The sequence below is a fragment of the Panthera onca genome, chromosome E2 (genome assembly GCF_046562875.1).
Source record: "Panthera onca isolate mPanOnc1 chromosome E2, mPanOnc1 haplotype 2, whole genome shotgun sequence".
In the NCBI taxonomy this organism is placed as follows: Eukaryota; Metazoa; Chordata; class Mammalia; order Carnivora; family Felidae; genus Panthera; species Panthera onca.
Window position 1 is genome coordinate 42,128,805 of NC_138353.1, and position 109,543 is coordinate 42,238,347.

Genomic DNA, 109,543 nt, shown 5'->3' on the forward strand with positions numbered 1-109,543 from the left:
CCTAACATCCCAATACAGGGACAACCTAATGTGATGCACTAGAACATATGTAACCTCACTTATGTAGTATCCTTGCAAAAGCCATTTAACCTGAATCAAATCATGAACAATGAGACAAACCCAGAATGTGGGATTTTCTATGACCTGAACGTATTCAACACACTTAAAGTAAGTGTAAGAAACAGAAAGGGGGCATCTCTAAAATGACAAATCCGATTTTCTTGAACATATTTTACTGTTCCCCATTTAAATAGATAAAAAGGATTATGATACAGTTGCTCTGAAACTCCTCTACGAAGCTGAAGTCTTCCAAATTAGCTAAGTGAAAACGAGCTCAATTAAGACAATCAAGAATTTATCTAAGAGGCAAGAAAATATGTTGGATAACTCACAAACACCACTATACTTTACCTGCAGCTTAGAACTCCACATACTTCAAAATATGGATTTAACAGTTTTCTTAACAGAATGTCTAATAATTTTTAGTGAGAGAGGTAAACATTTTTTGCCACATGGTAGATATGCCATATGATTAGCAGACAATTCAATCTCTCTCCAGTGAGATAATTTATCATAAAGAAAGTCACCAAAAATTGTAAGCAGTCTGGATTCGTGTTTATTGAAGCCAGTAATTAGAGACATCTTCTTTTCCAGCACTAGAAAGCAAGGTTCCACATGACTGCATAACTGTATCCGGTTAGAGCCACACCCCTGGACTAAGGCTGGTGGGGGAATAATCTGCAGTCCAAATTTTAAGTTAAAAACACCAATAAACTCAGTATAGAGACGACAGTGAACTTTCACTTACAGCATCAACATTGTTAAGGTCATGATGTACAGAGCAGTCACTTGCAACTTTGTTAAACTCATAAAATACGACATCATCAGTTTAAATAGTGATTTTTAAAATGCCAATCAAAAAAAAAGTGCAAACAAAATTAAATAATTCTAGCAGCATACCCGTTGCATTTTTAGGAAAGACCAATTCATGGCCACATCTTCAAGGTTGGGCTTATTTCTTTGATTTTTCCATCTTAAAGACAAACAGCAGATGTAACCACTATAATATATATAAATAGTCAGAAAACTGTCTTTAATAGTCTACCATACAAGTGTATTCTGCAAATAAAATGAATTTTACTTTAAAAAGTAAAGGCTGTTTATTGTTCGGCCTTTGGTTCCACTGCTTGAAAACCCCAAAATAACAAAAAATATCTCCCCTCCTCCCACCCCCCCAAAAAGAACCCTGCAGCTCCCCAAAGTTGGTAGACTTTGGCAACCACTGAGCACATGACATATTACGCGCACCAGCGTCTTCCGCTACTAGGAGCAGCCACTCGTTACGAGAAACTCAAAGTGATCCCCAAGAAATCTTCCCTCACAAGACAGGTGTCTTAGCACTTCATCAGTTTTAGTACATCTTATATTGACACAAAAGTGCTTATTAGTTTAAATGACAAAAAAAAACTTTGTAAAAAGTAAAATTTTGCATTAAAATTTGAAATCACACTGTATCCCCCACAGGCATGTGCCTTTCGAATAATTCTGTCTTGTTTCTGAGGTCAATCATTTTGCCCCTACCCCCACCCCAGCTGCTGTAGAGAGAGGTAAGTGACGCCCCCATCAGTGTGGCCACAGCTGTTGGGCATCTACTGGTCACTACACCACAACTATTCTTATACAGTCAGTTTACTGTCATTACGTGGACAATCTGGTGATTGGAAGCCACAATACATTAAACAAATAACTGAATTTAAAAAGGGGTGGAAAAGTGTATTTTTAACAATAAAACTGGCACAAAAAACATGTTTTTATGTTTGTCAGAAAGGCAACTAAATACTCAGCTTTCTCCTTAACAGTGTTCAGACCTTTACAAAAAAAGCAATTCAAGACAGTCTTATTAGAGTCTTTGTATATACAACACAGGATATTAAGTTATGCCCAGTACTATGTTAGTGGTCAATCAAATCTGGTATGTAAAAGTAATGACGTTAGGGAAGTTATTTTCAGACACAGTACAACAAACATTCATATAAAAAAAGTAAACTCCACATAAGTGAACTGTGGTTTTTTCCCTTGGTTTGACAACAAATGTTTTATATATTAAATCAATGGTAGTGTTTGCATTCAAATGTTGTGTCGCATATAAAATTAAAAGTGCCATTTCAAATCCACAGAAGTCATTTCTAGAATGGTGGTATGACATGATGATGTGCATGAATTTGCTCTACACGGAGACACGGAAACTCTTGTTTCCGTAAGAAAAAAATGCTACATTTTATGAAAAACACAAGTAAGAGAAATGTATCATTTCCATTTGCAATATAAAACATTCACACTTATTTGTCCATCTGATAGCACTGATCAGACCAGAGAGCTAGGACAAGACCCTTTTGCATCAATGGAACTCTGTGAAGGTGTCCACAGACCATAAGGCAGGGATTGGTGCAAGCCAATTCATCAGAGTGCAATTACATTACAAACCTCCCTCAAACTTTCTGTAGCACACTGCATTATGGTAAAATGAGAGGTTGGTCACCCATTCTCTGTTAGTAGGCCAGCCTGTGGTAGTATAAAAAAATTTTTTTTAATTTAAAAAACAAAGCAGGAGCTATTTAGAAAACACAATGCAAAGTTAAACTAATTTTGTAACTGCTGACTTTAAACACACTCCACAGTGAATGCCCCCCCGACGCACATGCGTGGAGCCCAGCTCGTCCTGAGGACATGGCCTGGGCCACACATGTGAGTCTCAGGCAGCTGCCATCTTCCCCACCCGTGTCAGCTCCACCTGACTCAGGCACCCCCACACTTTACACATCTTTCTTAAGTTAGAGATGCATTCAGAACAAATCTTACTCCCATTTTCTCAGTATTTAGTTTGGAAATACTTTTAAATCTTAAAAATGATTATTCGACTTTCTACCGAATACACGGTATTTACTAACACCGCTCGTCTCCTCCTTCCTCATCTCCTCCAACGTTCAGCTTCCCCACCGTCACTTCTCGAATTCCTCCTTTCCGTCGTTCTCTTTCCTGGACTTGCTGCTACTTAATCTGCTTCCCAAGAACAAGTGAATTTGCTAACACGCAACTGGTCAGACTAACCGCCTTCTGATCATTGATTTCCTGGTCTCATATGCTCCACCCTGAAAGAAAGCGGGCCATCTTTCTCTCGATCTACCCTCCCTTTCACAAAAGGCCCTGCTGCGCTTGCTTCTCACAAGAGAGCCACATGCCTGAGAGTCCAAGGGTTATCCTTAACAAAGGGGTCTGACACGTAACCTTCCTAAATGTGCATTTCATATTTGGACAAGCCAATGAAGTATTTTTTAAGTTCATCTCCCCTGCCCCAAAAAACTGATAGCATGTGCCATATCAGAAAAATCCTTGTCTTAGCAGATCAATATACATAGTTATTTGGTCATTTTACATATGCACTTTTTAAGGAGGATCAGGCTTCATTTTCTGTTGAAGAGTTTGTTACCATGGAGTCTGGTTTTCGAGTCATTCTATCCAGTTCTTCCTGAACATTTGTCAACACAGTCTTTTGTCCTTAAAAAAAAAAAGAAAGAAAGAAAGAAAGAAAAAGCAGCAGTGATGGGAAACAGAAAAGAATTTTTTAAAAGGAACATTTAAAATGATACAGATTTCTGTAATCACTTGTGGTGATAATAACCTCAGTAAGAATGAAAGCAAGCTTTTTTTTTCATTGCGGTGACGACGAGGAGATACCCTAATTCAACCCTTCCTTCCAAACATGACAGGTCTGTGTTCCTCTGACTACATAACTGCCCCCTGCCTGGGCAAGCCTTTGTGCCAAATATAAGGGCCTTTCTGAAAACACTCTCACCACCCACCCCTGACCCCATGCACTGTCATCACCTCCTTGTTAGAGGTGGTGTGTGAGTTTCTGGCATATGGCAAACTACTTTCTGTGCCTCAGACAGAATAGGTGTTTAGGTTTTGTTTTTAATTACAGTACTTTAACTCATATGGGTACCCTGGAAACACCATGCTTCAATAAGACTAAGGTCAGACATTTCAATCCTGCACAAAGTCAGTGCTCATATTTTTTTGTTTTCAAATGCTAGCTGGGACTTGGAAATGACCCTTCTCTCCTATCAGAAATACCAGCCCACAGCCTAGGCCACCAGACCAGGTGGAGTCTCTAAGAACTCAGGAGCCCCTGAAGGACCGGCTGACCTGAGGATGGAGTGATCTCCTGAGGGCCTCCTTTGATCTGAAAACACCAATTAGGGAAAACACTGTATAGGATAGTATAGTCAATGGAAAGTTAAAAACAAACCCATTTTAAAATAGCCTAGTGGGGTGCGTGGGGCGCTCAGCCGGTTAGTGTCTGACTTCGGCTCAGGTCATGATCTCATGGTCCCTGAGTTTAAGCCCCACGCCGGGCTATGTGCTGACAGCTCAGAGCCTACAGCCTGGAGCCTGCTTCGGATTCTGTGTCTCCTTCTCTCTCTGTCCCTCCCCTGCTCATGCTCTGTCTCTCAGAAATAAACGTTTAAAAAAAAAAAAAGAAAAGAAAAGAAAAAAAGCCTGGAGCTTCCCAGCAAAATGGGTAATTCCCAAGGAACTCGGCTCTTTTGTTTCAGAGGCCTCAAGACACACACTTGCTCTACTGGCCCACACGAAAGGAGTGTGTGGGTTGCCACAGAGAGTGTGCCTGTGACAAGGGGGAGCTTCATGGAGCAGGAATTGATGACCCTCCAGTGAGACAGGCTCAGCTCATGGCAGGACTGGGGACAGTGAACAAATATCCTTATAAAACATCACAGAAAATTAAATATAATAAATAAAATATCAGTGCCACACCCTAGACCATGACCTCCAACAAACAGTTCCAATACCAGGGTCACATATACAGTTTAGGATATAACTCAACTCACCCAATAGTCAGTTCCTGAGAACCCAATGTATACAAATCCCACCTTTAAATGTGCCAAAGAAACCTGCATGCTGTAAAGTGTACTGCTCAGTACAAGGTGGAGATGTGCTTACTTGCTTGGCTGTTGGGAATACGGAGGACGTGCACATCAGGTAAAGGCATACGCTCCTATCCACTCCCCCACCTCCAGCACTGCTGAACCACAAGGATCATAGGTTTCCAAGGGCCCTTTAGTACCTGACTTCTTGGCTGCACTCTGCACACCACCAGCACCAGGACTTCCAGGAGAACCTGTCTTTTTACTCAGCAGACTATTGAAGAAGCTGGCCAACACACCTTCACTTGCTGCGTTATCTAAGGAAACATTAAGAAAAAAAGCCTTATACCACCAGGATGACTCAATTACCACCACCACAAAACTAGTTTTCAGCTTGGAATTATCCATCTGTGGCTATCATCTTCCCAGGACACTGAGCACATTCATTATTGCCACTGCCAAGGCTACTTCCCTATTAGCATGGTAAGTGCAAACCTGTTTAGATTTCCCACCTATCTGGGGACATAAAAGAACTCATGCTCCGCATCATCTCCCTGTCCATGAGGCAGTGTTTCCCAAAGTTTTATAAGCCCTTAACATTCCAAGGCTGATGTGAAAAGGTCTCATTCTGAGTTGGAGATAGCTATTGTACACATAAGAATTAAATAAAATTTTGTTTTGCGAGTTTTATTGTAACCAACACATTTAGATATTACTAAGTCACTAGGATAAGGGCTACTTAAACTTCTAAGTAACTGAGCTTGAAAAGAGAAGTGAAGGGGGAAGAAAATGCCATAGTTCATATATAATAATCATTTAAAAATGAGAAACAAAAATCAAGGACTCAAAATATACACTGTATTTTTTTTTTTTACTTATTTTTAAAAGTACTCACCACACCCAATATGGGGCTTGAACTCACAACCCCAAGCTCAAGAGTCGCATGCCCTAGGGGCACCTGGGTGGCTCAGTCAATTAAGCATCCGACTTCAGCTCAGGTCACGATCTCATGGTTTGTGGGTTTAAGCCCTCCATCAGGCTCTGTGCTGACAGCTCAGAGCCTGGAGCTGGCTTCAGATTCTGTGTCAACCTCTCTCTCTGCCCCTCCCTCACTCGTGCACTCTCTCAAAAATAAATAAACATTAAAAAAAAAAAAAAAAAGAGTTGCATGCTCAACCAGCTGAGCCAGCCAGCCAGGTGCCCCTCAAATTACACATTTTTAAAAATTTACTACTTATTTACTTAAGACTTATTTTTTGGGGGGGGCACCTGGGTGGCTCAGTCAGTTAAGCATCCAACTTCAGCTCAGGTCATAATCTTGCAGTCTGTGAGTTTGAGCCCCGCGTCAGGCTCTGTGCTGACAGCTCAGAGCCTGGAGCCTGCTTCGGATTCTGTTTCTTCTCCTGTCTCTGCCCTTCCCATGCTCATGCTCTGTCTCTCTCTCTCTCTCTATCTCTCTCAATAATAAACATTAAAAAAAAAAAAAGATTTATTTTTATCATGTTTTGCGAGAGAGAGAGAGAGAGAGAGAGAGAAGTGGGGCTCACCCAAAGTGGGGGCTCATGCTCACCTGAAGCGGGGCTCAAACTCCCAAACGGTGAGATCACGACCTGACCCAAAGTCAGATGCTTAACCAGCTGAGCCACCCAAGCACACTTATTTATTTTAAAAGTTTATTTAAGAGAGACACAGTGAGCGGAGGAGGGGCAGGGAGACAGGGGAACAGAGGATCAGAAGCGGGCTCCGTGCTGACAGCCGAGAGCCCAATGTGGGTCTCGAGCTCTGAAACTGCAAGATCATGCATGACCTGAGCCGAAGTCAGACGCTCAATTGACTGAGCTACTCAGACGCCCCCTTATTTATTTTTAATGTTTATTTAGTTTGAGAGAGCGAGCGAGCATGCAAGTGTCAGGGGAAGAGAAAGAGAAAGAATCCCATACTGACAGTGTGGAGCTTGATCTCATGAACTATGAGATTATGACCTGAGCCAAAATCAAGAATTAGACATTCAGGGGCGCCTGGGTGGCGCAGTCAGTTAAGCGTCCGACTTCAGCCAGGTCACGATCTCACGGTCCGTGAGTTCGAGCCCCGCGTCGGGCTCTGGGCTGATGGCTCGGAGCCTGGAGCCTGTTTCCGATTCTGTGTCTCCCTCTCTCTCTGTCCCTCCCCCGTTCATGCTCTGTCTCTCTCTGTCCCAAAAATAAAAATAAACGTTGAAAAAAAAAAAAAAAAAAGAATTAGACATTCAACGGACTGAGTCACCCAGACAACCCTCAAAATACACATTATAAAGTGATTATGTTGTATTCCTCTTTGAAAGAACCTGCATGGCCTGATACAGAACCAAGTGTAAGGGCCATTGATTCCAAAAAGGAACCAGCCTTAGTGTCTGCCAACCACGAGCCCCTTCCCTTTGAGCAAAGGAAAGTGGAAAGCAGCCCCTTCTTGGGGAAGAGAACAGCCCAGCTGCCACGGGCCTCCACGTTCCAAACCCAGCCACATAGCCCCTTCAGACCTCAGGCCCAAGACTAAACACTCTCCACAGAGGCAGGATACATACTTTTGATGTTTGGGTCCGGCTTCTTTACTGATGTGCCTGGGGAGGCACTAGGCACACTCGCTGGCCCTCCCCGGCCCTGAGTTCTTGGAGAGCCAGAGGGTCCTCTCGCAGGGGATTCCTAAGTCCAAAACCAGCCCAAGTTACATACAGGCATAAAAATAACAGGAAATACACATCCCCAAAATGAAGACATGCTCTGCAGGATATTTTTCACAGCGTAAGGAGAAGGGAGGTAGGACTGGGAGTTTGCCCCCAGCTCAGTCTCTTTCTAGACCTTAGTTTCTCCTTAGAGAAGAGACATCAAGATAATGAAACCTGCTCACTCTATTTCCCAGAGCTGTGTTCCTTTCCTGAGTCCCTACTATGTTCCTGGCCCTGGGCTTTCAGGGAAACCAAATTCCCTTTGCAAATACAAAAACCCACACAAATAAAAGCTCTTACAAATAATGGCATAAAGTGTGAAGACACCTACAACACTGAGCCTTGACCCCATTTAGTTTAAGGTACTCACAGAAGCTCTCGTGGGCGTGGCTGGCTGCTTGGCAAGGAGTGACTGCAAAGAGAGGGACACACTGGCCATTAATAGAGGCCTGCAGAGTGGACGGAAAGTCTGGAGAAACACTTCCCAGTACTCCACTAGAGGGCGCCATTAATAACAACCAAGTCAGGTTTTATATTATACATGCAAAATGTTTAAATTCAGAAATTTGCTACATGGTGAAAAAAATAATTCAAGTAACCAGTTTTGGAAGCAAGGAGAACACAGAAAGGAGGACCAGCTGGCAAAAAAAACCCATCAACACCCTCCGCAGAGCTGCCTGGACCATCAGGAAGACCTATGACAGGTCTAAGTGGCATGTCTAACAATAGTCCTAGTAAAACAGGAAGGGGAGACTGGGTTTGCATTCTGAACTGTCAGCTTGTGGAAGTTACTCTCCTCACCTACAAAATGGGTACATCAGCTCACCTGCCTTCATGCACAGGGCTGTGTGGGGCTATGTGAAATAATGGAAGTGAAGTCAGGGCACTTGGTAAACTGTCAACACAGGAAGTATTATGCCAAAAAACCTAATTTCCAGAAAGAAAGGGTACTTAAAATGATACCAAGCCTATCATTGTTGAGAATCTGCAAGCAGGCAGGGGATCACCTGAGGCAGCTGGTCTAACTCCTACTCTGTACCAATGCCAGAAATGGGAGGGAACAAGGAGACCTGGTGGCAATCCCTTTAACGCTGCAAGCTCTTTGTGATGCCCTCCACCTCATCCCAGGGGACTGGCATTTCATGCAAGAGAAGGCCTCTGCTCTGGCCTCACTGGTTTTTCTTACCTGTTGCTTCATTAGGAACACCTGCTCATCCTCGGCTGCCAACTCTTTGTCATGGACCAGCTGTGAAGTGAAGTGACATACTCATTTGTGGTCACAGGCCAAGAACACCCGAACTACTGTCAAAATTCTCACTGAAAGAAGAATCTTGGGCTCAGGTCTCAACACGGGTCCAGGGAGAGTCCCCGCGGCAACAGCGCAATTATGTTTTTTTAGCCTGGCACCAAGACCAGCCATGCCATGTGGCCAACTGACATTTTTAAGTGGCAGGTTCTCAACCACCCCTCTCAGATCAGGGCCTGAAGATCAGGGGAGCACAGGGATGTCCTAACAGTAATCCCGAGGTAGCAGTGGCATTGTCAGGACTTAGTAGGAAACTTCAACCCAACTCCTTGTGGCCTTGTGGGCCCTCCAGCACTCACACCCCACCACCTGGAGCCATTTACATTCACACCAGACTTCACCTAAACTTTTTTTAAGAGGCTCTTGGATTACATTTTTCTTCCCCCCAAAATGGTTCAATGTGTAAGACATATCTCTTTAAATGTTTCTTTTCCCATAAAAAAATAAATAAATAAATAAATAAATAAATAAATAAAAATAAAAATAAAAAAACACAGAAAAACGCCTACAACTCAAAGTGACTAATCTGGGTACCTTTCTCACAGGAGGTTTCACAATAAAATCTTCATATGCATCTTCTGGCTTCACAGTTGTGAAATTTTCATGTAAAATAGCTATTTTCTTTTCGTTGTCCCAGCCTGCAGGTCTAAAAGCAAAGAGACAGGGATGGATTTGCTTTTCCTGGGACTGCCTTATAGCACACGTTAGGTAACATTCCGGGTTAGCGAGGACTCCTAGGTGAGACCCATTCCCACAAAATCTGGCCTGTAGCTGCTGGGGCTGGCTTGTAGCTTGTGGCAGGAAAGCCAAAATTTACTGCCGGCATAACCCATCAGATTGACATGGCAGGTTCTGTTCTGTACTGAGCTCATGGGGCCCAAAACCTAGGAGCCAGAGTCAGATCTTACTGACTCCACATGCTGACCCACAGAAGTGTTCAGAGTTTTCACACAACTCCACCCAGAAGAGCAAGGACACAATGGGGCCTTGTTCCCACAGAGCGGAGGACATAGAGAGCAGCACAGACACAGCTCCAGATGAGACCGTTTCTCTTGGGCTTTGGTGTAGAAGAACTCAGAAGTCTTCTGAAAACAGTTTTCTTGTGGACTAGTTCATTAATTTTACTGGTGTGGGAAGATGTACCGTGGAACAAAGCAGGGCAGCAGGATCTGTACTCTCTTGGGCTGCAAACCAGAGGGACACAAGGAGTCCTTGAGGCTCCTACATGGGTGCTGCCCTGCTTGAGATCACTAAGCAGGATGGCATCCACGTTCCATTAAGTTAAGCCACGGTAGCCTACTGTTCCCACCAGATTCTCACAGGTCTCCCTTTCTCCACCTAAGTCCTACTTCACTGCTCCACAACCAAGAGGGCGCTCCTACCCAGGGTGCTCTACCCAAATGGTTTTGCTGACTTCACCAGTTCCCAAACAGGCAAACTACCAAAGGATCAAGGATTCAAAGGGACAGGGTATGATCAAGATACAGCCACAACCCAAGCAGCCTTCGGAAGGTGTGAGATGCTTCTCCTCTCCAGACCAGCCCTGATCCTCAACCTGTCTTCCTGGGGCTTCCTATTCCTCAGGATCACAAGTAATTTGGGCACTCACATATCATTCACTGAGCTTGTGTCTTTGATGCCTGTGTGACTGCTCTGGACAACAATCCTCTAAAAGCCACCCAAGGCTCTAGCTCTGCCATCTGTGAGGAGCCCAAATGAGGCTCTCCCTAAATGTTCAGGAAGCAACCTATTCAGTGTCAAGAGCTCTTGGCTATCACATCTTCAGCCTTCTGAGAGGCTGTTCCTCCTACCCCTCCATTCCTTCTAGCCTGCCTAGCACACACACACTCAGCCTTCCAGCATCACCCCCTCTGCCCTCCCTGCCGCACTGCCTCCACTACCACTCCATTACTCCTCCACCCCTGCCCTCCAGTGCTGTGTGCAGGGACCGTATCTTGTTCACTTCTGTGTCCTTAGCATAGAACCCAGACACCTAGGAAGTGCTCAGCAATTGCTGAATGAACTGTAATTCTGAAGTCAAGAGGATATCGAAGCCTACAAACACTGATCTACTAGCACAAGTCCTCTCAGAGGCCACACAGCTTCATCATTCATTCACACATCCAAAACACTCATCATTTTCCAGTGACAGAAAAACACAAACTGGAACAGACAGGTATCTAAGTCTCTGCCCAGGACAGCAGCCCCCGTGGCTCCAAAGTACCAAAAATACAACACGCATTCAGTATAGCCAAAGCCCATGCTGACGGGTACACCAACAAGGGTGCCTGCAATCATCTCTGCCAATGGGCAGAGAGATCACATGCTTCAACAGAAGGCATCAGGGTCCCCAAAGCCCAATTCCCTATACTTCAACTCCTTCCTCCAGCCAGTATTCTACTGGAGTTGACAATAAGTGGCAAAAAAGTCTGGCTTAAGTTTTGGTACCTTGCTCTCAATGATGAAAGGCAGCACCCATGACCTCACTCCACCTACTTCCCTTAGAGTGAAGCAGAATGGCAAACAGTCTAGAAAGGATCTGGGTCTATCTATCCCCTGTGAGGTCCAGGCCAAGCACTTTGCCCCAAGGCAGCAGAAAGCTGGCGGTGTACGAAAGAGACAGAAGGCACCTTACATGGAAGGATAAAAAGAAAAGAGCAAATGTACTATGAAAAGAAGCATTTGAAATCACCTATAAGGAACTCACATAAAAACTGCATCCTTTTCCACAACTAAGGCAGGTGTGATAAAGTGGAAGCCATACGTTTTATGAACAATGTACTTATACAACAAGTCGAGGTTTTTCTCCTCCTTCACTGATGTGTAAATCAAGGCTGCTCCATCTAATCAATCTGCTTAAGGAAAACCAATTCACTGCAGGAGACAAAAGCAAACATAGCCAACCATAATCCTCAAAGTACTACTCACAGGCTAATTAGTTTTTGATCAACACATGATCAACAGAAAGTGTTAAAACTTTTAAAACTAAACGGTAATGACAGATGAACCATGTCAAAAGCATAAAGGATGTCAATGGTGGCAGGCCATGTGGTTCATTTTTTAACATGCAGACTGTTGTCTTTTGACCCGTCAGGTTGGTTCATAAGCAGTCAAGTTAATGGCTCTGAGATTAGCCCAGGAAAACACGCTCAGCATATCCAGGGTGCAGATTCTTTCCTAGACACAGATGTTCACATGTGATCCAGTTTATTATTAAGCACATCTTCTGTAAGAGATGGGTACCTACATGTATCAGCACCCTCCACTGAGCTGGACAAGATAAAAGGCCCAGAGGAAGTGGTATGGGGATGTAGCACCACTTGCTACTGTATTTTTACAGAAGCATAACTCAAAAGACTGTTGACGCAGTATCTCTCATGGACACCACACAACATAAACATATGGGAAACTCTTTGTGGCATCTATAACAATATCGTGTTGGGTAATTAACCTTTTTGCAAAAAAGCAAAGTTTAAAAAGATTTCCAAGATATGATGAAAGTAGTTTTGGTAGTAAGACTATCCATATCAGCTTTCTTCTTAATATGAAAGCCTATCAAATGTACAGCATTAAAAATAAAAATAAGTGAAAGGCAGACACAAATCAGTAAGTCTCAAATTCCAATACAGTAAAATACAAAACTAATAAAAAGATGTATACAATTTTTCCCCGGCAGAAGACCGTTCTAGATTCAGGAAGTTCTTTATCTTTTTGAAGATACCAATCTAGAGGGAAGCCTGAATTAGCACAGAAGGGAGCCTGTGCTCCTGTGCCCTGACACAGCGCTCCAAGGATACACTGGAGGCAGAACCTCCGTAGGTGTGATTGGATGAAGTCAAAGTGCTCGTCCCTGTAATCATGCTCCTTCTCCAGGACACTCACTGCATCACACTGCAGGGAAGACAGAAAGAGAAAGGAGTCACCTCTTTGCTTCTCTGCCTGCTGAGGATGGGAATGGTGTCTTCTACAGAAATAAACTATCATAGTTCCAAAGAAGAAAGCCACAGCCAAGGGTCTAAACATTAATTAGACAAAAGTGAAAGTGAGTGAAAAGAGTGAAAAGTGAAAGAGTGAAAAGCAACTGGAGATTTCTCTTTCATCCTGGGCCACAGTTTCCAGAGCTGCAAAGTGGGGACGTAACAGTCTGATCACCTCACAGTTGTTCTAAGAATCAAACACGGTCACAGCAGGAAGCAGGCCATGGGACGTAGCTGTGCACTGCACCCTCCAAAGAACTCCCATCTCACAGAATATAATGTGAATGGCACACTGTGTGGTTGGGAATAAAGTACTTTTAAAATCCAAAAACAAATTTTTTTAAGTTTATTTATTTTTAAATAATCTCTACACCTAACACGGGGCTCAAACTCATGACCCTGAGATTAAGAGTTGCATGCTCTTCTGACTGAGCAAGCCAGGCGCCCCATAAACCCAAAATGGTTTTAAAGCTACTTTTTCTTTTCTAAGAGAAACAATTATTTCTCTACGACTCAACTTAATTTTCATTCCCACATCATCATCCTACAGGGCAGAAGAAAGTGAGTTCCCTTCCTTCTTCCTCCAGTGTTATGTTCTTCCTGAAAACCATCTCAAATCCAACAGACTTTAAATGACCAAAACCCCAAAAGAATTCTGCTCTTCTATTTTTTTAGCCATCAGTTTAGGCTAGACCAACTGGTTTACAGAGCCTTAAAAAAACTGCTTTTAGTTCTGAGTTTGAATCACTCAATAGACAGTACTTCATGGAGAGATAAACTATGAACAGAGTAATGTCATGTTTCCAGCAGCAACATTAAATGACAATATTTTCTAGCCTGACATATTCAATGTATCTTATGAATCCTGAATTAGTCCAACTCTCCCATGGGAAGACACCCAACAAGAGCCTCTAAGTTTCTTTTAGATGGTTAATTGTTCACTGGCCAAACCCATTCCTGGCACATACCTTTGTGCACACCACCAACACTGGGATTCCCAGGTTATGAGTCAGCATATTGTCACCAAGAGGCAGGGCAACATTTTCTTCGTCAGGACCTGAGGTCAGAGGTCCTCTTCTCTGCGGGGAACCTTGACAACCTTCTTCAGGCTCAATATAGTCTTGAAAATCTTTCACAACTACAGGTGAAAAAGTAAAAGGAAATCACACAAATAAAAATACACACGCCAGTTTTAGAAAACTGAAAAAGGTAGTAATAAGCACAAAAAATAAGAGTTCTGACAAACTTCCCCACTCTGCCTTACTGTAATATTAGGGATTTGGAGGTGATGATACAAAATGCCAATTCTAACATATTGTCTGAGCATTATAACTTCAGAGCAGCAAATATATTCCCCTGGACATGTTTCATTATATCCAACTCTTAAACAGGTTTTATTTTTTTTTTTATTCTTCTACTTTAAAAAAAAAAAAATTATTTTTTATTTTTTATTTTTGAGACAGAGAGAGACAGAGCATGAGCAGGGGAGGGGCAGAGAGAGAGGGAGACACAGAATCTGAAGGAGGCTCCAGGCTCCGAGCTGTCAGCACAGAGCCTGACGTGGGGCTCGAACTCGTCAACCACGAGATCATGACCTGTGCCGAAGTCGGATGCTCAACCGACTGAGCCACCCAGGCACCCCAAGATTTAATTTTTTAAAAAAAGATTTTATTTTCAAGTAATCTCTACACCCAACATGGGGGCTTGAACTCACAACCCCGAGGTCAAGAACTGTACACTCTTCCAACATACAGGGGCTTCCTAGGCATCCCTTAAATAGGTTTTAAAAACATCTAAGGTTTTAGTAGTTTCTATTATTTAATAGTTTCTATGAAAAAAGCCACATTTCTTATATATCTAACATTTTCAAAAAATCAGAAGAGTAAAACCATCTGAATTCCACAAGAACATGCTGTTTTCACACAGCTATGTCTGTACTAAGGAGCAAGGCTGAGCTTGGCCAGCACCATCCACGTCTCCTCATCATCCTGACTCTTGTGGACCCAGTCTCATCTTTAGGAGATCCTGAGTCACTGTGCAGTGTTGGCGGACCTGTTCCTAACACAAGAAGGGGTCAGGAGTAAAATGTCCACTTCTTAGCATACACAGTCACTAGCGTATCAAGAGTGCAATCCCATAGGAGGGCCCTGAAGCTGAGAGTGGTTCATGGGCCTGGTTAAGCCAAGTGAACCAAAGCCCACGGACCCATACCTTTTCGTGGGTACTTCAAGGCTCACATGTCAGGCCAGAGAACAGCCCACAAATTAAAACTGCTATGAGCTAGAGCAGCAAACAGGCAGCTCTACCTTCTACACACAACAGGACAAAAGGATCAAAATGCCTTTCGGTCTCATCCACAACATGCTCATTAAGAAAATGCAAATAACTGGATTAAAGAGAACCTAGGGAAAGGTGCACATACTTCTCTTCATCCACAGAACAAGTTTCAAACATTTTAAAACAATGAGTTTTAACCGATAGAGATTTTACATTATCATTACATGAGCTCCTGGAATTAATCTAAAGAGTACAATGTCTTTCCTAAAATATTGGGCAAATTGAAAACCATCTCAACTAAGACCTAAAGTGCAGACATAATTAACATTTCATTTCTACAGCTTCTCTTTAATTAAGCTCATTCATATAATTTCATCGTCAATATAAACACTAGAGATCTCTACTGCATTTTAGAAAAAAAACAGAGACAGAGAAGGGTTTTCTCATTAATTAGTGTGGTTATTGAAGGATCTTGAAGAAATCAAAGGTTCCCACATGAATCTCCTTCAACGTATTTTAACAAATCTTCAACTCATTGAAAAATACAATGGTTTAAGTTTGGGTCATACCTATCACTGCCCAATATCACATGAGGCACTCAACCAGGGATTGCACGACAGTGAGCACGGCAGAGCCTGGGGTGTTACAGGTGAGCTAAGTGGCTGTGGCAGGAAGCAGAGGCAGACAGCCCCAGAGGTCTGTTCCATAGAACTCCATTACCCAGTGTGCTGCACAAACTGCTGTATTCTACATATGCCATGGTATGAAAATAGGTGGGAAGCCCTGGGTTGGACTGGTCACTCTCTAAAGGAATAACTTAACTGTGGCTATCCAGTAGCCATAGGAAATACACATGTGTTTTTAATAACTGAGCATTTCAGAAAATAAGTTGGGAGACAGAATAAGTATTCATGACATAGATAGAGGTTGGTGAAAGGAAGGATAATAAGAACATAGTGAGCACTGTGCAATTCAGATAATAAAATGTGCATTTCCCTTAGGGTGCACGCTTACCACAGTATTAACAATTTCTCTCCAATGGTGAGATGGCCAGTATTTCACAGCAGGAGCCAACAGCCCACCTGGGGGCTCCCCCTTTAGCATCACGTAATAGTTGGTAGCAAAAGGGGATCAGAGTGCTCTACCCTACCTGCTGCCATCTCTCTCTCATCTTCTTCTTCTTCCTACCTCACTGATCACCCACTGGTTCCACAGTCCTGAAAAATCACACAGACAGCACCTAATCTTTTTTCTCTATTTGATAAGTAAGGGAAGCCCAGACATAAAGCAGGGAAGACAAGACTAACCTACACAAGCGCCACCTTCTGGAGGCTCTGGGGTTGCTCTGCCTTCCCCTCACTGCCAGTCAAACAGCTGCCACAGATTTAGGACCACTGGGGAACCAAATCCTGAAAAAGTGACCCCCCCAATGGAGCAGCTTTCCAAACCCAGCAGACTGGAGACTGGTATTGATTGGAAACTAGGTTGAGTGACAGCCCTTCACTCATTCAACACAATACCTAGAGTCCAATTAATCTGCAAAGAGGGAGTCTGATAAGCAAGATGGCGGCCAACTGCTTTATTAAAATGTAACCTAAAACCAGCACTAACAAAGGCATTCCTTCAACATGCAACACAAAGGCGTGACTATCATTCCAAACATTTCAGAGGAAGGGTGGTGAAAACAAGAGAGGCCTTCAGAAGGTTAACCAGAGTCATGAGGCATGGACGAGGTTACAGCAATTGCTAGTTGCCCTCCTATGTCCTTTCTCCTCTTCTTCCTTATAACCAAACCAAATCCTGATACCTAGAACACATGGCCATACAAACTACACTTCCCAACCTCCTTAGAAAGACAATAGGCATGTACCCTTCAGCCCTTCTTTCTTCTTCCTCCATCCTGCTGCCTGGAACACGGATGTGAAGGCGGTGACAGTTCTAGTTGTCAAGAGGAAGAGAACCACACCCTAGAGATGACAAAGCAATAAGCAGAAAGGAGCCAGGATCCTTGACCTGACTTCCCAGAGCTGCCTTCTAGGCTTGAACTGCCTATCTCCAGATTTCATTTACAGGAGAGAGAAATAAACTTCAGTCTTGTTTAAACCACTGTTATTTTGGTTTTGTGTCACAAGCAGCTGAGTCTAATCCTAAGTGACACAGACAGCAATGACAAAGCAAAAAATGAATTCAATAGTTTATGGGAACAAAAGATCCCCAGAGGCAGGCATCTTATCTGCTAGGTGCATCTCCAGTGCATAGAACAGACCTGGTATAAGGCAGACACTTTTCCTATCTGGGAAAGGACAATATCCGTGGCTCAACCTTGCTTTTTTGTTTTAAAAATCTTCACAAGGTTAAAAAAAAAAAATCTTTATAAGGTTATAACACTAAGAAAACAGATTCAGAGACTGAAATCTCCAGGGCATTAACCCATTAATCTGGGCAAGATGCTAAATATGCAGTGAAAGACAAACAGCTCTTCAGCCTCAGAACTATTCTAAGAAGTTGTCTTTAGGGTCTCTATTCCAGGGGAAAAAGAGGCATTATCTAGAAAGGTCAGCAGCTGAAGGCAGACCAGCCGAGCTACATAACAACCACTGTAGCACACATGCACACGGCACACCATAGAATTTAAACTCCCCATTTTAGCTAATGTGGGACAGGAGCAAGAGGAATTTATGACAGGAAGACACACAGCAAGAGATCTGATTTAAAAAGCACATCAAAATTTCTGAACCCTTTTGCCAGTAAGTGTGAAGATCCCGTGTGCCATGCCCTAGAAGCCCTCATTAATTCACTGAAGAGAATGATGTCATCCTGTGGAAAAAAGCCAGGCTGAGCCAAGCCTGCCCTGGCCAAGATTGCTGCTGCTGAACATTGCCATGGCTCCAGCCCCTGCCCCTCCCATTTCCCTGGCAAGGGGACAGAAGCTGATGTAAGTGCAGAAGCAAGGGAAAGGAAAAATAAGCTTCTGAATCACATTAAGGAAAAACAAAACAAACAAACTTCCTTTAATTTGAAAGTTCTTTGTTGTCAAAAGGACTTGGGTGTCCTTAGTATTAAAACAGCCTTTCATTTTAATGACAAAAAAAAAAAAAATGACTTCCCTATTTCTAACTAAAATCATACTTGCTTGATGGCAAAATGAACTAAGGTAGAAGCTGAAAGATTTGTCTCCTTTAAAGGGCTTCCTTTAAACCTGTCAACAAGAGAGTCCCTAGGACCTCAATGGAATCCCAGAGCAATGGACTCAAGCTGCACGCAGATCGAAGTCTCCACATCCAGTGATGCTAACTCAGCAGCCAGAGTAACAGAAAAGCAAAAAGACCCACAGACTGATCAAACTTTGAGGGATGAGAGAATCTTTAATTTTTTTTTAATGTTTATTTATTTTTGAGAGAGAGAGAGGGATCGAGTGTGAGCAGGGGAAAGGCAAAGAGAAAGGGAGACACAGAATCTGAAGCTGGCTCCAGGTTCTGAGCTGTCAGCACTGAACCTGACGCAGAGCTCAAACCCACAAACACAAGATCATGACCTGAGCCAAAGTCGGACGCTTAACCGACCGAGCCACCCAGAAGCCCCAAAGAATCTTTATTTTAAAAAAGAACCAACGGAGATGAAAAGGAATATGGTTTCATTTACTTTCTGCAACTGTGATGCTTGAGAGTAAGACTGCTTTAAGTACTTTTTGACTATTGAATTTACAAGAGAAACTCTGAAATAAATGGTACAAACAAAACCAAATATTCTGTAAAGGAAGCTTTGTAACCTCTTGACACTGACAAGGAAGGTGGCTTGAACCATCTCAAGAGACTAGTCAATTTTCCAATTGAGAAAATCCTATTTTACTTACACTTCCGTTCCAGCTCCCTCATTTCTTCTGGTGGAATTTTCATTTTATCAATGTGCTCACGTAAAACACTAGCCCATTTCTGAAGAGATTCCATCACAGTCCAAGGCCTAGACATGTCTGCAACAAAAATGACCAGGGTCTCCGGCAAGGACTCAGCAGAAACTGCAAACTTCAGCAGACCTTTATGATACAGGTCTCCATCCAGAATCCACACGTTGCAGCGTGTATGATCTAAAAAAAGAAGTAAAGCGAAGTTACGACCTCACAATGACCATCAGCACAGCTGAAAAAAAGCCACATCAAGAGGAATTTAAAAGTGACAACCACAGAATACCATACAAAACGCAACAAGAAATCCTAATCAGAAAAGAGGTCAAGTGCTCAGTGGGCAGTAACCTTTGGTCAAGGTATCTGATGAACCATTTAAACTTAAAGATTTCTAAATTGTCATGATATATTATATCCACATGTAAACAGATTCCAGCAATGTATAGTAGAATAAAGAGTCAAGGACATTTTAGCTTTTAATAAGAATCAAGATACATACAAAAGCTAAAATGTTCACTGGTCAACTGCACTACCATCTACATAACCCATTCTCCTCAGATATCAGCAATGTATGAGGCAGCCAAGCTGTGCCAAGCAGCCTGTGGTTAAATAAGGTCTTCTTGTCAGGCATACTAAGCAGTGCGTTCACATACTACAAAGGGTACCAAAGAGACAGGACCTTTGTGTTTAAATGCCAAGATAAAATCATTACTTATACACACTGAGGTATGAGTTACTGGATGCCTGGTGATATTGAGGAATTAGTTATTCTTGGTATAAGAATATGGTTATGTTTTTAAAAATCCTTATCTTTTAAGGGTTCCTGAGTGCCTCAGTCGGTTGAACGTGTGACTCTTGATATGAGCTCAGGTCATGATCCCAGAGTCATGGGATCAAGCCCTGTGTCAGGCTCCGTGCTGAGCATGGAACCTGCTTATGATATTCTCTCTCCCTCTGCCCCTCTTCCCAGCTTATACTCTTCCTCTCTCTCTAAAAAAAATTAAAAATTAAATTAAAAAAAAATCCTTATGGGATACCTGGCACCTGGGTGGCTCAGTCTGTTAAGCACTTGACTCCTGATTTTGGCTCAGGTCATTATCTCATGGCTCGTGAGTTCAAGCCCTGCGTCAGGCTCCATGCTGACAGTGCAGAGCCTGATTGGGATTCTCTCTCTCTTCCTCTCTCTCTCTCCCTCCCTCCCTCCCCCGCTTGTGTGCATACACTCTCTCTCAAAATAAATAAACTTTTAAAAAATTATTATCTTTTAGACATACAGATGGAAATACATGCAGATGAAATGACATAATGTCTGAAATTTGCTTCAACATAATCCAGTGTGAAGTGAAAGGAGAAGCAGGTGAGAGTATAGTTGAAATAAAATTGGTAAAGAACTGATAACTGTTTAAGGCAAATAACACATAGGTTGGGGTTTATGATTCTAATCTATGTTGTACCTTCTTTTGTTTTCCATAATTAAAAGCTAAACATACACACAAATGTGCGTGCAACTGCTGACATTTCATGAAACATGTGCTTCCAAAATCATAACTGGATGATCAAACCATAGGAGGTACTTCTCCAAAATGATAATCTATTTTTAAAAGTTTTTAGATACCATTTTTGAGAAATATTTTTCTTACAAAAGTGCACTGAGGGAAAACTCCTACAATCAAAAATATCATTTCACTAACTTTTTCCCCAATAAATTCCAAAATATACTTAAAAATCTATCTTCTGCTAACTACCCTTTTTTGTGTAATTAATTCATTAAAACATATGCTGTAGGGGCTCCTGGGTGGCTCAGTCGGTTGAGCGTCCGACTTCAGCTCAGGTCACGATCTCGCGATCTCGCAGTCCGTGAGTTCGAGCCCCGCGTCAGGCTCTGGGCTGATGGCTCAGAGCCTGGAGCCTGCTTCCGATTCTGTGTCTCCCTCTCTCTCTGCTCCTCCCCCATTCATGCTCTGTCTCTCTATCTCAAAAATAAATAAACGTTAAAAAAAATTAAAAAAAAAAAACAAAAACATATGCTGTAAAAAATTTTAATATTCACAACTTTATTTCAACAGCATAATAAGGTATCTATTATCTACTGTCTAGCCATACTTTCAAAATTCTAATACACTTAAAAAATTTTTTTTTTTTTAACATTTATTTATTTTTGAGACAGAGAGAGACAGAGCATGAACAGGGGAGGGTCAGAGAGAGGGAGACACAGAATCTGAAACAGGCTCCAGGCTCTGAGCTGTCAGCACAGAGCCTGACGCGGGGCTCGAACTCACGGACCACGAGATCATGACCTGAACCGAAGTCGCCCGCCCAACCGACTGAGCCACCCAGGCGCCCCCTAATACATTTTAGACAGTGGTTTTGGTTTGGGTTCTGTGAATGCCTTCAAAGATATTGCTCTGTACCTGAAGCCCACTGATTTTGATGCCTTCCCCTCACCAAGCATCGTTCCTTTCTTCAGCCTCTCTTCCCACTGCCCACTACACATTATCACCCACGTGCATGGAGATCACACATAACCACATGTGACGTTAAACAGACGTCCACAACCATGGAGGCAGTGGTCCTTCGACATGTCATGCCCTACCACAAACCAGGGACAAGAGACCATTTTTTCTATCTGTGTGATTATCTGCAAAATGTATATTTATAACCCGGTCACAACACAAAAAACAAAACAAAACAAAACAAACCCAAAACCTACTGAAAGAAGTATAATTAACTACTGGTAAGGGCAACTCTTCCATCAAAAAAAGACCTGCAAAAACAAAAACAGACCTGCAAGTAGGTGGCCTAAAAATGCAGAGACCAGGAAATTTTTAAGGCAACCTTAAGGAATCTGAAATAAATGCTAACATGTCCTTCAACTCAGAGGCAAGTAATTATGGTTAATATGATGCTTTGGCATGATATATGCTTATGCCATCTTGATAAAAGCAGCTATAGAGATTCACAGAGTATCTATACCACATTTTATACTTTCAAAAGGGTACTAGAGCTACCACCACTGTGTCTCAAGTAGTCGGCTATACCTAACGTGTGCCACCTCTCATTGTGTCAACTTACAAAACAGGTATGGTTACCCAGTTCTACAAATGAGGAAACTGAGGTGCGGAGTGCTTAGATCAGTCATAACTAGCAATTATGGGAGCAGGACTCTGAACCAGTTCTGGTGGCTCCAAAACCCAGGTGCTTCCACAATAACCACGCTGCCCAACGAAAACTGGATGCAAAAGGCTCAGACAATATGAGGCCCTCCCTCTAAGTCTAGCCCAACGGCCCCTCTGTCCCACCCCTACCCGCACTGATGCCAGTGGGCCCAGCTGGGCACCTGAAAGCCTCTGTCTTCCTTATACAAGAAGAGCCCTCGGCACCAGGCCCATCTCCTACCTTTCTTTCACATCTTTCAGGCAACGTTCGGTGCAGCAAAGGAAGCCAGGAGAGGAAGAACAGGTATAAAGTCTCTGGGGTTCTAAAATGACCATTACCTTAACATTAATACAATGCAGCTCTCCAAGCTTTAACAAGAGATCCTGATCTCTATGAAATGACTCTTGGAGATCAAAGAATTATACTGCTGGAAGGGACTTGGGTCCAACTTCTTCATGTTAGCAAAAAGGAAATGGGGAACCAGAAGTGGTAGGATTTAGTCCCTTATATAATCACCCTTACACTGTGATCCTGTTTAAATGGATAAAGGCAAATACAAAGAAAGTAATCTAAAACAGATATTTCACCCTTACGCTACACAGATAATCTTCTTACATATGAAAAGACTAGGCACCAATGATTATTTATTTTAGAGCCATTCATAAAGCTTTAAAGTTTATAAAGGAAGCATTACTGAGCAGTGGTAACCAAAAGCCATTACTCCAATCCAACTCAAAATTATAAGAATTTTAAGAAATACCTAATCCTTATGAATGTTTCTCATATAATGTTAATATTCCCAACTACCCTACAGGTAAAAACTATTACTATCCACATTCTAGAGATAAGGAATTAAGAGAGAACATCCTCACCCCTGAGCCTCTGTCCTCCACTGAAAGAAACATGGGAAATGAGCATTTCTAACATTGTCACAAAGAGACCTAGAAAATTCTCCTGTGAATATCTGTTAAACTGTTACTCTCTGAATCATACCAATTTCAGATTCTCCATTAGAACCGGCAAAGTAACAACGTGTCCAAATCAATCTGCTAAATATTACTCTCATAGAAAAGTCCAAAGGTTTTAAAAACATCTTTCATAGTACCTATATGTGCATCTGAAACTTTACCTTCAATATCTCCTTTTAACTGGGGGCTACCCAGAACAACAGCTAACAGCCTCATTTCTCATTTTTACTAACATGCTATAAAAAGGAAAGAGGGAAGGGGCTGGCTTAGTCAGAAAAGCATGCTACTTTTTTTCTCTTTTTTTTAATGTTTATTAATTTTTTTTTGAAAGAGAGAGACAGAGTGTGAGGGAGGGAGTGGCAGAGATAGAGGGAGACACAGAATCCGAAGCAGGCTCTAGGCTCTGAGGTGTCAGCACAGAGCCCCATGCAAGGCCCAAGCCCATGAACCGTGAGATCATGACCTGAGCCCCAAGTCAAACACTTAACCGAATGAGCAATCCAGGCACCCATAAAAACATGCAACTCTTGATCTCACGGTCATGAGTTCGAGCCCCACACTGGGTGTAGAGATTACTTACATAAATAAATAAATAAACTTTTAAAAAGTGGGTTAAGTCCTACAAAGACATACACTTCATCTATTCCCCTGTGACTAATTCTCTTAGAACTAAACAGAAAATAGGAGCCACAACAGCAGAATCTGAGATATGCATTTACCCCTTACCACAGACCAACACATCACTCACCATCTCGGTCCTCATCGTGGACGCTGAGGTAGAGATACTCTAGGCCTCTTCCTTTTTTGCCATGCTCAGCTCCTTGAAGTTTAGTCATGAGGGTTGTTTTACCAGAACCATCTTCACCTACGAAGGATGTACAAGAGAAGGCAAAGTGTGCTGTTTACTCTAGGCAAGGATGGGGAATCTTGACACACGAGTGATAACGAAGGTTTCACACAAAGCCTGCTGCTGAGGTCTCACTTGCACTCATCATAAACAAAACAGGCTTTGCTATAAGAATGGAGGGGGGACAGTGGTGACAAAGGTGACAAATTCCAAGATATAAAATGACATTCTACTGTAGTCATCCTTATTTCACAAGGGAAGGAATAAGGCAGGTCCACAGGTCTATATGTCCAATTTATAAGACATATATTTGGAGAAGTGAAAGTAAAAGGTGGGGTTAGTTTCACACAAAATAAAGTTTTACCCCAAGAAAAGCAAGAAATCTTCAAAATATAATTAAACTTACAGTCCAGAACTCTGAACTAAAAAAAGTCTGATCCTGCCTCACAATCATGAAGAATAGAAGCTATTATTCACTTTTGATTTTAGTACCTCTCTTTCATAAGCATCCTGAAGGCTAGGAAACTGATGAAAATAATTACAGACCCAAGCAAAACTCCTAAGCACAATCTCAGTAATTATCAAGTGCCTCCTCATACCCCTCCAACCAACAACCACCCGCACCCTCAAAAGAGAAACCTTAAACATTAAGAAGAACCACCACCCAGAAACATTACAAGGCACCCCTGGTATTTAATAATATGGAATTACAAGACATAAGAATTAAGAAGCATTCCACAGATCAAAGACCTCCTGTCCATCCCCAATGTCACTACTGTATTCAGAGACTCCACATCCCCATCCGAGCTTTGGTGAACAACTCTCAGCCTGACTTCAATACCTGCTCATTTTGAGCCACCTGCAACTCTGCTGCCAGAATTCCCTTTGTAAAACACAGATCTGGTGACCTTGGTTCCTCACTTTACTTAAAGATCTCTAAAGGTCCTCTATTACCTTCTGCAGTGATCATCACCTAAAGAAGACCATAAACTCCCCCTCGAAAATGTTGGGAGGGGCACCTGGGTGGCTCAGTCGGTTAAGTATCCGACTTTGGCTCAGATCATGATCTCATGGTCCGTGGGTTCGAGCCCCGCGTCAGGCTCTGTGCTGACAGCTCGGGGCCTGGAGCCTGCTTCAGATTCTGTGTCTCCCTCTCTCTCTCTGTCTCAAACATTAAAAAACAAACAGGGGCGCCTGGGTGGCTCAGTCGGTTAAGCGTCCGACTTCAGCTCAGGTCACGATCTCACGGTCCGTGAGTTCGAGCCCCGCGTCGGGCTCTGGGCTGATGGCTCAGAGCCTGGAGCCTGTTTCAGATTCTGTGTCTCCCTCTCTCTCTGTCCTTCCCCCATTCATGCTCTGTCTCTCTCTGTCTCAAAAATAAATAAATGTTAAAAAAAAATTAAAAAATAAATAAATAAAATAACAAACAAACAAACAAACAAACAAAACCACTGGGAAAACCACCCTCACAGTGATTCCCAAGAGGATTAGGGGATGGAAGTGAAACAAACGGCCTTGAGAATCAGGGGCCTCCAGGAAAAAGCATTATCAACTCTTCAGCCTTCCACGATCTGACCCAACTTATCTCATCAGTCACCTACAAGGAGCTTCTGGCATCTTCCAAACCCCCACACCCTCCTGTCACTTCTGTGTCACTGCAAACACTCTGTGCCCCTGCATGTTAACACTTATCCTTCAAAACACCTAACCCCTAAAGTACCCTCTTGCAAAACAGCATCAAACACTGTGATGCCTTACAATAATCTTCCCATGCCAGCATGGTGTAGTGTAATTACCAACATATCTGTCTCTCTTGTGCAATGTGTGAGGGAGGCCTGTGCTCTCCAGTGCCCAGCCGATAGGAATCTCTCAACAAATGGATTCTCTGGATGAATGAACCTGATCAAACTCCCTCACTTATGGACAGAAACTGAGACCAGACACAATAAGGGACCTGACCCAGGGAACCCAGCAGGGAGGGCTGGAATAATGCAGTCAAGTCCCTAGTGAGGACCCCAGGACCTCCTGTCCTTTGCAGAGTCTCTGCGACTGTGCCCTGCTCGTGAAGATGGAGGAACGGTTCCGGTGGCATCTCCCCATACCCCTGACTCTCAAGTCACCTCATTTCCCCCCACCTCCTCCACCTAACCTTCTCATATACTCATCCCCCTCTCCACACCTGCAATTTGGTAAACTTTGAGGCTATGACCACACAGAACCAGTGACATTTAAAGTAAGGCTGATGTTGCGGCCAAATGACTAAGGAATGTGCTGACAACTCCACGCCAGCATCACTGACTCTCCAAAGGAGATAGCCCAACCTCAGGCACGGTGGACTTGGCCACTCTCCGGCTGTCCAGCCAGGATCTCCAAGCCCTCCTGGGCGAGGCAGGCTGCGGGCAGGAGAAAGGAAGGCTGGGACCTGTGAGAGGGGCGCCCGTCTCGCCCACCCCAGCTCCCCGGGCAACGCCCCACGTCCGGCGCTCACCGAAGACCAGGATGTTCTTGCCGGACGGCAGCTTGGATCTAGCGCGAGTGGACACCTCGCTCAGAATCGAGGACCTGTGGCGATAACAGCAAAGCGGTCAGTCCAGGGGCTAGCCTGGACCTGACTGGCCCGCGACGGCCCGTCAGTCTGTCCGACGGTGCAGCCCAGTCCGGACAGCTCCCCACTCGGCTGCACACTCCCCGGCCCCGCCGGCCCCGCCCGGCCGCCTCGCGGTCTTACCATAGGCTCTGGCCCTCTTCCTCCTCGCTGGTCAGGTCGCCGGCAGCCGCCACAGCGGGCCCGTTGGGGCCCAGCAGCAGCTTCTTCTCCACCCCCACCGGCGCCATCTTGCCAACTGCAGCCACAAAGAGGGCCCTCCCCCGGGCCCGCCGAGGACCCGCGAGGACCCTGGCCGGGCCGCCCACTCTCCGCCGCCCTCGCGCCGCCCCTCACGCCGCCCACCCCGCAGGGTCCGCGCCGCCCGCCGCGCTTCGCTGGGCCCACGAAGTCCGCCAGCTCCCACAGGGTCGTGAGGCCGCTGCGGCGGCGGAAGGTGGGCGGCGGTCAGGCAACAGCCGGGGCAGCCATGCGCAGAGAGGCGACGGCGGCGGGACCTGGAGCCGCCGGGACGGAGGGCGCGCGGGCGGCCTCTGCCGGCCAAGGGGAGTAGTGGCACTAGCCTCGGGTCCTCGCCCAGCTATCCGCTAGCGAAGCGCCGTCGAGGGCCCAGGCTAACGAGAAAAGCTCAGGCTTTGGAGTGAGACTAATACACGATAGCGCCATTTATCTGGCGCTGATCTGTGCCGGTCACACATTATCTCATTGAATCGTATCTAACCCTTTTACAGACTAGAAACCTGAAGCTCAGAAAACTTAAGAAACCTGGCCAAGGATCCCAATGCTAAAAGGTAGCATCCCAGTACTTCAATCCTATTCACTGAACTTAAGCTATCATGAATTTTGCCTAATTCTTAGCCCCGCAATGAAAGACCCATCTTAAACTAGACCCCCAAGTCCTCATAAATATCCCGCTTTTCACCTCACTCCCTATTGAGTGCAAGGTAGTAATCTTTACTGCAGCAAACAATACAATTGTGTTTATTAACTTTTTTTTTTTAAGTTTATTTGAGAGAGAGGGCACGCGAGCACGCTAGCAGGGGAGGGGCAGAGATAGAGAATCCCAGGCAGAGTCCAAGCTTTCAGTGCAGAGCTCCACACGGGGCTGGATCTCCCAATCTGTGAGATCATGACCTGAGCTGAAATCAAGAGTCAGATGCTTAACCAACTGAGCCACCAAGGCGCCCCTTAACAGGTTTTTCAAAATGATATTTCCAGGGAGACAGCATTTCACAACAGAAATAGGGAGCTTTGATTTCCTTTCTTGGGGGTGGGGGTAGTGACAAGAAAGATATGTGAAAGGATAAAAGGTCAGGGAGACAAGGGGAAGGAAAAGGGTAATGGAAGGAAAAAAAATACACTTCACTCATGGAGCTTAACTTTAGTGGCCTTTGAGGGTTCTTGCTATCCTCTGTGGAAAACGCTCACTTTACAAGGCATTTCTAAATATCACAAGGAAGTGGGATATGGCAGAAAAGCAACCACCTACGTGAGTTTCAAAGGAGTAGAATTCTGATCCTGGCTCTGCCAAAATGTTGGCAGCATGAGTTACAGGATCCAACAAACGGGCATAGCATCAGCCAACCTGAATGTAAGGTTCAAACAAGACAATGAGAGTGAAAACCCATGAGGAGTTACACCCTTAGAAGTCTGGAAAGTATTGTAAGTCATAAAAAGGCAGTGTCTGGATTTCCATAGGACAGAAGATGGAGTTTAAAACTACAGGCCAGTGAACTTCATCAGCCCTAGCTGAAATTCTCTAAATGTGACTACATGGAAAAGGAAAAGATAGGACGAGATTCACAGTCTCTCTCTCTTTTTTTTTTTTTTTTGCAGGAATGCCAGGCAAGAGGATGCTAGACATAGCAAATGCAGATTTCAACGGGGCATTTGACAATTCACTCAGACAAAGTGAAATGTAGCCTGGATGATAGCACTGCAGCAGGTCAAAGACCAGGCCCAAAGGGAACCGATGAACAGGGATAACCAGAGGCTGCTAGGAGCCTGCCCAGCCTCTCACCCTGGCCCAGCACCTCAAGTTACCCTCAGTGACTTGGATGAGAATGCAGCATCACACTCAAAGCTGTGGATGATCTGAAGTAGGAAGAGATGCCTAATATACTAGATGACAAACTGGGTACAGACATACTCTGGCAGTAAAGCCACATTTCTTTCTGGACACATTTTTCTTTAATGTTTATTTTTGAGACAGAGAGAAAGACAGAGTGTGAACGGGGGAGGGGCAAAGAGAGAGGGAGACACAGAATCTGAAGCAGGCTAGAGGCTCTGAGCTGGCAGCACAGAGCCTGACGTGGGGCTCGAACTCCCTAGCTGTGAGATCGTGATTTGAGCTGAAGTCGGACACTCAACTGACTGAACCACCCACGCACTCCCTGGACACATTTTATCAAGACGAGTAAGTGTCCAGTGGTCAGTGACTAAGCCCATAAGGAGACATGACACTGTTCTGCTGAAGCATGAAGTAACTGGGCTTATCAGCATGAAGGATAGAGAATGTAGAAGGAAAAGGAGAAAGTGATGGATAGCTATCTTTTCCTTTCTCAAGGATTAGCATGTAGAAAAGAAATTCAACTTTTGTGGTTCTACAGAAGGTGCTTGAGGAGGGCACATTTCATTTTAATCTAAGTTAGAACTGACCACCAATTATCACCTTGTGAAGTAGTAAATTCCAGGTTTCTGAGGATTTATGCAAAATTAAAGACAGCCACAAAGGCTGAGATTGTTGTACAGCAGTTCATGCCTCTGGCAGGGAACTATAACTGAGGTCAATTCCAACTCCAAAGGTCTGTCATTATTAAAATCATTTTTTATTCCCTGTTGATTTTGTCATGTCTAAACTCCTAAAGCTATACAGTTCTCTAATATGTCATCGTTCTTCCGCTTTCCTTTTGATGTGTCTTCATCTATTTTATTACCAAATATTTCCATCTGAGGGGGAAAAAAAGCAGCTCATGTTAACCAAGTTAGTGAAGAGTTAGGATAAAATTTCAAGGTTTCAGAAGGCAATATAGCATTGGTTAATTTTTTTAAATGTTTATTTATTTTGAGAGAGAGACAGAGCATGAGTGGGGGAGGAGCAGAGAGAGGGAGAGAGAATCTCAAGGAGGCCATGCACTGTCAGCACAGAGCCTAACTTGGCTCAATCTCATGAACTGAGTGATCATGACCTGAGCCAAAATCAAGAGTCCAACACCTAATGGACTGAGCCACCCAGGTGCCCCAGTATTGGTTATTTTAAATATAGTCTCAGTAACTGACACAAATCAGTGTCTAACCGACAGTGTATCATATTCTTGGGGATGCTTGAGTTAAGCAGTGTTTGATTTTTCTGTTAATTTCCGATCAATAAAAGAACTATTACCTGAGACCCACTTAAAGTAGAAAAACATGTTTAAATCCTTTCTGAACATTTAAGAAACAACTCCTGATTAAGCCAATAAGACTGACAAAACAATGTTTTCCCCTTTGACCTAAAACAACTTTCCTAAGTCTTGAGAAGTGCAAATCAAAAAGCCTATTTAAATGGACAAGATTCATTCACACTTGAAATGCTATAAGGAATTTTCCTAACTTTAATTTTTTTTAATCTTTATTTTTGAGAGAGAGAGAGAGAGAGAGCAAGCAGGGGAGCGGCAGAGAGAGGGAGGCACAGAATCCGAAGCAGGCTCCAAGCTGTCAGCTCGGAGCCAGATGCGGGGCTGTTAACTCACCAACTGTGAGATCATGACCTGAACCGAAGTCGGACACTTAACTGACTGAGCCACCCAGGCACCCCTTTGTAATTTTAAATTATTCTTTTATTCAGGGGCGCCTGGGTGGCTCAGTTGGTTAAGCGGCGGACTTCAGCTCAGGTCATGATCTCGTGGTCCGTAGTTTCGAGCCCCAGGTCGGGCTCTGTGCTGACAGCTCGGAGCCTGGAGCCTGCTTTGGATTCTGTGTCTCCCTCTCTCGGACCCTCCCCCGTTCATGCTCTGTCTCTGTCTCAAAAATAAATAAACGTTAAAAAAATTTAAAAAAAAATTATTCTTTTATTTAAAGGAAATTTTGAATTTAAAGAAAATTTTCTGCTTATTGGCTCTCTGCAATTCATTATGGATCAGAAAATTAGAAATTTAGTAAAAATTCTGGGGCACCTAGGTGGCTCAGTCGTTTGAGTGTCCGACTTCGGCTCAGGTCATGATCTCGTGATTTGTGAGTTTGAGACCCACATCGGGCTCACTGCTGTCAGTGTAGAGCCCGCCTCAGATCCTCTGTCCCTCTTTCTCTGCCCCTCCTTGCTTTGCGCTCTCTCAAAAATAAACAAAACATTAAAAAATAAATTTAATAAAAATTCTTAATTTATCCAAGTAGATATAGTCATGATGTGAAAAGGTCAAAGAATACAAACTTTTCTGGAAATACCTTTGGGGACTGAAGAAATCTATTACAATGACACGAAGCAGTGAACCAATGGGTATATAAGTACAGGTGAGCTTTAAGGCTCTGATACTTGATCCCTTTGCCACAGCAACAGCATATTAAGTTTAATAAAGGCTGCAACAGCATCCTTTGGGGATCAGGATAGGAATATAAAAAGAGTAAGAAAAATAGACAACTGAGGTCAAATAGCTTGGTTTTCCACTAGAAGAAAACTAACTTAAACGATAAAAATTTGTTCTAAGCTTTTTTTTTTTTTTTTTTTAATTTTTTTTTTTTCAATGTTTTTTATTTATTTTTGGGACAGAGAGAGACAGAGCATGAACGGGGGAGGGGCAGAGAGAGAGGGAGACACAGAATCTGAAACAGGCTCCAGGCTCCGAGCCATCAGCCCAGAGCCCGACGCGGGGCTCGAACTCACAGACCGCGAGATCGTGACCTGGCTGAAGTCGGACGCTTAACCGACTGCGCCACCCAGGCGCCCCTGTTCTAAGCTTTTAAAAAGCAAAGGCATACACCAAAACATACACCAAAAAAGTGAACCTGACCATAGAATTTGGGGATATTCAAAGGAACTGCACAATTAGCCTCTAGAAGAGGAAACATTTTAGTTTAGCTAACAAAATGTCAAACATTGATTTAATATGTGGGAACTTCATTTGAACAGCTTGGGAAACTATTCTAAGTTCTGGGGAGGAACTTACACTGGGTGAGAATATATACTAAAATCCAAATGTCTCACATGGTATCCATTACAATATAATGTCAAATAATGCTTAAAAGCTGATATTTTTTCTCTGACCTGTGTTCTTTGAGCTTAAGGAAAAATAAAAGCATATTCCTAAACAAATGTTTGACCTTATAAAGGAATTTTGCTTACTAATCTACACATTAAAAAGTGTATTTGTTTTATAAATTACTTTAATAATTCAAAGAGATACAGAATCACAAGGAGTATTTAATTAAAACAGTATTGTTTTCACATTCTCTGTTTCATGAGAGTTTAGAAGATTTTAAATTGTGTTTCAAGCCATTGTATTCTATTAGTTAAACCTAAAAACTGACAAGTATTCTGATCAAGGAGCTTCATGCTTGGAGCCTTTGGTCAGCTTGTGGTATTTGTGAGCAAGATCCACAGCTTTCCGTCCTTGCTGAAAGGGGAAAGACCACAAAATTAAATTCCAGTGATTTCCCATTTTCTTAACTCCATTGAAAAGGTAATTTACTTCTTCTTTGGTAAAATTTTTACGAATTCTTCTTTTTTCTGTAATTAATGAGAATCATAGAATATGTAAGTACTTGCTGAAAAAAGGGATCTTCTTAACTTACTCTAAGGATAAATTTTTAACTTACTCTAAGGATATGAACTATGTAGTGAGAAAGCTTCATGCCTGCATTACTCATCATATAGAAATTCATTTCAATTTTAAAAATTGAGTGCCTACTATTAAGCTATGTCTTATCACTGTGAATTCTTCTATAATTTTAACAATTCTATTGCAATACGTGGAACATCTTTCAATCAAGAAGCACAAGAATTTATAAACATTTGATTTTTAATTCTCTCAACATTCCTGTGAGGACAATTAACAGACAGCTTACCTATCTTACAGATACAGTCTTCCCAAAGGGCTCCAAAACTTCATAGAATAAAAAAGAATATCGACACTTGTTACTTTAATTATCAGCCTTGATAAATATTTTTTTTAAAAAGGGTCTTTTGAAATTCACTTTTAAAAACATTCACTACCTGTATGGGTGCTCAGCTTGATTAAAACTCAAAAAACAGGCTGCACAAGGGAGAAGGAAGTTTTTAACAATCTGGTTATTGGGGATACTTTCTACAACAGAAAGAATATGCAGTTGGTATCTGTGTACATAAATATCTTCTGGTGATGATTACTAGGAAATAGTTTTCTTATAAGGTTTTTTATTCATTGCTAACTCATGTTATCATTGTAGATAGATGTTGATAGGAGGAGTTTTCTGTACTTCCACTTAAGGCTGCTATTTACTTTAGAAGGAATTGAAACAGTGGTGCTGGGACAACTTTAGAAAATCTTGCCCTTGCAGGTCAAGACTGTGAGCCATTTGTCTACTTCTCCTAGGATAGGAGGCATGGTTCAGATCTTTTAAAACATAAATGAAAATCTTACCAGCAGAAGGCTGAGAAAACACTGAAAATGTCTGATGATTACTTAATGGTATTACTTAGAATGCAAGGTCCAGGAAGATAAGAATTATTGTCTGTTTTGCTCACCGTTATATCTCCAGTGCCTAAAATAATATCTGGCACATAGTAGATGATCAACAAATATTTGTTAAAAAAAACCCCTAATTATTGGTAAAAAGTGTTTCAAAATTATCAATGAAGTTCTCCTTACTTTTAGCTCTACTAGAAAGCTGTCATTATCTAAGAAATAGAGGATTTCAATTTCACTTGCTTAATGATTTGAACTCATAATCAGGAGTGGACGGGTTATTATAACGTTCAGGATACTGGGGTCCAGGAATTGTTCATGTAAAGCCAATTCTCACTTTTCCAATACAGCTGCCATCTCACTGACTCCTACATCTGTGCCCAATTCCTCAAAGGTTATTGCAGCAGAGTACTGGGCAGCCTAAAAGGAGGAAGCAGCTCTACCCCACAGGGCTCCCCTTTGTGACTTCTTTAGTGACTATCTTTTTATTTTTAATGCTTGGTTACTTTTGAGAGAGAGAGAGAGACCGACCATGAGCAGGGGAGGGGAAGAGAGACGGGGACAGAGGATCCGAAGCAGGCTCTACACTGACAGCAGCCAGCAGGAGAGGGAGTAGGGGGAGGGGGCGTAGCTTGAATTCATGAACCACGAGATCATGGCCCGGAGCCTAAGTCAGATGCTCAACCAACACAGCCACTCAGGAACCCCTTTAGTGCTAGTCTTAACATTGATAAGGCTTTAGGAAAGGGTAAGGGAAAGTAGGCAAGAAGGTTCAATTCTAGGGACTCTTATTTTTCAAAATCTCTCAAGACACCAGTCTATCCTAAAAGAGAGCCAAGTCTCTTTAAATGCTTAGATGCTGCAATGGTCTCTTCTCAAAAGAATGGTTTCAAATTTGAATGCAACCTACAACCAAATGAATGCTCATAAATGTGTCTTGAAATGAAAGGGAAATCAAGGAGGAAAAATGGCAGTGTACCAAACATTCTTAGCCTACTTGTGAAAGAGAAGTTCAATCTAATCAGTATCTCAAGATGCCTTTCTAAATTCTAAAAAAGCAGACCAAATTATTAGCCATTTGGCGTTAGCTAAAGCAATTCTAATCTACAAAAAAGATGTATGTACTTATGAGCTGAATGTCACTTAACAGTATTTAGGATCCCTCTGTGTAATCAATGTACAACCACAATTATGTGCTTTTCGTGAGGCTTTACAAATGATTTTACTATGTAAAATGATTATAGGATATTTTAAAAAAATGTTTTTTAACATTTACTTATTTTTGAGAGAGACAGACAGAGTGTGGGCAGGGGAGGGGCAGAGAGAGAGGGAGACACAGAATCCGAAGCAGGCTCCAGGCTCCGAGCCGTCAGCACAGAGAATGATACAGGGCTCGAACCCATGAACTGCAAAATCATGACCTGAGCCGAAATTGGATGCCCAACTGACAGAGCCACCCAGGTGCCCCAATTATAGGATATTTTAAATTGTTACATATTTGTTTTTAAGTCATGTTGCTGAAAAAAATCCATTATTCATTTGATGCCAACTCCTTGTCAAAAGCAAGTTTTCCAAATGCAACATGTTTCTATGGAAAAACAACCATTTTCTAACAGTTTCTACGGAAAATATTACTTCAAAAAGTGGGCTGCCCTAGAGGAGTACTGTAATTAATTTTAATTTGCATGCAGAATTTTTAATTAATTTTTTAATGTTTATTTTTGAGAGAGAGACAGACAGAGTGTGAGTGGGGGAAGGGCAGAGAGAGAGGGAGACAGAATCTGAAGCAGGCTCCAGGCTCTGAGCTGTCAGCACAGAGCCCGACGAGGGCCTCAAACTCACAAACTGTGAGATCATGACCCGAGCCAAAGTTGGATGGTTAACCGACTGAGCCACCCAGGTACCCCTGAACGCAGAACTTTTAACATAGAAAAAGACCCAGATATAAAAAATAAATTTCAGGGGTGCTGGCTGGTTCAGTCAGTAAGAGTGTGTAACTCTTGATCTCAGGGTTGTGAGTTCAAGCCCCATGTTGGGTAGAGAGATTATAAATAAACTTAAAAAAAAACCACAATATTAAAAATAAATTTGAAATTTCTTTTAAGGCTTTAGCAGTGAAAATGGCCAAATAAAAGTATATGGTAAAATGTTTCCATATGAATGTCTAAGTATCTTTGCAATAAATAACAGAACAATTCAATAAATGTTACTAAATTCCAGGTTACTTTGACAAGTAAAGTACTTAACTGCTTATTCTTACTCTGCAGGTATTAATTTCATATGAAGAGAAGAAAATGGTAATGTTCACTAAGTCTCTGTAATAAATTTGGAATGGTTATAAACCTGAAATTTTAACCCTGTAGTTAAATAAAAATTCCCATAAATTAACTCATCATTTAAGAAGCATTTTGGTGGGGCGCCTGGGTGGCTCAGTCGGTTAAGCGTCCGACTTCAGCTCAGGTCACGATCTCGCGGTCCGTGAGTTCAAGCCCCGCGTTGGGCTCTGGGCTGATGGCTCAGAGCCTGGAGCCTGCTTCCGATTCTGTGTCTCCCTCTCTCTCTGCCCCTCCCCCATTCATGCTCTGTCTCTCTCTGTCTCAAAAATAATAAAATAAACATTAAAAAAAAATTAAAAAAAAAAAGCATTTTGGTTTTTTTAAGTTTAGTTTTTATTTTTACTATTATTTTTTAATATCCATTTATTTTTGAGACAGAGAGAGAGAGAGATTGAGCACAAGTGGAAGAGGAGCAGACAGAGAGGGAGACACAGGATCCAGAATCTGAAGCAGGCTCCAGGCTCTGAGCTGTCAGCACAGAGCCCGATGCAGGACTCGAGCCCACAAACCGTGAGATCATGACCTGAGCCGAAGTCAGATGCTTAACTGACTCAGGCACCCTTGTTTATTTTTAGAGAGAGAGAGAACGTGAGTGGAAGCGGGGCAGAGAGAGTGGGAGAGACAGAATCCCAAGCAGGCTCCACACTCTCAGCGCAGAACCAGATATGAGGCTCGATCCCATGAACCATGAGATCATGACCTGAGCTGAAATCAAGAGTGAGATGCTCAACCGGCTGAGCCACCCACGTACCCCAAGAAGTATTTTGATTTTTAAGCAGGGCTTTAAAGGTTTATACTATTTGTCTCTTAAATTTTGATTGTTTGAAGTGCTGTAGTTATGAACCAAAATCTTTTGCAAAATCTCTCTGAAGCACTTATCCATAGGAGAATAATTTTGTTCTTAAAATAGAAATGTGATCAGGAGGATAGGACAGGGACTTCTGGAGAAAGACAGGCTTGCATTTGAATGTAAGCTCTGCCATTTGCCAACTCATTATGCCTTAAAGTGGAAATAAAATACTACACACCTTATAATGTTATTATAAGAATCAAAGGAAATATCCATAAAATACCTACCACCTAGTAAGTGCTTAATAAATGTTAGTGTCCTCCTGCTTCTTCCCCAGCGGGCAAGCAATTAGTGAGAAAGCAACATGAGGAAGGGAAGTGGGAAGCCCCTTTTCTTAGGAACTATGACCCTCATCAGACCCAACGGTTATCATTTAAGAACCATCAATGGGACTGAGAAACCATCATTTAGCTGTCCTCTTTTTCTCAGAACTATATGAAATTTAGGTTTATTTAATAATTAAATATATTAACTTATTCCTCCAGAGGTAGTAGATTCACTACTGAGTTGTCGTCTCCTACGTGGGGTCAGCAGAATTTCTGAAAAATACAGAAAACATTTAGTGTACTTAGAGTATCAATCTGCACATCAATTCCATTAGTATGATAGTTCCTTTTCCCCCCTTCTAATGGGAATCCTTAGATGGATTAGGAAGAATTTTTAAATGACCAGAGACTAAATCTTTTCCCTGGGTACATCTTAAAACACTGGTTGCTCTAAGATATTTTCTTTTCAACATGATTTTACCCTCTAACTTTTTAATACACTTCATGTTCTAGATTACAGTTCAAAAGGTATAGTCATAATAACAGTTTCAAAGCTGCTGAGTAAATTACTTTTGTTACAGATAAGTGATTTCCTTAGTTCACTTTTATATCTGTCTTCAGCTTCCACAATGACTTTGTGACGATCACATTGGTATGGGCAAGAGTGCAAGAGCTTGCTAAAATTTCGGCTATTCAGGGATTTTCCTACTGCTATGCAACCTAAAAGAAAACAAATTAAAGTGATGCGTAGGTATTACAAAATATCTAGTAACAAATCTATGAAAGCAAATATCTTTATGATGATAACTGAAGTAAAATCAGGAACTTAATTATAAATATGTCAAGAAGGTCAGTCATGTGAGAGATTAAAGACAATACAATACAGTGAAAAAAGTGTTGCAATAGAGGTATGAACAGTTAGGATGATATAGAAAAGGAGCATCTAGTTTGGTCAGGTTCTCAGCAGGAGTCACCATTAGGAAAAATACCCAGAAGAAGTGACTCTTATGCCCAGTCATCTCTTTTTGTCTCAGTGTTTTATTATGAAATTTTCAAGCACACAAGAGTAAAGGGAAAAGTATAATGAACTTCCACATATCCATCATTCACCTTCAATAATTATTAAGTTATGGTCAGTCATATTTTGTCTATAACCCACTTATTCTGCTCTGCCCTCCGTGTATACACTAGATTATGGAGCCTGGAATTTGCATGAAACTATAATTTCATCTGTAAATACTTCATATTCATCCCTAACAGAGAAGGACTTTTTTTAAACACACAAAACCATTATCAAACCTTAAAAAATTATGTCTAATATAATCTAATATCCAGTCAGTGCTTAAATTTCCCCATCATTTCAAAACTTTCTTTTTACAATTGGTTTGTTTAAACCAGGATCCAAAGAAGGTCCATCATTACCTTCAGTTGAAATGCCTCAAGTTTATTTTAATCAATCCATTCTCCTCTCTTCCTCCTTGTCATTTACTTGATATAGACACTAGATCATTTATACTATGGAGTTACCCAAAGGCTAGGTTTCATTGATTATATCCTAGGTGCATGCTTTAAAATGTTCCTGTGTGTCCAATAAACTAGTAATTAGATCTGGATGATTGATTAGATTCAGATTCAATTGTTTTTAGCAGAATTCCTCACAGGCAGTATTGAGGACCTCTCACTGTATCATATTAAGAGGCACATAAAGGGGGCGCCTGGGTGGCGCAGTCGGTTAAGCGTCCGACTTCAGCCAGGTCACGATCTCGCGGTCCGTGAGTTCGAGCCCCGCGTCAGGCTCTGGGCTGATGGCTCGGAGCTCGGAGCCTGGAGCCTGTTTCCGATTCTGTGTCTCCCTCTCTCTCTGCCCCTCCCCCGTTCATGCTCTGTCTCTCTCTGTCCCAAAAATAAAATAAAAAACGTTGAAAAAAAAAAATTTAAAAAAAAAAAAAGAGGCACATAAAGTCTGACCATCTCTCTTTTTTTTTTAATGTTAAGATTGATCACTAGGTTCAGGTGATGTTAGCCACATCCATCCATTATAAACTTCCCCATCTGCCTGTCACCTAATGGTATTAGTGGCCCACTACTAAAAGACTAGAAGTTAGCCAGGCAGGAAGTTGGCTAGGATGAGGACATTTCAAGTACCATAAACATGTGTAAAAGAACAAAAAAGTTGAAAAAGCATAGCGTGTTCAGAGAATTATAGGTACTTTGGTGTGGCTGGAGTATAAAGTATGAGAAAAATGTAGGAGGAAAGTTGAGTCTTGTGAGGGCTGCAGGGGGCCAGATGACAATGGTCTTGAAAGCCATGCTATTTCTATCTGCAAGTCAATGGGGAAGGAACTAGAGGGTATTTATTAAGCAGGGAAATGACATGATTTCATTTGTGTCATAGAAAGTTTAGCTGAAGGTAAGAGGTTCAGTTGAGGGCTTACTTCAACAGTCCAGAATATAAATGAGGAATTCCGAAACAAGACATTTACAGGGAGAGTGTAGAGATTTCTGAGGTTAAAAACTGGTGAATAATGAGCTACTGGGGTAAGGGAAAAGTTTAGGATAATTCTTAAGTAATTTGATAGTTGATTGAATGACAAAGTTTGGAATAAGCATAGCAACTTTCTGGCAGACTTAAAGAGAACAAATATGCAATAAAATTTAACAAGTGGAAGCAGAATAAAAGTCCACAAAAATTTAAAAGTCAGGCAGAGAGCCTGAGTCAGTGAGTTACAGAGAAGCATTGAGGGGCCTTTAGGTTGGTAACATGATAAAAAGCACATATTAGAAAGAGAAGTTAACAGCAATATGCTCATTACCGTTGGAGGTTGGTGAGACTTAAAACTGAAAAACAAAAAAGTGTAATTGAAAGTTGCCAGAAAGTTGCTGGTGTAATTGAAGCATGAAGCAAAAAGGGCCTATGTGGGAAAGAAGAAAAAATGAAATTTGACAGACTAGAAATAGGGGATATAAAGAGAAAAAATGGTTATAAATGATTTAAAGTTTGAAATCTGGGAGGCCAAAAGAATAGTGACAACACTAATAGAAATGGAGTGGCTGGAGGGAAGGCAATTTAAAAGGGAGAAAGATGCTGTGTTTTAAACACATTAACCTTGAAGTAAAAACAAGATATTGAAATATGCCTTAGGTGTAGCTAGAAAAGGAGGATGAGGCTATATATAATCCAAGGTAGAAGCCAAGCGTAGAGATAAAGATTTGAAAATCATCAGTAAAATGACAGGTGATGCCACAAAAGCAGATGTTGAAACAGCACTGAGTAAGTGCTATAGATTAGGTCTTGGGGAAATATGCAGAAATTTGGCAGGAAGAGAAAGATAAAGTAATAAAGGTGATAAAATGAAGTGTTTTTCAGACTTCTTGAGATGAGGACTAGTTCTATTAATCTGATCCCCATGCCTGCCAAAGAATAAACACTCCCTAAGTGTCTGTGAAGTGAATGAATCATCATTAAAGAAGGGAACTAGGAAAGAACCATCTCAAACAAACTAAGATATGAAAGGGAGTTAACAGTAATAAAGTATCTCCTCTGCCCTGTGGAATACTTCCCACCAGAGGTTCCCAAACTTTCTCACGTCATGGCATCCTTGAGATCTTGGTGATTTTTTATGGCACTCCTAGGCCAAAAGAAATACCAATCTTCTGTTAAGTCCCAAACAACTTAATAAGCATTTATGTTCTAATAACTTAGTAGCCATTTGAAAAAATAATACACTTAAATTGAAAAATATTTAGATTTCATTCTTATTAACCACAATTACTCCTTTGTTTTTAAAAGATTTTATTTTTAAGTAATCTCTATAAGCATCATGGGGTTCAAACTCACAACCCTGAGATCAAGAGTCACACTGCTCTACTGACTGAGCCAGCTAAGCACCCCTAATCAGTTACTCGTAATGCGATATATGCACTTACGAGGTACAGAACAAATTCTCCTATCTTGGAATCTGACTGACACTGCCACCCTCATTTCCTGTTCCACATTATTTTCATGTAGTGCTTGCTTTTTATCACAACCACTAGAAACTCAGGTCCACAATGACATGAAATCATCAAAAGGAATGCAGTGCAAGCTAATGGTGAAACTGTAACGAGTCTGAGCTAGTAGTTCCTGTGGTATCCAAAAGATGTTGATTATTATGTATTTCACTTATAAAATTTATTTTTTTAATGTTTATTTTTTTTGAGAGACAGACACAGAGACAGAGAGAGAGAGAGAGAGAGAGACAGAGAGAGAGAGAGAGAGAGAGAGAGAAAGTGCTTGTGTATGCAAGTGGAGGAGGGGCAGAGAGAGAGGGAGAGAGAGAATCCCGAGCAGGCTCCTCGCTGTCAGCACAGAGCCTGACACAGGGCTCGATCCCACAAACTGTGAGCTCATGACCTGAGCTGAAATCAAGAGTCAGATGCTTAACAGACTCAACCACCCAGGTGCCACTCATTTATAAAATTTAAAGTATTTTGTCATGCCCTTTCAAGTTCACCACAGACCTCCTGGGAGTCTGGGTGGATAGTTTGGGAACTGTGTCTTTAAACTATTGAGAGGAGAGGATTCCACGAAATGGTTATCAACAGTGTAGAGTTACTAAAGAGGAGAAGAATTTTTTAAAAAGTCATTGGTTTGGCAGAAAAAAAGAGGCTTCAGATAATCTTTAACATTAAAGTTTAGTAGAATGGCAATAAAAGAAGCCAGATTGCAAGGAACTAAGAAGGAAATTAATATATTGAAAGAGAAAGGAGAAAGAGCAAGTATCTGGTAATAATGAAAGAAAGAGCCGATGAATATTTGAAGGGACAGCAAGTCACATAAAGTATTTAAATTTTTCCTTTTTAAGTTTTAATTTAATTTAATTTTATTTTATTTTAAGTAATCTCTACACCCAACGTGGGGCTCAAATCCATGATCCCAAGATCAAGAGTCACATGCTCCTCCAACTGAGCCAGCCAGGCACCTCTAGATTTTTCTCTTTAAGACAAGAAGAAATGAACATAGTTTAAGTGGGGACAAAAGAAGTTAATGGATAGAAAGGTAATGAAGAGAAAGATTTCACAAGTATTAAAATGGGGAAGAAAAAAGAGATGGCATTCAGATTATAGTTAGGTATAGCTAGTTTTAGAGTAATAGAGACAAACTCCACATCCAAGACTAAAGAGTAGTGATATTTTGAGCCTAACATGAGCCTCAATTTTGTCCACGTAACAGAGTGTGACACTAAAACAAAGAGGAAATACCAGGGTATGGAGGAGGAAAAGGGATGGATTAAGCGTCCCTTGGATGGATGGAACATTTACAGGGCCCCTGCAGAACAAATAACTAATGGGCAACTACGTGGATAGAACTAGAGGGTGTTATGCTAAGTGAAATTAGTCAGAGAAAGACAAATATCATATCACTTCACTCATATGAGGACTTTAAGACACAAAACAGGTGAACATAAGGGAGGGGAAGCAAAAATAACATATAAACTGGGAGGGGTGGTGTCTGGGTGGCTCAGTCGGTTGAGTGTCCTACTTCAGCCCAGGTCATGATCTCATGCTCTTGAGTTCAAGCCCCGCGTCTGGCTCTATGCTGACAGCTCAGAGCCTGGAGCCTGCTTTGGATTCTCTGTCTCCCTCTCTCTCTGCCCCTCACCTGCTTGTGCTCTGTCTCTCTCTCTCAAAAATAAATAAACATGAAAAAAATTAAAAATAAAATAAAATAAAATAAAAACAGGAGGGGGACAAAAACATAAGAGATTTTTTAAATATGGAGAATAAACAGAGGGTTGCTGAAGGGGTTGTGGGAGGGGGGATGGGCTAAATGGGTAAGGGACAGTAAGGAATCTACTCCTGAAATCATTGTTGCACCATATGCTAACTAACTTGGATGTAAATTAAAAATAAATAAATTATTAATAAAAAATAACTAATGGGGCATATAATACTAGAAACATTTATATACTAACTACAGACGTAAAAATAGATATTGTTTAACACTTAATGCCTAATGTGTACAGCATTATCCAGAATATACACCCACTGATGCTCTCTGAAAATATACAAAACGTTTACCTTACTCAGAAAAGTTAAACTCATAGATGGTATTAATTGTGACAAAAACAGAATAATAAAGTAAAAAAATGTTAGCTATGGTGATTCAGATAATGAATACTGGAAGCACCGGCTAATGCAGATAAGAGGTATTAATTTGAATGTTTTATGATATTCCAGATTGTTACTTCTCTAATGGAAATGAAGTGGGTTTTTTTTAATGTTTATTTATTTTTAAAAAATTTTTTTTTAACGTTTATTTATTTTTGAGACAGAGAGAGACAGAGCATGAACGGGGGAGGGTCAGAGAGAGAGGGAGACACAGAATCTGAAACAGGCTCCAGGCTCTGAGCGGTCAGCACAGAGCCCAACGCGGGGCTTGAACTCACGGACCGTGAGATCATGACCTGAGCTGAAGTCGGACGCTTAACCGACTGAGCCACCCAGGCGCCCCAATGTTTATTTATTTTTAAGAGAGAAAGTGAGAGTGTGCGTGTGTGCAGGCAACAGAAAGGAGACAGGATCTGAAGCAGGCTCCACACTGACAGCAGAGAGCCTGATGTGGGGTTCAAACTCATGAACCACGAGATCATGACCTGAGCTGAAGTCAGATGCTTAACCGACTGAGCCACCCAGGTGATCCTAAAGGCAATGAAGTTTAAATCATACAGGCAGAATTATTATAAAGTCTAGTTAACTAATATCATATAAAGTTTTAATCACAAAATAACTGTAAAAAAAATATTTACCTGAGCATCTATACTTTAACATTTTAGAATGACTGTCAGTTGCTAGAAAACTGATGACTTCTTTATTTATTATATCTGAACATAATGTAAATGGATCTGGAAAAAATTACAATATTTAAGATTCTTTTGATTAATGAAAAGGACCTGACATTTACATGATATATTAATTCTCAAGATTTTCATAAACTTTAGTACAGTACTACATATTCAGTCATCTTGTTGGATAAACAGAAAGGTTCTGGATGTCAATAACAGGTGATTAAAGTATTTACACCAGAAAGGAGTCGAAAGTGTGGCTTATGGGGCACCTGGGTGGCGCAGTCGGTTAAGCGTCCGACTTCAGCCAGGTCACGATCTCACGGTCCGTGAGTTCGAGCCCCGCGTCAGGCTCTGGGCTGATGGCTCGGAGCCTGGAGCCTGTTTCCGATTCTGTGTCTCCCTCTCTCTCTGCCCCCCCCCCCCCCCCCGTTCATGCTCTGTCTCTCTCTGTCCCAAAAATAAATAAAAAACGTTGAAAAAAAAAAAATTTAAAAAAAAAAAAAAAAAAAAAAAAGAAAGTGTGGCTTATATGTTAGAGGGCAAATATACCAATTACATTTTTAGCTGTATTAGTCACCTAAATATGTTCTCTTAAAAAATCAAAGAAGAAATATTTTTAATCATACCTGTTACTGGTAACTCCTGCTTTCTATTTTTGACAACAGGAATTGGAGGTTTAAAAACATGGTCACTAAAAGAAAACAGACACCAGAAATTAAAAGTAAACATACTGCTCAGTGTGTGCACAAATGTTTCTGTAAGCAGTGGTGTGATTCTGGGTGTTTGGCAGGCAGGAGATGGAACCAGGATCTACCAAAGTCTATCAAATTCTGCCAAAGTAGCGTTTGTAATGGTTATAGCCTCATTTCTAAAAGTGGAGTTAAATAAGATTCCAAAAGGCAATAATACTGATGCCAACAGAAACACAGGGAAAAAGTTATAAAAGAGAAAAACATAGGGTGCCTGTCTGGCTCAGTTGGAAGAAGAACATGCGACTCTTGATCTTGGGGTCACGGGTTCGAGCCCCATGTTGGGTGGAGAGATTACTTAAATAAACAAGCAAACAAACGTAAAAAAAAAAAAAAAAAAAAAAAAAAAAAAAAGGAGAGAACAAAAGCAATGGGACAGAAAGCAAGAGAGCTGGCCCAAGGGCATATTTCAATGCTTTCCAATTCCACATCCCTGAGAAATCAGGTTAAAATTAACATCAAGAATGGTTTTATAAAGGAAAAAAAGGAGTGGTGATGATGTAATCCATCTCCCTAATATTCCGTTTACATTGCAACCTTCCCAGAATATAGCAGCAATACTCTTCAGTTTCCCTACTAGCACAGTATCCATCAGAGGAGAGAACACAAGTAAATTTTTAAGAAAAGCTACATCTCAGGTCCAGCCCCACAGGCTATCTGAGGGAGCAAGGTCATGAACTGGAGGTGAGGTGAAAGGAACAAATGAAAAGGTAATCCTGAGCCATATTTTCATCACACACTACTCCTTTTTATCAAATTAAATTTACAAACTGGTTTTTGCTACATTGCCGGTGGATTATTAATGCATGCGTTGTTACTTCAGGTATAGGGTTTCAGGTTAAGTTCTCTGAGTATCCTTTCTAAAATGCAAATCTGATGTCACACAATTTAAAATTGTCAAAGGCTCCCTACGCCCTGTGAATGAAAACCAAAAATCCTGACTGTGACATGCAAGGCCCTAGATGAACTGGCCCATACTTCCCCATCCAAACTCCATTCCCAACATTTCCATTTAGGCTCCTCCCAAGACCATTTTTTATCATTTCTATATCCCAGGGCTTAATAACATAGTACTACAAAAAAAAAAAAAAAATACTTGAATAAATAAAGTTAGAAACAATTATTAAACTATACCTTGATTGAGAAACAGAATTTTTTTCAAAATTTGTTCTTTCATGTAAGTTTTGACTATAACTTGAATTGGCTTTATATAAAGTTTTATTTTGTCCACTCTCCCTATAACAAGCATCAACTGGATTTGTACTCTTTAACAGGGTCTTCATTTGGTGATCATTTGTACACGCTGTAGTTAGAATTCCATGGGATTTACAACTTGGAAGCTTTCTAGACTGGCTTTTATCCTTATCTTCTGCTTCAGGGCCTCTGCCAATACTATCTCCATGGAGGTGTTTCAATGTATTTTGAATATTTATGTTCATAGATGAAACATTATCCTTGTATTTTTCTCTTTGTATTTTTTCCTATAATGTAAAAATGACAAGTAAATAATTTCAAGATAATCCATTTGTTTTATAATCCAATTTATACTTTCTTTAAATAATATAGGAAAAGTTCATGATTGTCAACAGAATATACATAATAAAAGGTTTAAATTTAATTTAAAACAGTTTAAATTAACAGGAAAGGGGAATTTAGTAAATGATCTGGGGACAACTGGGTAGCCATCTGGGGAAAAATAAATTGGATCCATATCTCACAATTTACACAAAAACAAAGTCAAAATGAGGGGAGCCTGGTGGCTCAGTAGGGTAAGCATTCAACTCTTGATTTTGGCTCAGGTTATGATCTCACAGTTCGTGAGTTTGAGCCCCATATCAGACTCTGTGCTGACAGTGTGAAGCCTGCTTGGGATTCTCTCTCTCCCTCTCTCTCTGTCCTTACCCCATTCATGCTCTCTCTCTCAAAATAAATAAACTTAAAAAAAGTCAAAATGAGCTAAATATTGATATATAAAAAACTGAAATTGTGTGTATATATATGTATATACACACATATATATGTGTGTGTGTGTGCATGTGTGTATTTTTTTAATGTTTATTTTTGAACTAGAGACAGCGTGAGTGGGGAAGAGACAGAGAGAGACAGAAGATCCGAAGTGGGCTCTGCACTGACAGTAGAGAGCCCAATGTGGGAATCAAATTCATGAACCACAAGGTCATGACCTGAGCTGAAGTCAGACACTTAACTGACTCAGCCACCCAGGTGCCCCAGAAATTGTATATATTTTAAAAGAAGACATAATATTTTAACATTCCTGAGGGGAAGAAGGCCTTTCTAAATATCACACAAAATCAATAAATCATGAAGAAAAGAAACTAATATAGTTGACCCCATGAAAAATTTTTTTCAAAGCTCTACTATAGACCAAGAATAATATGGGTGGCTGGGGCGGTTGTGGGGAGGGCGGACTCAGAAGAAAAAAAGGTCAGAAGCAAACCAAATGATTATCAAAACATCTAGAAAGAATATGTATAAGTCATGTCTTGGGGTATGATTTTTCTATCAACATTTATGAAAAGCTACTATAATGAAATATGAAAAAGATCAACAATAGTATATAAAAATAGGAAAAGGAGATCAACAGTTAATGGGAAAGGAAACATAAATAGCTCCTAAACTTATGAAAAAATGCCCCATCCCACATGCAATAAGAGAAATGCACAATAAAGCACAATAAAGCTACACTGAGACAGCATTCATCTAGGACACTGGCAAAAACTGAAAGGGTATACACTCTCATAACTTACAGGTGAGAGCATAAATTGCACAACTTCTATGGAGAAACAATTTGACAGGATTGTTCATAATAAAACTTGTACATCTTTACAAAAAAACCCTATAGATAGGGGAACCTTGGTGGTTCAGTTTGTTAAGCGTCTGACTCTTAATTTTGGATCAGGTCATGAGCTCACAGTTCATGGAATCAAGCTCTGTGTCAGGCTCTTGCTGACAGCAAGGAGCCTGCTTGGGATTCTCTCTCTCCCTCCCTCTCTCTGCCCCTCCCCTCCTCACACATATACACACACATGGCTGGGAATGGAGAATGCAAGGAAATACCTAAAGGGTACAGAGTTCCTTTCTGAGATAATAAAAATATTGTAAATGACTATAGTTGCACATATCTGTAAATATACTAAACACTACTGAATTGTACACTTTAAATGGGCAAATGGTATGGTGTGTGAATAACATCTCAATAAAGCTTTTTTAAAAAAGATGAAATACTAATATAAACATGCATAAACCTTGAAAACATTATTCTAAATGAAAGAAGCCAGTCACAAAAGACCATGTGCTCTATGATTCAATTTATATAAAAAGTACAGAATAGGCAAATATATAGACACAGAAAATAGTTTAGTGGTTGCCTAGGCTGGGAAGGTGGGAAGAATGGATGGGGAAATAGGGAGGGTGACTGCTAAAAGGTATGGGGTTTTTTTGGGGGGGGGTGATAAAAATGTTCTAAGATTGATTGTGGTAATGGTTGCACAATTCTGTGGGTATACTAAAAGCCAATGAAATGTACACTTTAAACAGGTCAACTGTATGGAATGTGATTTACATCTTAGTAAGGTGGTTACAAATATATATATTTACCACCTGGGTGGCTCAGTCGCTTAAGCGTCTCTTAATTTCAGCTCAGGTCATAATTTCATGGTTCATGAGTTCGAGCTCTACATTGGGCTCTGCAGTGACAGCATGGAGCCTGCTTGGAATTCTGTCTCCTTCTCTCTCTGCCCCTACACTGCTCGCTCTCTCTCAAAAGAAATAAAAATAAACAAAAAAATTTTTAGTGTTTTATTTATTTTTGAGAGAGAGAGACACACATAGCATGAGCAGAAGAGGGGCAGAGAGAGAGGGAGACACACAATCCAAAGTAGGCTCCATCCAGGCTCTGAGCTGTCAGCACAGAGCCTGATGCAGGGCTCAAACTCACGAACCACAAGATCATGACCTTAGCCAAAGTTGGACACTCAATCAAATGAGCCACCCAGGCTCTCCAATAAAAATAAACTTAACAACAAAATATATATATTTTTATCATATATATTTTTATGTGTTTATATATATTTTACATATATATATAAAATATATATGGTAGCAAGACATTTACTCTAGAGTTGTTTACACTGGTGAGAGATTGAATATAATCTAAATGTCTCTCAATTAAGTACTAGTTAAATAAATTTATAATAATCTTTAATATTGAATACTACTCAGTCATTTAAAAGAATGAAATTACTATACTATTATACTAAGTTGAGCACTATGCTTTTATTTTTAAAAATACATGCACAGGGGCGCCTGGGTGGCGCAGTCGGTTAAGCGTCCGACTTCAGCCAGGTCACGATCTCGCGGTCCGTGAGTTCGAGCCCCGCGTCAGGCTCTGGGCTGATGGCTCGGAGCCTGGAGCCTGTTTCCGATTCTGTGTCTCCCTCTCTCTCTCTGCCCCTCCCCCGTTCATGCTCTGTCTCTCTCTGTCCCAAAAATAAATAAAAAACGTTGGAAAAAAAAAAAAAAAAATACATACACAAAGGAGCACCTGGGTGGTTCAGCTGGTTGAGCGTCCAACTTCAGCTCAGGTCATGATCTCCTGGCTCGTGAGTTTGAGCCCTGCATGGAGCTCTCTGCTATCAGCACAGAGTCCACTTCAGATCCTCTGTCCCCCGTTTTCTCTGTACCCCTCCTGCTTGTTCTCTCTCTCTCTCTCTCAAAAATAAATAAACATTTACAAAAATTTTTGAGAGACACAGCATGAGTGAGCGAGGGGTAGAGAGAGAGAGGGAGAGAGAATCTCACGAGGTGCAGAGAGAGAGGAAGAGAGACTGCAGAGCCCAAAGCAGGGCTTGAGCTCACACATGCGGGACTAGAACTCAAAAACCAAAAGATCATGACCTGAGACAAAGACGGGTGCTCAACCGACTGAACCACCCAGGCGCCCCATCAAAAATAAACATTTTTTAAAAGTACACACACAAAGACACAAATTGTACATACATAAAAAAATATAGAAACATGTATATGTGTGTATATATACATACATACATATACATATATAAGAGAGAGAGATTACTTCTCCATCCTTTCTCTTTCTTGAACCCTTATTATACAGATGTTAGATCTCTATCTTCCGTGTCTCTTATTTTTTCAGTCATCATTTCCATTTCTTAAAAATCTTTTCTTTCTGTGCTCAAAGATGGTTACTCAAGTATCACTACTTAATTTTGAATTTAAAACCAATAAAACTTAAAAAATAACTTAGCAGGAAAAATATTTTACCCTCTAACCTCTACTGAAAAAACAAAACAAAAAACCTTGAAAAAAGTTCTATATTCTTTGAAACAAAAAAAACCCACCTCATTTCCTTCTCTTTCAAGCTGTTCTATTCTGTGTAGAATTTCCTTTGCTTTCTTCCAGTACTCTTCAAGATTCTTCTCTTTCATATTTATGTCTTCTAATTGTTTTTCATTCTCATCAAAAGAATATTCTCCTAGACTTAGACATAATTTTTCAGCTTCATAAAATGGGAAAAAATAGTTAATTTATCCATTACTGGAAATGTTTTTTTTTACACTTTAAACGTAATTTTAACACTAAATACAGACAACCTCATGCCCCACACCCCCTTCTCTAAATTTGGCCCATCTAGACTAAATTAACTGTCTAAATGGTATAGAAAATAAACACAAAGCAAGTGCTAGGCAGAGGCCCAAGCCCCGGTCATAAATTAGACTTTAATCTGCAGAGTTATAGGAGAAAGAATATCATGAAAATATGTTATGCCAGATACATGAACACCCTCAGGTATATGGATACTGGTTTTAAAGTATTTTTTTTTCAACAGCTTTCATAGAGTGGTTCCTTCCTATAATCTTTTAAGTTTTCTTTTTGCATTTTGCAGCAGCAATTTTTCTTCCATGAAGACTAATTCAGTGGCCATTAATCCTTCAGTGCATGCTCCCTCCTAACACAGGGTCTTTGTGCCTCACTGTTGCTCATACCTGAGACATTTGCCCATAACAAATTCCCTTCTTTTCACCTAGTTAATGCTATATATTCAAATCTCAGCTCAAGAATCACTTCTTCCAAAGCCTTTTCTGCTCCAAGTCTAAAACACAGTCTTTTGTTCTATGCTCTCTAAGCTCTATTGCTCCATCCATTCCTAGCCCTTAGGTTAATATATAACAATTCATTTATTTTTGAGATTATTAATGACTACCTGTGTATCTAGTTAAACTAAGCTCTATGAGTGCAGACTGTTGTTTCTTAATAATTGTATCCCTAAAACCTAGCAGAGTGCCTGGCAAATAAAAGGCACTCAGTTTTTAAAATAAACAAATGAAATGTACTTTATAATTTAACCATAAGTCACCTGTAGACCTCAAGTTTAAGTCCTACAACAAAATTTGTCCACAATGCATAAAATAAGTAAATTCTCTATATTGTTTCTCTCTTCCAGATAGATTTTTAATATGGTGAAACACTCTAGTCATGTCCAAATCATATACTCTGCTTTTCAAATGTAAGAAGAGCCTGGGGACCTTAGGGGGTTTGGCTCATTCAGCAGATACAAATTCCCTTTCAGAAACTTTGGTATTTTTTTAAAGTAACAATATACTTACTAATTTTTTTGCAATTGTGAAGCACAAAAGTGGCAGCTTTGTTTAGTTCCTCACTCTGTGATTCAGTTAAGGCTTGTATCATGAGTGGAAGCCCATTGTTTTTAAAAAGGTCATACTGATTTTCCTCTGGAAAATATATCAAAAATGAGAGTAGAAGATAGTAAATCCTAAGCAAGAGACAGCAAAGCAAGGAGAATGGAAAAGTGGAGCAGGGAGCAAAGAGGAGAGAAGAGATTGCAAGGAGAGAGAGCGAGGAATGTAGAAAGGGTTGGAAAAGAGGAAAACGGACAGAGAGAGAGCAGGAGAAGATTGGAAAGAGGGAGGAAAATGGAAGAGGAGAAAAAAGAGAGTGATAAGTAGAGAAAGAAAGATAGGACTTTCAAAGGTTTTCAGTAAGCGAGAACAGGATTGGATCTGTGCAGCAGTGTACGAGTGGATTGAAAAATGGAGATACGAGAGAGGGAACACAAGGAGAAATCTATTCCAATAACATTGGTTGATGTTGAGGGGCTGAGGGCCTAAATTGGAACTGGGCAGAAAGGGATAAGGAAGAGTATGGATGAAGAAGGATGAAGAGCAAAATGACTAGTTTGGGGCCTGAATGACTTGGAGAAAGGCAGTACTTTTAAGCCTTTCACATGAAAATGAGGGAAAAAAACAAAAGTGGATTTCCACTCCACTGTTCTAATAAGCACACTGAATAAATTTAATACTTACCACAATCCTCTGTGCAATGACCAAGAGTAAGTATGATGCTAAATTTTTCTCCTGAATCCAGACTTTCATGAAGCAGTAATGTCAAAAGTTTTGAAACAATCTGATACTTGGATAGTATTACTCCAAAAGTAGCTATTAGTATAAAATAGAGGGAAAAAAGTATAAACTTCAAACTCATAACTATATATATATATACACTATATGTCAGATCTTATCCTGGGAGAATGATCTCATAACTATATAATATCTAACATTCATATCTCATATAATATCTAATATGTATGTGTATGTGTATATAAATAAATACATTGTAATAATATGGTGATTTACATAGTCCTCATTAATCCCACTTCCCAAGATAGGGACAGTTTACTAAAGCCTATTTTATGAAGAATGGTTTCTTCTCAATTATCCTGCATAATGCTATGAGTATGAAGTAATAATACTACCTCCCTAAAAGCTGAATATGCTTACTCTCACTTTATACACCTGTTCTTATCTAGATGCACTATAGACCTTCCTATGTAACTAACTCCTGCCTGTAACTGAAATACATTATTAACTGCCATGGTTCTAATGTTAACGACACAGTGAAGCATCCCTGAAGCTGTCACAGTGAGATATAACAAAATTCAAGAAGCTGCCATTTTGTTATATTTCTCCTAACAGCATTTTTAACAGAGTTCACCCAGTGTCTAACAATATTGATATCAATAGTAAGGTTGTAAAATTCTTCAAGGTACTAGATCTTAATCATTTTTGTGTCTCTAGAGCTCACTAAGAGCCCAGCACATAGCAGGCCCTTAAAAACTGATCTTTGGGAATGCAAGCTGGTGCAGCCACTCTGGAAAACAGTATGGAGTTTCCTCAAAAAAACTAAAAATAGAACTACCCTATGACCCAGCAATTGCACTACTAGGCATTTATCCAAGGGATACAGGTGTGCTGTTTCAAAGGGACACATGCACCCCCATGTTTACAGCAGCACTACCAACAATAGCCAAAGTATGGGAAGAGCCCAAATGTCCATCGATGGATGAATGGATAAAGAAGATGTGGTATATATGTACAATGGAGTATTACTTGGTAATCAAAAAGAATGAAATGTTGCCATTTGCAACTACGTGGATGGAACTGGAGGGCATTATGCTAAGTGAAATTAGTCAGTCAGAGAAAGACAAAAATCATATGATTTAACTCACATGAGGACTTTAAGAGACAAAACAGATGAACATAAGGGAAGGGAAACAAAAATAATATAAAAACAGGGAGGGGGACAAAACAGAAGAGACTCATAAATATGGAGAACAAACTGAGGGTTACTGGAGGGGTTGTGGGAGGGGAATGGGCTAAATGGGTAAGGGGCATTAAGGAATCTACTCCTGAAATCATTGTGGCACTGTATGCTAACTAATTTGGATGTATATTTAAAAAAATAAAAAATAAAACAAGTCAAAATAAAAAAATAATAACTGATTTTTTAAAAATCACCTACTTATTTTTCAGTTTTTTGTGAATGTTAAAAGCATTGGTTATTACAGAGATTTACAGACTATCATTCCTCAGTGTCTGTACATGTGAGAAGCAGCCATGGGTTCAAGTCTGAGTCTGCCACACACTAGATATGGTTGGGTAAGTCAGACCTCATACTTATTAGAAAGAGGCATAACTTAATTCTTTATATAATTTTTTAAAATCTATAAATTGGGTTTTCCATTCCTTATGTTTCCCAAATGTCCATTTCTAACTTAAAGTTTTTAACTTAATATTGCTCTTTTGTGTTGAAACAAAGGTTTAGAAATAACAGAATCTTATCTTGATTCTATCATTAGACAAAGTCAGAAGTCCTAGTTTTGAACCCTTAGGGAAGTCATAACCTTCATGGGAAAACAAGGACTTGGAGATTCCTTCCACATGTGAGAAAGTGGAAGTCCAAACCATGTTTGTGTTCCATCTACCATTTCAACACCTACCATGTTGAATTCAAACAAAACGCAATTATATAAAAATTACTAAGCATGTTTACTCACGATTATCAGCAATACACGCATCCACTGTCTTTGTCACCACCACTGCAAGCTTAGCACTGGAAACAGTCTTGTGTGAATCAGATTCCAGTTGCACAAGAACTTGAGACAATACATCCAGTCCACCCACAGATATAAAGTATTTCTGAACAAATGCTTAAGGAATAAAGTAGCAAGACTATTAATATCGCAAACAAGTGTATGGTTCCATTCAATTATTTTGCACTAAATATGACATTAACTTGACTTTTTCAAGTACTAAAAATCCCAAAATTAAAGAATGAAAAAATCTAATCTTTACCTTTAATCATAAAATAGGTCATTTACTTAAGTAAGAAATGCACTTTCACATGGAACAACTACACACACAGTACAGTGCTTCTCATGTGTTAGATATCTTTCTTATTTAGCAAGAACTGGTATGTCTTGCAAGAATGGCATTAGTAAACTCAAGTCCTTCAATAGAGCTATGAAGAATAGATTAATTCATTTAGTGTGATATTGCAATTAGCAAGCTGCCTATTTTCTGAATTCCAACTTAACTCATTCCTTAGATTGCTTGAATCTACAAAGGGCAAAGTAATTTAACTATTCCAAAAGAACACATATTTTATCCATCTTATTTAAGCATAATTGTTTTAGTTCTTAGAACATAAAATTATAACATATTATTGAGAGTCATAACAACTATTCCAACCAAAGACTCAGTGAAAAATACATTTTTTAAAAGTCGAAGTGTCTTGTTCCCCCATTGAAAATGATTCTGATGGGAAAGTATCCCAAGGGTCTGTGTATTCAATAGTCTCTACAGCCCCTATCCCAGCAGTGGGCTTATAACAAATGGATACATGGATTAATGATTATAATTCTGCCACGAACCTTCTTCCCAGTATACCCTAGTACTACAAATTGAGCCAAGATGATTTAAACAAAAAAATTACTTTTTGTATTGTTCAACAAAACACAAAGATCTTAATCTAAAAAAACATCATGTTCAGAATTTTCTACATTTGGGAAAGGAACTGTTAGGAAATGTTATCAAAGGATAAGCAAACATTTTCGATATTATGGAGACTCCAAAACAGGTTTCTTTACTGCAAAATATTTTCATTAAAAAAAAATTCTTGAAAAAAGAAGTATTTTTATTTTTATATTTACTTGTTTTATGGGGGGAGAAGGAGAGAGAATGCATGCATGAACAGGGAAGAGGCGGGGGGGAGAGGGGGGAAAGAATCTCAAAGAGGACCTACACCTGCAGCACAGACCTGACATGGGGCTCGAACCCACAAACCGTGAAATCATGACCTGAGCTGAAACCAAGAGTCAGACCCTTAACCAAATGAGTCACCCAAGTACCCCTAGGAAGTATTTTTAAATGCTTAAATGAAAATGGCACTGTATTACCATGATTTCTAGTTATGGCCCATGTAATAAAAATTTATAAACACAAGAACATCCTAGTCTACACTTGTATGCTGAATATTTCAAATTTCATCTTATATTTCACACCAGTTTGCTGACAGTAATGAGGTTCTAAAATTATTATTCATCCAAGTTGACTCTTAGATAAAAAGGAAATGTCAAAGCATCATGGAGAGAATCCAATTTTTGGAATTATAGAGCTAAGTTCCTTTGCATGTGAAACATGACTATTTGCTTTAAATGTGTGAATACAGAAATATACCAACAACATGTGAGAAAGTTCTAGTTGCTCCACAACCTCATCAACATTTAATATACTAGCCTTTTCCCTTTCAGCCATTGCAGTGAGTGTGTAGTGGTATCCTTTGGGTTTTAGTTTGGATTTCTCTAATAACCAATAATTCTGAACATCTTTTCAAACATTTTTTCAATGCTTATGTATAATTTAATATTCATATCTCCTTTGCTGACATATCTGACCAAATCTGGCCTCTTTTTTTTTTAATCATTAGGTTGTTTTTTTGTCCTACTGATTTGTAAGAATTCTCTATATATCTTAGGTGTAAGTTCTTTACCAGGTGTACATTTCACAGATATTTTCTCCCAGTCTATGGCTTTCCTTTTCAGCTTTTAATTTCAGTGAAGTCCAATTTATCATTTTCTCTTTAGTGGCTCATACTTTCTGTGTTCTAAGAAAGCTTTGTCTTCTCCCAAGTTATGAAGATTTGCTCCTATGTTTTCGTCGAGAAGTTTTGAAGTTTTAGTTCTTACATCTAGGTCTATGGATCATTTCAGGTTCATTTTTGTATACAGTGTAAAATTAGGGTTGAGATTCATGTTTTGTGTATGGATATCTACTCTTTCCAGCACCATTTGTTGAAAAGATTATCTTTTCCCACATGGAATTATTACGGCACCTTTGTAGAAAATCAACGACTATCTATGTATGGGTCTATATATGGGCTATTTTGCTGCATTGACCTAATATGTCTACACTTACATCAATGCCACACTTTCTTGATTACTGTATAATAAGTATTGAAATCAAGTTATATAAATCCCATAATTTTGACCTGTTTCAAAAAGTTTTGACTATCCTGGCCCTCTTGCATTTCCATGTAAATTTTAGAATCAGCTTGTCCGCCAATTTCTACAGCAATGCCTGCTGGTATTTTGATGGGGAATGTCTTGAATCAAGAAATGAAATTCAGAAATGACATTCTAATAATACTGAGCATTACAATCCATGAGTGTAGGGTATCTCCCATTAACCTAGGTTTTCTTTATCTCAGCAAAGTTTCATATTTTTAAGCATATAGACATTGCACATATTTCATTAAATTTATCCCTAGTTTTGTGGGGTTTTTTTGTCTTTTTTTTTTTTTTTTTAAGTAGGCTTCACACCCAGCATGGAGTCCAACTTCAGGCTCTAACTCACAATGCTGAGATCAAGCCCTGAGCTAAGATCAAGACTCAGACGCTCAACTGACTGAGCCACCTTGCTACTATTTAGAAATACAGTTGATTTCTGTATGTGACCTTGGATCCTACAACCATGCTAAAATCATTTATTCATTCCTACAACTTTATTTTCGATTCTTCAGACAATCGTGTCAGCTATTAATAAACACTGTATTTTCTTCTTCCTTTTCGATCTCTATGCGTTTTTACTTTCCTGCCTTATTTCACTGGCTGAAATACCCAGTAAAATCTTAAAGTAATGAGAGTGGCTATCATTTTTTTTCCAATCTTGGCAGAGTGGGGAAGGAGGAGGGGATTAAGTTTTTTACCATTAAATATGCTAGCTGTAGTGTTTTGTAGAGGCCCTTTATCACATTGAGAAGTTCTGTCTATTCCTAGTTTACCAAAAGTTTTTGTCACAAATACATACTGAACTATGTAAAAGCTTTTCTTATATCCTTTTAGATCATCATATAGTTTTTCTTTTCTGTCATCGTCTGTGAAAATGGTGAATTTTCCAATGTTGAACCAATCTTGCATTCCTAGGATAAATGCCACTTGGTCATAATATATTACCTTTTCTATATATTACTGGATTTAATATTTTTTATGTTAAAAGAATGTTTATTCATTTATTGAGAAAGACAGAGTGGTGGAGGGGCAGAGAGAGAGGGAGAGAGAGAAATCCCAAGCAGGTTCTGCACTGCCAGTAAAGAGCATGATGCAGGACATGACCTCACAAACCGTGAGATCACGATCTGAGCCAAAATCAAGAGGATGCTTAACCAACTGAGCTAACCAGGCACCCCAATGTTTTTTTAATTTTAATTTATTTAAAAAATTATTCATTTATTAAATTTACATCCAAGTTAGTTAGCAGATAGTGCAACAGTGATTTCAGGAGTAGATTCCTTAATGCCCCTTACCCATTTGGCCCATCTCCCCCTCCCACAACCCCTCCGGTAACCCTGTTTGTTCTCCATATTTAAGAGTCACTTAGGCTTCATCCCCCCTCCCTGTTTTTATATTATTTTTGCTTCCCTTACCCTATGTTCATCAGTTTTGTACCTTAAATTCCTCATATGAGTGAAGTCATATGATATTTGTCTTTCTCTGACTAATTTCGCTTAGCATAATACCCTCTAGTTCCATCCATGTGGTGCAAATGGCAAGATTTCATTCATTTTGATTGCTGAGTAATACTCCATTGTATATATATACCACATCTTCTTTATCCATGTGTCCATCGATGGACATTTGAGCTCTTTCCATACTTTGGCTATTGTTGATAATGCTGCTATCAACATTGGGGTGCATATGCTCCTTCGAAAGAGCATACCTGTGTCCCTTGGATAAATACCTAGTAGTGCAATTGCTGTGTCATAGGGTAGTTCTATTCTTAATTTTTTGAGAGACCTCCATACCATTTTCCAGAGTGGCTGCACCAGTTTGCATTCCCAACAGCTGTGCAAAAGAGATCCTCTCTCTCTGCATCCTTCCCAATATCTGTGGTTGCCTGAGTTGTTAATGTTAGCCATTCTGACAGGTGTGAGGTGGTATCTCATTGTGGTTTTGATTTGTATCTCCCTGATGATGAATGATGTTGAGCATTTTTTCATGTGTCAGTTGGCCATCTGGATGTCTTCTTTGGAGAAGTGTCTATTCATGTCTTTTGTCCATTTCTTCACTGGATTATTTGTTTTTTTGGGTGTTGAGTTTGGTAAGTTCTTTATAGATTTTGGACACTAACCCTTTATCTGATATGTCGTTTGCAAATATCTTCTCCCATTTCTGTTGGTTGCCTTTTAGTTTTGCTGATTGTTCCCTTCACTGTGCAGAAGCTTGTTATTTTGATGAGGTCCCAATAGTTCATTTTTGCTTTTGTTCCCCTTACCTCTGGAGACATGTTGAGTAAGAAGTTGCTGCGGCCAAGATCAAAGAGGTTTTTGCCTGCTTTCTCCTCAAGGATTTTAATGGCTTCCTGTCTTTCATTTAGATCTTCCATCCATTTTGAGTTTATTTTTGTGTGTGGTATAACAAAGTGGTCCAGGTTCATTTTTCTGCATGTTGCTCTCCAGTTTTCTCAGCACCACTTGCTGAAGACACTGTTTTTATTCCATTGGATATTCTTTCCTGCTTTGTCAAAGATCAGTTGGCCATACGTTTGTGGGTCCATTTCTGGGTACTCTATTCTGTTCCATTGATCTGAGTGTCTGTTTTTATGCCAGTACCATACTGACTTGATGATTACAGCTTTGTAATATAGCTTGAAGTCCGTAAAAAAAAATTTTTTTAAATTAAGCTCTGTGCCCATCATGGGGTTTGAACTCATGACCCCAAGATCAAGAGTCACATGCTCTACCAACGGAGCCAGCCAGGCACCACTGATTTGTTAATATTTTCTTTTTTTTTTTTCTTTTTTTTTTGGGACAGAGAGAGACAGAGCATGAACGGGGGAGGGGCAGAGAGAGAGAGGGAGACACAGAATCGGAAACAGGCTCCAGGCTCCGAGCCATCAGCCCAGAGCCCGACGCGGGGCTCGAACTCACGGACCGCGAGATCGTGACCTGGCTGAAGTCGGACGCTTAACCGACTGCGTCACCCAGGCGCCCCGATTTGTTAATATTTTCTTAAGGATGTTTGCATCTATGTTCATATATAGTCTTCTTGTAATGTCTTTTTCTTTTTTAAAAAAAACGTTTGTTTATTGGGGTGTCTGGATGGCTCAGTTGGTTAAGCGTATGACTTCAGCTCAGGTCATGATCTCACGATTCATGGGTTTGAGCCCCGTGTCAGGCTCTGTGCTGACAGCTCAGGGCCTGGAGCCTGCTTCAGATTTCGTGCCTCCCTCCTCTCTCTGCCCCTCCCCCACTTGCTTTCTCTTAGTCTCTCAAAAATAAACATGTAAAAAAAATGATTTTTTTAATATTTATTTATTTTGAGAGAGATAAAGTGCGCAAATGGGAAAGGGCAGAGAGAGGGGGAGAGAGAATCCCAAGCAGTCTCCTCGCTGTCAGCACAGAGCCTGACATGGAGCTTGATCCCATGAACTATGAGATCATGACCTGAGCCAAAAACAAAAGTCGGACGCTTAACTGAATGAGCCACCCAGGCACCCCTCTTGTAATGTCTTTTTCAAGCTCTAGTGTGGGAATAATTCTGGTCTTTTAAAATGTGTTGGGAGGCATATCTTGTACTTCCATTTCCTGGTAATTAATGTAGATTTTTTTTTTCTCTAAATGTTTGGTATAATTCGCCAGTGAAGCCATCAGGGCCTGGAAATTCCTGTTTTAGGTTTTAAACTACATATTCAACTTCTTTAATACATATAATAATATTCAAATCATCTATTCTTTTTCATTTTAGAGAGAGAGTGCATGCACATGAGCAGGGAAGAGGGGCAGAGACAGAATCTTAAGCAGGCTCCCAGGCTCAGCAGAGAGCCCAACACAGGGCTCAAACTCCAGACCCTGAGATCATGACCTGAGCCAAAATTAAGAGACAGACACTCAACTGACTGAGCCGCCCAGGTGCCCCTGGAAGGTATCTATTTCTTCTGAGTTGGTGTTTTTCAAAGAATTTGTCTAGTTCCTGTTGGTTGTCAAATTTAGTAGCATAAAGTTGTTTCTATTATTCCTTAATTATCCTAGTATCTGTTAAGATCTAGAGTGATGTCACTTCTTATTCATGATATTAGTAATTTGGGCCTTCTTTTTTTATTTTGTGGTTAGTCGGGCTAAAGGATCCGTTTATTGATCTTTTTAAAGAATCAGCTTTTGGCTTCACTGATTTTCCCCTGCTGTGTTATTTTTCTATTTCATTGGTTTCTGATATTCTCTTTATTATTTCCTTCTTTGAGTTAAACTTGGTTTATTTTCTAGTTTCTTAGGTGGAAACAAATATAAATTGATTTGAGACCTTTCTTCTTTCCTTATGCAAACTATAGTGCGAAAAATTTCCTTCCAAACACTGCTTTTGCAGCAACCCAGTTTTTTTTTTAAGTTTATTTATTTATTTTTGAGACAGAGAGAGAGAAGATGCACAAGCATGAGTGGGGGAGAAGCAGAGACAGAGGGAGAGAATCCCAAGGAGGATCCATACTAGTGGGGATCAAATTCATGAACCATAAGATCATGACCTAAGCTGAAATCAAGAGTTGGCACTTAACCGACTCAGCCACCCAGGTGCCCCACAGCAACCCAGTTTTTTCATGTTGTGTTTTCATTATCATTCAGTTAAAAACATTTCTAATTTCTTTATCATTTATTTTTTCTACTCATGGTTTTGTGGTTATTCTTGTTTTTGGTCTTTGTTTTAGCATGGACTTGTTTAATTTTCAGATATTTGGGACTTTTCTAGATGTTTTATTTTTATTCATTTATAATTTAATTCTATGTAGTCAGAGAACACCCTCTGTCGGGTTTTAGTTTTGCTGTCTAGTTGTTCTGTTTTATGAGGCTATCTGGGGAGATTCAAAACTATGCTGCTACCTCCAGTTTCCCAATCATCTTCCTAACAATGTCTCCTTTCAAGATTTTCCCATCTGCAGTAGTCTAAATGCATTCAAAATGACCCAACTTACTATAATAAAATTATTCCATTAATTCAATTAATTCAATAATTAACTCAATAGTTTCTGTTATGCTTTGAAATATGTTTCTTCAAGTGTAATTAGACATTAATGAATACTTACTGTTATTTGCAAGAGTAAGCCCAATAAATGAGCAAACAGGGCGAATTACCTCAGGTGTGATGCAATTTATTAGCCAGTCATTAGCATATGGAAAAAGTGAACAGCAAAGCATCTGATTTTCATCTGAAAGAAGACAAAGTCACTTGTGTTTTAATATATTTGGAAAACATCAGTTCATTTGTTTTTATTTTATTTTAATATTTAAATATTTGAGATAATTACCATTTTGAGGATTGTTGACACAGACACATAAAGTACTACACACTGAAGACCATAACTGATAACTCTGGAAAACATTTTTATCTGACAAATTCAACTCATATTTTGAAAGAACTGTCCTATTTGGTTAAAAAAAAAAAGAAGCAAATTAATACAAATGAGCTAAAGTCTTAAGTAGTGAATAATAACAAGAAATTTATATTTGCTTACCTGAACAACTGTGTCAGAACTGTAATACAACCTGTTTCTCTCACAAGTGTCTGTCCAGTCCCTTAAAAAAACAGCCATATTAGCACACAAATATGACTTTTGCTTATAAATAATTTTGTAGAGGGGCGCCTGGGTGGCTTAGTCGGTTAAGTGTCCGACTTTGGCTCAGGTCATGATCTCATGGTCCATGAGTTCGAGCCTCGCGTCGGGCTCTGTGCTGACAGCTCAGAGCCTGGAGCCTGTTTCAGATTCTGTGTCTCCCTCTCTCTCTGACCCTCCCCTGTTCATGCTCTGTCTCTGTCTCAAAAATAAATAAACGTTAAAAAAAAAAAATTTAAAAAAAAATTTTTGTAGAAATGAAAAACATTTAAGTAATATTTCTAATAAATAACTTTTAATCACTTTAAAGTAGTACTAAGTATAACAGAGAATTACAGTAGATAAAAATCTGTAATCACAATTATTATGGAAAATACATTACCTATGCTTATAGAATGACAGCATTCAAATTTCCTCCAAAAATGAAACAAAATTTTAGCCACAACCTACATGAAATTTTAGGCCATTGTTGGCTGATATAGTAAACACTGTAACTAAATGGCTAATTCAGTGGAAAATCAATCAAACTAATCATCAAATGTCTCTCTTTTGCTTTTAAAGCTGTTCTTTTTTTAATGTTATTTAAGTAACACAAATCACTTTACTATTTATTAAAATTAATAAATATCAAACAATATATGCTATTCTCTTTTCTTTAAAGCTAGTAGTTCTCAGGGGCACCTGGGTGGTTCAGGCAGTTGAGTGTCTGACTTTGGCTCAGGTCATGATTTCTCAGTCAGTGAGTTCGGGCCCCGTGTCGGGCTCTGTGCTGACAGCGCAGAGCCCAGAGCCTGCTTTGGATTTTGTCTTCCTCTCTCTCTGCCCTTCCCCTGCTCATACTCTGTTCTTTCTGTCTCTTAAAAATAAATAAACGTTAAAAAAATTAAAAATAAATAAATAAATAAATAAATAAAACTAGTAGTTCTCAGAAGTTAGTGAGATTTTTTAAAAGATACTGATATAAAAGGAACAACTATTTCAATTTATTATTTTTAAATGTTTCTGCAACATACAAGAATGTACTTACTATTATTTGAAACCAGCACCAATATGACATAGACAGACATTCTTTTCAAATTTGTGTTTGAATCATTATTAGATAAGAACCAAGTTAAGTCTTCAAACAATTCTGAAGTGCACAAAGTCTGCTGACAAAAAACTGAAAAATGAAAAAAATATAATTTCAATTTCTATGCATTAGCACAAGTTTTAAAGTATGCTAAACAAAATATAAAGTTGCCGACTGGGTGGCTCAGTCAGTTGAGCGTCTGACTTCAGCTCAGGTCGTGATCTCACAGCTTATGGGTTCGAGCCCTGTGTCGGGCTCTGTGCTGAGAGCTCAGAGCCTGGAGCCTGTTTCAGATTCTGTGTCTCCCTCTCTCTCCTCCCCTAACCCACTCACATTCTGTCTCTGTCTCTCACAAAAATAAATAAATCATTTAAAAAATTTTTTTTAAAAAGCAATATCTTAATCAGAAGTATACTTGATTGAGGTGCTACAACATGTGCACAATCCCTTAGAATTTCTAATAAAAACCTAACTAAAAAAAAATTAAAACATAAAAATTTAAGATGAGTAAGTAACAAAACATAGCAAGAGAAAACTTTTAGAAAATTCATAAACCTGCTTTAGAAAATAGAGACAAGATACTTGTGCTATTAAGGACTTTCTAAAAATAAAAATATCTTTCCAAAAAGCAAACATGATACCTGACAGTAGGTGTGTGTATATGTGTATGTGTGTGTGTGTGTGTGTGTTATAATAATGCAATACAAAATTTTCAAAAAATAATTTGAGGGGTGCCTGGGTGGCTCAGTCAGTTAAGCATCCGACTTTGGCTCAAGTCATGAACTCATGGTTCGTGGGTTTGAGTCCCGCGTTGGGCTCTGTGCTGACAGTGTGGTGCCTGGAGCCTGCCTCAGATTCTGAGTCTCCCTCTCTCTCTTCCCTCCCCCGCTCATGCTCTCTCTCTCTCAAAAATAAATAAACATTAAAAAAATTTTGTTTGAATAATAATTTGAGGGGGCACCTGGCTGGCTCAGTCTGAAGAGCATGTGATCCTTGATCTTGGGGTTGTGAGTTTGAGGGTGTATAAATTATTAAAAAAATAAACTTTAAAAAAATAAAATCTTTAAAAAGGTAATAATTTGAACACAGAGGTATAATTAGTATTTGATCCAGTATTTAGAACCAGCTATTGGACATTCTCTCAAAGGCAAAGACAATGTCTTATTTATCCCAATGACTAGCACATAGCTTGGTTCTTACCAAATGATGAAGAAATATTTAATGGATGGAAATTTAAGGATAGAAAGTTGTTTGACAAACTAAAACTTTAGATTCAACTTCATCTTGGCTATACTACAGAAAAATGTTTTGACCAACATGAATTTCTATACCCAGAGTATATTTTTCTATACACAACATGTTGTAGGTTATCTTCGTCTTTTGATTCAAGTACTTAGATATATAATGAACTTAATAGAAAAATCAAAGATACATATATGCATATTCAAATTCATGAAGTACAAATAGTATCTTAAATCAATGTGAAAAAGATCTTTTTTTAATGTTTATTTATTTTTTGAGAGAGAGAGAGACAGAGCATGAGTGGGGGAGGGGCAGAAAGAGAGAAAGAGAGAGAAAAACAATCTGAAGCAGTCTCCAGGATCTGAGCTGTCAGCGCAGAGCCCGACATGGGGCTTGAACTCATGAACCGCGAGATCATGACCTGAGCTAAAGTCAGACACTTAACCGACTGAGCCACCCAGATACCCCGAAGTTTCTTTATTTAAAGAGAGACAGAGAGAAAGAATGCATGTGGGGGAGGGGATAGAGAGAGGGAGAGAGAGAGAATCCCAAGGAGACTCCACACTGTCAGTGCAGAGCCCAATGCAGGGCTCAAACTCAGGAACTAGGAGATCATGACCTGAGCCAAAGTTGGATGCTTAACCAACTGAACCACCCAGGCACCCCTAAAATTACTTTTTAGTAGTCTGTTAAAATATAACACGATGCTTGAAGGATAATGAAAAAAAGTTCTCATATTTTACCATTTTGTTCCGCAACAGCTCCTAATGTATATAAGGCTGCTTCTTTTACCATGCTATGTTCACTTGACTTTGCAAGATTTCTTATAAACATCAAACCACCAATTTCTCGAAAGTAAACACCTGCATTACCTACAAGATGTACAGACAAAAGAGAACATAAATGATATTATGATTCTTTTAAGGAGAAAATAAATCACATGAATATAGTAACATAACAAGTAGAGTGAGTTGAAGAAAAAGAGCTATGCATATTTCATATTTCAAAATACTAAAGAACTACAATCACAGATAAAAATTCACTATCACATCTTACTGTTTTGTTGACAAATTGAATGAATAGTGACCAAAGCTTCCTTTTGTGAAAAAGGGTTGTCCATTTGATACTTCAGACACTCCAACAGTAAGTTCAGATCAGTCTTCATTTCTAAAGAACAAAAATTTCACTTTTTTAAACCAAGTGTTATCTTTCAAACACTAACCATTTAAATTTCACTTTTTAAATACATATATTTATCATGTCTGTTTTCAAGATGAGTACATATTCCTTTTATAATCTATCCAACAGTAAAGATAAAAAAAAAAAAAAAAAAAAGAAAGATGTTCCTTAAATAAAAGAACTTGAAATGAACTTCTTGTAATTATTTGATTTTCCCCTCACATGAAATATAAGAATAGAAAATCCATGGGGTGCTTGGGTGGCTCAGTCAGCTAAGCATCCAACTGCAGCTCAGGTTGTGATCTTGCAGTTTGTGAGTTCAAGCCCCGCGTCAGGCTCTGTGCTGACAGCTCAGAGCCCAGAGCCTGCTCCAGATTCTGTGTCTCCCTCTCTCTCTCTCTCAAAAACAAATAAAACATTAAAAAAAATTTTTTTAAGAACAGAAAATCCAAATGCAGTATTATTCTCTTTAAATAAAGCTACACTGGTTTAAATATCTGCCATTTAGAAATAAAGTGAATGAAAATGAAAATACAACATATTAGAATTTGTGGGATGCTACCAACAGTATTTGAGAGGAAATTTACAACACTAAATGTTTATATTATAAAAGAAGAAAGGTCTCAAATTAATGACCTCAGCTTCAACCTTAAGAAACTATAAAAACAGTAAATTAAACCCAAAGTAAGTAGAAGGAAGGTAATAAAGATCAAAGCTAAAATCAATGATACTGAAAGCATTAAAACAATACAACTGGTTTTTGAGAAGATCAATAAAACTGATAAACCTCTAGACAAACTGATCAGGAGAAAGGAGCAAAGACACAAACTACAAATATCAGAATGAGAGATAAGGCACCATCATAGATTCTATAAATATTCAAAAGATAATGTTATGTGCAACTTCATATCTATAGATTCAATGGCTGAATGGTGAAGTGGACAAGTGAAATTAACAAATTGCTTTGAAGATACAAATTATCTCACCCAAGAAGAAACAGACAACCTAAATAGTACTACATCTATAAAAGAAATTGAAATCGTAGTTTAAAAACCTTCCTGTGAAGAAACCTCCAAGTTCACATGGCGTCATTTGTAAACTCTCCCAAATGTTTAAGGAAGAAGTAATATCAACTCTACACAAACTTTCCCCAAAAGTTTGGAGAGAAGGAACGCTTCCCAACTTGCTCTATGAGGTTAGCCTTATCCTTATACCGAAACCAAAGCCATTAGAAAGGAAAAAAAAGAAAACTACAGACCAATATCCTTCATGAACATTCATGTAAAAAGTCTAAACAATTTTAGCAAACTGAATCTAACAACATATTAAATAATAATACATCATGAACAAGTGGGTTTATCCTAAGAATGCATAGTTGGTTAAGATTTGAAAAATCAATTGATGTAATGTGATAAACTAACATGGAAAGCCATATGATCACCTCAATAGATGCAGAAAAAGCATCTGATAAAATCCAACATTCATTTCTAGTTAAAAAAAAATTTCAGCAAACTTGGAATAGAAGAAAAACTCCTCAACCTGAAAAAGTATATCCACAAAAACAAAACAAAACAAAAGCTCTATAGCAAACATAATACTTAATAGAGAAAGACTGAATTCTTTCTCTCTGAGATCAGGAATAAGACAGAGATGTTTAATATTATACTGGGGAGTGTATCATTCTATTTAGCATTCCACTTAATATTGTACTAGAGAACCTAGCCAGTGCCATCAAGTGAGAAAGAAATAAAAGGCATTCAAATTGGTAAGAAGGTAGTAAAACTATCTGCCTTCATGTACAACATGACCTTCTATATAGATGACCCGATGGAATCTACAAAAAAGCTACTAGACTAATAATGGAGTATAGTAGGATTTCAGCATATCCATTTAACATACAGAAATCAATTATATTTCTATATCCCTGCGGTAAAGTAATTGGAAATTGGTGTTTAAAAACAATGCCATTTATAATAGTATCAAAAACATGAAATAATTAGAGATATACCTAACAAAAGATATAAACAACATGTATACTAAAACCTCAAAAATATTGCTGAGAATTATTAAACAAGATTGAAATAAAGGGAGTGAAACACCTTTTTCATGGACTGGAGGACTAAATAGTAAGATGTCAATTCCCCCAAATTGATCTATAGATTCAATTTAATCCCAACAGGCTTTTTAAAAATATGAATTGACAAGATGAACCCAAAATTCATATGGAAATGCAAGGGACCTATTAGCCAAACAATTCTGAAAAAGAAGAATAAAGCTTGAAGACTAAAACTATCTGATTTCAAGACTTCTTATAAAGCTACAGTAATCAAAAGAGTATAGTATTGCATTAGCATACACAAATAGATCAATAAACTAGAATGCAGTCCAAAAATAAACTCATGCATATATGAATAGCTGATTTTTTACAAAGGCACAAATGCAATGCAGAGAAGAAAGGATAGCCTTTCCAACAAATGATGCTATAACAAACAGATATCTGTATTCAAAAACGTAACAAACCAAACTTGAATCAAACCATATACAAAAAGAAACTCAAAAAGGATTCAGATGTAATGTAAAATCTGGAACTATAAAACTTTTAAAAGATAACACAGGAGAAAAACTTTGCTACTTGGGCTTACATGAAAATTTCTTAGACACAGTATTATTAATACAATCTGTAGAAAAATAATGAATAAATTGTATTTCATCAAAATTTAAAACTTCATTCTCTTAGCAGTATTTTCCTTTAAAAAAAAATTAATGTATTTATTTCTGGGGGAGAGAGAGAGAGAGAGAGAGAGAAAGAGAGAGACAGAGCACAAGCAGGGGAGGGGCAGACAGAAAGGAGAACACAGAAACTGAAGCAGGTTCCAGGCTCCGAGCTGTCAGCACAGAGCCTGAAGCAGGGCTCAAACCCGTGAACCACAAGATCATGTCCAGAGCCAAAGTCGGACACCTAACTGGCTGAGGCATCCAGCACCCCAATAGTGTTTTCTGAAGTACAGAAAAGACAAACCACAAATGCAGAAAATCTTTATAAAACACATAGCTGATAAAATACATACATCCATAAAATATAAAGACATCTCAAAACTCAACAATAAGAGAACCAGCCCATAAAATAATGGGCAAAAGATCTGAACACTTCGATAAAAAATGTATACAAGTATCAAATAAGCACATGAAAAGATGATTAACACCATTAATCATTAGGGAAATGTAAATTAAAACCACAAGGAAATCCTATTACATGCCCACTAGACTGACCAAAATGTAAAAAGGCTGACCATAAAATATTTGGCAAGGATGCAAAAGAAGTGGAACTCTCATGTATTGCTGGTGGATACATAAAATGGTACAACCACTTTGAAAGTTCAGCAGTTTCATAAATTGTTAAACATACACCTACCATTTGATCCAGCCATTTCACTCCTAAGAATTTACCCAAAAGGAAAGCAGGTTATGTGTCCATACGAAGACTTGTACACAAATGTTCATGGCAGCATTGTATGTAATAGCCAAAAACTGAAAACACCTGAAATGTCCATCAACAGATGAATGGATAAACAAATGACCATAAAATGGAATACTACTTAGCAATAAAAAGGAATTAACTATTGATATACACAACAACATGGATGGATCTCAAAATAATTACGCTGAGGGAAAGAAACTACACACAAAGAATATGTATTGTATTACTCCATGTACTGAAAAAAAAATTAAACTACTCTATAGTAACAGAAGGCAGATCAGTGGCCGTTTGGGGAAAGTGGGTCAAGGAAGGGACGAAAAGAAGTATTATAAAGATGCATGAGGCTATATTCCCTATCCTGATTGTTGCTACTGTTTGCATGGATGTGTGTGTGTGTGTGTGTGCGCGCGCGTGTGTGTGACTTATCAAAATATAAACTTGAAATATTTATTTGCAACTAAAAATGAAAGATAATCATTTTCCCATAAAATTTTTTACCATACCCTTTAAACAATTTCTTCTCTTGGTTTTAAGGATTTTAAGTTGTATGTAGATTTTGACATAATGCTTGAATTAACATTTAAAGTTCTCAAAGATAGGGGCACCTGGGTGGCTCAAGTTGGTTAAGCTTCCAACTTTGGCTCAGGTCATGATCTCACGGTTCATGGGTTCAAGCCCCGGGTCGGGCTCTGTGCTGACAGCTCAGAACCTAGAGCCTGCTTCAGATTCTGTGTCTCCCTCTCTCTGCCCCTCCCCCGCTCATGCTCGCTCATGTGCTCTCTAAGTAAAATAAAAACATTAAATAAAATTTTAATAGAAAAATTTTTTTCAAAAAAAAAATAAAGCTTTCAAAGATAAAGAATGAAGACAGGACATAAAAGTACAGAGGAACACACTAAAAGAAACTTAGATTTATTGTCAATATTTAGTCTTCCTCTTAAAGGAAATTCAACTGACAATTTGGTTTAATGAAATAATTCATGATCCAATTTGTTAGTGAAAAACCATAATACAAAGGTTATCACTAAGTTGTCTTGAAGCAACAGCAATCATTTATTGATCTTATTCTACATTAATAGAAACTGTAAAAAGGTTAGTTTGCCTGTATGGGTTATCAATAAACCTCTCATCAGCAACAACATGCCAAACAGGATTTTTGATGGAGCATAGTGATTTTCAATTCTAGGCACAACTGAAGAAAACAAGAAACTTCTTTATGTATTCCTCTATTCTCTCCTATACTCCCCTCTCATATTTTGATACTTTCTATTATAATCCCTCCCTTCCCAAAGCACCTAATGACATCTACGACTCAAGTTTTATCTTCCCCAGGCTATGAAACCTAGTTTCTTCAATAATTCCTGAAGAAAATGAACAAAAACTCAAGAATATACAATACAAAAGCACAAGCAATAAAAGAAAACTGGATAAATTGGACTTAAAATTGAAATTTTTTGAGCTTCAAAAGATATCATTAAGAATGTAAAAAGATAATTCACATATAAGGAATGGAAGAATATACCTATAAATAAGGTATCTGATAAGGGGCTTGTGTTCATAACATATAAAGAACTCTAAAACCTCAATAATAAAAAGATAATCCAATTAAAAAGCAAAGAATGGACATTTCTCCAAAAAAAGATACACAAATGGTCAATTAAGTATATGAAAAGATGCTCAACAGCATTAGTCATTAAGGAAATACAAACCAGAACCACAATTAGAAACCACTTCACATCCACTAGAATGGCTACAATCGAAAAGACAGATTATGTCAAGTGTTGACCAAGGATCTGAAGAAATTGGGGCCCTTATACATTGCTGCAGGAATATAAAATGGTACAGCCACTTTGGCAAAAAGTCTGGCAATTCCTCAAAAGGCTAAACATAAATTTACCATAGACTCAGCAATTCTACTACCAAATATATACCCAAGAGAAATGAAAACCTATGGCACACAAAAACTTACACATGAACATTCATAGCAGCATTACTTGTAACTGCCAAACAGTGGAAACCCAAATTTCCACCAACTCTTAAATGGATAAACAAAATATGATATATCCATTCAATGAAATATTATTTGGCAATAAAAAGGAATGAAGATACTGGTACAACTTGAATAATTCTTGAAAATATTACACTAAGGGGCGCCTGGGTGGCTCAGTTGGTTAAGCATCCGACTTCGGCTCAGGTCACTATCTCACTGTCTGTGAGTTCGAGCCCCGCGTCGGGCTCTGTGCTGACTGCTCAGAGCCTGGAGCCTGTTTCAGATTCTGTGTCTCCCTCTCTCTCTGACCCTCCCCCGTTCATGCCCTGTCTCTCTCTGTCTCAAAAATAAATAAACGTTAAAAAAAAAATAAAAATAAATAAAAAAATAAAATATTACACTAAGTGAAGGAAGCCAGTCACAAAAGCCCACATATTCTATGATTCAATTTGTATGTCCAGAATAGGCAAGTCCAGAGACAGAAAACAGATTAGTGATTGCCTACAGTTGGGAGGGGGGTGTGATTGCTAAAGGGCATAGGGTTTCTTTGGGGGTGATAAAAATGCTCTAAAATTGATTGTGGTGATGGTTGCACAACAGTGTGAATATATTTAAAATAACTGAATTGTATACTTTGGTTGTTTTTCTTTTAATGTTTATTCATTTATTTTGAGGGGTGGGAAGAGGGGCAGCAAGACAGGAAGAGAGGCCCAAGCAGACTCTGTGCTAACAGCACAGAGCTTGATATGGGGCTCGATCCTATGAATCGAACCATAAGATCATGACCTGAGCCAAAATCAAGAGTTGGATATTTAACCAACTGAGCCACCCAGGCACCTCTCTTCAGTCAAGCTTTTAAGATGAGTTAGGTATTGGGGCACCTGGGTGGCTCAGTCGGTTGGGCAAAAAACACTTAATTTTAGCTCAGATCATGATCTCAAGGTTCATGAGATCAAGCCCAACATCAGGCTCTATGAGCCAGCTTGGAATTCTCTCTCCCTCTCTCTCTGCCCCTCCCCCTGCACATACTCTCTCTCTCTTTCTCTCAAAATAAGTAAACAAACTTTAAAAAAAAGAAAAAAAAAGAAAAAAAAAGAGTTAGGTATTCATAATGTCTCCAGATCCTTATTTCCCACCTAAACGTCAATATACTGCAATCTGTCTGAAATATATTAAATGTACTGTTTTTTTTTTTTTTTTTCAGTTTATCTATTTATTTTGAGAGAGAGAGAAAGGGGGAGTACAGAAGGGGCAGAGGGGATGGAGGAGACAGAGAATTTCAAACAGGCTCCACACTGGCAGTGCAGAGCCTGACACGGGACTCGAACCCACGAACCGTGAGATCATGACCTGAGACAAAACCAAGAGTTGGATGCTTAACCAACTGAGCCACTCAGGCACCCCTACTAAATTGACTATTAATAAAACAAATGGCCTCCTAAATACAAAATCTAGTGGACAATTCAGTCATCATCTATGGACACTTGACACTGAATAGCTCAAGCAATCTCTCTCATGGAAGTATTCTCCTAAAGCTGATTTCCAAAATTCCACATTCCTGACTCTCCATTCACCTTCCTGAAAAGTTTTTCTCACACTATAAATTTGAAGGGGTATGTGCACCCCACCAATGTTTACAGCAGCATTATCAACAATAGCTATCAGACTATGGAGAGAGCCCAAATGTCTATCAACTGATAAATGGATAAAAAAGATGTGGCATATATATAATGGAACATTACTCAACCATCAAAAAAAAAAAGAAATCTTGTCATGTGTAACAACTTGGATGGAGCTAGACAGAATGTATTATGCTAAGTAAAATAAATCAATCAGAGAAAGACAAATATATGATTCCACTCATATGTGGAATTTAAAAAGCAAAACAGATGAACATATGAGGGAGGGAGGAGAAGAAAGGGAAACACACCACAAGAGACTTAACGATAGAGAACTGAGGGTTGATGGAGGGAGTTGCATAGGAGATGGGCTGGATGTGTGATGAGGATTAAGTGGGGCACTTGTGATGAGTAATGGGTATTGTATGTAAGTAATGAATCACTGAATTCTACTTCTGAAACCAATACTGCACTGCATATTAACTAACTAAAATAGGGGTGCCTTGGTGGCTCAGTAGGTTAAGTGTCCAACTTCGGCTCAGGTCATGATCTCATGGTTCATAGGTTCAAGCCCCACGTCAGGCTCTGTGCTAACAGCTCAGGACCTGGAGCCCGCTTTGGATTTTGTGTATTCCTCTCTCTCTGCCCCTCTTCCACTTGTGCTCACTCTCTCTAAATTAAACATTAAAAAAATTTAATTAACTAGGGGTGCCTGGGTGGTTCAGTCGGTTAAGCATTCAACTTCGGCTCAGATTATGATCTCACAGTTTGAGTTCGAGTCCCACGTCGGGCTCTGTGCTGACAGCTGAGAGGCAGGAACCTACTTTGGATTCTGTGTCTCCTCCTCTCTCTGACCCTCCCCTGCTCGTGCTCTGTCTCTCAATAATAAATAAAAGTTAAAAAATATTTTTAAAAAATTTAATTAACTAAAATATAAAAAATTAAAAAAAAAATACATAAATGTTTTGGGATGCCTGGGTGGCTCAGTCAGTTAAGCATCTGACTTCAGCTCAAGTCATGATCTCACAGTTTGTGAGTTCAAGCCCCGTGTTGGGCTCTGTGCTGACAGCTCAGAGCCCTGGAGCCAGCTTCTGATTCTGTGTCTCCCTTTCTCTCTCTACTCCTTCACCTTTCACGCTCTCTCTCTCTCTCTCTTTCAAAAATAAACAAACGTTAAAAAAAAAAAGAAATGTTTTTCTCAGTCTTTTTTTGAGGGCCCTCTTCCTCAGCCAAATCCTTATGTGATGGTGTGCATTAAGGAACACCATTCCCCATCCTTTTCTTTTTTAATATTTAATATTTCTGGTTAACCTCCTCCATGTCCATGGATTTAATTTCCATCTTTCAAAGGACAACTCTAAAATCTCTATCTCCATGCATACTGTCATGGTGGTTCTCTCAGATTCCCAATATTCTTGTCTATGTCTCTATTAAAATGGCTATCATACGGTATTCTAATTATCAGCATGCCTTTTCCCATCAGAATGTCAGTGTCCTGAAATCAGTGTGACATGCAGGGTAGATGCACAATAAATATGCATGTAAATTGTTGAATGATTCTTTCATTTCCTGGATCCTGTGAGATAATCTGCAATATATCCTACAAATAGATTATAAAATTAATTCCAGATATATAATCCATTAATTTCTCACCTTGTATCTTCTTTGTGTCTTCACTTTCCATGCTTGTCTGTATTCTTTTTCCTTATATTTCATCTATAAAATAAAGATATTTTCTCAATTTAAATCAATGTTTGAGAATTCCAGAATTATAAATGCAAAAGTGTAGGGAAAAAACAATTTTCCTGAAGACAGAAGAGCAGGAACTGAATCTACAACTTATTAAATATGTGATACTGGGTGTGCTTAAGTTCCCTAAGGCTCAGTTTCCTCTTCTGTAAAATAGGAAATCCCTACTTCATAAAGTTGTTACAAGAATTAAATTTGAAAAATACATAAATGCATATGGCATTCTTAAGTATTACAGGCCTTCAACATAGTTTATTAAGTAAATATACACTTTGGTTGACTGAATCTAAATGACCCTCTTGTGGTTCTGCTTCCTTATTTTCTTTTCTTTCCTGTAAATTTTCATCCCATCATTTCTGATTGGTCACTCCATGAATTGGAAATTTAAAACACACACACACACACACACACACACTTTAGAACTGCATTTCTCTACACAAGCTAAGCTTAATACTAAAATTTTGTTTTTCAACAATCCATGGTTTTTTCTTTTTTTTTAATTTTTTTTTCAATATATGAAATTTACTGTCAAATTGGTTTCCATACAACACCCAGTGCTCATCCCAAAAGGTGCCCTCCCCAATACCCATCACCTGCCCTCTCTCCTCGCCCCCCCCATCAACCCTCAGTTTGTTCTCAGAATCCACGGTTTTTTCGACATAGTATTCCACTATTAAGCTAAAATCCTTGTTGATATACCACTTGTTAGAATTTTTAAAATAACTGGGAACCCTGATATGGCATTTCACATGCTAAACTGATTTTTTAGAAAAACTATCAGAGTCCAATTAACTTCTTAAAGCAATGAATCAGGACTCACAGAACTCTAGAATTCTTTTTTATTCCAACACTACATGGTTAAAAGGAGACAGCTACTGGGGCACCTGGGTGGCTCAGTTGGTTGAGCACCCAACTTTGGCTCAGGTCATGATCTCGCAGTCAGTGAATATGAACCCCAAATCCGGCTCTGTGCTGACAGCTCAGAGCCTGGAGCCTGCTTCAGATTCTGTGTCTCCTTCTCTCTCTCTCTGCCCCTCTCCAACTCATGCTCTCTTTCTGTCTCTCACAAATAAACATTAAAAAAAAAAAAAAACTAAAAATAAGAGATAGCTACTTATCCCTTCTATTTTTTTCTCACTCTCAAAATGAAAATAAAATTCCCAAATAAAAAAATTAATAGTAAATGTGATAATCTTTTATAAAATAATATATAAATGTATACCAGGTTTGCCATATTTTTAAACCTAAATATTCCATTAAAAGAAGGATGCTTGGGTACATTATAGTATATTTACAGGATACTGTTACAAGAATACTGATGTTTACTTGAAATGTTTAATAACAAGGAAAAATGCTTGTGTTACAATTAATCAACAATGGCAGGACTCAAGCTTTTATCTACAGCATGATCCCAATTATGCAGAGGAAATCATAAAATAAAACTACATGGAAAACAACATGTTAACACTTGTTTTAAGCTGGTGGTTCTATGGTGTCTTATCCCACTTTTTCTATTTTTCACAATTTTTATAATAATAAAAGCTTCGAACATTCAAGTCCTATAACAGGCCAGGCTATGTTCTGTAAACCTTACAAATATTATCCTTCTAGTTTTTACAACAACCCTAAGAGGGAGTTATAAAGATGAAGACTGACAAGGAGAGGGTAAACAATTTGCCCAACTCCAAACAGCTAGTGAGTGCCAGAGCTGGAATGAGCACCAAGAAAATCTGAGGCCATGCCCTACACTCTTATCCTCTACTACACCTTCTTCCATATGTAAACATGCATTACCTTTGAGAAAATGGGTTAGGATTTGGAATAGGAAGAGTAAATTAAAAAAAAAAAACACTTAAAAAAAATGGACTATGGACTACATGTATCACATGTGGAGGTTTTTTTGCTTTGTGAAGGAGTATAAGGACTATTTCTTTAGTTTTAATTAGTCAACCTATTCTGCCTTTAAATATAATTTTATTTTTACAAAGCTTTAAAAACTAAATGTATTGAAATTGAAACTGACAGAACACATTACCTTCTATTCCCCTTTGTCTTTCTTATATTGTTTTCTAATAAATGACACAATAAAATGGAACTTTCCAGGGGCTCCTGGGTGGCTCAGTTGGTTAAGCATCCCACTTCAGTCATGATCTCATGGCTCATGAGTTCGAGACCCACATTGAGGCCTGTGCTGACAGCTTGGAGCCTGGAGCCTGCTTCAGATTTTGTGTCTACCTCTCTCGCTCTCTCTCTCTCCCCGTCCCCTGCTCGTGCTCTGTCTGTCTCTCTCTCAAAAAAAAAAAAAAAAAAAAAAAAAAAATTAAAGTTTTCCAAGTACCTAGTAGCATTAATACAAGTCATTTACTTACAGCTAAGTGCTTAGAAACATCAACAGCAAAGGGCAAGTTATCACTTTCTAGGGATAATTATAAAACTATATTTTAAATTATGAAATATAGACTATTCCCCAAAACAAAAGCATCTGTTCAATAAAACAGACAGTGTTTTCAGTAATTTAGTGAAGATGCAAATTGTGAGAAGCAAGATTGCAAAATTATCTGCTGTATTCTCACAAGGGGAAAAAAAGGATTTTTCCAGGTAACAGAAGAAACTATTCCATTTACAGGTTTAACTCAAGGTACTCCCCAAAACAGTGCTGTTAAATTCAAATTTAAGCAAGAAAACTATCTGAACGTTACTCTTTTACTTGGCATAGAAAATGTTAACATGAAAAGCTTTTTTGAAATTTAAGTACTACCCCAAAATATCAGAACGATAAATGAAATCTTTCTCTGTAAGGCTGGCAGGCTGAAAATCCCACCACTAAATGCCGTCACTAAGTTCTTGACAGTGGATGCCCAGCTTGGACTCACGCACAGTAGAAATTTTCCTGAAACTAGGGGAGACAAGGGGGAAAGGGCCAATAGGCAAAAAAAATTGCTGTTACAGTTTAGCTTGAGAAATAAGAGGTGCAGAAAACAAGCTGAGTGAGGGTACGAGGAGCTCACTCTGCGTTCACATTCCCAGACTCAGTAGACTGGAGCAGCCTTTATGCATTAAAACTCATCACCTCTTCCCAGTTTGCACAGGAAGGCGATGCCCGATCTTTCCAAGTAGGGAAGGCTACCCCCACCCTCTTTTCCCAGTTTGCACTCATTAACACCAAGGCCTGGCTCACCTAAAGAGCTGGGAGAACTCCTTTCGAAGAGCAGTGGTCTTCCCCAGGTTCGTGTTAGACCAGGACTCTGCAACTCCTGCCAGGGACCGGGTACCGGTTAAGGGCGTGAGTCCCGCCCCGCCACCGGCGACTCCTGAGCAGCGGGCGCGCCGCTCAAGTGCTGTGGCCCACGCGGTCGGGCCCAAGGTCTGAGAAAGGGCCTCACCAGTGGTTCCCAGACCCTCCGATACACCAGAATCATCTGGCGAGAGGCCTCTGGATCCTCAAGTACAATCAGGGTCGGAAACTGCCGGGCTCCAGAGGCCTGACCAAATGGTACGTGGCAATTCTCTTTTTCCCATGAGCTGCGGTGGGGGCTGCGGCCGGGGTCGGCCGCTTCCTGAGGAAGGCCCCTTCCGGCCAGTTCAATCCCCTCAACGGGTTAGGAAGGGAATAGGGAGGCATCCCTCATCCCAGCCGCTGTGAGGGCCGACCGGGGCCTACTGGCTGCAGTCTACCTTCCACAGGAGACCACTGACAGATTCCGGGGCGGGGGCAGGGCAGGGCCCGAACGCGCAGGGAGTGGAGGCCGTGACCTTTACCGTCAAGCCGCGGCGTGCCGTTTCTGTGCTTCCTCCCTCGAAGCCCGCCTACAAACAAGACGCTCCACTCCGTTTCCCGCTCAGCAGGCCAGGCATACTTCCGCTGGGCGGAACTGGGACTTCCGGCCGCTCTCGCCCGCCCACACGCGGTGTCTCCCCACAGACAGACGCACCCCGAAGTCCCCAGGGCGGGTCGTGGGTAGCAAGAGTACGAATGCAGTGTCCACGAGTGGTGGAAAGTCACAACGTGGAGGGGAAATCTTCTGAGCTCATCGCTCCGGGTTTTTAGGGCTTTTCTTTGCTCAGAGGGGCTTTCACCACAAGGAGTTAGGAGAGCCGGCTCCAGGTCCATGAGACCAGGTCAGAGACTGTGGCAGCAGGGCACAGCATGGGTTAAGGGGCCCTTCGAGCCCCAAGCCTGGCCCTCAGTCCTCTCTCCCAATCTTCTTGTCTTTGTTTTCTGATAAAACTATACATCTGAAATATCTGCCTTTTCTTGTAGTCATGGTTGGAAGATGTCCTTTGCTAAAATCTACACATGGGATAAATTCATTATTTAATTAAGACTGTAAGAAAAAATACACTTAAAGCTGTTTCTAATGAAACACAAGAGATTTTTATAAGTAACTAATTAGCAAGCCAGAAATAATGAACTCAATTAGAAATGGGTAACTTTTATTCTCCCAGAAATTGACTGCTTCCTTTCCCCTCCCCCACAGAGAACAAGACAACATTATTACAAATGAGAACAATGTTTATTAAGGAAACAATTGAACACTTCTCCCTTAGCAGAATTTTACAGACTAGAGCACAACCTGAAGGCCATTACGGTTTAAATCACTGACACACGACATAGGGTGCTTATTCTACAACTGGAAAGTTGCTGAAGTTTGTGACATGCCACTATAGATATAAGTATTATTAAAAATTACAAACTGTTTGGTGATTATTTTGATAACCTCCTGAGCAGCAGCTCCTGCAAGGAAAAAGGAGAAGAGCAAATCTTTGAAAAAGGTAAATTTCAAGTTATATAAAAATATTCAATTATGTAAAGAAAACCTTTCTGTTCCAAAAAGAAAGTTGTTTAAAAATAAGCCAAAACAGGAGCGCCTGGGTGGCTCAGTCGGTTAAGCGTCCGACTTCGGCTCAGGTCATGATCTCGCGGTCTGTGAGTTCAAGCCCCGCATCGGGCTCTGTGCTGAAAGCTCAGAGCCTGGAGCCTGTTTCAGATTCTGTGTCTCCCTCTCTCTCTGACCCTCCCCCGTTCATGCTCTGTCTCTCTCTGTCTCAAAAATAAATAAACGTTAAAAAAAAAAAAATGTTAAAAAAATTTTTTTTTAAATAAGCCAAAACAAAGCTTACTGAGTCACATCAAAATCAAGGACTACAATTTTTTATAACTATGTTATTAAAGGAAATAAAAATCTGTCCTATACATTCACACGTTGGGCTATTATGCCACAGATTAAAAGAATGAATTATTTTTAATTGTGGTGGCAAGATATACTACGTAAAAAAGTCAAAACAGTAGTATGGTTGATTGTACTTTTTAAAAAAATACATATAGACAGAAAAGATTCTCAAAGACCACCCAGACCACCCTTCTGTTGCATTTGAATTTTACCTTGTGCATATTTTACTTTTATAATAAAACAGGGGTAAAGGTATATTTGTTCTAAATACATCTATAATTTGGAAACAATCCACATTAAATACTGCCAGGTTGCCATATTATACTCAGTAATAGACTTATACAGTAGTGAGTTTTGAGCAATTACTCAAAGAAAACAATAGAAAAAACAAAAAACTACCAACAGAAAAATTCTTCATCTTTTATAATATTCACGTTCATTGATTCAATAAAATATGACTCTATTACATACCAGATCCTCTTCTAGGCGCTAGGAATAAAGAACAAAAGACAAAAACCCTTGCCTTCGTGGATCTTACTTTTAACTAGTAAGGGAAAGATAATTTGCAAATTAGTAAAATGTATAGAAATGACCCTAAGGACTAAGGAGAAAAAGCAAGGAAGGGGGATACATATGAGTGGAAGAACAGGGACTCAGTTTTAAATTGAGGAGTCAGGAATGGCCTCATGCAACGAAAGTAACATTTAAACAAAGACCTGAAAGAAGTGAGGGAATACAATGGTGTTGTGCAGAATACAAAACACACATGTTAGGGACTGAATGTCCTCAAAATTCATGTTAAATCTGTAATACCCAATGTGATAATATTTGGAGGTGAAGAGGATACTGGAGGTCTTTGGGAAGTAAACAGGATTAGATGAGGTCATGGGCTGGGGTCCTCACAAAGGGTTTAGTGCCCATATAAGAAGAGACCCCCAAAGGCTGTGTCCCATCTGTCCTCTCCCCTCCCTGCACAAAGAGGTTATGGCACACAGCAAGATGATAGCCGCCTACAAGCCCTGGACAGGCTTCCTAGAAAACAACCGTGCTGGCCCTGACCTTGGACTTCCAGCTTCCAAAGTTTTTTGTTTTTTGTTTTAAAGTTTATTTATTTATTTTGAGAGAGAGACAGAGAGAGCAAGTGGAGGAGGGGCAGGGAGAGAGGAAGAGAAAGAACCCCTAGCAGGCTCCTTGCTGTCAGCACAGAGCCTGATGCAGGGCTTGAACCCACAAACTGTAAGATCATGACCGGAGCCAAAACTAAGAGTCAGACACTTAACTGACTGAGCCACCCAGGCACTCTTCAACTTCCAAAGTTTTTATGAAAGAGTGGTAATTTTCATTTAAAAAGTATTTATTTGAGAGAGAGAGAGAGAGAGAGAGAGAGAGAAAGTGGGGAAGGGGCAGGGAAAGAGAGAATCCCAAGCCGACTCCACTCTGTCAGCACAGAGCCCGATGCAGGGCTCGAACCCACGAATCGTGAGATCATGACCTGAGCCAAAACCAAGAGTTGGATGCTTAACCAACTGAACCACCCAGGTGCCCCAGAGATGGTAATTTTCAGTTGGGCCTTGAAGAACAGGAAGATTTTAGACGTGCCAGAAATAAGGAGATTTAAGGCAAATGGCCCTGAAAGTTAAGGATTGAAGGAACAGGAAATCAAAGGCATGTCTGGGGGAAAAGGAAGTCACTTGAAAAAACCAAGGGCAGAAAGGCTGAGTGGAATCAGAACACAGTGTATTTTTAATGTTAAATAAGGGACTCTGGACTTGTTTTCTGAAGACCATTGTAGTGTGTATGTGTTTACTGGCAGGGCAGAAGGTTAATTAAGTGAGAGACATGATCAGAGCTATGCTTTAGAAAAATTAATGACTCTTCACTTTAAGATGGACAGCGGTGGGAGAGATGCAAAGCAGAAAGACCAGTGAAATAAACTAAACAGAACATCCTGCTTCACTGACTTCCCTAGTTAAAATAGCTATAAAAACAAAAGTTCATAATTGTACTGTGTAACCACAGATGCCAGTCTTCTCATCTGTGGAACTCACCTCCTAAGAACGCAGCAATGGTGTGTGGCTCAGCAGCTCCGTATCGGCAACTACAGAAAAGGATGGAGACGTGAACTTAGATTAGCCTTATGACAGGACAGGTATTATCTCTCATATGCCTTAAAAAATACTCACAATTCATGGACATAATCATCTTTCACCATTACAGATAATCCATATTCCTGAAGGAAGCCAGTGAGACAAGACTTCAGCTTTCCTATATCTTCTTCAACCTGGTAGTTAGATACCCCTACAAATACATAATGTAAATCATTTTCATTAAAGTAAATACGCAATTCAAAACCAATGGCTCTTTTTAAAATCCAGTTTTAGGTGTTCTAATCAATATAGTAAGGTATGAAACTGAAGAACAAAAATAACAGAAAGCATGAGACCAATATTTACTATCACAAAGCTGTAACAATCAAAGAAACCATCTAAAACCTATTAAAAATTCAAGTTAGGCAAATCTGCTTTGTTTACTGCTCTATATCCAGTATCTAGAAGAGTATCCAGCACATAGTTGGTGTCCAAGAATTATCTGATGGAAGAATTGAATGAATAAGTATGTCTTATTTACACACTTTATAAAAAATTAGGGTGTTTAAAAAATATTATGGTGTTTATTATCCATTTCCAGGAAATTAAATGACACTGAAGACATATAGCTATAAGTAACATTTATTGAATTAATAAATGCTGGACAGTGTTCTAAGTACCATTTATATTAATTGGTTTAATCCTTACAACACTCCTATGAAATAGGTACTATCATTATCCCTGTTTATAGGTGAGAAAACTGAGGCACAGACAGATTAAGTTATTTGCCTGAGTTACTCAGCTCGTAAGTAGCAAAACTGGGATATGAGCCCAGGCAGTTCTTAATGATTCAACTGTAATGTTTCCAAACATTATTATTTCCAAGCTATTATTATTTCTTCTGGAAGGAAAAATATAATTGCTGTAATATTCAAGTGTTTTTAAAATATCAATATTTTTGGGGGTGCCTGGATGACTTAGTCAGTTGAACGTTTAACTTCGGCTCAGGTCATGATCTCATGGCTCATGGGTTCAAGCCCTGAGTTAGGCTCTGTGCTGGCAGCTAAGAGCCTGGAGCCTGCTTTGGATTCTGTCTCCGTCTCTCTCTGCCCCTCCCCTGCTCACACTCTACTTCTCTCTCAAAAATAAACATTAAAAAAAATTTTAAATATCAGTATTTTTTGGCTCCTCTAGTTTAAAAACTATCACTACTCTTCCTCATGATAACACCAACCCTTTACTAAATACTTACAAGGTGCCACATAGTATTAAGTGATTTTCATACATTACCTATATAACCTTTACAAACTGGTAAATACTATTATCACTATTCCATAAATGAGAGAACTGAGATTTGAAGGGAAATAGTGATTCACCCAAGGTCAAGAGACAGTAAGTGACAGAGCTTGGAAGCCTGTGCTCTATATGGTAGCTAGTCTCCCAAGATGGCTCCCCAATGAACGCTCCTTTGTGCCCTCATGTAGTCCCATCCCACTGTTAATCTAAACTGGCCCTGTGAAGCCAACAGAACATGATGTAAGTGATGCCGTGTTCTAAGGCTTCTGAGGCTAACTCCTAAAATACCTTGTACTTTCCACCTGGATCTTTTGGAATGTTAACTTTGGGGAAGCAAGCCACCATGTAAACAGTCTACCCTAGGAACACTATGCTAAAAGGAAGCCCCAGTTAGCCATAGAAAGATACCTGACTAGCCCCCAAGCAGTTCCAACTATCCCAACTAAAGTGCCAGTCAATGAGTGAAAATGTCATCTTGGATGTCCAGCTCAGTGAAACCTTCAGAATGACTCCAGCCCCAGGCATCATGCAACTCCATGAGTTCCCCTTTCCCCAGTGAGAACTGCCTAACTGAGCCCAGCCAATCCACAAAATCACAAGATAATAATTTACTGTTTTAACTATGTTTGGGGATGATTTGTTATGCAATAAACCAAAAATACAAGCTAATCAAACAATACACATAAAGTAATACATATTTGGTGTTTATTCCTTTTCTTTCTTTTGGTAAGCTTGCTCATTAAGACTGTAACTCAGACATTTGGGGCAACAGATTTTATGATATTCCTAGAATGTGCTGCTGTGCAGTAAACTGGTACAATTAAAATTTTCATCTTTTTGTTTGTTTTTAATTTTTATTTATTTTGAGAGAAAGCCTGTGAGCAAGAGCAGAGAAGGGGCAGAGAGAGGGAGAGAGAGAATCTCAAGCAGGCCCTGTGCTGTTAACTCAGGGCCCAACATGGGGCTCGATCTCAAGAACCTTGAGATCATGACCTGAGCCAAAATCAAGAGTCTAATGTTCAACTGATTGAGCCACCCAGGTGCCCTTATCATCTTTTTTCTTTGAAGTTTATTTATTTATTTACAGAGAGAGTGTATGTGGAGGAGGGACCGCGGGGGGGGGGGGGGGGGGCGGGCGGGGGGGTTGGGTGGGAGGGTGGAGGGAGTGGCAAAGAGAGGGAGAAAGAGAGAACCCCAAGCAGGCTCTGCACTGTCAGCACGGAGCCTGATGTGGGGCTCAAACCCACAAACCGTGAGATCATGACCTAAGCCAAAGTCAGTTGCTTAACTGACTGAGCCACCCAGGCGCCCCTAAAATTATCATCTTAATAAAAATATTCTGGGCAACTGACGATCTTTGTGTTTATACCAATTCTCCAATTACTACATTTACAGACAAAATTCAAGTCATTAGCATACTTTTTATGGCTTTCTCATTCCACTAAATTAAACTCATTCTGAGTCTTAGAAGTAAACTATAGAAACTGACAGAAAAAAATAGTTTTATTCTATATGCATTCAACCAACATTCCCTTGTAATAGTTTAGAATCAAACACCATCTGCAAATACTTAAAACACAAATGGTATTTCCTCACTGAGATGAACTAGGTGTAAATTGTTTACGATGTAGAATTCAAGCACCACTACTGTAAACACCCAAGAAACTTCAAGAATTAATTTAATTTAAGTATTTATTCAAGACTTTATTGTAGATGATAATGCGACTGCTATTCTTACCTGGATATCTACCATGTTGTTTATGAAATCTATCAATAGCCCGTAACATTAAGTATAATACTATCTCATTATCAGGATTGTCCATGCTAGAAACTGAAAGGAAAAAGAAAATTTCAGTATAGTGTGGATAATTCATTACATAAAAACAATGCAGAACTGCATTTACTATATGCTCAAGTTTCAGGATACAAGGCAATTCTATTACAAAATTTAAATATTTTGTGACAATAAAATAGAAAATGATAAATAACAGTAAAACAAAGGCAGATATGTTAAAATGAAACCCAATGGTCTTATGGACGATCAATTATAGTCACATAATCTATTAATGTAGTAACGTTCTGACTTTAGCTCATCTTCGTATCACATGACTTATTCAGTAACCTAAACATGATTTTATGTACATATTAAGTTTCATAATTTGCAATTATAACTACTTAGAAGTAGGACTACTTCTTGGTTTATAGAATAAAATTTAGAGTATATTATCACCATATACTATTATATACAAAATATTTGTATCTCTAAAATTAATTAAAATTAATAACCTAGCATCAAAAGGTTATCACACTTACTTATTTCATCCTTGTTAATTGTATCCAAGCCATATTCTTCAGCTAAGGATCGACATCTTACCACTCGAAGAAATGCAGAATTGGTGCCTGAACACAGGGAAGACATTATGGAAGTAAACAGGTGAGACATTTGAATATTCCAAATCACAAGTCACTTTAAGAACAGGAAATTTTGTGCATACTCTTTACAGACATGGAAATGTGAAGAAATGTCTCTTCAGTTCTAATGGTTAGCAGACAAGTCATCTGAAATTCACATCCTTGGCACTACAACCAGCTCAGCACTGAGTAAGAAGGTGATGGCACCTCTCTGAGCTTGTTTTCATTTGTAAAACAGGGATAATATTACCTATGAAATTACCTATGAAAGTTGTTCTGTGGATCAAATGTGCAAGTGTATGAAGTGCATACTTAGCACAATGCCTGATAGGACTCAGTGAACAGTAGTGTTTACCATATTATGGATAAGTAGTCATAAAGGAGAGCATTATATATGTTGTGTTCTTGGCATATGTAAGACTTTCTAAAACAACAACTTTGTATTAGGGAAATTTTCAAACATACCCCTAAGTAGAGAAAACAGAATAAACTCTCAAATACCCAACACCCAGCTTCTAATCTGGGATCATATAATCTAGTAGAACAAACACAAATGCAAAAACAAGATGCAAGATTGGTGGTAGCAGAAAACATTAAAACTTGGCCTAAACAAGCACTATGGTAGAGCCATTAAAGGGAGAACATGGATAAATGTATTTTAAGGATGGAGACATACAGAATATAGATTTTTGCAGAAGCTTATGGCAATAGCTACAGGGAAAAATCCTCAGCATGTAGAACAAATTTTATTATTCTTAAACAAATTCTTAAATAAAAGAAAATGCTTTGGGTCTCCTGAGGAGTTATCAAGAAGACCCCAGGAGCCGACCTACTCTGAAACTAGATGACAAAATTCTTAATTCCATCACAGTCATTTAACACAGATCAAAGTAAGTATTTACCAATACTATCAATGTACATGTGACTCAAGACTTCACATCCAAAGTCTTCAGATAAAACTTTTCCAAATTATTTAATAGTAGTAAGCTGAAAATAATTCTGTATCAATGACAATTTTCAATTAATTGACCTTCATGTCTTTTTAGCACTGCCATACATAGATATACTCTATCTCTGACCCAGTTTTTTTTTTTTTTTTTTAAGTTTATTTATTTTGAGAGAGGGAGAGTGTGCACAAGTTGGGGAGGGGCAGAGAGAGAAGAGGAGAGAGAATCCCAAGCAGGCTCCGTGCTGTCAGCACAGAGCCCAACACAGGGCTAGGTCTCATGAACCACGGTATCATGACCTGAGCCAAGATCAAGAGTTGGATGTTTAACCAACTGAGCCACCCAGACACACCTGACCCAGTCTTAAAATGCCTTCTCTATTTATTACAAGAGAAAAAAAAAAAAAGCAGCTTACTCAGTAATTATTATCTATACCACTGAGACCATGGAAAATTTTAAATTTTAAACATTTAAAATTTCTGCAAACATTTTGTGGCACATTTTTATCAAGCAAAATGAGGAAATTAATTCAAGGGGACTTACAGAGTAATTTTAATTCTTTCTCTGAAATGGACTCTGGTGCCTGTAAAGAGATAAATGCAGGTTTCACTCCAGTGTAAAAAAGAAGATGAAGAGAGGTGCAGCACAAACCCAATCACTGTGAGATGGGGAGGCTTTCCCCAAGCTCTGGAAGAGGACTATAAAAACACCTTGTTTGCTTAGTGAAGGTCTTTCTCATTAGGCAGGTAAGTGAGTGATCCCTCTAAAGAAGCCCAGAACCAGTACCACACCCTCTATCTCTAAACTTTTTTAGCTCCCAACTTACACGATCAAGCTAAATGGAGCTGTACCATCCATCACAGACACAGTGCACTCAGTTCAGCAGCTTACCTGGCCGATAGACTGCAACAATTTGGCAACATGATTACCCACAGCAGCAGCATCTTTCTTTGCTTTTTCACGGTAACTGGAAAAGAACAATAAAAGGCTATTTTTAACAAATTTTAAAATTAGCAAAATTAAAATTTTTTTAATGTTTATTTATTTTTGAGAGAGAGACAGAGCACGAGTGGAGGAAGGGCAGAGAGAGAGGGAGACACAAAATGTGAAGCAGGCTCCAGGCTCTGAGCTGTCAGCACAGAGCCTGATGTGGGGCTGAAACTCACAAACCGTGAGATCATGACCTGAGCTGAAGTCAGAAGCTTAACCGACTGAGCCACCCAGACGCCCTTAAAATTAGCAAAATTTAAATATCACCATGAAGTAAACAAAATCTCTTTCCTTTTCATGAAAAAATACTGGTCTGGTAACATACAGAATGTGAAAATGCCATGGAAACCCTACCAGCAAGAGCTGTTAGTGGCTGGAAATCTTCCCAGTGTTGGTGATGGACTCTTGCAATCTACTAATAACTGGGCTCCCTCTGTAATTAATAGCAACTTAAAAACTACCCTCCTAGAGGGATCCATGATCCATGCTTCTGAGAGGGCCTGACAAAATACATTACTGAAGAACATGACTTATCTCCTTAAAGTCCAAGGAAAGTTAAATACTTCAAAATTGTCCATCTACAAATTCATGTAAAAACTTTAAGTCTATTTATATTTTCACCCTCTTGTAGATGATCAGATGGTACTATCTCCAGTGTGAAGTCATAGTTCTGTCTATCTTCAGTTGTCTTTTCCCAAGTTTTAAGTAGTTCAACTTTTAGGCTAAGACAACAAAGATGTAGCAGACGTGAAGAGTGTAAGATGTCTAGAGAACAGAGATCTTCTGTGTGACATCATTTGGTTCTTGAGGAGCCCAAGTCAGCAGCCCTGGATTCATGAGCAACGTGCTAAACTACATAAGGGTAATATACAGTGAGACCCATACTTATGACAGTCTATCTAGGTTCAGGCTAGTGATACCTAGAGAGCTGGTGTCTATCTAGTCACAAACTCTTTAAATTATGAAACATTATGATTAAAAATTAATCAAACTAAAGACTTTAAAGTTTTAAGTTACAGATAAAAGATCCTATAGCACCATGGTTAAAAGTATGGAGCTGAGTTGCATGGGTTCAAATCCTGGTTCTGCCATTTACCAGCTATCTGGCTCTGAATAAATTACCTCTTCTATGTTTCAGTTTCCACATCTATAAAACTGGGACAGTAATAGTACCTCTCTCATGGGGTTGTTGTAAATATTACATTAGTTAATACACAGAACAGTTCATTGCAGAGTGAAGTGCTCAAATATTAGGTTTTTGTCACGAAATATGAAAGAAAAAGTCTGCCCCCTAGAGAGTATATATGGGAACCATCTGTACTTTCTGCTCAGTTTTGCTAAAAACCTAAAACTATTCTTTTTCCTTTTTTTTTTTAACGTTTATTTTGGGGAGACAGAGAGACAGAGTGGGGGAGGGGCAGAGAGACAGGGAGACAGAGAATCCGAAGCAGGCTCCAGGCTCCAAACCATCAGCAAAGAGCCCGATGTGAGGCTCGAACTGAAGCCGGATGCTCAACCGACTGAGCCACCTAGGTGCCCCAACCTAAAACTATTCTAAAAATAGAATCTGTTTTTAAAAATCTGCCCCTAAGTTTTTAAGCTTATTTTCAGACAAATTACAACAGACTTTCATTTGATTTCTGATAGAGTGGTAAAATATATTCATCTGTACTATAAACAGATTTTCTGTTACATAGTTTGAAAACAGTGACTTACACATTTTGCAGCTTTATATATTTGCTTGAATCTGCGATCATATCAGGAATTGTGCCTCGAACAGGTAAATTTCCTTGACCCTCTTTGGCCACAAATTCCTTTAAGGCGCGAGCTAAAATCCAAAATGATGGAGTCTAAAAGAAAAAAAGTTAGCATTAAGCAGTATCTGAATTTGACTCAAAGGTTAAGACAGCACTATTTACTTTATGTTGTTACCTGTTTGGTGATATTTATGCAGCGATCATCATTAAATATATCTTCAATACTGCTTGGGATCTAACAAAGGAACATGATACATTTACTAAGAACATGTCCATCTGTATTTTCACTATTTCCCCAAACAAGTTCTTAGAATTTCCACATAGTAATCAAATACAAACTTCTGATGTGCTTATTAGACTTTTTTTAAGAATCAGTACCAGACGGGAGATTTGATGAGGAAAAAGAACGGAAGAAAGTCCCCCTCTGCCCACTGGTGTCAGCATTAAAGACTGACCATTCTCTTCCATCATGATTAGAGTACAAAAGGAGCCAAAATAAACCTGTTTATTATAGTTACATTTGAAGATATAACAAAGATTTCAGACATCACTACCAAGCTAGGTTTGTAGTGATGTCCTTCATGTGTTTCCATCTTGTCAAAAATTTGAAACCCTTACACTCTAAGTTAGTTATTATTAGAAGAGACAACAACTCTGACAAAAACTACATAGTAAATTAAGTACTCGTAATGCTGGCAAGATCATCATACATTAATGAAAACTACCGAAATTGTAGGCTTGGACTCTTACAGCTGTGTGGAAAAAAGAAATCTCTTACCAAAACCCTAACTGGTCTGCTTCTGTTCTCCTTACAAGAGCCGGAATTATTTTTCAGAAACATAAATCAGGTCACTCCACTCCCCACTTAAAACACTTCGATGCCCCCACCTGATCCTAGAACTCCTCATCCTTTTGTTCTACTCGAATTTTGTTAATAGCACCTGGTGCATTATCTGTTTGCTTAGTTCACTGTCCCCCAACTATAAGAACCTTGTTCTTTTTTTTAACTGGAGTAAATTTTACATTCAGTGAAATGAATTTTAAATGTACAGTTTGATGCATGTCTTTTTAATCACCTCAATTAAGACAGAACATTTTCATCACCCTAGAAAATTGATTGACAAAGCACATATTTTTAATTACTCAGCAACACGATCTCATTGTCTCCAAAAAGTTTGTAATGACAGCTAAGTGCTTTCCTAATATGAAAGGCAGCATTTTTTGCCATTTTAAATTATAAGAAAATTCTATCTTAAAGTAACAGCTGTGTTATTCCAAATTTTCCAAGAACCTCACTGGCAAGACTTTAACAACAAAACAAAGGGCATATAAACCGAGTTATCTTACAAATAATGTTTTACAGTGTCATTAAGAACATCTTCCATTATATCCAAACAACTACTATCAAAAGCAAATGCAGGATAAGATTTAACTTTTGAGCAACCTATTTCGTACCAGCAAAATATCACCCTCGTTATAAAATTCCTACACCCAAACTGTTACTATTCACAAATCATGTACTTCAAATAATTTATATGAATCACTGTATCACTACTCTATGATGAAGCACTGATACCCATTTTAACAAGGATGATATAAAATCTTATTAAAGAAGATTCAATCGATATGATAGATATTAATTTCTAATTATGAAACAGTTGTCTATGAAACAACTATTTCATATGAGGACTTCAGAAAACACCTTTCTTGTATGAATGGCTCAGCAAAACTTTTTTTTTTTTAAAGTAGGCTTCACGCCCAGTGCGGAACCCAACATGGAGCCCAAACTCACGACCCTGAGATCAAGACCTGAACTGAGATCAAGAGTCTGACGATCAACCAAATGAGCCACCCAGGCACCCCTCCTCAGCAACACATTTAATACCTGAGTTGTATTTAGTGCTGTGTTCACATTTTTAATAGCTTCTTCAAAATTCTCTTCATCTTCCGGAGTCCCATTTTCATTCTTTAGAATTCCTAGAAAAATAGAAATTGGCTAGCAAAATAGCCCTTTTCTTCTCACCCCTTTTCTCTACCTAACATTATGGAAATAACTTCATCAGATCTTTCTTTTGAGAGAGGAGTGCGCTAGGGGAAGGGGCAGAGGGAGAGGCAATCTTTTTTGTTGTTGTTTTTTAATGTTTTTAATTTGCATCCAAGTTAGTTAGCATATAGTGCAATAATGATTTCAGCAGTAGATTCCTTAATGCCCCTTACCCATTTAGCTCATCCCCCCTCCCACAACCCCTCCAATAACCCTGTTTGTTCTCCATATTTAAGAGTCTCTTATGTTTTGTCCCCCTCCCTGTTTTTATATTATTTATGCTTCCCTTCCCCTATGTTCATCTGTTTTGTATCTTAAAGTCTTCATATGAGTTAAGTCATATGATATTTGTCTTTCTCTAATTTTGCTTGGCATAATACTCTCTAGTTCCATCCAGGTAGTTGCAAATGGCAAGATTTCATTCTTTTCGATTGCTCAGTAATACTCCATTGTATTATATACCCCACCTTTATTCATTCATCTGTCGATGGACATTTGGACTTTTTCCATACTTTGGCTATTGTGGATAGTGCTGCTACAAATGTTGCAGTGCATGTGCCCCTTCGAAACAGCACACCTGTATCCCTTGGATAAATACTAGTAGTGCAATTGCTGGGTCGTAGGGTAGTTCTATTTTTAAACAGGGAGAGGCAATCTTAAGCAGGCTCCACGCCCAGCACAGAGCCCAGCTGGGGGCTCTATCCCAGACCCGGGGATCGTGACCTGAACCAAAATCAAGAGTCGGATGCTCAGCCGACTGAGCTACCCAGGCACTCCAAACCTTATCAGATCTTAAAAGAAGGATTGGATATTGAAACTTAAGAACAAACAGGCTTATTGTTACTCAAATTATTTTTAGTAATATTAGTAGCTAACCTTTATTTTTTACTCTGTATCAGACATGGTTAAATGTACTTCAGATTTTACTGTATGAATGAATCCTCACAACAACTCTATGAGCAGCCCCCAATTCCTCCTCTACTGATGAGGAAACTATCATTAGTCATTTTAAAAACTATACAAGGAGTGGCTCCAAACCTCCTCTGAGGAAAAATAAAATAAAAACTCATGATGCCATCAGTCTGACAAAGCTGCTGACAGAAATCCAATAAACAACTTCAATCAATTTGTTTTTCAAACTTTATACAACATTCAGTTATATCCCATCATATTACCTTGTCTAATCAAATCTCTGAAGTCTTCTTTTTCCTTATACGTTTTAGGTATTCGTCCATTTGTCTAAATTGGTTAAAAATTTTAAATTCTAGTTATAAAAAACCAAAACATGGAAATTGAGAGTCCAAACTTCTCCCCATTCTCCCATCCACATGAGATTTCATCAGCAAATACATACCTCAGTGAAATCAGAGGCTGACTTGAAAGAAAACAAAAACTGCGAGCCATTTTTCTACATTCCCCACTGCCAGTTTCAGAATGACATTTATTGATATTTGATTTCGCTAGTAAAAGTATCAGTATCAAAAGAGGAACTGCCAGATTTAAACAGAAAAGCACCCACCTGCCCAATTACCACATAAGGAAAAAAGTTAATCTCCTACTCTCCTTCACTGAAATCCTTTATAATAAATTGAAAATACAGTCACATATGGAATTTGTTTTTAAAAAAAGACATACTTCACTATACCACTGTGCTAAATATTTAGCTACGATCACAATCCATGGAGTATGGCTGTGGTCCTAAAAATGAAAGAAATATCGAAGAAAATGTCAGTATTAGTTAACATTAATTAATTTACAGTTATTCTTCATTAAACCATCTCATTTTCAACAAATCCAATAATATATATGATCATCTTCCAGATGAAGGAAAATGAATTGGGTTAATGAAATTGCTTTATAAGTTTTATAAGCAGTGTCCAATTTAATCCTGAACTGGCAGGCTTGTACAATGATTAAGTTTTTCTAAGTTTATTTATTTTTGAGAAAGACAGAGTGTGAGTCGGGGAGAGGCAGAGAGAAAGGGAGACACAGAATCCAAAGCAGGCTCCGGGTTCCAGGCTGACAGCACAGACCCTGACACTGGGCTCTAACTCACAAACCGTGAGATCATGACCTGAAGCGAAGTTAGATGCTTAACAGATTGAGCCACCCAGGCGCCCCAGGTTTGTACTATGTGGGTCCCCATTTTCCCATCAAGAAAACAGTCTCAGCGACTGCCACCCAAAAAGAAAACTCAAATCTCTTGATTTCAGAAACCAATCCTAGACTGAGAAAACTGTCTCTTGTGATGAAACAAATAACCAAATACCCACATTTTAATTAATACATGGGTAGGAAAAAACACATACTCCTTTAATTATATAGTCTGTTATAAATATCATTATTTCTATAATGAAATATGAGTTGCCTTGGTAACTCTTCAAACATTAAAAGTAAGTTTCAAAAGCAATCAATTTCAACAAACACCCACTTCAAATTCATACTATTTTAAAAAGTACATCTAATTGTTTAGAAACAGGCCATGAAGAGGTCTGCTGGGATATGTTAATGTCTAATTTCTTGACCTGGGTGTTGATTACACAGATATAGTCAGCTAATGAACTTCTCTTCAATAAAAAAGCTTTTTAAATTTTGGTCAAAAACAAATTTATTTCAAAACAATTAAGTACAATGTTGTTACTACATAATCTGGATGACATGAATATGGATGTTTATAGTATTTTCTCACTTTGGTGTAATTCAAAAACCTTAGGTTAAAAAAAAACTTTTAATCTATCTATAAATTGAAGGTTATATATACTACCAACCTTTTTTTCCATATGATCCAAATCATATGACTGAAAATGTTCTCTCAGTTCAGGAAACGGTTTATCCAGTCGTAGATCCTCTAATGCATTATCTGGATGAGATTCTATTACTGTGAAACAAATAATCCCAAAAGATAAACTTCTTTAGTGATACTTCTAGAATATACTACATTATAGAAATTTAAGAAATCTAGTTTCTAAATGGGCATAGGGCCTACAGGTTTTTTTCTGTTCATTTTTTTTTTTTAACCAAGAAACTGATTTTATTTATTTATTTTTATTTCATTTTATTTTTAATCTTTATTTATTTTTGAGAGAGAGAGAGACAGAGTGCAAGCGGAGGAGGAACAGAGAGAGGGAGACACAGAATCCGAAGCAGGCTGCACAGAGCCCGATGCGGGGCTCGAACCCACAAACTGTGAGATCATGACCTGAGCTGAAGTCAGATGCCCAACCGACTGAGACACCCAGGCGCCCCATGATTTTATTTATTTTTTTAAGTTCCACACCCAACGTGGGGCTCATATTCACAACCCCGAGATCAAGAGTTGCATGCTCCACCAACTGAGCCAGCCAGGTGAGATAAATTTACATACAGATATATATTCATATTTTACTAAACGCACAAATCATAAGTTGACTATAGTTTTAATAAAAGTAAAATAGAACTGAATTATCTTGCCATTATAATTGAAAAAGATCAAAATTGATAAAATGTGTGTTCAGATAGCATTTAACAATCCACCCTTCCCTTCCTGTGGCCTTCAATAGACATCATCACCATCTTCCTAGACCTCTTCTCTAGAAAGCTGATGGTTATCCTTGACTTTTTTTTTTAAGACTTTAGTTTTAAGTAACTTCCACACCCAAAGTGGGGCTCAAACTTACAACCCCAAGATCAAGAGTCGCATGCTCTTCTGACTGAGCCAGCCAGGTGCCTCTATCCTTGACTTCTTTCTTCCTTGGCCCAACATCAGTCACACCACATGTCCTGGTATCACTTCATACACAGTTCCCCACATGAGGGGAGTACAGGAACATGTAATTTCAGTGAGTGGTTAGGGCTAGGCCTAGTTCTGTTACTTGCTAGCTGTGTGACCTTGGGCAAATAACTTAATCTCTCTGTGCCTCAGCATCCTCATCTGCAAAAAGCAGATGTGTAATAGTATCTACCTTATAAGAATTTTAGAAAGATTATATGAAATAATCCACATTAAGGCAGGCACACAGCTAGCAATATTAACCCTCATTACTATCTACCTCCTCTTCCCTATCCTTATAATATCTGCCTTAAGGCAGAGGCTCAGGGGGCCCCAGGGTGGCTCAGTTGGATAAGCTTCTGACTTCAGCTCAGATCATGATCTCACACTCCGTGGGTTCGAGCCCCGCATCGGGCTCTGTGCTGACAGCTCAGAGCCTGGAACCTGCTTCCGACTCTGTGTCTCCCTCTCTCTCTGCCCCTCCCCCACTCACGCTCTGTTTCTCAAAATTGAACAAATTAAAAAAAAAAAAAAAAAGCCCCACAGGGGCTTAGTCTCTGTCTCTCTCAACTAGCTACACCACCAGAAATTTTCTAACAGCAGCACTTGCCTCTAATTTTCACCTCTTCAAATCCATTCATTTTCTACTCCACTTTAGGGTGACACATTTGAAATAAATTTTTCACCCTGTCACTCTCCCACTTACAACTCTTAAAGAGCCTACCACCACCTGCCAGAAGTTTATCCCACAAGCCACTCCCAAACTACCAAGCAGATACTACTCCCCAGTGATACTACCAACACCAGTGGCTATCAACTGCTCTAGCAGAGTACCTGCCTCAGAGCAATGCAGAATACTGAATGAAAACTGTCCAATAATTTAAGATCAAACAGTTGTAAGTAAAAGGCTAATATCATTCTTGAGCTCATGCCAACCTGCCTATGAATGACCTCAATCTCCTAGAACACTGTTTCCTTGGAACAATAAGGTAAATGCTTTGCTTATTATGTAGAACTGTTCCTGAACTGGGGGAGCCTATTGTCAATATGAGAATGGAATGAAAGATTGGAGAAAAAGTGGTATGACATCTGTCTATGTGTCACTGTGGCCCACACACCATGGCTCTCACCTATAGCAGCCCTATGTGCCCTATGCGGGTTAGGAGGCAAAAAAAAAAAAAAAAAAAAAAGCAAAAGCTAGGGACTTGCATAGCTGGTGGGCCTCCTAATAAGATGAAAAAGCTGTATCTGTTGTATTTCCTGCTTTGCATCCTTCTATAGTGCTAAGTAAAGGAAATATTAGATTAACGTCTGTTGATTTTGATTGCCACTCTGAACCTGTAACCATAGTCGTGCTGTTACAAATTTACTTTGTAATTTAAAACGGACTTCCTAAATTGTCAAGTTTCTAAAACTGTAGCGAAAGCAACCAATGGCAAGCACCATATGTGCAACAGTTTTACCTGGATGTTCTTTTATAATGATCCTCATATAACCAACTAGTCCATATGTCCTACAGATCAAAAGAGGGATTTGGGAATTCCAGAGGACATCTGCTAAACGTAGTAATGTACTGTAAAAGGAAAGCACAATAAGTAAGACCATAAGCAAATGTATATATGCCAAACATGAAAGCACATTAAAATAAAGGAACTTTCTTACTAATTAATGCAAAGATAGATCTATTACATTTACATATGCAGGTCATGGATACACTGAAAAACAAGCAATTCCAGAAGGCTGCAGTCTCACAGAAAGTGTATTTTTTGGACTAGAGGGATATGAAAGCCTCTTTTTTGTATTAGGGACAATGTTCTTGAAAGACACTTCCTGACATTTCCATAACAAAGAGGAAAATATGTATTTAAAACTCTAGTATACATCAAGCACACTATAATTCTAACTAGGTTTTTTTCACTAAAAAAATAACCAAGGTTTAATTTAACTGCTCTAAATATGTATTAAGAAAAGTTTCACATCTCAGTACTTTTCTCTTTCCTATCTTTTCGATGTTGGAGATTTATAAGTACTTCCAATTAAAGGTTTCTGTGGAGTTTAAGAATTTTAAAAACTATAGACTCTGCAGAGAAAACAAAAACTATTCAAATCTAATAAGACACTAAGATAAAAACAAATTATCATAAAAATTTACCTTTCAGGAAGCTGAGTTGCAACCACAATGGTAAACCTACAGAAAAATGAAGGATCATTGTCTAGAAGGTTTTCTGGACTCTAAATAGGACACAGGAAAAGAATTCAACAATTTCACAATCACATTAAACATGTCAGAAACAGTTAAGGTATTTAAGAACAAATGAGGCAACATGCTAGACTCCAATTTTCAGTAATTCAACTCTCAATTAAACATAAATATACAAAAGGTTCAAAATTCTAAATTCTGTGGTGCCTGGCTGGCTCAGTCAGAAGAGCATGTGACTCTTGATCTCAGGGTCAGAAGTTCGAGGCCCATGCTGGTTGTAGAGATTATTAAAATAAATAAACTCAAAATTCTAAATTCTTAGGGCTTTGAATTATTAAAAAGTTACATTTCTACACAGAAATAATAATGTGTATACAAATATACCTCTTCCACAAAACTCCCAGAGACGTCGTTATTTAATTCTTGTAAGAATTCCATGGCAGCTTGAGCTCGGTTCTTTTTAAAAACAAAGCATTTGACTCGAATTAGAAAAAATTTGGTTAAAATGTAACCCCTCAATTTACAGATCAAGCAAACATACTATAAAACTACCCAAATTTCATGCATAGATATGACAGTTCTGCTTTTCATAGTATTTAAACTGAGGCCAAACCAGAGTATTATTTAAACGACTAAATTATTTGCACGCTACTTTTCTGATTAGGCAAATGACCAGAAAACCTTGGGTAGCAGGCAGAGATATTCTGGACCAAGTCTAGGTTCACTCTAAGCTCCTACATTTACAATCCTATATAAGAGAAAACAATCAAAGAAACAGTCATTTCCATTGAGAATATTGTACTAAGTTGACTATTATACCTTTTAAGATTTTTAATATGGAATACACAAAAATAAGAGATATGCTAACTTTTAGTTAAAAGTTTTGTTAAATAGAATAGTCCATCCTCTAAACATTAACATCACTCAAGGTTTAGCTTTAATACAAGTTACATCATAAAAACAGTACTTTTAAGTTCTTAAACTACCAAGCATATAAAGAGTTGCAAGATATTAAAAAAAAGAGCTAATTTAACTTTTTTCTCAGAGAAATAATAAGCTCTTTCAAAGTCAAAGCTCTTCAAGCAATCAAAACATAGTGGCATCACGAGATGCTTAACACAACTATAGTCTGTAATAAATTGATGTTTACCTTGCCGATGCTGCTTCTTTGAAGGAAAAAACTAAAATAGAATTAAAAAAAATTAAGGGCTTCTTTGACTCTAAAGGAAAGGTTATATTTCATTCATACTATGAAACAAACTATATTTTGATTACAGGTTATAACAACCTTGCTGGAGAAAGATAACGAGATGAAACTTCTAATCAAAGACCAGGCTAACATATCAATGTTTCCAAAGTGTGTACCACAGCATATGAATTTCATAAGATGCTATGAGAGAAAAAAAGTTCCCTGGTTTTACAAAGTTTAGGAAACACAATATGTTCTATTTCCCCCTTGGAAATTCATAATATGTATAATACACATGACATTAAAATCTTATAGAAATGCTTAACTTCATTTGGCCCATTTCCCAAACTTATTGGACCATGAAATACTTTTACCCATTTAGCACCTATTAACATCCCCCAGAGCCAGTGTTCCACAGACCACACGGGAAATGCTATATTGAACTGCTTGTTTTTGTAGGTAACTCTAATTGACTTATTCAAGCTTCTTCCCACACATACCCTTTTCACGTGTCAAGGTCCAGATCTAAGGCTGGGTACCATTTTGTAGCACAAAATTCGTGGCTCCATAAAAAAAGAAATCTTATTCTTATCACACACTGCTCTAACCAACCAAGTAAGCAAAGATAATGGAACTTTTTCTTTAGAGATACCAATAAAAGGACGCTGTTGTGGATATACTATAGCCCAATATCAAAGTTCAATATGAACTAAATTCTGACTTTCCTTGAGTGTACTCATTGTTGTCACATACTAACAAATATAATGAGAGATTCCAGCCTCCAAGTCCCTGAAAAGAGCTTGAAATCCAAATCTGGGAATGCGTTGGAAGCTAAATTACGATCATCTTTTAAAAAATGATACACAGGCCATCTTTAAAATAGCACTTTTACAGAGACAGTGGAGTGTACAGAGAGATATACCTGGACTAAGCTCACAAGAAATACAAATAAAAGGTAGTTTTTATTATTCTTATAATCCAAAAAATACAATTAATTATAAAAAAATTATATATATATATATATATATATATATATATATATACATGTGTGTGTGTATATATATATACATAAATAATAAACACCTTCCCTAACAGGCATGTGTTTGAAAAGAATAGAACATACTTATTTCCAGCATCTTCTCCGCTGACCTGATTTCCATCAATAATTGTAAATGAACCAATACCTGGAAGACAAAACAGAGTCAGCCAAGAATACGTATTTCTAGTTCAAAACCATAAGGGGTAAATTTACAACCACAAAACTACATTACCTGGTAGTACCAAGTTTTTTAGAATTTCAGTTCCTGTGGCTGTTGCATTTATTAGGCAAACGTGAGCAGATTCTAAAGCCTCTTGCCCATGATCACCCCACAACCTATAAAACAAGACACAAATTCAACATTTTTAAAACTTTCATACAAATGCAACTTTCTTAATTGGATGCTGACCTGTGATCTTCAAAGTGTTCTTGCATAGAATGGCTGCTGTGATGACCACAGCACACATGTGAGACAGGAACAGCAGCAGGTGTTATGGGGATTATATAGCTAAGTAACCTGAAACTCAGGTTGATGCCTGGCATGCATGATTACAAGGAGGTCAAATCAGTACTAAAAACCTTGCCTTCCAGCTCCTTGTCCACTACCCTTTTCAAGTCAGATAACTTACAGAACAGAGTCTTTAGATATATTCATTAACATTATAGAAGTACCTTAAAACCTATTCTGTTCTCTATTTCATTTCTCCTTAAATTATATAGACTAGTATATTTAAGATCTTGACATAGAATTTACCACTGTGACATCTGCAAGAGTGAGAAAAGGTTTACCAAGAAAACTGAATTATTGTCATCTGAAAGGCCTCACATTGACTTCTACAGGAGTGCTTTAAAATATAATACCAGGGACACCTGGGTGGCTTAGTCAGTTGAGTGTCCGACTCTTGATTTCAGCTCAGCTCATGGGATCGAGCCTTGCATGGGGCTCCATGCTGGGTGTGGAGCCTGCTTGAGATCCTCAAGCCCCACCCCCACTCTCTCTCCTGCCCTTTTCCCCTGCTCGCTCTCTCTAAAAAAAATAAAATAAAAAAATATAATACCCAATGCTCACTTTAGTAGCATGATTAATAAATGCATAAAATGCATACATTAACAAACACAAAGATATAATAAGGATTAGACATATATTTTATAACCTGATTCACACTGGCATATCATTAACGGGGCAAGGTACATGATCACACACGCACCATGGCATCTGGGCCAACCTGGTTACCTTCACCCAGAAAGCCCATTATCTTTTCTTGTCAGTATGGAAAGTATAGGGGGAGCCCAAACCCTTAGAAAAATGCTACAGTGTGGAGGACTGATAGGCTTTAATGGGCTTTCCCTGTCACCTAATCTAAAGCAGATTCCCTGTTATTGTGTAGCCAGTATGTCCTCCAGAGCATATCACAACTGTTTTTTATTTGCTGAACATCCATCTTTCTATTCCACTCTAAGCTCCATGAGGGCCCAGATGACTCCCTATATGCACTGCTGGAGACCCAATGCCTGGCACACTGCCTTGCCCAGGGTAAGTGATCACTGAACAGCTGTCAAATGAAAGGAGGAATAGCACAGAAGAACCAGACAGACTGGAAACATCTGGGGTTTTTTTCTATGAAAGTAGGGCACACAGAAGACACCTGACATATTTGGCTGATGTCTACTTGGGTAGTCAGTGAGCCTAAGAGAACGCTGATGCATCTCTAGGTAACATGTTTCAAGAAAGAGGCCACACAAGAAATCAATCCTCTTTGCTCCCTTGCTGGCTTAGCTATGGAACACAAGGCCTTGTTAATTGTTGCCCAGCTGCACAACTTTGCTTCTAGCTGCCTCACTCTGACATTTTAAAACCAATAGCCAAGTCTCATCATGAAGAGTAAAATTTGGTCCTTAACTGGACTGGACTCAGCAAAAACTCTCTCTTGTTAAAGTTTCTTAGTAACGTAAAAATACCTTCTCAGCTCTGTCTTCTGTGGTTATAACTGAACATTCAAAACACAAGCAATGTTGGGGTGCGTGGGTGACTCAGTCAGTTAAGCATCCGACTTCAGCTCAGGTCATGATCTCACGGTTCATGGGTTCGAGCCCCATGTTGGGCTCTGTGCTGAGAGCTCAGAGCCTGGAGCCTGCTTTGGATTCTGTGTCTCCCTGTCTTTCTGCCCCTCTCCTGCTCACATTCTCACTCTGCCTCTTTCTCAAAAATAAACATTAAAAAATTAAACAAAACAAAACAAAACACAAGCAATGCTAAAAATTTATAAGAGAACACAAGCTGGTTATAAGGGCTCTGTCACCTTGCTACCTTTCCCAGAAGCTTGGGAGCAGAGTGATGTGAATGAGTACAGGCTCTGAAAAAGCCAGAAGGGCCTGTTTGTTTGTTTGAATTTTTTATTTTTTTTTAATGTTTATTTGTTTTTGAGAGAGAAATAGAAAGAGAGAGCCAGGTAGGGGCAGATAGAGAGGGAGACAGAATCTGAAGCAGGTTCCAGGCTCTGTCTGAGCTGTCAGCACAGAGCCTGATGCAGGGCTCAAACCCACAAGCCGTGAGGTCATGACCTGAGCTGAAGTTGGATGCTTAACCGACTGAGCTACCCAGGTGCCCCTAAATTTTTTTTAATGTTTATTTATTTTTGAGAGAGAGAAAGAGAGAGACAGAATCTGAAGTAGGCTCCAGGCAGTGAGCTGTTAGCACAGAGCTGGACGCGGGGCTCAAACTCACATACCCAAGATCATGATCTGAGCCAAAGTCAAACACTTAACCAATTGAGCCACACAGGAGCTCCAGAAGGGCCTATGTTTAATTTACATCCTAGCTCAAATATATGGAAGACTTCAGACGAGTTATCTAACTTCTCCAAGACTGTTTCCCCATCTATAAAGCCAAGAGAATGTCTGCCTTCAAAGCTGCTCTCAGAATTAAGTGACTAAAGCCTCTTAATACAGCAGTAGACTGGAGGTACAAATGGGAGTTCAAGGGGACATAGGGACATACTGTAACTTCTCCCGGCCTGGGGGCTCCAAGAGGATGGGGACCAAGCATTTGTGTTACTTCCACTGCCTTAACATACAGAAAATGCTCAATAAATAAGGAATGGGGAATGTAAAGAGAAAAAGCAAGGCAGAAGAATTAGCCAAGGACCTGCCTGATGGCTTAGACCTTCAGTGTCTATTAAGGTAGCCTGTAGCCACGTTTGGCTACTGAGCACTAAAAATGAGGCTAGCCGGAACTAAGATGTGCTTACAGGTATAAAATGCCAGGTTTCGAAGACAATATGGAAAAAAAAAAAAAGTAAAGTATCCCTAACAAATTTGTATATTGATTAAGTGTTAAAATGGTGTATTTTAGGCATAGTGGGTTTAAATAAACTGTATTTTCCACCTGTTTGTCTTTTTTAATGTGGCTGCTAGCAAATGTGTAATTACATATGCAGCTCACACAATACTGGCATTATATTCCTACTGGACAGCGCTGGCTGTCCCTAACACTCGGCGCCGCTCTCAGCAGACAGGACGGGGTACTCGCGATTCCCCAATTCTGCTAAATGAGGAGTGAGAGCGCAGCGAGGCGGGGCCGACTGCCGCCCTGGTGACCGCGCCGACGCTGGGACCGCGCACCTCGAACTGCACACCTCGTGGCGGACGGGCGCGCCCCCTGGAGAAGGGGAGTCCCGACCCTCAAAGGGTATCTCAGGGGCCCCCAGTCTGGGAAGCCCCCAGAGCCGGCTCCCCAACGCCAGGACTGCCCGCCCTGGCCTAGAGGGAGGCCTGTAAGAGGCCCGCCCGCGCCGCCCGCTGGCTTAGGCCCGGCCGGGACGTAGAAGAGCCCGCCGGCCGGCCCCCCCGACTCGGTGAGCCCTGGCTCACCTCAGCTGCCGGTCGTACTTCTGCTCCTTGAGCAGCTTCCCCGGTTGCGCCATGGCCGCACCCGCCGCGCGAACAGCCGAGCCCCTACCGAACACCGCCACCACTTCCACGAGTGCGCAGGCGCATTGAGCGCCCCTTCGTCGCCGCTGCCTCCCGCGCGCCGCCCGCAGGGGGCGCCACTACCTCACTGCGCACGCGTCGCCAGTACACCTGGGGCGTATGCGGGCACAGCCGGAACCCAGAGTAGTGTCTTTTCCCGGGGCTCCAGCCCTGCTAGGCTGCCAGTCCGTGACTTTGTACGTGCAGTAACTGTGGGGGATTCTGGCTTTGGAATCAGGCAGATTTGGTCTTTAACCACGTACTAGTTGTGAAATATGCTCTTTACCTCTCAAATCCTCTGTTTGCTCATCTGTGCATTGGGGATAAATGGGTCTCCATCACCGGGTCTTAAATGAGATTTTGAATACACAGAGCCAAACTCACAAAAAATCCTGAATGGATAATAACTTTCATTATTATGATCATTATTGTTCACTCATTTCTTCCATCCTCTCCATGCAACAAGCTCACACAAGGGCCTGTTTCAAACCACAAAGTTAGCTGCTCCCAACTGCAGATATAAAGACAAAGAAGTCCGAGATCCTGTTCTTGAGAAGTTCACGGTCTTGAGAAGGGAGAGAGACAATAAATAAGTACTTACTAGACAATGTGGCCCTCCTATAAATCGAGGGAAGCTGGGGTACTGGAAGGTGCACAGAGGAACTCCACCCACTCCCCCCTCCTCTCTCCAGGAATGTTTCACATGGTGTCGGCAAGGAAGAACTTTTAAAGCAGAAGGAATAGCAGGTGTCATTCTTGGGAGGCAGAGAAGGCATGGCAGGATGGAGGCTTTAAAGGAAATTTGGTGTAGTGGGGAGTTAGACAAAGAGTAGGAAGAGGTCAGGGGAGGCTTGATAGACAGCAGGGGCCAGGTTGTGAGGCCGTGAACATAAAAGCGAGAAGGAATTTAAAGCCCTCTACTTTCTGAAAAGAGCCACTTTTGGGGGGAAGAGGATGGCTGCCCTGTGAGGATGGGTGCCAAGGAAGAGGGTTGCTCCAAGAGGAAGAGGGAGAGGAGACTGGAAGCCAATCAAACAGCAGGGAGGAAGGTGAGGATTCTTTCCCCCTCTATCTTCCAGATCCTACAGGCACCTTCAGGTTAATAATTGCCTGAAACAAGGTGAAAATGAGCACAGATCCCCATCCCAACCCACCATGGGATGGCGACAAGGGAGGAGGCACAGTTTGACGGTAATAATGCAGTGATAATAGATGCAATTCCCCTGAGTGCTGTCTCCAGGATCAGTGTGGGGCACACCCTCCTATGACTTCCCAGGCACCCATGGAATACAACTGATGGGAAACAAAGGCATGAGGCTCTCCCAGCTCATCATGTACTTATGCTGTCACATTTCCTTCTCCAGTTGGACAGGTGAAATATAAGGGATAATAAAATACACCCAGGAATGTGAGAAGCTCAAAAGGCAACAGGTGAAAGTTCACTGCTTAGCTTCTCATGTTCTGTGTAGTCATGGACTGCATGGACTACATCCCCAAATTTGGTAGCAGAAGTCATAATACCTATGAAGAAATGCATGGTTTTGACAAAGTTTCACGTTGGTGGTGTCTGTAAAAGGATACTTCACAGTATTAGTTTCCTACAACTGCTGTAACAAAGTACCACAAACTTAGTGGCTTAAAACTACAGAAATGTAGGGACTCCTGGCTGGTTCAGTCATTAGAGCATGTGACCCTTGATCTCGGGGTTGTAAGTTCGAGATCCAAGTTGGGTATATTACTTAAAAATAAAATCTTTGGGGCGCCTGGGTGGCGCAGTCGGTTAAGCGTCCGACTTCAGCCAGGTCACGATCTCGCGGTCCGTGAGTTCGAGCCCCGCGTCAGGCTCCGGGCTGATGGCTCGGAGCCTGGAGCCTGTTTCCGATTCTGTGTCTCCCTCTCTCTCTGACCCTCCCCCGTTCATGCTCTGTCTCTCTCTGTCCCAAAAAAAATAAATAAAAAACGTTGAAAAAAAATTAAAAAAAAAATAAAATAAAATCTTTAAGAAAAAAAATCTTAAATTAAAAAAAACTACAGAAATGTATAGTCTCACAGTAAAGCTAGAAGTCTGAAATCAAAGTGTGGGCAGTTTGTTCCCTCTGAAGCCTGAAGGAGAAAATTCTTCTTGGCCTTCCTAACTTCTAGTGGTTGGCTGTCAATCCTCGGCTTACAGCCACAACACTTCAATCTCCACCTCCATCATCACATGGCATTCTCCTCTCATGTCTCTGTCTGGATCCCTTCTCATAAGGACATCAGTCACACTGGATCAGGGCTCTCCCTAAAATTACCTCATCTTAACTTGATTACATCTGCAAAACCACTATTTCCAAATAATATCACATTCATAGGTGCCGGCAACTTTTTGTGGGGAGGGAGGATGGCCAGCGGTGGGGTGGGGTGGAGAATGACCCAATTCAACCAGTAATAGCATATAAAGGTCCTTGTGCTGGATCCATGGAGGTTGACTTGACCAGACACAAACCTTGCCATCTGAGAACTCAGGGCCCACTGATGACTTTTTCCTATTGTGGAGGACAGAGAATCAAACTAGGTCTCAAACTAGGAAACCATGGCCTCATGCATTTAAGCCGTTGGTTTTCAAAGTGTGGTCCTGGACCACCAGAAACAGCAGCACTTTGGAACTCATTAGAAACGCAAATTCTCAGGCCCCATCCCAGACCAGCTGAATCAGAAACTCTGGGATAGGGTAAGGCCCAGGGAATCATTTTAACAAGCGCTCCGGGTGGTTCTGAGACACACTCAAGTTTGATAACCACTGACCTAGCCCAACTTCCCACTGAACAAACAAGTGGGAAAACTGAGCCCCATTACTACAATAGTACCCCCATTTATCAAGCACTGATACTATATGCCAGGCAGGCCCTTGCCATGCATCATTTTGTGCTCATCCAAAGCAACAGATATCACCCCATTTCATAGATGAGAGCAGAGGCTTGAAGAGGTGAGTAAAATTCCAAAGCCTCACAGATATTAAAAGGTGGTGCAAGAATTAGAAACAAACACCCCAACAGATCTGGCCAGACACCAGATCAGGTCGATTATTTTACCCATGTTGGTTGGCCTCAGCTGGGGGAGCCTGGATCCTTAGTTTCCCAAGCAGTCTGGGGCTAGCTCTGCCCTGGAAGAGCTTACAATCCATGAGAAACCAGGCAGAAAGAGTAAGTCACAACCCAGGACACCTTCCCAGGCCTCTGCCACGATCTTTCCTGTCCTTGCCTATCCTAGCCCTTCTCATCCTGGTGTTCCTTAGCCAATCTCTCGCCTTTCACCCCCACTCCTCCCCGAGGCAGGTGTGGGTCTGTAATGTTCACAGTTGTATCTCCCATGCCTGGCCCGGAATGTGGCATTAGTAAGTCTTCGATCAATGCATATCGTGTGAGTGAGTTGGGGAGGAGCAGAGAGAGCAGGAGATACAGAATCTGGAACAGGCTCCAGGCTCCGAGCTGTCATCACAGAGCCTGATGCGGGGCTTAAACCCACAAACCGCCAAATCATGACCTGAGCTGCAGTCGGACACTTAACTGACTGAGCCACCCAGGTGCCCCAAAAGAATAAATTTCTGAAACTACTTCCACCATACTTTCTCACTCTAAAATGCCTTACTGGCAATATGTATATCATCCGATTTGGTAATTCCACGTGTAGCAATCTGTCCCAAGGAAATTATCAGACACACACACACACACACACACACACACACACAAAGATGTATAAATAAGAATGTTCACTGTAGTGCTATTTACAATAGTGAAAACCAGAAATAATCTATACACTAGAGATTATTAAGTGTTGAGCTCTCAAAGGCAGGGAAATGCTTACCATAGGGCATTAGATGAAAAAAAAAAAAAGGTCACAAAGCTATATATATGATTCTCATTATCTTTTCAGTACTACTCAGACATACCTAAAAAGCCTGGCAGGATAGTCACTAAAATGTTAATAATGATGATTCTTGGGTAATAACACAACCAGTGGTTTTAACTTTCTTCTCTGTGTTTTTCTGATTCTTCCAAGTTTCCTACAATGAATAGATGTAATTAGAAATGGGATGTTTGGGGTTCTAAATGTGCCCAGCAAACTAAGGAAAAGGGGCAACAATAGACATTCTAGGGTCCGAGGAGTACATCCTTGATACCAGGAGTCTCACAGACATCATGTCACCTGACCATCCTATTAGCCTTCTAGACTCTCTATTTCTGTTTTATAGATGAGAAGACAGGTTCAGAGAGGTAAAGTAACTTGCTCCAAGTCACACAGCCAGGTATGCTTGGAGCCATGCATGAGATCATTCCATCTGACTGTATGCACACATAAACATACGTACTTTGAGTGGAAATGTTTTTTAAAAAATATGACAAACTGTAATTTTGATTTTAGAGTCTCCAGGCCACAGGGATTCTGGCCTGGCCTGTTGGCCCTGTGCATTAGGTACAATGAGAAGTACACCTGACTTTACTTGTTGCTAGGGCATTGGGCAGCTATTGTCTCAACCAATGCTCACAGGGATCCCCATGAGGAAGGCTGGGCAGGGACAATCCCTTCAGTTATCTTGTAGAGCAAAGACATTGTACCTTCCAGAGAGGAAGTGAAATCTGGTCAAGATCACTTGATGAATGAGATATGACTGTGTAAACTGTCCCTGCCCTCCTCCTCCAGCCCTCCATCATAGCCCTCATACCCACTCACCCCCTCCTCATGTTCCCCTTCCCCATCAACAGTGAACCACTAATGCAGTGAGACCAAAGAGTAAATTTTGGGGCAGTGAAATCAATTCATCTGTAAAGACAACACAGAATAGAAATGGGAGGTGCCTGAATGGGGGCCTAGGCTTTCCCAAGTTGACCTGAGTGGGCTGCTGGGGCAACTGGGCTTCACTTGAAAGGGGCAGAGTGCATCGGCTCCTTCACCTGCCTGAGTGCCCAGCACTCCAGAACCTGGAGTAAACTGCTGAAGATAGGCTGCGGGAAGGAAACAAACCAGATCAACTTTTATTTTGTTGTTAAAGAGGTAATAGTTTCTTTCAGAAGGTACAAAGGAGTAAGCAGTAGTGTCCCTCCTACCCCCATTCAGCACCCTCCCCCACCCTCCCTGTCTCCCAGTCTCCTTCCTGGAGGCACTCTCCCAAGCTTTCTTAAGTCCTTCCAGAGAAAGTCTTGCATATATGCAAATGACAATCAAATTTAAAATCCATTTCCTCCCCCTCTCTGTGCTTTTAGACGTGTTGAATAAGGGACTCAACAGCTCTGGATTTTTATCTTTGCTCTGTCACTGTGTTCCCTAACTCTTCCCTAACTCAACTTCTCTAAGCCTTCCTTTCCTCATCTGTAAAACGGGACAAAAATCCACCTACGGTTGCTGTGATTGGATGCAAGCTGTATGAATAATTCCAACTTTATTTTTTTAATACTATAAATAACTATGGAAAAGGCCTGGGTCACTCTAAAGGAGAAGCAGATCAATAAAGTAGATATATTTGGGCCTCCTCCCCAGGCCCTGAGAGTGTTGCGACTCCCCCAGGAGAAGGGTGGCTGCCTCCTCTGGGATGGAGCAAGCATGTCTTCTTGGTCTGAGGATGACAGTTCTGGCTTAGACCTGGAGCCTTGACAGTGTTGTATTCTCTGTCACACGCTGCCCTTGGGGGCCCCATCCCCTGAATCTCTATCACAAGTCCCCTGCCGCTGCCTGATGGCCATATTTGTAGCAAAAACCCCTTCCAGCTCCTGGGTCAGAGAAAGGTAGCTAGGCAGGCTGGGAAGTCAGTGACTGACGTTGGCCCAGCCAAGGAGTTATCAATTAATCTCTGCAACTCTAGCTTGTGGAACTGAGGTTCAGGGCCTAGAAGAGGGAAACTGAGATAGCCACAGAGATGCAGGGGAGCCAGCAGACAAGATGGCAGACTCCTTCCCAAGGTCAGCCAAGAGCAGGGCCTGAAATAGTCTCCTCTGGTCAAGGTCAAATGGCCCTTCACCTCCTGTTGGGTACAGGACCCTGGGTGGGATCATTGGTCTGTCCTTCCATCCACCCATCTGTGTGTCTTCCCAAAACTGCCTGCTGAGGCCTAGTCAGAGACAAGACCTATCCTTGGCACAAGGCCACATCCTAGGATGAATCAGATTGGGCCACCTGAAGCCAGTGGGTGGAAGACAGAGGAGGGCACAGCAAGGATCAAGGCTTGTGGGCGGGAAAATGTTGGGCCAAGGCAGGCAGTGAGATTGAGTGCAGGGTGGAGGGCCTGAGCTCCCAGTTGGTGTGCCAAAGGTCATGAGGAGGCAAGGAGAGGAAGGACAAATAGCAGGTTGTAGAGGGACAGGCAAAGAGTCCTGGAGGGAAGGAGGAAGCAATGGAGAGAATAAGAGGGTGGGAACCTCGTCTTGGTTCTATGAGGGAGCCAGCTCTTGACTGTCTGTCCTCTTGCCGGCGGGTTGATGCTACTTCCTTCCCATTCTCCCTTTGAGGCTCTGGTTCCACTAGGGCCAGGGGTTTGGATTGCCAGTCCTGTCCCCTC

At 39.7% G+C, this 109,543-nt stretch overlaps 3 protein-coding genes across 8 annotated transcripts; all 3 read right to left on the minus strand.

The window, feature by feature from the left end:
* Nucleotides 1-593: 593 nt before the first annotated feature.
* Nucleotides 594-27,030, minus strand: DYNC1LI2 (dynein cytoplasmic 1 light intermediate chain 2). The gene is made up of 13 exons (XM_060650583.3): nucleotides 26,808-27,030; nucleotides 26,568-26,641; nucleotides 23,981-24,097; nucleotides 19,061-19,291; nucleotides 13,899-14,068; nucleotides 12,751-12,844; nucleotides 11,661-11,796; nucleotides 9,488-9,599; nucleotides 8,834-8,893; nucleotides 8,018-8,059; nucleotides 7,507-7,624; nucleotides 5,147-5,263; nucleotides 594-3,555 (listed from the first exon to the last, which is right to left on the minus strand). Exons 1-13 carry the CDS (start codon nucleotides 26,912-26,914, stop codon nucleotides 3,455-3,457), a joined length of 1,479 nt encoding a protein of 492 aa, XP_060506566.1. The 5' UTR covers nucleotides 26,915-27,030; the 3' UTR covers nucleotides 594-3,454.
* Nucleotides 27,031-32,061: 5,031 nt separating this feature from the next.
* TERB1 (telomere repeat binding bouquet formation protein 1) lies at nucleotides 32,062-78,432 on the minus strand. 6 transcript variants are annotated; one of them, XM_078438852.1, is made up of 20 exons: nucleotides 77,928-78,430; nucleotides 77,347-77,422; nucleotides 74,073-74,135; nucleotides 65,210-65,320; nucleotides 64,897-65,025; nucleotides 62,870-63,001; nucleotides 61,744-61,804; nucleotides 61,537-61,652; nucleotides 61,315-61,437; nucleotides 53,742-53,894; nucleotides 51,712-51,843; nucleotides 50,995-51,120; nucleotides 49,729-49,886; nucleotides 45,485-45,831; nucleotides 44,228-44,292; nucleotides 43,563-43,658; nucleotides 37,345-37,494; nucleotides 36,982-37,047; nucleotides 32,724-32,761; nucleotides 32,297-32,385 (listed from the first exon to the last, which is right to left on the minus strand). In XM_078438852.1, exons 3-19 carry the CDS (start codon nucleotides 74,101-74,103, stop codon nucleotides 32,724-32,726), a joined length of 2,034 nt encoding a protein of 677 aa, XP_078294978.1. In that variant the 5' UTR covers nucleotides 74,104-74,135; nucleotides 77,347-77,422; nucleotides 77,928-78,430; the 3' UTR covers nucleotides 32,297-32,385. The 6 variants fall into 6 exon arrangements, with proteins under 6 accessions (XP_078294977.1, XP_078294974.1, XP_078294979.1 ...); XM_078438851.1 differs by lacking the exons at nucleotides 32,297-32,385; nucleotides 32,724-32,761 and adding an exon at nucleotides 32,062-32,272; XM_078438848.1 differs by lacking the exon at nucleotides 32,724-32,761 and having other exon boundaries at nucleotides 32,062-32,385.
* Nucleotides 78,433-78,660: 228 nt separating this feature from the next.
* Nucleotides 78,661-103,050, minus strand: NAE1 (NEDD8 activating enzyme E1 subunit 1). The gene is made up of 20 exons (XM_060650580.2): nucleotides 102,919-103,050; nucleotides 99,281-99,384; nucleotides 99,133-99,193; nucleotides 97,971-98,001; nucleotides 97,205-97,276; nucleotides 96,773-96,852; nucleotides 96,084-96,193; nucleotides 93,641-93,750; nucleotides 92,508-92,570; nucleotides 92,048-92,111; nucleotides 90,714-90,805; nucleotides 89,004-89,063; nucleotides 88,788-88,921; nucleotides 86,973-87,048; nucleotides 86,625-86,664; nucleotides 85,036-85,122; nucleotides 84,461-84,553; nucleotides 81,523-81,637; nucleotides 81,388-81,437; nucleotides 78,661-78,903 (listed from the first exon to the last, which is right to left on the minus strand). Exons 1-20 carry the CDS (start codon nucleotides 102,969-102,971, stop codon nucleotides 78,794-78,796), a joined length of 1,605 nt encoding a protein of 534 aa, XP_060506563.1. The 5' UTR covers nucleotides 102,972-103,050; the 3' UTR covers nucleotides 78,661-78,793.
* Between the last annotated feature and the right edge of the window lie 6,493 nt (nucleotides 103,051-109,543).

Bases quoted from the DNA above. Each gene is read 5' to 3' on its own strand.
- TERB1 (XM_078438848.1), bottom strand. From the start codon at position 74,103: ATGGAAAGTGAAGACACAAAGAAGATACAAG. The intron at 51,844-53,741 runs GTGAGTAAACAT...TTATACTAATAG, and splicing joins TGCGTGTATTGCTGATAATC to CTACTTTTGGAGTAATACTA. The intron at 32,386-36,981 runs GTTAATATATTT...CATTAATTACAG, and splicing joins TACTACCTCTGGAGGAATAA to AAAAAAGAAGAATTCGTAAA.
- DYNC1LI2 (XM_060650583.3), bottom strand. From the start codon at position 26,914: ATGGCGCCGGTGGGGGTGGAGAAGAAGCTGCTGCTGGGCCCCAACGGG. The intron at 26,642-26,807 runs GTAAGACCGCGA...TTATCGCCACAG, and splicing joins GAAGAGGGCCAGAGCCTATG to GTCCTCGATTCTGAGCGAGG. The intron at 8,894-9,487 runs GTACCCAGATTA...TTCACTTCACAG, and splicing joins TGAAACCTCCTGTGAGAAAG to CTGGTCCATGACAAAGAGTT.
- NAE1 (XM_060650580.2), bottom strand. From the start codon at position 102,971: ATGGCGCAACCGGGGAAGCTGCTCAAGGAGCAGAAGTACGACCGGCAG. The intron at 88,922-89,003 runs GTAACAACATAA...TTTTTCTTTTAG, and splicing joins GCATAAATATCACCAAACAG to ACTCCATCATTTTGGATTTT. The intron at 81,438-81,522 runs GTGAGTATTTTT...CCTTTTCTGTAG, and splicing joins GATGATTATGTCCATGAATT to TTGCCGATACGGAGCTGCTG.